Here is a 121,755-nt window from a genome sequence, read left to right as displayed (position 1 = left end):
GTATCAGCGCACGTTATGTGCGCTGATACCGCTTCTCCCCGATGTATGATCGGGTGTCTGGGCGGTAAATGACAGGGGCGCTATGCGACCCTGTCATTTACCGCTATCTACAAGATAGCAGCACCGAACGGCAGGGCCATGTACGAACGGTCATAATGCATGACCGTTTGGCCGGCTGTAGCTGTCGTTACCGACAGCTACAGCCTGGCGCTAGCTTATCCCCACAGCAGGGACAGCGCTGTCCCTGCTGAGGCTGCTGCCGGCTCCAGGCTGTGCGCGGGGATCTCGCGATACTTGCGAGATCCCGCGCATGCTCAGTGGAGCCGACAGGGACAGAGACACAGCGCATCAGCACTAGGCTGATGCGCTGCTGTCTCTAGCGGGTAGCGCCGGAGGGAGGCGTTAACGCTCCCCCTCTCCGGCCGATGAGATGTTCTTACATCTCACCGGTAGTGCTTCCTGCTTCGCCTTGGTAAAGAGGCGAAGCGGGAAGCGTTATAGCGGCACGTTAAGTGCCGCTATAATACATCTACCCCATTGTTTCCCGTAAGTAGGGTACGTCCATATGCACAGTATTGGCGAGGGGTTCACTGTCCCACGTGGTGAAGGAGTGCTGGGAAAAGATACCTTTATATACACAATATAACACCTATTTCTGTGATTTGGGTACTCTACCTTCTTAGACAACACAAGAATTACATTACATGCATGTTGATTGAAGAATTTTTTTATGCTTCAGACAATGATACTAGACCATGCATTTTTGGTTTGTCTTTTTTTCCGGTAATAAGGAGGGACTAAAGAGAGGAGAATTATATGACCATATTTGAAGGCTCTAATGAGAGAATTTCTGTTGGATCTGGATATAATAACAATAAGTATATGTAATATCTTCTAAGAGGACTCTGTGAATATCGGAGTTGAGTATTGTTCCTGTCTTGTATTTATGTCTAGCGCCTTTTTTCCACTATATCCAAGTATTATGTATTATAGCGACCATACATCAGACAAGAGCTTATTGGCGCTAGCGCCTAGTTTTGCGTTTGTTGTGCGCACTACTTATCGTCCCCAAAAAACCATTGCACTCCGGTCCCATAACATATGAGGGCACGGCGTCCGTGTGTAGTTAGGCTGCATCCACCTGATTAATGGCGCAGTCCACCAAATGGCGGCCTCCGCGTGGTGCATTGGCGGTACATTTCACGAAGTAACGAGAAAATGATCTTTAGATCATCTGAGAGATACATACTGCAATTTAGTTTTTTTCATGTGTACAGACCTGGATTGTAATGACGTAATGGAAACGTTTTCCCCTTTCTCCTCTATATAGAGATAAGTACATGTATAGGCTTACTGTACCTTAACTTGGGACAATTTCTACTCATTATGGGGCCTATTCATCATCGGAGGCCGGATGGGTACGCAGTGCGTAGGCGGCGGAGGGATCCCTGTTCGCAGCCCCGAACCTTCCTTCCATCTGAAGATGGCGTTTGTTCTCACAAGCAAACACCAAAAACTTTAAGTTTTTATGGAGCTTGCTGAATATTAGGCAGCCACTAATATTGTATGTCCCATTACATACAATATGTGGAAGCTAGCGTTTCTGCATGTGTAACGGCCATTTAAGTCATGACGAATAGGCCTATATATATATATATATATATATATATATATATATATATATACATATATATATATAATACGACTAGCATCAGGTTTGGACAGGACTGAAGATGAACAGATATGTAAACTCCCAATTCCCTTAACTGGCCCACAAATGCTGAGAAGGCTAAACCTGGTCATTCTAGACAATCACACATGCGGCCCTCCAGCTGCTGAGGAACTACACATTCCAGCATGCCCTGGCACTGTTAGAATGTCCTAATAGCAAAACTGGGGCAGGGCATGCTGGGATGTGTAGTTACACATCAGCTGGAGGGCCGCATGTTGAATACCCCAACCCCAAAGGTCTGCACACCTGGGCCCAAAAAGACCAGCAATTTCAATCCAAGTTAGGATCGATTAGAAGAAGAGTCTGTAAACCTAAGTGACAATGTACACGGTAAGCAGCCAATGACACACAGCGGCCACCGTGTGACTGTCTGAGCAATAAAACTATACAGAACAGGGAAAACGCCTTCTCTTATGAACCTATAAAAGAAAAACACAAAACAGTATATGCAAAGGCTAACGACATAAAGACGTCTGCGCTATCACGCACAGCTGCTATTTCCCCCACTAAGCCAATACCTAAGGACACTCATGGATATGGCAGCATGCAGTGAACACCACCAGAGAGTTATATTTTGTGCAACATAAATCTGTGCTGACGCGTAAGGAAAAAAAGACGCCAGATAGTTTTCTCTTTCCTCAATGGGGGGCACTGGAGGAGACATTGGGGGTACAGATGGTGCTGGAGGAGTCGGGGCACGAAAAGGTTAAATGCCTGACAGCACAGGCCCCTCCCCCTTTATACCTAACCCTTGCCCTGACTAACCAGTTTTTTTTTTTTTAAAGCCTTTAGGACCTGGTCACTATTTTTGAGGCTTAGACAGCTTTTTAGTTGTTTATTTTTATATGTATTAACCTTTCTTTTGGGGAGGGGGGTGACTAGCTACAGACTCAATGCCTCTGCAGGACTCTAGGCAGTTCAGCCAGTTCCCACTGCAGAAGCTGCTACAGCGGTCCACAGGCAGTGGCTGAGACTAAGCAGCCCCCACTACGGAACATTTTGGTGTTTGGGTCCCAGCCAGGGACCCCTCTGCTGCAGCCGCACACCGAAGCAGCAGGCCACAGGTAAGCCCCCCACAACTCCATAATGGCAACTCCCTCCTTGGTGGATGGAAGCTGTCGGGGGGAAGGGTCAGTCAGTATCGGCTCAGTCCGCGCCCCCACTAGACTACCGGGGAGCACAGGATACCAGATCCTCAGTGGTTGAACGAGGGGAGGGTTTTCCTGTAGCCCCTCCCCAGTTCCTGGCACACTCCCTCATGAGGAAGCCCACCAAAGCTATCCCACGAGACAGTGCTCGGCTGCCTTCTTCCTGCATACAGCGTAGTCTAGCAGCACTCCTCTACCATACCTCCCAAACATCCTGATTTCAGTGGGACAGTCCCGCTTTTCGGGCAGTGCCATCCGCAGGCCGCAGGTTGGGGGTGATGGAGGCACGCACATGCTCCCAGCATGATGAAAAACAGATCCATGATGCACTGTCACTCCCCCAAAATGTGCACAACAGGGAGCATGGCCTCATATACCATGAAGCCATGTCCATTTGTCGGGGGCGCGTCTTCAGCACACGCACGAAAGCCCCGGCCCCATCCTCCCCAATGTTGAGAGGTACTGTATGCTCTAGTCCTTCCTTCCTCTCTAACAAGTTGGAGGAGTTTTTGCTGCTATACCTCACTCTAGTGTAGCTATAGTGACAGCATATTGTACACTGTACTACCTACCTTGAAGAGATCGCAGTGGTCTCCAGCATTTTGTCAACAGGGGTGTCTGTTGTAGCCATCACGGCCAGGTGAACTGGCTGCATACCTGGCTGGTAGTACAAAGAATTGAAGTAGGCCTTGGAGTCTCTGCCTTTCAATAGGGGAAGTACTTTATGGCCCGAAACTGGAGAAGATTATAGCGTCTGTGGCAGCGTCTTAGTTGTTCTTTCTCCCTTCAGATGCGCCTAAAACAAGAGGTTCTTCCTTAGCGCCTTTTGGCCTCAAGGAAGCCCTAGATTTCAGCCCTCCTCTCATGGTCAGAAAACCTCCTCCAGAGAGGGCCAATCCAGAGGCGTCAGTCTTGGGCAGATTGATATCCAACCACCAAACCTACTGACAAATAGGCTGCGTGAGGGAACCAGCTCCCATCGGGGAGACCTCACTGTGGTGGTCTGTCTTCTCAGTCTCTGCGACAGGTGGCTACAGACAACATTGGATGTGTGGGTACGAGGGCGGGTCCCTCCCTGCCTATTTTTTTCACAACAGGCCTTCCTCTAGACTCCATAAAGGCCTGAGCCTTGCAGGACTACATTCGTTCTCTATTGGCCTCACACATCATTGCCCATGTGCCCCTCCAGCAGCAGGGAAAGGATTTCTATTCAAAATTCTTCTTGGTGCAGAAACCAGATGGTTCTTTTCACCCTATCTTAAACGTCAAGTCTAAGAACAATTACCTCAGGGTGCTCAGGTTCAAGATGGAATCCCTCCGGTCCATCATTTGCCCCTTGAACAAGAAGACAATAATAGACATGGCGTATCTGGACATCAGGTACGCGTGCCTTCATATTCCTATCTGGCAGGGACATCATAATCTACTAAGGTTCGCAGTCATGTTGGATATTTTTCAATTACAGGCATTGCCCTTCGGCCTATCCGCGGCTCATTGGGTGTTTATCAAAGTGACGTCTGTTTTGGCTGCACAGTACGAGATCAGGGCCATTTCATACCTGGAAGACCTCCTGATCATCACGATGTCGCGCGATACTGTGTCCTCCCAGCTTCATCTAGTAATCCACAGGCTTGTCTCTTCACAAAGTGCACCACTTGGGATCATTGATGGATACACAAACACAACAGGTATTTCTTCCTCTGGAGAAGATTTAATCCTTACAATCCCTAATCAGATCACTTCTCCAACAGCAGGTGGTCTCTGTTTATCTTTGATCCTATGCAAGATGGTGTTGACATTTGCTTGGTGGAAATTGCTCAATTTCACTCATGGATCTTCGAGAGAAAACTCCTGGCCAGCTAGAACAGGTCCCACCTCCACATTGGGTCCCTTCACCACAGAAGCCAGTCTGCAGGAATGAGGAGCTGTGACCCTACAAGCTAACTTTCATGGCCGTTGGTCTGCACAGTAAGCTTGGTTATCCATAAACATTCTGGAACTTTGGACAGTATACTTGGCTCTGAATCAGGCTCAACCTTTTTTTGCCGGGCCGTTGAGTCAAGGTGCTTTCAGACAATGTGATGGTCTTTGCTTACATAAACCACCAGGGTGGCACAGGAAGCCCACAAGCTATGTGAGAAAGGGACCAGATCATGAAGTGGGCTGAAAGGTCCCTTCCAGCGATCTTGGTTGTCTGCATCCAAGACAGACAACTGAGAGGCAGTCCAGGCACTTCGAACCTATGTTGATAGGACTAGGGATGTGCGCTGCATGGACGCCTTGTTTGTGCTCTATGATGCCACTAGATGAGGTTGGCCGGTGTCCAAGCAGACAATTGCCTATTGGATCACAGCAGTCATTTTGACTAGGTCAGCCTGTTCCAGACTCAGCAAGAGCTTACTCAACCAGGTCGATGGGAACCTCCTGGGCAGTTCAGTGGAGCAGATCTGCCGGGCGGCTACCTGGTCCTTAGCACATATCTTTGTGAAGTTCTATCACTTTGACACAGTCACCTCTGGGGATGCGAGTTTTGGGCGAACAGTGTTAAGTACAGCACCGGAACGTTCCCTCCCTTAGAGACCGCTTTGGAATGTCTTCAGTGTCCTTCATGGATGAAAGAGAAAATGAGATTGTTATACTTACTAGATAAATCCTATTCTCTGATTACATGGTGGACACTGGATGTCCTCCCTGAAGCTCTCATCTGTTCTGGAGGTTTTCTTCCCTGATCAGCTGTTCAGGTGATGTGTGCTTCTGTTTCTCTCTCTCTTCCCCCATCCTTCCTCCATCCTTGGTTAATCAAAACTGGCTAGTCAGGGGTGGGGGTATAGAGGGAGAGGAGCCTGTCCAGTCAGACTTTTAACCTTTTGGTGCCTAGACTCCTCCCATCCCCATTTATACCCCAATGTTTCCAGTGTCCCCCATGGAATCAGAGGAAAGGCTATATCTGGTAAGTACAAAAATCCAATTTTCCCAATTGCAAAGGCTTCATTTCACATATAGCAGGAGAGCTGCTGTTCTTACCGCTCATATGCAGATCGACCCAGAATTCAGTTCCAGAGCTCGGTATGACATTTCCCCGCTGCCTTTGTCAGACTGTCCTGGCTGTCAAGAGTCTGTGTCTGCTGGAGGAGTCTGATAATTTCCTCTCATTATACTAACTCATAAAGGTGAATCTTTGACAGAGAAGCTCGCCCTGTGTGCCAGTCACTGGGTGTCAATGTACAGGAAACTGCTGTATTTTAAAGGGGAAATACACTCTGCATGTCACTTATGTCATACTTCATAGAGACTCTTCCTGTACTATGTGTAGGGGCCTAGTCAGACCTTTGTGGGCCCCCATAGCAACATTTTGAAAGGGCCACTCCCCAATGCTTTTAGAGCAGTGGTTCTCAAACTCGGTCCTCAGGACCCCACACGGGTCACGTTTTCCATGTCACCCAGCAGGTGCACAGGTGTATTCATTACCCACCGACACATTTTAAAAGATCCACACAGGTGGAGCTAATTATTTCACTTGTGATTCTGTGAGAAGACCTGTAAAACATGCACCGTGTGGGGTCCTGAGGACCGTTTTTGAGAACCTGTGTTCTAGAGGGTTCAACTCTCTCCACAGTTTGTTATACCCCCATAATAATGCCCTAAATCATTTTATGCACCATACAGTAAGTGTCCTAGTTAATTTCCCCATAACAGTGCTATAGTTCACATTATACCACAAAGTGCCACCAGTTCATATTATGCTACATTGTGTTCCCACCCAGTTCACAGTATGCCACATTGTAGTGCTGCCAGTACACATTATGCCACACAGTGCCTTCAGTTCACATTTTGCCACACAGGGGGGTGGCAGGGAACAACCAGCAGACTACTGTCCCTTTCCGGGACAAGTCCTAATCTCGGCGCTCAATGCCCATCCCCAAGCTTCACAAAGGCTGTAAACAAGGAGAAGCCTACTCTCCAACAGTGCTGGGTTTAAGGATCAACTCAGCTGTGTCTGAGTGTGACACAGGAGTGCGGGAGATGGATCATATCGGTGTGGAGCTTTACCGAGAGGGAGAGATCGCCACTGGCGAATCCCCCTTCTTCTCAGGGCTGGACCCAGTTTCGTAGCAGGCAATTTCGGGAACTTGGTAAACAACTATATGAACTAGGTCCAGGCCCCCTAAGCCTCTTGACCCTATAGCAATGTCACCCCCTGCACCAACTATAGCTTCGCCCATGACCAAGTGACCCAACCTCGGAATCGGTTCGATTCCGCAGTGCCTGGCCGACAACAGCAGAGTTCCCAGCAGCGGAAGCCCGACAGCGCTGGAAATCCCGATCGTGGATAGGTAAGTACTATCTAACCTAAGATCCCTAATCCCCCCTGTAAGTGCCTAACCCTAACCCCCCCCCCTTCCCTGCTGCCTACACCTAAGTCCCCCAGGGGGGTTACTAACCCCAACCCTCCCTCCCCCTAGCCTAACCCTCCCAAGGGGGTGCCTAACCCTAAGTCCCCCCTGGGTGCCCTGAACCTAACCCTTCCCCCCTGCGCCTGTCCGCTCGTGGTGCCCGGCAACCCTACGATCGGGATGCCGGGCGCCTGTCTCCCGGCGTCGGGGAAATGTCAGGCATCTACATCTAGACGCCCGGCATTTCATCCCTCGCCGGGATATGACAGCCGGGAAGCCGGCTTCCCGATTGTATACCGCACAGAATGCGTGCTGAACCATCTGCTGTGCATTCCCTAAAACAAAGAGCAAAAGTGTAATTGTAAGGCCTGATCTTATCTTGAATAACTATTGTTAACCTGACAGCATGGATCATTGCCTAAGGTCTAGTGTGACAGCCAAGTATGGACTGTATGCTGAATTCATACAAGTGACAGTCATCTCTTTTCCCAAAGCACACTTAAAGCACACGTGCTTACTCTGCCAGAATGTCCAGGAGACTCATTTCCAGGGGCGATGATGCACTCCTGGGAAAGTAGACCAGTCTTTCAGGACCAACGCAGTGGGCAGCCCAAGGTTGCGGTGATGAGATTTGCCACACCACAGCGCTTTAGAATGACAGTCAGCCTGCAAGGGCTGTACACACAAAGTACCCAGTTTCCCAGATACTAGTACAAGATTATACTGGACTTGTAGCCACCAGTGAAGTCATTATTACAGCGTATCCGTCCCCTGCGCCCGGTGGGAGCAGCCATATTGCAGGCCAAGCCAATATTCATGAGAAATCAAACAAACTAGGAACTAGTGACATCACAGAGGCCTGAACAAACGGATGGGGGATGTGTTCTAGCCACAGACTGACAACTGTGTGTAGGTGACAAAATCAATTTAATCGTGATACCTGGTTACTGATGCTGGTGCCCAAGCCTAAACTGAACAGTGGGCCAACAAGAAAACACATTACTGCTATGATACTTAGGGGCAAATTTACAAAGTTGGGAGTTCTATTAAGAAGTGATGTTGCCCATAGCAACCAGATTCCAGGTATTATCTTATAGAAGGTGCTAGATAAATGAGAAGTAGAATCTGTTAGTTTGCTAGGGGCAACATCACTTCTTAAATAGAATTCCCATCTTAGTAAATTTACCCCCCTTGCAGTCTGGGTTAGCTTTTACATATTTTGACCAAAATACAGCAGTAATAATCCATCCGAGAGGAAAAGCTGAGCAATTTATTGCCCCGAGAAACATTCTCATTCCACGGCCTATTGAGGTCAGGCATTTCATGTACCTGCCTCACTGTCACTATGTATCACAGGTCTTCGCTCCCTGCGGATTTCTGCTGCCCTGCTATATACTAATCTAGTTGTTTTGAACAAGTTTAGACAGTTATAATTAAACATTAAAATGTTTGACGTCTAACGATGTAAATCACTGGTTAGCGCTAACCGAGGAAATGATTTCCCTGCAGTTTGGCATCGGTACAGGACACTTGAATTATTAAATGGCTTGACGTGATTCGAGAGGACATAAGCTGCTATTTTCACAACAATGCCTGGTATGTCTGCCAGTCTATGGCACTGCCCTCCTGGCCTTCCGCCCTGCCATGGCGTGCTGGTCAGGGAAGGGGCCTATTGTAATAAGGCCTCGACTTCCGTTTCATTTCCGCAGTGTGACAAACCTCTTGCAAAAATGGATAATTCTATAAAAGATCTCGGAAATATCCCAGCACGTGGCCAGATATGCATAAACCAGATTTACATCTGGATCTAGGTTCTATCTGGGGGTAGGTTCACCTCAAATAGGTTGCAATATTGGAAAACGGCCCTGACAGCACCAAGCGTGGGCCCTAAAAATGAGTGCCCACACCCCTGACCGAAATGTAGAATCCAGCCTTTCGTTGTTCAGGCAATGAGACAAGATCCGAAGGGGAGCAATTAGTGCCACTGACTTCATCTAAGGCCAAACTGGTCTGGAATAGAGCTAAAAAAAAAAAAAAAAAGGAGACCCCCAACAGCCCCTTATGCCTGTCCACTGGGCTTTAAAGTCACCCGTTAAGGGATGTAAACTTTATATTTTAATTGCCTTCGTTTTCATCTGATTTAAACATTAACGGAGGAAAAAAAATTAAAAAAATAAAATAAAAAAAAACTTTCCCACTACAGCATTTAGAACGCTACTGAAATTTTATACCTCTCAGAGCCCTCCCCGAGCAATCTGACCTGAGGTATGACAAACCTCTCACAATAACTTGGAGGTGTGGTTATAGATGTGTGACATCATCAAGGGAGTGGTCAGGAGAAAATACAACGCAACTGGCAGTCGCAATCTCCCGACTTTCCGCATGTGGCGTTTCCTTGCATGGTGACAATATTAGATATTTAATACAGTGTTATGGTCGGTGGAGATTTAATTAGAGGCTAAACACAGAGCTTTATGTAACTGCTTACAGGCAAGAAGCCTCTTGTACGCAATAAAAAAAAATTCCCATTGATCACTGCAACAGGTTTATCACCGTGAGAAGACTTATTGCTTTGTGCATGTCGTCCCGTAACATTCTTTACTAAACACATTTACCCCCCCCAGATTCTTTCAGTGCTTCTCAGCTTTGCCATATCATCATCAAGCAGAGCTGCTTACTTGTGTTGCCCTGGGACACAGAGCTCTCACTCGACATAACTGACCCAGAGAGATCGGTAGGGATGTGACGTATCCCAGAACAAGGCTCATATCTGCCTGATGATACATATGTAAGGCTGAAATGCACTTAGGCTAGAAAAGTAAAAACCAATGCATTCAGTAAACGTTGCAGGGAGGGATAATACAACTAACACCTTCAAATTTATCTAAAAAGGTGGAAAAAAACACCTTCTGTATTTCCTCAGTTTTGATAAAATGCCAAAACTAGTTTGCAAGTATACTTCTGAAATTTGCCTTCACCTCTTTAATATAATATAAACTTTACGGCAAGCGCGATGCCCAATAAAAATCCATGGGATCAGGATGGGGCCTATTGCTGTAGTCTGTCAGCAAGGACCAACAGCACTAATAAGAAAAAGCCAGTCATATCGAAAGTGATCATGGAACTCGGCCCTATGGACTGAGGACCTCATTCAGAGTCGGTCGCGAGCGCCGATGCGCTTGTAACCGACTCGATGGTTTGGCCTGCGCACACGCAGCGGCCGCACTGCGCGCGCGCAAGCCCCGGAGCGACAGATAAACTCTGTTGCTCCGGAGTTCGTTACCAAAGGGGCGGCTGTCGATGTTGATCGACAGCTGCCCCCGTTTGGTAGGCGGGGGAGGGGGTGGTTTACAAAACGGAGGCGTTCCTTTACGAACGCCTACCGTTTTGTGGGCGGCCGCACTGACATCATCAGTGATGTCAGTGGGGAGCTTCCTGCTGAAACACAGCAGGAAGCTCCCTGGGGCTTAAGGTTGACGAGACCCTACCCTAGGGTCTCGTCGTAAGCCCCAATGGTAGCGATGGTCTTGACTATCGCGACCATCTCCCTTAGCGGTCGTTAGAGCTGTGGGTTTTAACCCACAGCCTAACGACCGACATGGAGGCAACCGTTAAGGATGCAAGCGGCCGCCCTGTTTCTGAGCGACCGCTTGCATCCTACGACCGCCTTTGAATGAGGCCCTGAATATCATCCAGCTTGGCCACGCTGGACAGCGGCTTTGTCTCCACAGGCTCAGGCATCAAGACTTGTGTGTGTGTGGGTAACTTAATGCCTTCACTATGGAGGATGGACCCCACAGGTCTGCAGAGACATCACAGCAGCATCCGCCAACTATAACCAGGCCCGGATAGTGAAGCGGAACTTACAGCCTGGAGCCACTCCTCTCGCATCAGGACGACGGCCTGGTTGGAAAAGGGAATTCGCCGAGTATTGAACTGCAGGGGGGATTTCCAATGAGATCATTCCCAACAAGTGCTTTGCAAAAGAAGAAGACCTCTCTAATAACATAAATAGGTTCTAATAAATGTATTTTTATTTTCCAAATAGCTCTACTACCGTCTTCTCTCCCCAATAACAAAAATATTAAAAACATTTTCTTTATGAGGTCTATCGGAAGAGGACGTAATCCATATCGACCCTTGACCCTTCCCAAGACAAAGAAGACAGGTCTACCTTTCCGCAACGCCCCAGTCACCTTCCCTAACCACAACTTCTGGGGGGGATTTTTAGCCTAAAATAGATAAATAGGTACAAAATAAACAAAATTACAGTAACTTTTTTTTTTTTTTTGTTAAAAGCTTAATGATCCCTGGTCAACAAACAACCAGTCTGGAGAATGGGGGGGGGGGGTTGGAGAGAAAACTATTTATACAACAGTCAGTAGTCACAGGGAGAAGAAGAAGTGGTGGAAATTGAAGTCCTTCCCCCCAGGATTTCCTCAAACCAAAGACTAATTGTAACCCTCAAACACTGCATCACCCACCGCCGCTGGGCACACTGCACTCCTGGCACCAAGTGTCCGAACCGTATAAATGCCGAGCAGAGTCTTTATTCGCCATTTACGTGGGGCTCAATCCGCCTTTGTGATGTAGATCGATCATATTTCTGCCGCACAAACACACACACGTGACCATGGAGGTCATCGGGGCTCCTGATACTTGCCGTAGGAAACACGCAGAGAGGGGCATCCACACGATGGGTGTACTCTAAACATCAGCAACACACAATATTACAACTCCAACTAAAACCTGAGCGAGCGGATGAGCACTCCTCCTGGACGAGAGACCCGTGCGATGTGTCCTGCAGCATTCTGGGATAGGGGCTTCCATTGTAAAAACGACATCTCCCAGCTCTGGAAGTTTTGTGGGGGGGTGGGGGGATGGGAGACCACGAGTCTCGTAGAGCCGTCAATAGAACGGACGTTTTTATTCTCAGCCCATTTCGCTAACAGCGTTCGAATCCAATCCAGGCCTTCTGGGGGCGCTGCCTATTCTCGAGACCTCCCATGCTGGAAAGAAAAACTGCACAGTGTTGAGGGGCTACCGAACACAGGTGGCTCTGCTCCAGGGAACTGGGCCGAGGGTGGTAATTTAGAGGAAGAGAAGTAAAAGGAACAGCTAGTCCGTACAGTGAGAATCCATTATGCTAGCTGACCTCCTGCTTCACCTCAATGGTGGCCATGGGGAAGCCGGGCGTGAACGTCAAATTGGGTGGACAAGGTCCTTGGACTTTCTTTCGGGTACAGTTCGTGCAGATGTAATCCTCATTCTCCGCCATTTCCGAGGAGACGCCAACACAGACCTGGTGAAACCACTCGTCGCAGCCGCCGTCGCACTGCACCCAGTCAACCTGCGGGGTTACAAAAGGACGTGTTAGAAAGGGAGCACAGGAACGCTATAGAAAAGGACAGACTGGAAAAAAAGAGAACAGCAAACACGTCAGGCTGATGCCGTAACGCACAGAGAAGACAGACAGAGGGGAAAATACAGGAGCACTAGACGGGGATTAAGACCCGTATTGCAAATATTCGGTTTAAAATCATTGAATAAAAATGGCAAACAGTGGAAATGCACAGACACAATTATGTGAGATAAACCAGCATTCAACGGCAACGGGCTGCAAAGCAAACGATTAATTCGCGAGGAACCGGTGACACACAGAAGGGGCAGCTTTTTTGTGAAATGAGACAATATTCAAGACAGGGGCGTTTCTAGAGAGGAGGGGGCCCGTGTGCAGTCTCCGACACGGGCCTCCTCCTCTCCGCCCGGCAGCGCACTGAGCTGTGCGCGGCCAGCGCCGGAGTTATAGACTCTGGGCACTAGAGTGCGCCCAGAGTATATAGTGTATGCACAGGTCACCGGGAAAATGGCCGCGGCGGCAATTTTCCCTGTACTGCGCATGCGCAAACGACGGGAAAAACAAGAGATATGGTAAGAACTTACCTTTGTTATCTCTGTTTCTACGAAGTCCATAGGGTTGACCTTGGGGGTATAGCTGGATCTGGATCCACGGGCACCACGCAGTTAAAGCTTTGCTGCTCCCAGGATGCACTTGGGTCCGTCCTCCTCTATACCCCGCCCCCGGCCACAGGCACCTCAGTTGGTAAGCAGCTAAGGCCGGAGGAGGAGACTAAACAGAGAGAAGGAAGACTGGAACACACAAGAAACCATACTCACAGAAATGGGAGACGGAAAACCGGTGACCAGCCACACAGCCCATTTGAAGCCAGGTGCGTCAGGGCGGGCGCCCTGTGGACCCTATGGACTTCGTAGAAACAGAGATAACAAAGGTAAGTTCTTACCATATCTCTTGTTTTCTACTTCAGGGTGCATAGGGGGTCCACAGGGTTGACCTTGGGGATGTCCCAAAGCAGTTCAACTAAGGGCGGGGACGCTCCTGTGCTGAAAGGAGTACCCGGCGCCCAAAGGATGCATCCTGAGAGGCGAAGGTGTCAAACGCATAGAACCTCAAAAACGTTTGAATTGAAGACCAAGTGGCCGCCTTACACAGCTGAACAGCGGAGGCGCCACGTCTAGCAGCCCAAGAGGGACCCACAGAACGAGTGGAATGAGTCTTAACAGAGGCTGGCACAGGTAAACCCTCCTGTGCATAAGCCTCACAAATAACGGAACGAAGCCAACGGGCTAACGTTTGCTTGTTGGCAGGCCAACCCCTCTTGTGAAAACCGAAGAGGACAAACAAAGAATCCGACTTCCTAACCGAAGCAGTCCGATCCACATAGATTCTAAGTGCCCGGACTACATCTAAGGAAGCCTCACCAGCTGAAAGATCAGGTGACTGAAAAGCTGGCACAACAAGTTCCTGATTAATGTGGAACTTTGAGACCACTTTGGGCAAAAACTCAGGACGAGTGCGGAGCACCGCTCTGTCCTGATGAAAAATCAGAAAAGGGGGGCGACAGGAAAGCACCACCAACTCTGACACCCTCCTGGCAGAAGCAATTGCTAGGAGAAAAACGGTCTTGAACGTCAGCCACTTGAGGCCCACCACCTCAAGAGGCTCAAAAGGAGAACCCTGCAAGACCCGTAGCACCACCGCCAAGTCCCAAGGAGCCACAGGAGGCACGAAGGGAGGCTGGATCCTGAGAACACCCTGGAAAAGGTGTGAACATCCGGTAGTGTAGCAATCCGTCGCTGAAACCACACGGACAAAGCAGACACATGAACCTTCAGAGAGGCCAGTCGTAAGCCGAGGTCCAAACCTGATTGAAGGAACTCCAAGATTCTGGAAACCCGGAACACCTGAAGATCATAGTTTCTGGATTCACACCACTGAAAGTAAGTGCGCCACACCCTGTGGTAAATCCGTGCGGAGGTAGGCTTGCGTGCCCTAAGCATGGTACCACTGACCGAACTGGAGAAACCCCTAGACCTCAAGACGGCTGTCTCAAGAGCCACGCTGTCAAAGACAGCTGACCCAGATCCGGGTAAAGGCAGGGCCCTTGAGACAACAGGTCCCGACGCTGAGGAAGAAGGTACGGAGCGTCGATGGAGAGACACCTCAGATCGGAGTACCAAGGACGTCTGGGCCACGCCGGAGCAACCAGCACGAGCGTGCCGCCGTCCTGCTTGAATTTCCGCAGAACCCGAGGAAGTAAGGATATCGGAGGAAACAAATACGCCAGGTGAAACGTCCATTTCACCGACAGCACGTCTACCAGACTGGCGCCTGCGTCTCTTGTCCTTGACCCGTAAACGGGCAACTTGTGATTGTGACGGGAGGCCATCAAGTCCAGCTCCGGCAGCCCCCACCTGTCCACGAGTAGCTGAAACACCTCTGGGTGAAGCGACCATTCCCCGAGATGCACGTCGTGACGGCTGAGGAAGACCGCCTCCCAATTGAGGACTCCGGGAATGAAGACTGCCGAGATCGCTGGAATGTGACACTCCGCCCAAGCAAGGATGCGAGACACCTCCGACATCGCTGCCCGACTGCGAGTTCCTCCTTGGTGGTTGATATACGCCACCGTGGTGGCGTTGTCGGACTGCACCTGAACCGCCCTTCCATGAAGAGCGGGACCGGACGACTGCAGGGCCCGATAAACTGCCCGCAGTTCCAGAATGTTGATGGGAAGTAGAGCTTCTTCCGCAGACCAACGACCCTGAAGCGACAACGAGCCGGTCACTGCCCCCCAACCCCGAAGACTGGCATCCGTCGTGAGCAGGACCCAGTCCGGGATCCAAAAGGGGCGCCCCTCGACCAGATGAGCTGTCTGAAGCCACCAAGCCAAAGACTGCCGAACCTCCGGGGACAACACCAGCAACTGAGAGCGGATCCGGTGAGGTAACCCGTTCCATTCCGATAGAATCAGCCCCTGCAGGGGCCGTGAATGGAACTGGGCAAATTCCACCATGTCGAATGTTGACACCATGGAGCCCAAAACCCTCATAGCCGAATGGACCGACAAGCGGCAACTGCTCAGGCAACTGTGTATCCTCAGCTGCAGGGAGGAGACCTTCTCCGGGGTCAGGAAGATCCTTTGCTGACGAGAATCCAGCAGGGCTCCCAAATGAACCATCCGCTGAGATGGAATCAGGGAGGACTTTTTCCAATTCATCAGCCACCCGTGCGCTTGCAGGCAAGCGACCGTCAAGTGGAGATGTTGAAGCAGTACCTCTGGGGAACTCGCCAGCAACAGGAGGTCGTTCAGATACGGTAGTAGCCGTACATTCTGGTTCCGAAGATGTGCGGCCATGACAGCCTAAATCTTCGTGAACACCCTCAGTGCCGTGGAGAGACCAAAGGGTAGCGCCCTGAACTGGTAATGGTGTTGAAGGATAGCGAACCTCAGATACCGCTGGTGCGAAGGTGCTATCGGAACATGGAGGTAGGCGTCCTGGATATCCAGGGACACCATGTAATCCCCCGGTTCCATCGCCAGAATGATGGAACGTAACGTTTCCATCCTGAACTTGGGAACTCTGAGGAATTTGTTCAGAGACTTCAAGTTGAGGATAGGGCGATGAGAACCATTGGGTTTCCGCACCAGAAACAGAGAAGAATAGTACCCCGTCCCTCGTTGTAATTGAGGAACGGGAACAATGACCCCTGCTGTCAGCAAGGACTCTATAGCTTCCTGAATCTGTAAAGACTTGGTCGTATCCTGAGAAGGACTCGTGCAGAAAAACTGGTGGGGCGGTCTGTGCCGAAAAGACAGGGCGTACCCCTGGGAGACCACTTCTCGAACCCAGGCATCCGTGGTGGTTTTGTGCCAGCACTGGGCAAATAGAAGAAGTCGGCCTCCCACTCTGGGGTCCCCCAGAGGGAGGCCCGTCCCATCAGACAGAAGGTTTATCTTCCTGTTTGGAAGAAGGACGCCTGGCACTCCAGGCCTGCTTCTTGGGCTTAGAAGCGGCCTTGGACGTCGACTGCCTCGGGAAGGACTGACCTTTGGCCTTGCCCTGAACCCGAAAGGCAGAGCTTCGTACCTTGGTAGGTGCGGAAGCCGAAGGGAGAAAGGATGACTTAGACTTAGCCAGAGTGTCTACAATTTTGTCCAAGTCTGGACCAAAAAGCAACTCCCCATTAAAAGGTAAGGCCTCCAGTCCCTTCTTGGAATCAGCGTCAGCTCTCCAAGATCTCAGCCACAAGGACCGACGTGCCGACACCGCTGCAGCCGACACCCGAGAGGTCAGCAGGCTTGCATCTAACGATGCTTCTCCAATGTAGGAAGCCGCATCCCTCATTTGGCCTATCAACGCTCTCTGGATCTCCGGAGAATCCTCCGGAAAGGTATCCTCCAAAGCATTGGCCCAGCTCTCGATGGCCTTAGCCACCCAAGAGATGGCCATGGACGGACGGGCCACTGCCCCCGAGAGAGAGTAGATCGACTTTAAACAAGTCTCCACTTTCCTGTCCGTGGGATCTTTCAGGGAGGAGATCGACGGCAAAGGCAGAGTAGCGCTTTTTATATCAAGCGGGTAACGTGGGAATCCACCGCAGGCGGAGTTTCCCGCTTCCTGCAATGAGCATCCGGAAACGGATAGTTCGAAGCCAACCGCTTCTGCGGTTGGAACCTCTTGCTGGGCAACTGCCAGGCCCCTGCCATATGATCTGTTAACTGGTCAGACAGGGGAAAAACCGTCAAAGTCACCTTGGCCTTTTTAAAGTTAGGGTACTTCGACCTGGGAGCCGGCACATCCTCCTCAATATGAAGGATGGCCCGCACCGCCCTAACCAACGCCGGCACATTGATGGAGGACTTAGCCTCCACCTCCTGGGCCCCGGCATCCGAGTCAGAGTCTTCATGGATCTCCAAGTCATCCGAAGACACGTCCATGTCCGTGAACTGAGTCGCCAGTGAAGCCGGAACGGGTCGCTTGGACGCCCGTGGGGGCAAATCACTGTGCAACATAGATTGAAAGGCCGATGACGAAGCCGCCAGGCTCTGAACGGAGCTGGAGAGAACGTCCACCCAAGGAGAGGGTGCCGCCTGAGGATACCCCTGAAAAGGTACCATCGACTGCTGCGGCACCGTAGGGGATTGCACGTATACAGGCAAACCCGAATAAGGACCCACAGTCTGAGACCCGGGAGGAGACTGCACCAGACGCGTCACACCCGGGGAACGGGGGATGGTAGGCTGGGGCAACGCCCTAGAAGGGGCCGCAGTCGGGACCGCAAGCCGGTCCGCGATCGACGCCAGGACTTGCGTAAACATCGCCCACGGAGGATCCTGCGCCACCGGGGGTTTAGAGGGACCAGGTACAAGCTGGCACCGCCTGCACAGACCGTCTTGAGACAAATCTGCCCCGTCAACCCCTGCCGAACAGCGTCGGCAGGAAAACAGCACAGGAGCACATTCTCCTCATCAGACATGACACAAACTTTTCGCAATAAAAGCGTATCACCGAAACGAGGTAAGGCGTATAACACCCACGCACTCCCAAGTATGCAACCCAAACAGCCCACAATATGGTACTGAGGAGCACACCGCAGTATGTGACGGACCTCACAAATACGTAGATTTATATAAGTGAAGTTACACAGAAAGAACACCCCTCCCCCACGCACCTGCGGGCCGTAGGAGAAGGAAAGGGATAGGTAAAAAGCTGACAGTAAGTAGAAATAAGCACAGACAGCAGCACTAGAAATAGTCACATACCATGCAGAGAAGTATTACTCACTGCACCTTCCGCTACAATCAACCTCCCAGATTCAGTGTCTGGGAGGGCTATAGCGCTGCGAACGTCCTGATCAGGGGAGAGGTACGCAGGGGGACTGGTCCACTGTAAGCCTGCCTGGGAGCTCTGCGATGCTGCCTGAAGATGGCCGCCGGAGAGCACAGAGGAGGAGTGGCCAAGAGAGCACAGCCCAGCGACGCCAGCATGCTTGAGAGAAGGCGCGCTGGGCTGAGGGGAGGAGCGCTGAAGCAGGGAAGGCTGCCTCCCCTGCTAGTATGAAACCCCCAGGGAAGCCGGTTCCCCGCCGGTCTTACACCCTGGAGGTAAGCAGACACGCGGGGTATTCCACAGAGGGGGGAGCCTGCCGCCGCTACTAGCGCCGCCGGTCTGTCCCCAGAGACCGGTGGCTACAAGACTGCATAATCCCCGCGCACAGCGCGAAGCGCTGCACGCGGCTTACCTGGCCCCTTCAGTCCGGCAGCAGTCCTTGGGAGGTCCCGGAGCCACGCTAGTACTGACTCCGGGGTCTCGCTGCGATCCCCGGATCAGTACCGGCGTCGCAGCGCCAGCGGGGCTGGTGGAGCGGCAGCGTGGACGTCCAGATGGACAGTCCCTTGCTGCCGCTCTGAAGAGTAAAAAATAAAATAATAAATCTATCTTCTTTTTTTTTTTTTTTTTTAAATAAATAAATAAATAATTAAAGCTATGGGGCTGGTTATGCAGCCCCACTGCGCAGGGTGACCCGACTCCGGCCGGGCACCAACTAAAACTGAGGTGCCTGTGGCCGGGGTATAGAGGAGGACGGACCCAAGTGCATCCTGGGAGCAGCAAAGCTTTAACTGCGTGGTGCCCGTGAATCCAGATCCAGCTATACCCCCAAGGTCAACCCTGTGGACCCCCTATGGACCCTGAAGTAGAAATGGCTGCCGCGGCCATTTTCCAGTAGTTTTACAGCGCCGGAACTCCGCGCCGACGTGGGACTTCGTAGAGGTAAGTAATATTATGGGTGCAGGGCGTGCGGTGCGGGGCCCTCCTGGACCCAGGGGCCCGTGTTCCCCACACACCCTGCACCCATTATAGATACGCCCCTGATTCAAGAGCCGGTGCCTCATACCTTGGTGATGTTCCTAATGAAATTAATGTTGTGTAGGGTACAGGTACAGAAGACAATAGGGAAATAGACAGTGGGGGCGATTCAATGCAACTCGATACCGAATAGCTCCGGGAAGGAATTACCGGAGCTATCCATATGACCTCGCTGTTAAGTTTGACTACAGGATTTCTGCTCGCACCTTCCTGACGGACCAGCAGAAATCAGACTTAAGTGACGTCCGCGATGCTGTTTTCCAGTTCAGCTCTGCGCTAAAAGCACCGCGGTCAGCACTTTAGTCAGAGAATGCCGGTCAGCGCGACTAAACACCCAGCTTAAGGCGCAGTAACCGGCTTTTTTCCGACTTAAGTGGTTCTAGTCAGGCTTAACAGCGTGGACAATTGAATTGCTCCAGAAACTCCTTCCTGGGACTATTCAACATCGCGCTGAATGGAATCATCCCCAATATGTAATAGGAGAGATAACTATAAGCAGTGGGGGGGGATGCTAAAAAAGAGGGTTGTCCAGAATATAAACACCCCTTTAACAGACGTAAATCATGGCAATAAACTGAGGAATGTTCGTGAAATGCAAATTAACTGCAATCAGTTGATCAATTTTTTATAATGTTTTATTTCCTCCACTGAGATGTGAAATGCAGTCTCCCAGCATCGGAGGCCAGATCGGGCGTCTCTAGCAGAATGTTGGACCAGGGATGAGATTTAGGGCATGGAATAGTGACCAACATAAAACAAAACACACGTTTTGCACAATGTTTCCATACAGCTACTGCCACATAGAATCTCAGATATTAACCTCAATTAGGTGACGCTCATACAAGATGTACTAACGCTAAAAGTTGTAAACTTTTGCTCCTGATAAGTCTCTAGAGGACAGATGAGACCATGAGCATCCCATCCTCTGTTTGGGGGTTTGTAAACATAATGGTGTAAGCTAGAGAAGAAGTTGGCAGCCGCAGACAGCAGCTCTCAATGTACTGCGGGACTACAACTCTCAGCGTACTCCCCCTGCTGGTGACTGTCAGAGCTAGGACTACCATTAAACCGCTACGCTACAATCCTGTGCAGCAGGCAGCATGGTACGTAGCTGTGAACTGGAAGCCGGTCTATTCTTTCCACTGAAAAGAGGATTATCTGCAGGGTGGAAATCCTGTAAAGTCGGAATGAAATGCAGATTTTCTTCCCACGAGACCCAGGAACAGAAGCCGCTTGTTAGAGATCATCGGTGACTGACTGAAGAATGCGGCACATAAAGACTCACTAAAGCAAAGTTGAAAGTTACTTATAGATCCACTGGGCACTCGGAAAATGACTAGGTACTCGCAGAGCCACTAGGCACTTGCAGAACAACTAGGTACTGGGAGAGCCACTAAGATACCTGCGGAGCCACTAAGGTACTCGCAGAATGTCTATGTACTGGGAGAGCCACTGGGCACTCGTAGAATGACTAGGTACTCGCAGAGCTACTAGGCACTTGCAGAACAACTAGGTACTGGGAGAGCCACTAAGATACCTGCGGAGCCACTAAGGTACTCGCAGAATGTCCAGGTATTGGGAGAGCCACTGGGCACTCGTACTAGGAGAGCCACTAAGATACCTGCGGAGCCACTAAGGTACTCGCAGAATGTCTAGGTACTGGGAGAGCCACTGGGCACTCGTAGAATGACTAGGTACTCGCAGAGCCACTGGGAATTGCAGAACAACTAGGTACTGGGAGAGCCACTAAGATACCTGCGGAGCCACTAAGGTACTCGCAGAATGTCTAGGTACTGGGAGAGCCACTGGGAACTCGAAGAATGACTAGGTACTCGCAGTGCGACTGGGAATTGCAGAACGACTAGGTACTGGGAGAGCCACTAAGATACCTGCGGAGCCACTAAGGTACTCGCAGAATGTCCAGGTATTGGGAGAAACCACGGGCACTAGCAGTACTAGGAGAGCCACTAAGATACCCGCAGAGCCACTAGGGATTCGGAGAATAACTTGGCACTCGTAGAGCAACTAGGCCAGGGGTCTTCAACCTTTGGCCCTCCAGCTACTGTGGAACTACACGTCCCAGCATGCCCTGCCACCGTTTTGATATAACAGCATGCTAAAACTGTGGCAGGGAATCCTGGGATCTGTAGTTCCACAGCAGCTGGAGGGCCAAAGGTTGAAGACCCCTGCACTAGGCACTTGCAGAGCCACTAAGGTAGTTCCTTAAGGTGCGTACTCACGGGACAACTTTTGTCAACGATATGAACGATAACGATAACGTTTGATCGTTCACTTTTTTTTTTTTGCACCGAACGACCAACGATGCGCGTGACCGATAACGATATCGGAGGTCAATCCGTCCAGACTGGCCAACTTGCTCGATATCTATGAATTCTTCATCATTTATATTCTGTCAGAAATCGTTCATCGTTCAACTAAATCGTTCAATTTTAAAATACAGTACAAAATATTGTTCAACGATATCGATGGTGGAGCAAGCCGTCCCGGGTGTACGCAGCATTAGACACAGATTCATCAAGTTCAACCTTTCATAAATTCCAATTGTGTTGATCCAGATTAAATGTAATTGTTGTAATTTCAGTCTCACGTGGGGGTGGGGTGTGGGGGGTCCCTGACATTTAAAATAGAATCTAAAAAAATACCTTGAATGAATCCCCCTTATAACTATGAATAACAGCTACGGACACAAATTCTTGCGAGAGAGGCCACCAACCAATTTATACGTTGTGCTAGCCAATGTGCCTTCACCCCCTTGTCCAATAAGGAGTTCTGCAGCATCACTGCCCTTACAGTAAAGAACCCTGCGCCTATGCTGAGTGTGAAACCTTCCTTCCGCCATTTGCAAGTGATGATCCTCGGTTTGGTTCTTGGTACAACAATTTTAATAGACAAAAGGTTTCTACTGGCAGCGTCTCCTTCCCCAAAGTGTTCACCCAACTTCTCTTTTTAATTTGACCCTTTCCCTTTATGAATGAAGCTGCCCAGCTGCCACCTGCTCTAGTTCATCGCGTCTTCTTAGAGCACAATGGGGGGAGAGTATCATTATTCCCAGCTGGCTGCCTGTCTAAATGTAGTACGAGACGTCATTTCATCCCTAACTCCTGTGCAGGTAAAATAGAATTTTCCTACTGGATCATCTTATTAATAGATCAGCTTATTTCCCACCAGAAGGCAGCGGGATTTCTCAGTAGTTTTGTGGCGTAACCTTTTGGTTAGTAAATGGCAAAAAAAAAAAGTAAAATAAAAAATATCCAAAAACACAATAGGCAACATATATAAGAAAAGGGACAGCATGTGCGGAACCGGCACCTGCGCACCTCCCTCACCTTGTCCTTGCATGGGCGCTGGCAGTTCTGCGCAGCACAAATGGCGTTCTCATCGTCTGAGTCTTCCGCCCCAGACCAGTCATACTTTGAGGGAATGTCCAGTATCTTCTTCTCCCTTTTCTTCTCGGTCATCTCTTTGCTCATCTCTGCTTTGACGGCGGCGGCCTTCTCCTTCTTCCGCTTGCGCTCCTCCTCCTTGGCCAGCCGCTTGGCCAGCTTGCTCAGTTCCTTGGCCTTGTCGTGTCCCAGCTTCAGCTTCTTCTTTTTGTTCTTGTCCAGCTTCTTCAGCTCCTTGGACCTCTGCTTACCCTCGAAGAGATGCTCTGCCCGCTCCAATTTCCGCTTGCGCTTCTTCTCGGAGGAATCCCTGCTCTTCAGTTTCAGGGGCTTCTCATCCAGGCTATCGTCCTGTGACAGGAAGGAGATGAGTGACGTAGGTGAAGGCTTCAGTAAGAGACACAAGAACGTATATACTCCAAGCCTACCCCCCCCCCCCCCCCCCTAGTCATTTGCAGATGCAGAACATCATACCTCCATGACATGCAGGAACCTCTCCTCAGACGGCGGGTGCGTGGCCTGCAAAATGCGCCAAATATGTTGCGTCTCATCCAGCGACACCTCCAGCAGGTCCCCCAGCATCATAAGTTCTTCCAGGTGACACTTGGCTCCAGGAGACAACTCTAGGACGGGGGGCTCCAGGTTTCGAGGCACTAAGGGGGTTTTCCGTGGCTGCTTCCGTGGGGTTCCTGTAGCTTTGAGAAATGAAAGCTCAATGTTACTGCCCAATAGCGCCGAGGTTTATTCTGTTGATGGGAGAACTAGAGCCAGATATAAATCAGCCGGGTAAATGCAGAGTACTAGAGGGTTGGGATCTGCTCACCTTGCACACAGCTCTTAGAGGCGGAGGAATACGCATGTTCCGTGCAGAAGGAGGGCGCGGCCCACATGTGACTCACAACTTCCTCCGACTTAATGGGGATCTCCTCATCGCAGAACAGGTTGGGCTCCAGGCTGCTGCAGGACTTGATGCTGCCAGTGTCCTGGGAAACAGAATGAGAGAATTGCTGCACATCTTACTAATAGGCCGTGCCATTATCAGACCATACGCCGTGCACGCAGCACGGGGATAACTGGAACGTAGCCTCCTTAGTTCGGGAAAGGCGATATAGTGATGAGGTCAGTCTCAAACCTTTCGAACATGATCAGCTGTGTACAGCTTTCCAGCCAGCCAATAGCATCGGGCTATCATTCAGATACACCACAGGTTCTCAAACTTGGTCCTCAGGACACCAAACAGTGCATGTTTTCCAGGTCGCCTCGCTGAATTACAAGTGAAATAATTAGCTCTACCTGTGGATCTTTTAAAATGTATCAGTGAGTAATAACTACACCTGTGCCCCTGCTGGGTGACCTGGAAAACATGACCTGTGTGGGGTCCTGTGGACACAGTTTGAGAAACACTGAGATTCCTGCATTTGAGTAGGGGTTGGGGGGGAGGGCAGAGATTCCTGCATTTGAGTGGGGGTTGGGGGGGCAGAGATTGCTGTATTTGAGTGGGGGTTGGGGGGCAGAGATTGCTGCACTTGAGTGGGGGTTGGGGGGCAGAGATTTCTGCATTTGTGTGGGGGGGGCGGCAGAAATGCAGCAACCTCTGCCCCCCAGTCAAATGCAGTAATCTCTGCCCCCCCCCCCCCCAGTCAAATGCAGTAATCTCTGCCACCCCACCCCAGTCAAATGCAGTAATCTCTGCCCCCCCCCAGTCAAATGCAGTAATCTCTGCCACCCCCACCCCCACACAGCAATCTCTGCCCCCCCCCACCCCCACTCAAATGCAGCAATCTCTGCCCCCTCTCAAATGCAGTAATCTCCCCCCCCCCCCCCAGTCAAATGCAGTAATCTCTGCCACCCCACCCCCCACACAGCAATCTCTGCCCCCCCCCACCCCCACTCAAATGCAGCAATCTCTGCCCCCTCTCAAATGCAGTAATCTCCCCCCCCCCCCCAGTCAAATGCAGTAATCTCTGCCACCCCACCCCAGTCAAATGCAGTAATCTCTGCCCCCCCCAGTCAAATGCAGTAATCTCTGCCCCCCCCCCCAGTCAAATGCAGTAATCTCTGCCACCCCACCCCCACACAGCAATCTCTGCCCCCCCCCCACCCCCACTCAAATGCAGCAATCTCTGCCCCCTCTCAAATGCAGTAATCTCCCCCCCCCCCAGTCAAATGCAGTAATCTCTGCCACCCCACCCCAGTCAAATGCAGTAATCTCTGCCCCCCCCCAGTCAAATGCAGTAATCTCTGCCCCCCCCCCAGTCAAATGCAGTAATCTCTGCCACCCCACCCCCACACAGCAATCTCTGCCCCCCCCACCCCCACTCAAATGCAGCAATCTCTGCCCCCTCTCAGATGCAGTAATCTCCCCCCCCCCAGTCAAATGCAGTAATCTCTGCCACCCCACCCCAGTCAAATGCAGTAATCTCTGCCCCCCCCCCCGTCAAATGCAGTAATCTCTGCCACCCCACCCCCACACAGCAATCTCTGCCCCCCCCCACCCCCACTCAAATGCAGCAATCTCTGCCCCCTCTCAAATGCAGTAATCTCCCCCCCCCCCCAGTCAAATGCAGTAATCTCTGCCACCCCACCCCAGTCAAATGCAGTAATCTCTGCCCCCCCCAGTCAAATGCAGTAATCTCTGCCCCCCCCCCCAGTCAAATGCAGTAATCTCTGCCACCCCACCCCCACACAGCAATCTCTGCCCCCCCCCACCCCCACTCAAATGCAGCAATCTCTGCCCCCTCTCAAATGCAGTAATCTCCCCCCCCCCCCAGTCAAATGCAGTAATCTCTGCCACCCCACCCCAGTCAAATGCAGTAATCTCTGCCCCCCCCCAGTCAAATGCAGTAATCTCTGCCCCCCCCCCAGTCAAATGCAGTAATCTCTGCCACCCCACCCCCACTCAAATGCAGCAATCTCTGCCCCCTCTCAGATGCAGTAATCTCCCCCCCCCAGTCAAATGCAGTAATCTCTGCCACCCCACCCCAGTCAAATGCAGTAATCTCTGCCCCCCCCCCCGTCAAATGCAGTAATCTCCCCCCCCCGCCCATTCGTGCTGAATAGAGCAGACAATCTGATAAATACATTGGTAACACAAATCCATTGCAAACAGCACGCACTATAAAATAACCCCCAAAACGTCAGCAGTCACTAGACATATTCATCACAATAAACGGTTCACAGAAGTCGGCGCTATTCTGCGGCCACTCACAGCGAGATGTTACATGTCGGCTAAGTCGGCTACATTGCATTAGTACAGTTTTATCTTCCAGACCACTTAAAGCCTTGTGCTACCTTCACATCATAACCGTAGGTCTCCCGGATGTCCTCGTCGGAGTCCGTCTCCTCATCATCGTAGTCCAGAGGGGGCTGCGGAGAAGACGCTACACTGGACATACCGCGACTGAAGGAACCCTGCTGGAAGGTGGGCAGGTGACCCTGTAATGCCGAGACACGGGCAGGAATAAATACACCTGTACCGATACTAAGCGGGATAGAATGAGGATCAACTGTATTTTATACTTTTCCATAATAATAATTAATTAAATTGATTCATGGCTATATTTCTGGGAAAGTCCCCCCCCGTATATCCCCAATTATTGAGCTGCGCCAATAAAAGTCTCCTATTTGTTATCTCACCAAGTGTGGCCCCCAGGAACAAGCCCAAGTGCCGTAGACCGTTATAAAGTTGTACCTCCTCCCTCCGTCTTATACTTCCTGCTATTGTGTTGTTCTCTTTAATAAGTCTAATCGTTTTTTGGCCTTGTGATCTAGAACCCAGACACGATCCAGGTACACAACACTCGCAGTGCTCACCTGCAGGTCCGGGTTAGCTGCGGCTTTCTGCAGCTCCGCGCTGATGATTTTCTCTGTCTTCTCCCTCGCCGCCTGCTCCACCATACGCTGGCTCAGCACAGAAAGCTTGGCCAGCGCGCAAGACAGTTCCTCCGTGGCCAGTGCTTGCCGCGCTCGGTCCTGCCAGCTCATGGCGCGTTCCGTCAGACACTGCAGCGCTTCCCCCTCCGGCAGCCGCACCGGTAGCTTCTGCAGCGACACGAGCAGCGAGAGGATGGTCTCCAGTCTGGGCCTGCGGGAACGCATGCACTGCGTGCACAGGAACTTCACGTCCTTGGACTGCCAGCTGCTGCCTTTTTTCTGCGAGCTGGTTTTGGGAAGGGGGACGCAGGTGCTGTGGAACCAGTCCTTGCACAGTTCGCATTGTAACATGAAGCCGCTGGCGGCTTTGCGGCAGATGCAAAACCGCACCTCCTCGATACGGTCCACCATTGTCATCTTGGCCAGGTTAGCGGCTCGCAATGATCGCATGGAGTCCACCTCTTTGTGCTCCAGATCCTTAAATACGGCAACCTGACCAGAGGAGAGGAGAGAGGTTACCACAGAGCTACACTCACGTTGTCTATCAAACCAGACCGGTTATCTATACGGCCATAACTACACCCATTCTCCCTACAGGCACAGAGCAATGCTACAGCCATCCTCCCTACAGGCACAGAGCAATGCTACACCCATCCTCCCTACAGGCGCAGAGCAATGCTACACCCATCCCCCCCTACAGGCACAGAGCAATGCTACACCCACCCCCCCCTACAGGCACAGAGCAATGCTACACCCATCCCCCCTACAGGCACAGAGCAATGCTACACCCATCCTCCCTACAGGCACAGAGCAATGCTACACCCATCCTCCCTACAGACGCAGAGCAATGCTTCACCCATCCTCCCTACAGGCGCAGAGCAATGCTACACCCATCCTCCCTACAGGCGCAGAGCAATGCTACACCCATCCTCCCTACAGGCGCAGAGCAATGCTACACCCGTCCTCCCTACAGGCGCAGAGCAATGCTACAGCCTTCCTCCCTACAGGCGCAGAGCAATGCTACAGCCGTCCTCCCTACAGGCGCAGAGCAATGCTACAGCCTTCCTCCCTACAGGCGCAGAGCAATGCTACAGCCATCCTCCCTACAGGCGCAGAGCAATGCTACAGCCATCCTCCCTACAGGCGCAGAGCAATGCTACAGCCATCCTCCCTACAGGCGCAGAGCAATGCTACAGCCATCCTCCCTACAGGCGCAGAGCAATGCTACAGCCATCCTCCCTACAGGCGCAGAGCAATGCTACAGCCATCCTCCCTACAGGCACAGAGCAATGCTACAGCCATCCTCCCTACAGGCGCAGAGCAATGCTACAGCCATCCTCCCTACAGGCACAAAGCAATGTTACACCCATCCTCCCTACAGGCACAGAGCAATGCTACACCCATCCTCCTTACAGGCACAGAGCAATGCTACACCCGTCCTCTCTACAGGCACAGAGCAATGCTACAGCCATCCTCCCTACAGGCACAGAGCAATGCTACACCCATCCTCCCTACAGGCACAGAGCAATGCTACACCCATCCTCCCCTACAGGCACAGAGCAATGCTACACCCATCCTCCCTACAGGCACAGAGCAATGCTACACCCATCCTCCCTACAGGCACAGAGCAATGCTACACCCATCCTCCCTACAGGCACAGAGCACTGCTACACCCATCCTCCCTACAGGCACAGAGCACTGCTACACCCATCCTCCCTACAGGCACAGAGCAATGCTACACCCATCCTCCCTACAGGCACAGAGCAATGCTACACCCATCCTCCCTACAGGCGCAGAGCACTGCTACACCCATCCTCCCACCTGGCACAGAGCAATACTTCACTGCAGTAACACGTCATGACACGCCTGACCATATAAATAGATAGGAAAGAACAGCTTGTGTTTGTTTAACCAGATATCCAAAACAAAACTTCATATTTATTGTAAATAGAGTATAAAACTACAGAGAAAGCCGCTATATAAATCACACGGACAGCTTAGAACCTGGACCAGGAACCCACAGTGTTCTAAACAGAAGACACTGACGGAAGTGACTATATAAACTGCCACCAATCGTGACAGTAAATCTACTGATGTTCTGTGAAGACAACATAACAGGTGATACAATTACTCATTGGATGCTCTGAGACAAACGCTAAAGAAGTTAATGCAAAAGGAATTAAACACTTCGGATTACAGAGGGCGTTTCCTATAGTCACACGGTGTACATGTTAATAGCGCATTTCCTTCAAGCGATAATCTACTTTTGCAGGTTGTTTTCTTTTCATTAAATAAATCTACATCTAAAAGGGGCCACTATGCAACTAGAGCTCCAAGCCCATCAAAGTATTAGTTAGATACGATCTCTAGCAGAGGGCATCCAACGGGATTCCTGAGCTGACAAATCCCGGGGGGTCCTCTCTGGGCATGGGGTGGAGGTTTCTGGTGCAAAGATGTAACTACATCCCTGCCTCCACCTGCTGGTAATGTCAGGCCTAGAGAATGTATATAACGGGGCTCATATAACTGCGATGTATTGTCCTAATTCCCCGTTCTGCCAGGGTGGGGGAAATCCAAAATGTTGGAAATCCTTTAGTCGGGGATTTTTAACCTGTTGTGTTTCCCCCAATCCGCTGGCGGATCACTGATCATCGATGTCCGGGGATCTGCGTTTTTGATTGATAGATTGGATCAACATAATGGGGAATCGGGGCCGGAGATGCAAGGCACGCATTAGTACACAGAGGGGACTTTACATGCAAAACAGAACCTTAGGGTGGGTACACATCAGAACGGGCAATCGGGACGAATTCTCTTCGCCTTGGACCAGTCGCCATTGTCCTATACATTGTACATTTTAATGATAGACGGAACAATATCTCATTCTGTCCTCATCAACTGTACCACCTTGTACACGATATTGTCTGACCGGGCGCGCAGCACCGTCAACCAAAAGATATCGTGTATGACCCGCAGGGGCGCGCAATTGTGCATACACATCGCAAGACAGGTTCGTTCCCAATTTGCCTGGAAATGACAAATCTTGCAAATATCGCCCTAGTGTGTATCCACCCTTATGGTGTACTGCAGTGATGGGCAACACGTGGGCCCTGGGGCCATGTGTGGCCCTCCAAGCCTTCACTTACAGCCCCCAGCTCGTTCTTGCTTTGTTTGTTGAAGCTTCTAAAACTGGTTTAAAAGGCCTGCTGGTATGTTACTACAGATAGCTGCTTCTTTCATTCATCAAATGTATTCATTAAAGTTACTACAAAGATTGAGATTCATGTGTGGTCCTTTGGAAGGTTAGGGGGCCGCCCAATGGAGCCCTGAAGTGCATCAGGTGCCAATCACTGGTCTACTGCATTTAAGTTAATAAAAGTGGACGATCCCTTTAACACCCTAAAGTCTTTAACCAAGATACTAAGAGCCTGATTCAGGAAGGAACACAAGTGTGCACACGCACTCACGCACTCGGCCATTGCGTGTATATGCTAATCAATGCATACGCACAGCAACCGCAGCATAAGATGCAGACGCCCAGCACTACACAATGCCGCCCCCTTCCCTTTACTCAAAGCCTGAGTAGCCCGCAAGACAGCGGAAACATCGAGAACCATCGGAACCATCCGCACAATAGAGGTTGACCTGATGTCGTGCAGGATTTTGGCCACTTCCTGCGTGCATCAAGTCGTCTGGCTGCGTATGCCGCTGCACTGCCTTAATTATGCACGCCCCTATAACGTCGTCCCCATGCTCAGACACTCCTACATTTGCACGACCATTCCCCGTCACCACCCACAAACGGCACTTCCTGTCAATCAATATCGGAAGGGTCTGCGTACACACTGCGTGTAGTCTGTGTACCCTTACCCGATCGCACTGGCTAGATCGCGCACGCGCAGTGCAAAAACATCGGCCGAGTGCTGTATCAGGCCCCTAAGACGTTAAACCATCTGGAGCAGAGAAGACTTTTACAATAGTCTTTATCTCATAACTTATTGCTGAGTCTGCCCCTAAAGCACATTCATAGTGAATATTCTGCATCCAGGCGCCATTACCACAGAGGCCGTGTCCCGCGGCTCCTCCAGGGGCTCTTCTAGCTCACTCATAGAATCCAGATCCAAGTCCTTCTCTTCCATCAGCTCTTTCACTTTCCTCCGCTTACTCCGGCCACTTCCGTAAATACCGATATCACTACGTGGGCTTAGTACCTACGTAAGACACAAGAGAAAGTTACCAGGGAAGCTGGTCTAAAGCAAAGAGTGTGTGGAGGAGATTCCTCAGTCATTAGAGTTGAAGAATGTTTTGCAAGTTGTCTTCAAAAGCCTTTAATACGGGACGTCTGTTGTACATAGAACTTACCGCAGACACTCGGGAGAAAGGTCAGATGACCATCCCAGGGGCAAACACTTCTCTCACCTGTAGTAACGTGTAGCTGGGGCACCTCTCTCACCTGTAGTAACGTGTAGCTGGGGCACCGCTCTCACCTGTAGTAACGTGTAGCTGGGGCACCTCTCTCACCTGTAGTAACGTGTAGCTGGGGCACCTCTCTCACCTATAGTAACGTGTAGCTGGGGCACCTCTCTCACCTGTAGTAACATGTAGCTGGGGCACCTCTCTCACCTGTAGTAACGTGTAGCTGGGGCACTTCTCTCACCTATAGTAACATGTAGCTGGGGCACTTCTCTCTCACCTGTAGTAACGTGTAGCTGGGGCACCTCTCTCACCTGTAGTAACGTGTAGCTGGGGCACCTCTCTCACCTGTAGTAACGTGTGGCCTGGGGCACCTCTCTCACCTGTAGTAACGTATAGCTGGGGCACCTCTCTCACCTGTAGTAACGTATAGCTGGGGCACGTCTCTCACCTGTAGTAACGTGTAGTTGGGGCACCTCTCTCACCTGTAGTAACGTATAGCTGGGGCAGCTCTCTCACCTGTAGTAACATATAGCTGGGGCACCTCTCTCACCTGTAGTAACGTGTAGCTGGGGCACCTCTCTCACCTGTAGTAACGTGTAGCTGGGTAATCTCTCTCACCTGTAGTAACGTGTAGCTGGGACATCTCTCTCACCTGTAGTAACGTGTAGCTGGGGCATCTCTCTCACCTGTAGTAACGTATAGCTGGGGCACCGCTCTCACCTGTAGCACCTCTCTCACCTGTAGCAACGTGTAGCTGGGGCACCTCTCTCACCTGTAGCAACGTGTAGCTGGGGCACCTCTCTCACCTGTAGCAACGTGTAGCTGGGGCACCTCTCTCACCTGTAGTAACGTGTAGCTGGGGCACCTCTCTCACCTGTAGTAACGTGTAGCTGGGGCCCCTCTCTCACCTGTAGTAACGTGTAGCTGGGGCACCTCTCTCACCTGTAGCAACGTGTAGCTGGGGCACCTCTCTCACCTGTAGCAACGTGTAGCTGGGGCACCTCTCTCACCTGTAGCAACGTGTAGCTGGGGCACCTCTCTCACCTGTAGCAACGTATAGCTGGGGCACCTCTCTCACCTGTAGTAACGTATAGCTGGGGCACCTCTCTCACCTGTAGTAACGTGTAGCTGGGGCCCCTCTCTCACCTGTAGTAACGTGTAGCTGGGGCACCTCTCTCACCTGTAGTAACGTATAGCTGGGTAATCTCTCTCACCTGTAGTAACGTGTAGCTGGGACATCTCTCTCACCTGTAGTAACGTGTAGCTGGGGCCCCTCTCTCACCTGTAGTAACGTGTAGCTGGGGCACCTCTCTCACCTGTAGTAACGTATAGCTGGGGCACCTCTCTCACCTGTAGTAACGTGTAGCTGGGGCCCCTCTCTCACCTGTAGTAACGTGTAGCTGGGGCACCTCTCACCTGTAGTAACGTATAGCTTGAGTTCTTTTTCAGGAAAGTCCTAGCAGTGCGCTCTCGCCAGGATCGGGAGGCTGCCACTTGAGATTCCAGCTGCGGGAGGGCATCTAGACGTACAGGAATGGGTCGGCCCTTGCTTAGCAAGCTCTCCAGATATTCCAGGTATGCGTAATGACTGCCACTCTGCAGAGACAAAATTACTATCAACACATCGAATCGACAGGTTTTACATCTGCAATGTGTGTGTCCAGAAGCTCTTGCAATAGGGGCTGGTGTTTCTGTGTATTGATATCAGACTTGTCATTATGTAGAATGTTATTAGTAGATAAAATTTTTTCTACATTTCGCAGCTAGAGGGCAGCATTTACCTGAATTGCATCTACTTTTGAGGTCCAGTCCTTGGCTCTTTGCAAAGCCTCCTTCAGTGCCAGGACATTGGGCAGGTAAGCCTGGATGTTCTTCGCTTCAGCTAGGATGCTTTCCAAACTGGATACGCTGTGCTGCGGCCTGGTGACAGGGTCAGAGGAGTAATAATCACAAGACAAGCTGTACAAAGGCTTACAGTGGTACAGACGCTGTAAATATACATGCCCACAGAGTAAAGGTCATTTTGGATACTCATTATTGGTTGATAGATATATTAATAAGGCATGTCCGGGTAGTGGACACTGTAAAGGTTTGCTCCTATGAATAAGAGGAGGACAGAACTGTGGGTTATGAGTAGGAAAAAGCCTTAAACTGCAAGTAGTTAAAGGCTCAGGTGTCTGACTTATGAGCAGCATTTGAGCGAAACGCGTAGGGTGTCCTCCCACACTTTAGTTCTTCAACTGTCTTCTTGGTAAACTCGTCTCCATACAGCTCAGGAACACAGCGCCGTGTCACTTCCAGTGGGACTTACTACAATGGACACAACATAGCAGATTGACTTATGTACATTTCCATCTCATTGTACAATTCTGAAAACTGGGCCTGATTCAGACCCGGTCACAAGCGCTGAGTGCTCGCAACCTGGTCGATGGTGGCCCACACCGCATGCGCACAACGGAGCCGGCTCAGTCGTGCGCATGTGCGAGACCCGGCTGGCGACGGGCACTCCGTCGCTCCGGGTCTCGCTCCAAAGGTGGCGAGCTGTCGATGTTGAGTGACAGCTCCCCCCTTTTGGTGGGTGGGCCAGGGGGGTGGCTGTCCAAACGGAGGCGGCCTGATACAAAGGCGCTCACAAAGAGGCCGTATTGCGTTGGCAGCATACATACTCACCTGTAAATAGCCCGCAATTTCTGCTGCACGCCCACAGCTCATTCCTCCTTTTTGTGAATGCCACATTGCAGCCTAATTATACCCATTTAAAAAGGCACGTGGAGGTCAGAGTCGCACGATCGGAATAGTCTGCAGATCCGCATAGAATACGCATGTACAGAGAAAAAAAAAAAAAACGTAGGCGCAGCCGCAATTTTGGATCAGACCCAGAATGTGGAATTCTCTGCATATTTGCGGTTAGTACATTCTACCCACAATATTAGGCCTCTTTCACTCAACGATTTACGTATATACAGAAAGAAAACAAAAGTCAAATCTGTCACATTAGAGATATTGTGGGGAACCCCACCAAGTGGGTCAAGCTTCATTCTCTAGGTAGCAGGGCACAAATCTCTTCCAATGCCCCAGTTTACCTATCACAGATGAATCTTGTAGAGACTAATGTCCTGAATGAGGGAACTGTCCAGAATGTCCTTCAAGAACAATGGAAGAAAACAGGCAGACAAATGAAACCACCAGCTCATCAGGATGGGAAAAAGTACTGTCCTGGCTTATGGTCAAGATACAGAAAAACATGTGTGGAAACCATTAATACCACTTTCAGACATCTCGAGAATCCCGGGAATTTGGCCTGCCTCGGCCAAATTCCCGGGTACCCGAGTCTGTCTGAAAGGTGCCTACCCGGGAACATGTTCCCAGGTAGCCACCCCTGCAATCGACCAGGGTTTTTCCCGGGACTTAAGTCCCGGGAAATTACCCTGCTTCTGTCTGAATGGTGCTACCTGGGAATTTACTACTCCCGGGCAGCACCAAGCAGCTTTTACATTTACAGCGCAGAGCGTCCTAAAGGACGCTCTACGCTGCTGCTCATTACAATGAGTTGGCAGTGCAGAGCGTCCTGTAGGACGCTCTGCGCTGCTGCTCATCACCGACCACACCGGTGGCTGTGGCGCTGACAAACGAGTCAACGACCATGGCCGGGTCCTCACACCGGCGCTGGAGACCGCCGGTGGTTTGAAGCCACAGAGGGCCGCCCGCACTCCCGCTGGACCACCAAGGTAGATAGGAGTTATTATATTATAGATAGAGGCTGCACTTTGATTGGATGGCTGCCTGCTGCATGATGATGACATCATCAGCGGCAGCCGGAGAGGGGATAGGTTAGGAAGAGCAGAGGAGAGGCAGGTAATATTTAAAACTAAAAAACCTGGCTTATGTCTGAAAGGGGTCTACCTGGGAATTTCCCGGGTAGACACTGCAGTGTGAAAGGGGGGTCTCGACCAAATACCCGGGAATTAGCACAGGAGAAATTCCCGGGTTTGAGCAGGAAATTTCCCGGGTTGTATGTCTGAAAGGGGTATCAGAGGACTTGTGACCGGAAACATCACCCATTCCATTGTCCACCTGTAGATGTAAATGGAGTTAAATATCGTCATGGCCTAGCAGTATGGTATCTGCAAACACCACCCATCAATCAGGATCACTACCCATCTGCAGAGTGACTATATTCAGGCAGGGGGTAGAACATTTGGTGGAGGATGAGCGTCATGCAGCAATGCACTACAGCACACAGATTGTCAACAGAAGTCAGTCAGTAGAAAGTAGTATAAATAAGGTGGTCCTGGAACACAAACAGCAGATGCCGGATTCAGGAAAACCCGATAAGTCAGCCAGATTGTTCCAACAATTGCCAATAATTGATGCTGAACTGCCAAATATTTCACTGGTTTCACAAGAAGGTTATACAGAGGGCCGTATTCAATTAGCGGCGATTCATAGGCGAAAAACGGCAGTTTTTCGCCAAAAAAACAGGCGAAAACGCAATTGGCGAAAAAAAAACTGGAGATACGTTTTCTCCATTCCAGACCAGGCAAAAACAAAAATGCAAAATCCCTATTTGTGGCTAAAAACTTGGGGATTTCTTTCAGAATCCTTTGGACACCCCCCCCCTAATGATAAATGACCTCCCAAAAAATTCGTAAGTTGCGCACTGTAGCAAAAAAACGACCGCGCAAATTTTGGGCAAAAAAAACAAAGTTGAAAATGGTTTTAATGTACTGGGTCTGATTTTTCGGGGGACGGTATGGATGTGTGAAGTATTTTAAACATGGCACGCGGTCGCAGCAGGCGTTTTTTTTACGGTTTTTAAAATTGTGTTTTTACGACACGAAAACATACTTGCACCCATTTTAACGTGCCCCCAATTTACGTGGAACAGTCATTTCCTGGGAAAAAAATAGCTTCCGATCGTTATCAACTGTTTATTTTTTTCACCCAAAATTGTGTGGTCGTTTTTCGCCAAAAAGTGCGCAACTTACGAACATTTTTGGGGGTAATTTATCATTAGGGGGGTGTCCAAAGGGTTCTGAACGAAATCCCCAAATTTTTTGCAAAAAATAGGGATTTTGCATTTTTTTTTCGCCTGGTCTAGGATGGAGAAACCTTCTCGTATTTTTTCGACAATTGCGTTTTCGCCTGTTTCTTGGCGAAAATATCGCCTTTTTTGGCAAAAAACTGCCGTTTTCGCCTGTGGCGAAAAAAAAAATCAGTTTTCGCCGCTAATTGAATACGGCCCAGAGTCTGAGAGGTTACAGACATGAAATCTTTGTATACCAGAGACAAACTAGAACACTAGAATCTCTGAGTGCTCAGAAATTGTTATTGTCTCTACACGTGGGAACGACGTCGTAATTCATTCTGAGGCCATAGAATTCCTGGTGGATCCCTGCTCGCTACTGAGAGCAAAGTCTCAGATTGACCAATGAGTCCAGGACTGCACAGGAGCTGCAGTGCGTACGTCTCGCCATGGTGCTGTGGCTGAGGAAGCAGTTCCCCGTTAGCCGCAGCCTGGCTGACATGCTGCATGCCTGGGTTGGTGACGGGGAGTGTTCCAGAAAACGGCAGCATGTCGGCACCGTTTTCTGGCCGTGCCAAAGCGAGTACCTGCGTCCTTGGATGCAGTTTCACTGGTCTCGGTAGGGTAGTTTGGACGGGCATCCCGAGTAACCAAGAGGGCAAAGGGTTGGTGGAAGTTTTTCTTAAACTGCCCTCAATCATAAGGGGAAGTAAAACTCGTGGTGTGCCTAACCCCAACTGTATTATTCATCAATAGATGTTCTATTTTATTGTCTTTACAGATAGTCTTTTACTGGTTTAACTAACTAAAACGGAGTTATGGGAACACTGTAAAATCAGAAAAAGTTTATTTATATATGTCCTTTCTTCCTGATGCTTCAGACGCGCCAAATAGCCCCTCTCGTGTGGTAGGTCCCGTACGTCTTTTTGGTAAATGTGCTCCTTATTCACATAATGGAAACACACAGAAGCAAAGCAGCTGCATTGCTAGCACACACTGACCAATGGGGTGTGCGACGGACTCTGAATACGTGGCAAAAGGGCTCCGATATGAGCGGCAGCGGCGTTTCCTCGTGTCAAGTTCCGTTGTGGTTCATCTGCGACTTTGTACGCTATTTATTTATTAACAGTTTCTTACATAGCGCAGCACATTCCATTGCGCTTTACAATGTATACAGAACCAATTCCTGTGCGGATAGAGTTGCAGATCTGCGCCTCTAGTACATGGTGAGCGGCTTTTTCTTGCGTCTGCGATGCAAATATAAAGAAAGACACGGTACGCTACACCTCTCGAAGCATCTCTTGTCGCACCTCGTGTCTCCCGTCGTAAGGCGTGCGGACACCCAGTAAGTGAGGACACAGCTGTGGTTTACCACCGTGAAATATGATCCCCTGAAGTGTTGTCTAAATGGTGGACATCTACACTCGCCGTGATGCGACCAGGTGACGTTCCCCCTACAGAAGCAGCCCAGGCGTCACTTACCTGACCAGAAGGCAGGTTTTGGCTTTCTCCTCCCACCTCTCAGACACCGTAAGCAGCTCCTGGAGTTCGGCCATTGCTTTCTCCACAGCGTGGTGTGGCGCTAGACCCACCCCGGAATCAATCAGCTTCTTCATCACGTCCAAGGTGACCTTGTGGGGGTCAGACAGAGTCTGGCGCACTTCATCCAGCCACCGCGCCTGCAGCAACTCCTGCTTCAAGCGAGGCAGTTCCGGCAGCTCCACGTACAAGTTGGACCCCAGGTCGATGAGAGACTGCAGCTTGCTGGAGTCTGGAACCTCATCGGCCATCGCCTCCTGAGATCGCTCATGGAACTCCTCCACGTCATCCAGCAGATTCTACAACAATAAACAAACACACGGCTTCTGTTACAATAACACTTAAACCAAATAACTTTCCCAAAATAATTTCTATATCCATAAAGCATTGGGGAATTTGATCACATCCCAGTGATACATCATGGAAAAGAAACAGAACCATGGAGGTTATGCATCATGTACACACGTTACATATCGGATAGGTATACTCACCTTAACCTGCCGGGCCTGTGTGATGATGCACGGCAGGCTGAACAGCTGCTGCACAAATGCCTTCAGCTCCTCCATAGTGAGTTTAGTACGAGTCTTCCCTGGGTCTTGGATCAGCTTGCTGTAGAAACAGGTCAAAGCATTAGTCAGACACACACTGGGCTAAAACTTACTCAGGCAGTATGAATTTGGCGTGTGGCAAGAAGCCAACAGCACCCGGAGAAAATCCAGAAAACATGGGGAGCACATACAAACTCTACACAAATAGTGCCTTGGCTGGGAATTTGACTCCAGCCTGGTTAGTCAACAATGCCAACCACCATGCTGCACCATTCCGTCAGGACCTTCTAGGATAACTGCTTCACCAACATACATGTTATTGTACATGACACAGAATCTATTTAATAATGGTCTCAATTATGTCCCATCTCAAACATACATGTGCAGTAGGAGCCGGGCACGTGACGCCCCTTTAATGGCTCCCACTGCTAAGGAAACAGGACAGGCCTAGGAAAGGAAGAGAACCCGGCAGGTGCCAGGAATGGAAGTATAAGAGAAGGACCAAGGGGGTGAGGGGGTGGTATAAGAGATAGACAGTAATTAGTTAGACAATGTCTAGATAGACAAGGAAAGAAGTTAGACACAAACAAAAGCCAGACACACTAAAGGTCGACAGGTACAAAAGGTCGACAGGTACAAAAGGTCGACAGGTACAAAAGGTCGACAGGCACAAAAGGTCGACAGGCACAAAAGGTCGACAGGCACAAAAGGTCGACAGGCACAAAAGGTCGACAGGCACAAAAGGTCGACAGGCACAAAGGTCGACAGGCACAAAGGTCGACAGGCACAAAAGGTCGACAGGCACAAAAGGTCGACAGGCACAAAAGGTCGACAGGCACAAAAGGTCGACAGGCACAAAAGGTCGACAGGCACAAAAGGTCGACAGGCACAAAAGGTCGACAGGCACAAAAGGTCGACAGGCACAAAAGGTCGACAATTATTTTTTTTTGTTTTCTAGCCTTAATCTTCACCCTAACCCTCCCCTTGGTGCCTAACCCTCCTCCTCCCTCCTGGCACCTAACCCTAACCGTCTGGGTAAGTGCCTAACCCTAACCGTGGGGGCAAAGTGCCCAACCCTCCAGTAAGTGCCTAACCCTAAAAAAATAAAAATAATAATAATGAGTCGACCATTTTGTGTCGATCATTTTCATGTCGATCTTTTTACATGTCTAACTTTAGTGTGTCTGACTTTTGTTTGTGTCTAACTATTTTTCCCTGTCTAACTATTGACTGTCTAACATCCATCTAGACATTGTCTAAATAATTACTGTCTGTCTATAGTCCAGAACCCGGGGGTGATGGGGGTGTTGAGGCAAACAGAGCAGAAGAGAGGAGTGTAGCACAGTGGGGAAAGGGGGGGGACCAGCATATGCCAGGACCCTTCACTAGTCATTAAGTAATCTCACTTGTGCTTCTGCTTTTTGGTGAGCAGCAGCTGGGCGACAGACGCACACGTCTCTGCCTCTTTCACCGCGTCCCTGAGCCGCCGGTACAATTCGTTCTCCGGGAACTTCCTGTCTTCCGCATCTTCTAGCATCACCTTCAACTCAATGATATCTACAAGGGGAGAAGGAGCAACCGCTTAGTCCATAATACCGTGCAGTAAAAGTCATTTTAACTTTGTACTCACCGGCTTTAACCAAGCAGTAACTTTTTTATCATCTTTTTCAGCAGATTTAAAAAAAAATTTAAAAAAATCCCCAATCTTCTATAAAGACAATTCCATAACCTCTGACACTGTAACCCCAACTCTAACTCTACTTCTGGGTCTTAATTCTGAGTAAACCCAGACGCACCTTTTTTGTGATTGAGGCTGGCGGTCAGCGCTTCGTTAACCCGACTGACCCACGTATCATACGACTGCGCTCGCAACTTCACTCCATGCAGCAGGGTGGGGAAATCTTCCAGTGAATATCGGATCCTAGTGCCGGCAAACAAAAGGGTTAGGTAGGGGCGGGGTGGCTAGCGGCAGCATGATGAAATATATTGTGTGAGAATAGACGTTAGTTCAGAATCTCCCAAAGGACGAAGGTCTGAAATTAGGGGGTGACCTCTGCTAAAGTGTATGGTTCTGTTGTGTATATACTAATACCAAACATAGGCATATACATAATGATCTGCTTTGGTGCATAATTATTTGGTTCCTAGTGAATGAATAGGCTGCACTATCAGTGATGTCACTGGTTCTTAGTGAATGTATAGGCTGCACTCTCAGTGATGTCACTGGGTTCTAGTGAATGGATAGGCTGCATTGTCAGTGAGGTCACTGGGTCCTAGTGACTGGATAGGCTGCATTGTCAGTGATGTCACAGGTTCCTAATGAATGGGTAGGATGCATTGTCAGTGATGTCACTGGTTCCTAGTGAATGGCTAGGCTGCACTCTCCATGAGGTCACTGGTTCTTAATGAATGTATAGGCTGCACTCTCAGTGATGTCACTGGTTTCTAGTGAATGGATAGGATGCACTCCCAGTGAGGTTACTGGTTCTTAGTAAATGTATAGGCCATGTTCCCAATTACGTCACTGGTCCTTAGTGAATGAATAAGCTGCATTCTCAATGAGGTCACTGGTCCTTAGTGAATGGGTAAGCTACACTCATGAATACTGGCTTAGCCCAGAAAACGTCTGCCTGTAAGAGGAAGCTGCACAAAACTTATGAGCTGTCTTTACCTGAGACACTTGCTCTGCATGGGGCATGTACACAGCTCCGCCGGGTGATGCAGACACACCAGCCTGTCGGAGCTGCAGTTGCACGTCAGCGCAGAGAGGAAGCAGGTGGTTCTGCAAGAGGAGCACTGTCTCTCGTCATCCGGGACAAGCTCGAAGACCTCCTCTTCTGACTGCTGAACCCCCTGAGAGACACAGCAACAGCTCATACAGGTGTTTACTGTATAGAGACGTGGTCACGCTTACATGTACAATGTATGGGACATAAACACAGCAAAGTCCCTCCTCACCAGCTGGATGACGGACTCCCGCAGCCTGGTCTCCTCCTCAATCATTACCATCATCTCCTTGCACACAGCAGCCGCCAACCCGACATCCAGACACTCGGGGTCAGCCGCCATTTTGAAGATCAGCTCCTCGTGGGAGAATACACAGTGCCGCCGCAGCCGCCGGTAATGATTCACACACTGGCGTCCCATAGGAAGCTGAAGGAGAGACCGAAAACATGGATGGGCTTGGTGGGCAGCCCTGAACTATTGGTTGCTAAATGATTTAAGTGAGCTTACATGGGTGAGAGTGGCCCTCTCACCCCACACAGAGTGAGTGCAGTTATTGGGCTGAAAGGAGTGTTAGGTGAATGCATTACATCAATGTGCTACTGACGCATGCTCCAGAGATGTAACGTCTTCCGATAGGGGTTTCAGCCCACTAAAAGGGTTACCTGCACTCTGGACCTCATTCAGAGTCGGTCGTAGCGGCCGCACGGTTGTACGCCACCGATGTTCGCTAAACAGCGCATGCGTAAAGTTCGCAATGCGCGTGCGCAAACTAGCCGCTACGATCAGAAAATTTCTCTCTCCTTGAACGCGTTTGTGGGTGGTAACAGGGGAAGGTGCTTGAAAACGGGGGAGTGGAGATCCGAACGCAGGCGTGCCTAATTATGCGAACGGCGTTTTATGGGAGTGCATAATTAACAAAGTAGCGTCATGGCACATGTGACATGGGAGGTTTTTACACTGACATGATCGTAGTGCTTAAGAGAGGGTATGGTCAACCTTAAGCTCTACGACCAGCTCCGATGGTTCACGATGGTCTCGATTAATCCTTATATGCCCGGAGATGACGTGTAATGCGTACGAGAAGGGGGCGTATTTTTTTGTTTTCCGGCCGCGTCCTCCCATTGGTCGGCCAGCTACCGATCCGATCTTAGGGATGCAACTTGCGAGTGCAGCATTTGCATATCCGGCCCCTTTTCCCGTACGACCGTGCGGCCGCAACGACAGACTCTGAATGAGGTCCTCTGTGTGGGTGATGGCAGCACTTTCAATGGAGCAATTGCTATAAAGGTGCATTACTAGATCATATAGAAATACGAAGCTTTAGAATAAACTCTGCAACACTTTGAAGTTACAAAAAAAAATAAAAAATTAAGCATTAGACTCATTATCTTCCAAAGAATTACAAAAAAAATCTCGAACATTAAAAATGTATCCATACAGATGTGTCCTCATACACTTGAGGTGTGTATCCGCTAGCAGATAGTGGGACGACAGAACGATTACAACATTGTAATCGTACAGACGTTCCTCTTCCCCTGCAGTGCCTACACTGAGCGATTAGTCATTCAGTGCAGGCACCCTCCCTCATCCCTGAACATGGTCAATCTGTCGTTATCGGCAGATTGACCGGCATGTTCGGGCGATGATTGATGTCGGAAACGACCAGAGTGAGCGCGTATCGCTGGTCGTTTCCGACATTTTCATGCACGATTTGTGCACGATTAATGAGCGATTGAACGATAACCATATCATTCATTTTAATCGGCAAGTGGATACCCGCCTTTAGGGGTATATTTACTATTGTGTGGGTTTTTAGAAGTGGAGATGTTGCCCATAGCAACCAATCAGACTCTAGCTATAATCTTCAAGTAGGTGCTAGATCAGTGGTCGGGGAACAGGGCTAAATTACCCCACATGGGGTAAAAATGAAATTTCTGGGGGTAATGGATGAACAGCCGGGCATGCATATGTATCATTCTAATATACTATAATATAATATAGAATGATTCATATGCATGCCTGGCTGAGATGTTATTACCAGCGGGCGCCCGGCTCCTTCCCTGCAGCACCGCGTTAGCCGGAGGCTGGAGTTCTCTTCTGAACTCCAGCTTCCACCTCACTCCATGCGCACTATGACGTCTCTCCCATAGTGCCGGGGGGAGCAGCCAGGCGGACAGGACGGCGGCGGATGCAGGAGCGGGGATTAAGGTAAGTGGTTTTTTTTGTACAAGCGGCACTACAGAGGCATTATATGGGGGCACTACTACAGGGGCATTATATGAGGGCACTACTACAGGGGCATTATATGAGGGCACTACTACAGGGGCATTATATGAGGGCACTACTACAGGGGCATTATATGAGGGCACTACTACAAGGGCATTATATGGGGCACTACTACAGGGGCATTATATGGGGGCACTACTACAGGGGCATTATATGGGGGCACTACTACAGGGGCATTATATGAGGGCACTACAGGGTCATTATATGAGGGCACTACTACAAGGGCATTATATGAGGGCACAACTATATGATTTCGTTCCTTTCAAATCAAGGGGTAACGTCGGCGTATCTAAATATATTTTGGGTAAAAGGTGAAAAAGTTCCTTGACCCCTGTGCTAGATAAATGTTAAGTAGAAGCTGATTGGTTGCTAAGGGCAACAACTCCACTTGCCTGTTAGAAGCATCGCAGACGCAGTCACAGTGTACTAGAGGCACTAAGCTGCGATATTAACCACAATCACACGTGTACAAAGTCACAGCTGAAGCACAACTGGACTTGGCGAGAGAAAAAGCCAAGGCCCCTGGATAAGAGCCCTTTTTACACGGACCCAGACTCAGTTGCACACGGATGTACAAAGGTCACACATCACATTGATCACCATAAGCCAGCAATGTAGTTTTGTTGCTCCCAGTTGTTTTATTTAAGTGAACAAGACGAACATTTTGAGCGAGAAAGACGCTCGGCGTGGACAAATCGCCCAGGACCTGGCACACCGATAGGGGCCTTTGGGGCAACCGAAGCCACATTGTATTAGGGACACATCTGTATATACAAAAGAGAGACTAAACAACATAGAAATGTCCTTTTATAGAGAGCTACATGTTGAATATATAGGCTATAGGAGCTTACGTTACCAGAATGATTTAACCAGACGTACCCAATCAGCAGTGCAAAAGTTTACAGCCTCCGCAAAGTTGTATCCTTGGTTGAAGCCAGAGTGGTACGCCCGGGGGAAGGTGACTACAAACTCCCCGGCGCACTGGTTGGTCCTGTAAACCTGCAATAGCACAAGTCAGTGATTAATAGCCGTCCGAAGGTCAACCGAAGACAGTGAGCGAAACGCGTTACAACGAAGCTGTGATCAGTCTCTTGCAAGCTACACTGATGAATACCGGATTATGGGGAGGTTACTGCAGGCAATACACCTGCAGACAGAAATGGGACAGGTTTAATATAGAGGAGCTCGGCCCTTTCATATCAGATCAGGTCCTATCAAGACCCTCCCGTCTCCTCACAAGCAGGACAGCATTGTCTGATAACCGGAAATGTCCAGGCATGGAAAAACAAGAGATATGGTAAGAACTTACCTTTGTTATCTCTGTTTCTACGAAGTCCATAGGGTCCACAGGGTTGACCTTGGGGTATAGCTGGATCTGGATCCACGGGCACCACGCAGTTAAAGCTTTGCTGCTCCCAGGATGCACTTGGGTCCGTCCTCCTCTATACCCCGCCCCGGCCACAGGCACCTCAGTTGGTAAGCAGCTAAGGCCGGAGGAGGAGACTAAACAGAGAGAAGGAAGACTGGAACACACAAGAAACCATACTCACAGAAATGGGAGACGGAAAACCGGTGACCAGCCACACAGCCCATTTGAAGCCAGGTGCGTCAGGGCGGGCGCCCTGTGGACCCTATGGACTTCGTAGAAACAGAGATAACAAAGGTAAGTTCTTACCATATCTCTTGTTTTCTACTTCAGGGTCCATAGGGGGTCCACAGGGTTGACCTTGGGGATGTCCCAAAGCAGTTCAACTAAGGGCGGGGACGCTCCTGTGCTGAAAGGAGTACCCAGCGCCCAAAGGATGCATCCTGAGAGGCGAAGGTGTCAAACGCATAAAACCTCAAAAACGTCTGAATTGAAGACCAAGTAGCCGCCTTACACAGCTGAACAGCGGAGGCGCCACGTCTAGCAGCCCAAGAGGGACCCACAGAACAAGTGGAATGAGCCTTAACGGAGGCTGGCACAGGTAAACCCTCCTGCGCATAAGCCTCACAAATAACTGAACGAAGCCAACGGGCTAACGTTTGCTTGTTGGCAGGCCAACCCCTCTTGTGAAAACCGAAGAGGACAAACAAAGAATCCGACTTCCTAACCGAAGCAGTCCGGTCCACATAGATTCTAAGTGCCCGGACCACATCCAAGGAAGCCTCACCAGCAGAAAGATCAGGTGACTGAAAAGCTGGCACAACAAGTTCCTGATTAATGTGGAACTTTGAAACCACTTTGGGCAAAAACTCAGGACGCGTGCGGAGCACTGCCCTGTCCTGGTGAAAAATCAGAAAAGGAGGGCGACAGGAAAGCGCCCCCAATTCTGAAACCCTCCTGGCCGAAGCAATTGCCAGGAGAAAAATGGTCTTAAACGTCAGCCACTTGAGCTCCACCGACTCAAGCGGCTCAAAAGGAGGACCCTGCAAGACCCGCAGCACCACCGCCAAGTCCCACGGAGCCACCGGAGGCACGAAGGGAGGCTGGATCCTGAGAACACCTTGGAAAAAGGTGTGAACGTCTGGCAGTGTAGCAATCCGTCGCTGAAACCACACGGACAAAGCAGACACATGAACCTTCAGAGAGGCCAGGCGTAAGCCGAGGTCCAAACCCGATTGAAGAAATTCCAAGATTCTGGAAACCCGAAACACCTGCGGATCATAGTTTCTGGATTCACACCACTGAAAATAAGTGCGCCACACCCTGTGGTAAATCCGCGCGGAAGCAGGCTTGCGTGCCCTAAGCATGGTACCAATCACCGAACTGCAGAAACCCCTAGACCTCAAGACGGCTGTCTCAAGAGCCACGCCGTCAAAGACAGCCGACCCAGATCCGGGTAAAGGCAGGGCCCTTGAGACAACAGGTCCCGACGCTGAGGAAGAAGGTACGGAGCGTCGATGGAGAGGCACCTCAGATCGGAGTACCAAGGACGTCTGGGCCACCAGCACGAGTGTGCCGCCGTCCTGCTTGAATTTCCGCAGAACCCGAGGAAGTAAGGATATCGGAGGAAACAGATACGCCAGGTGAAACGTCCATTTCACCGACAGAGCGTCTACCAGACAGGCGCCTGCGTCTCTTGTCCTTGACCCGTAAACGGGCAACTTGTGATTGTGACGGGAGGCCATCAAGTCCAGCTCCGGCAGCCCCCACCTGTCCACGAGTAGCTGAAACACCTCTGGGTGAAGCGACCATTCCCTGGGATGCACGTCGTGACGGCTGAGGAAGACCGCCTCCCAATTGAGGACACGTGACACTCCGCCCAAGCAAGAATGCGAGACACCTCCGACATTGCTGCCCGACTGCGAGTTCCCCCTTGGTGGCTGATGTACGCCACCGTGGTGGCGTTGTCGGACTGCACCTGAACCGCCCTTCCGTGAAGAGCGGGGCCGGACGACTGCAGGGCCCTGTACACAGCCCGCAGTTCCAGGATGTTGATGGGGAGAAGTGCTTCTTCCGCGGACCAACGACCCTGAAGCGATAATGAGCCGGTCACTGCCCCCCAACCCCGAAGACTGGCATCCGTCGTGAGCAGGACCCAGTCCGGGATCCAAAAGGGGCGCCCCTCGACCAGATGCGCCGTCTGAAGCCACCAAGCCAAAGACTGCCGAACCTCCGGGGACAACACCAGCATCTGAGAGCGGATCCGGTGAGGTAACCCGTTCCATTCCGATAGAATCAGCCCCTGCAGGGGCCGGGAATGGAACTGGGCAAATTCCACCATGTCGAAAGTCGACACCATGGACCCCAGAACTCTCATAGCTGAATGGACCGACAGGCGGCAACTGCTCAGGCAACTGTGTATCCGCAGCTACAGGGAGGAGACCTTCTCTGGAGTCAGGAAAATCCGCTGCTGACGAGAATCCAGCAGGGCTCCCAAATGAACCATCCGCTGTGATGGAATCAGGGAGGACTTCTTCCAGTTTATCAACCACCCGTGTGCTTGAAGACAAGCAATGGTCAGGTGGAGATGTCGAAGAAGCACCTCCGGGGAGCTCGCCAGCAGCAGAAGATCGTCCAGGTACGGCAACAGACGTAGACCCTGACCCCGAAGGTGGGCAGCCATAACCGCCATCACCTTGGTGAACACCCTCGGAGCCGTGGAAAGGCCAAAAGGCAACGCCCGAAATTGGTAGTGATGGTTCAGGATAGCAAACCTCAGATACCGCTGATGTGCCGGTGCTATGGGCACATGGAGATAGGCGTCCTGGATATCGAGGGAGACCATATAATCCCCGGGTTCCATCGCCAGAATGATGGAACGTAACGTTTCCATCCTGAACCTGGGAACTCTGAGGTATCTGTTCAGAGACTTCAAATTCAGGATAGGGCGATGAGAACCATTGGGTTTCTGTACCAGAAACAGAGTAGAATAGTACCCCGTCCCGCGCTGAGACTGCGGAACGGGAACAATGACCCCTGCTTGTAGCAAGGATTCTATAGCTACCTGAATCTGACCAGCTTTGGTCTTGTCCAGAGAAGGACTCGTACAGAAAAACTGGTGGGGCGGCCTGAACCGAAAAGACAGGGCGTACCCCTGAGAGACTACTTCTCGAACCCAGGCATCCGTGGTGGTATTGTGCCAACCCTGGGCGAATTGGAGAAGTCGGCCTCCCGCTCTGGGGTCCCCCAGAGAGAGGCCCGTCCCATCAGGCAGCAGGCTTATCCTCCTGCTTGGAAGAAGGGCGCCGAGCACTCCATGCCTGCTTCTTGGGCTTGGGTGCGGCCTTGGTCGCCGAATGTCTCGGGAAGGACTGGCCCTTGGCCTTACCCTGAACCCGAAAGGACCGAAAGGCAGAGCTCCTCACTTTAGCCGGCGCAGAGGCCGAAGGGAGAAAAGCCGACTTGGACTTAGCCAAAGTATCCACTATTTTGTCCAAATCCGGACCAAATAGTAAATCACCATTAAAAGGCAAGGCCTCCAGACCCTTTTTTGAATCTGCATCAGCCCTCCAGGACCTCAGCCACAGGGAGCGCCGAGCAGACACCGCTGCAGCCGACACCCTAGAAGTGAGCAGGCTGGCATCCAAAGACGCTTCCCCAATATAGGAAGCTGCATCCCGCATCTGTCCCACTAACGCTCTCTGGATATCCGGAGCCTCATCAGGAAAGGTATCCTCCAAGGCATTGGCCCATGCCTCAATGGCTTTAGCCACCCAGGAGATAGCCATGGACGGGCGAGCCACCGCCCCGGAAAGAGAATAAATGGACTTTAAACAAGTCTCCACCTTCCTGTCCGTGGGATCCTTCAAAGAGGAGATAGACGGCAATGGCAGCGTCGCGCTTTTGATCAAGCGGGTAACGTGGGAATCCACCGCCGGCGGAGTTTCCCATTTCCTGCAATGAGCTTCAGGAAAAGGATAGTTCGCCGCCAACCTCTTCTGTGGATGGAACCTCTTACTAGGTAATTGCCAGGCCGCCGCCATATGATCCGATAATTGATCAGACAGGGGGAACACAGTTGAAGTCACATTGGCCTTTTCAAAATTAGGAAACTTCGACCTAGGAGCCGGCGCATCATCCTCAACATGTAGGATAGCCCGCACCGCCCTAACTAAGGCTGGAACATTAATGGAGGACTTAGCTTCCACCTCCTGCCCCATGACATCAGAGTCAGAGTCCTCACGGATTTCTCCATCATCTGAGGACACTTCCGAGTCCGACAACTGCGCAGCTAGTGAACTCACAACCGGACGTTTAGACACCCTTGGTGGCACATCACCTTGCAACATGGACTGAAACGCCGAGGATGAAGCCGCCACTCTGTACGGAGCTGGATAGAACATCCACCCAAGGCGGAGGAGCCGTCGGAGCAAAACTCTGCAAAGGCACTACAGACTGACGCGTCCCTGGGGAAGACTGCACATACACAGGCAGTCCCGAGTAAGGACCCACAGTCTGGGCCCCGGGGGGAGACCGCAATGGGGGATGGTGGGCTGCGGTAACGCCCTAGAAGGGACCGCTGATGGGACCGATAACCGGTCCGCAATAGACGCCAGCACCTGTGAAAACATCGCCCAAGGAGGGTCCTGTGATACAGGGGGGTTGGAGGGGCCCGGTACCAGCTGGCACCGCCCGCACAGACCATCCTGAGATAAGTCCTCCCCATCAACTCCAGCAGCACAACGTCTGCAGGAAAATAGCACAGGAGCCACAGAGCGCTCAGTCTCCTCATCAGACATGATACCGTAAATCACAAGAAATAGGTATCACCAGAGGAATTACGGTTTTAACACCCGCGCACTCACCAGTATGCGACACAACAGCCCAGATATGGTACTGTGTAGCACCCAACAGTATGTGACTGACCCCACAAATACGTGTTTTATATAAGTGAGGGTCTCAGAAAAACGCCCTTCCCCCACACACCTGCCGGGCCGTAGGAGAAGGAAAGGGATAGTTATAAGCTGACAGCAAGGAGAATAAGTCACAGACAGGCAGCACTAGCAATAGTCACATACAATGCAGAAAAGTTAGTACTCACTGCACCTTCCGCTACAATCAACCGCCCAGATTCAGTGTCTGGGAGGGCTATAGCGCTGTGTACACTGTCCTTTAGCAGGGGAGAGGTACACAGGGGGACCGGTCCACTTGATACCGCCTGGGAGTCTGCGATGTGCCAGTAAAGATGGCCGCCGGAGACCTCAGAGGAGGAGTGGCCGTAAGATAAGAGCAGCTCAGCGACGCCAGACTCCTAGTTGAAAGGCGCGCTGAGCTGAGGGGAGGAGCCGCTAGACAGGGAAGGCTGCCTCCCCTGGCTAGCAATTAACCCCCGGGTTGCCGGTCCCGCTACCAGCCTGATACCCTGGTGGTCTAGCGAACACGCGGGGTATTCCTCAAGTGAGGGGGAGCCCGCCGCCGCTAGCGCCTCCGGTCTGTCCCCAGAGACCGGAGGCTTCTGACTGCATAGAAAGTATCCGCGGGCCACCGCACGCGGCGACCCGCGGCTTACCTGATCCCCGTCGCATCCGGCAGCAGTCAAGGGAGTCCCCAGAGGCCGGCTAGTACAGGCTCTGGGGTCCCGCCGCGATCCCCAGAGCTGTACTGGCGTCGCGGCGCCAGCGGGGAGAAGGAGCGGCAGCGTGGACGTCCTAAAGGACAGTCTGATGCTGCCGCTCTAACAGTGTAAAAAAAGTAGAAAAAAATAAAAAATTTCTCTTTTAAAATAAAGCTTAGGGGCTGCTCCTGCAGCCCCACTGCGACAGGGTGACCCGACTCCGGCCGGGCACCAACTAAAACTGAGGTGCCTGTGGCCGGGGCGGGGTATAGAGGAGGACGGACCCAAGTGCATCCTGGGAGCAGCAAAGCTTTAACTGCGTGGTGCCCGTGGATCCAGATCCAGCTATACCCCAAGGTCAACCCTGTGGACCCCCTATGGACCCTGAAGTAGAAATGGATGGTAACCAGGAGATAGTTCCAAGATGGTTCGTTACTACAAATTATTTTCACCCATAGACTTTAGTGGGGTCTAATAGTGTTATACAGTATTTTCGCCAGTAGACTTTAGTGGGGTCTATTAGTGTTATACAGTTTGGTTTCTGCCTCCCCCAAGCAGCCCAAACTAATAGCAGTGGCCAGACTCACCGGAACGCTATGGTCCATTAGCACATTGGGGTTCATGATGGTTACCAACTGGTGTAAGAGGTCCGGCTGAGACTCAAACAGTTCCGGAGCTAGTTCTCTCATGACGTCCTCCAGCTGTTCGGCGGCATGAGACGGGACCCCATACCACGTCTTGGGTTCCCCCCTGAAAACGAGAGAGGAGAAACGTTAGACGAGTGGGAAGGTGAGGACTGATCTAGGCAGTGACTGCAGCGAGAACTGGAATAAAAAGGAAAATCAGGGCTCAGGGGTCTCAGAGCTGCAGCTGCTGTCCCCATATGTGGACAGAAAAAAAAAAAAGGTCCATAAACTTAAAATTGACCGTATACAGTGCACTACGAGGAAGGGGGATAGAGATTATGTTTTTAACTTTTTTGAAGGGACAAGGATTACAGCCTTTATTGCATAAAAGCATCCTCTGTCCTAGATCTAAACTCTGTGGCAATGTGGATTATCCTACACGTTTCCAGCTGATATATGCAGTCTATGTCCTGAAGAGCTGCGTGAAAGGCTATTCGCACTACTCCAGTCATGGCCGCCGATGAGGCGATTGCGGTGTAGCAGTGGGAGCCAGGAGCAGACAGAGGACGGCTTTAGTCCATACGATCTATATTCCCCAATGCTGTATGTGAGGAAAGGATGCATATACAAGGCAGGACATTACTGACGTACCAATGCAGGTAGTTGATGGAGTAGCTCCAGTGGTCCTCTATGTGCCAGCAGAAGGAGGAGAAGCACATGCCCACATACAGCCAGGGCACCTTCATGCCAGAGATGTCCACGTTGATGTGAGAGAGAACAGACTGCTCTAGAACAGGCATGTTATTGAGGTTCCAGCCACAATGTGCGTAATCCTGCAAGCAGAAGGCAATGTGTCATGCGAAACGCGTGGCACCAGATACCTCCCGGAGAAAACACTGCAAGTTCCTAGGACAAAGCATTCTGCATGGCTGTGCCCGCCTTATACCCGTGGGATACACCAGACTCTGCTCTCTGTCAGCGACTCTAACCCCTCTGTGTCTGGGGGAAATGGCACAAACCCTGCACATCCCCCCCCCCCCCTCACCTCTTCATCTGGCGTCAGCTTCCTCCGGCCATCGAGCACCGGGAAACCGCTACCGAAGTCTCTAGAAGAGATGTCCGCCCCATACTCCACAATCACGTCCTCCTCGATGGAGCTCACCAGCCGCCAGAACTCTTTTTCAACCAGCTCAGTGGGCACCATCTGAAGTACAGAGGGGTGACGGTCACCAGCGGCGTTAAAGACAAAGAAAAAGAGACAGACAGAGACATAGATACAGACAGAAAGACTTACAAACTTTACATGTGAGAGCGCAGTATGAACTCACGTGCACGGGCATATTGAAGTAGTCAGACTTAAAGTTGTCCGCCATCTCTCCGAAGCTTTGCAGGGTGTATTTCCTCACGGCCTGCTCAAATCCAAACGCTTCCCGCGGCTTGCTGCACTCCTATCAGGATCGGAGGGGAAAGAACGCTGGATTACCAAATACTCCTGGAATCCGCAGCAGTGCGTAACCAAAACCAGTTCCATGTATTAAGTGCGTCTCGTATCTCTGTGTATTCCCAGTGTGGAATAATGAGGCCTGCTGCAGCACCAATAACCCAGTCAGTCACAATAGGTGGTTCTTACCTTTCACACAACAATAATAATGATGATAATAATGATAATAACAGCTCAGTAGGTCATCAGAAACTCGCAGGACTAACCATGTGCACTTCCCATAATGTCAATTCTAATAACGGCTGTGAACAACGACTTCATGTATATATTTACTAAACCACTTGTCTGTAATGAGAGCAGAGGACTATGGGTAGAAGCCAAACTCCACCTGCAGACATGACAGAGGGGCCCTCAGACGTAGCACTTCTAGTTACCTCGGCGATACATTTCGGGCACCTCCAGTCTCCCTTAGGCACTTCTGGGAGAGGTGGGATCAGGCAGAAGGTGTGGTAGCTGTCATCGCAGCCGTCACACAGCAACAGCTTCTCCTCGCAGTCTCCGCGGCCACAGAACAGGCAGATGTACAGGTCAACCTGGAATGACAGGCGGCGCAGCCACGGACAGGCTTCAGCATACATAGGGATCATTGGCGTTACGCTTATCTAGCAAAACATAAACTGGACTGTTCTACCAGAGTTCTAGAATTATTACTATGAATTATATGGTACCACGGTACAGTGACGATATCAATTTTGTATTTTGTTTTATTTATTTAAAAACCTTTTTGTTCAGACACAATAGCTCAGAGCGCCTGCAACAGAACACATCACAAGGTTCATTAGTTGCATCACAGTTCCGTTGCATTGTTACAGGGCTCCTAGGCCAGTGTCGGCTAACCTTGACACTCCAGCTGTTATGGAACTACATAACCCAGCATGCACTGCTACAGTTTTGCTATTAGGGCATGCTAAAACTGTGGCAGGGCATGCTGGGATATATAGTTCCACAACAGCTGGAGTGTCAAGGTTAGCCAACACTGTCCTAGGCAATCCACAGCTTAGTACGTGATCGCGTCACGCAGCTAGCGGAAAGGAATAGAAGGTTTCCTGCTCGCTCCTTGTCCCAACACAACACACTTACAAAATTTACAGACAGGGCTCCTTTCCGCTGCCTCATCTGCATCCCAATGGCCTCCAGCTTAGAGCTCTTCCTCTTCTTGAACATTTCATCTGCAAAAGCAAGAGACAACGTGAGAAAACCCCGCACAGCCAGAGAGACCTCCATAGATGTATGTACACACAGCAACAGCCCACGCCTATCCATACACTCAGAGCTGTACTCTCACAGACACATACTGTAGCAGTAGAGGAGCTATACTTCACAGATTGATACTGTAGCAGTAGAGGAGCTAGACTCTCACAGACACATACTGTAGCAGTAGAGGAGCTATACTCTCACAGACACATACTGTAGTAGTAGAGGAGCTATACTCTCACAGACTGATACTGTAGCAGTAGAGGAGCTATACTCTCACAGACACATACTGTAGTAGTAGAGGAGCTATACTCTCACAGACTGATACTGTAGCAGTAGAGGAGCTATACACTCCCAGAGTGATACTGTAGCAGTAGAGGAGCTATACACTCCCAGAGTGATACTGTAGCAGTAGAGGAGCTATACTCTCATAGACTGATACTGTAGCAGTAGAGGAGCTGTACTCTCACAGACTGATACTGTAGCAGTAGAGGAGCTGTACTCTCACAGACTGATACTGTAGCAGTAGAGGAGCTGTACTCTCACAGACTGATACTGTAGCAGTAGAGGAGCTATACTCTCACAGACACATACTGTAGTAGTAGAGGAGCTATACTCTCACAGACGGATACTGTAGCAGTAGAGGAGCTATACTCCCACAGACGGATACTGTAGCAGTAGAGGAGCTATACTCTCACAGACGGATACTGTAGCAGTAGAGGAGCTATACTCTCACAGACTGATACTGTAGCAGTAAAGGAGCTATACTCTCACAGACAGATACTGTAGCAGTAAAGGAGCTATACTCTCACAGACACATACTGTAGCAGTAGAGGAGCTATACTCTCACAGACACATACTGTAGCAGTAGAGGAGCTATACTCTCACAGACTGATACTGTAGTAGTAGTAGCAGTAGTAGAGGAGCTATACTCCCACAGACGGATACTGTAGCAGTAGAGGAGCTGTACTCACAGACGGATACTGTAGCAGTAGAGGAGCTATACACTCCCAGAGTGATACTGTAGCAGTAGAGGAGCTATACTCTCATAGACTGATACTGTAGCAGTAGAGGAGCTGTACTCTCACAGACGGATACTGTAGCAGTAGAGGAGCTATACTCTCACAGACTGATACTGTAGGAGTAGAGGAGCTATACTCTCACAGACTGATACTGTAGCAGTAGAGGAGCTATACTCTCACAGACACATACTGTAGTAGTAGAGGAGCTGTACTCTCACAGACTGATACTGTAGCAGTAGAGGAGCTATACTCTCACAGACGGATACTGTAGCAATAAAGGAGCTATACTCTCACAGACATACTGTAGCAGTAGAGGAGCTATACTCTCACAGACTGATACTGTAGTAGTAGTAGCAGTAATAGAGGAGCTATACTCTCAGACACATACTGTAGCAGTAGAGGAGCTATACTCTCACAGACACATACTGTAGCAGTAGAGGAGCTATACTCTCACAGACACATACTGTAGCAGTAGAGGAGCTATACTCTCACAGACACATACTGTAGCAGTAGAGGAGCTATACTCTCACAGACTGATACTGTAGTAGTAGTAGTAGAGGAGCTATACTCTCACAGACACATACTGTAGTAGTAGAGGAGCTATGCTCTCACAGAGAGAAACTCCTCCACCAATGTCATGAGACTTCTATCGCTAAAATGTCCCACCCCCAAAGGCGGTTACAATTATATATGGGTCATTCCGTGTCAAATCAACACACTAATTTTACCTCACCAGCTCAGATATTGATAAAATTTGGTATATGGCGAGTATATATGTAGTAGAAAAAACAAGAGATATGGTAAGAACTTACCTTTGTTATCTCTGTTTCTACGAAGTCCATAGGGTCCACAGGGTTGACCTTGGGGTTTAGGCTGGAACAGGATCCATGGGCACCACACAGTTAAGCTTTTAGCTCCCAGGATGCACTTGGGTCCTCCTCTATACCCCGCCCCCGAGCCACAGGCACCTCAGTTGGTAAGCAGCCTAGGCCGGAGGAGAATATGAAACAGAGAGAAGGAAGACTGGAACATACAAGAAATCATACACACAGCAATGTGAGACGGAAAACCGGTGACCAGCCACACAGCCCATTTGAAGCCAGGTGCGTCAGGGCGGGCGCCCTGTGGACCCTATGGACTTCGTAGAAACAGAGATAACAAAGGTAAGTTCTTACCATATCTCTTGTTTTCTACTTCAGGGTCCATAGGGGGTCCACAGGGTTGACCTTGGGGATGTCCCAAAGCAGTTCAACTAAGGGCGGGGACGCTCCTGTGCTGAAAGGAGCACCCGGCGCCCAAAGGATGCATCCTGAGAGGCGAAGGTGTCAAACGCATAGAACCTCAAAAACGTTTGAATAGAAGACCAAGTGGCCGCCTTACACAGCTGAACAGCAGAAGCGCCACGTCTAGCAGCCCAAGAGGGACCCACAGAACGCGTGGAATGAGCCTTAACAGAGGCTGGCACAGGTAAACCCTCCTGTGCATAAGCCTCACAAATAACGGAACGAAGCCAACGGGCTAACGTTTGTTTGTTGGCAGGCCAACCCCTCTTGTGAAAACCAAAGAGGATAAACAAGGAATCAGACTTCCTAACCGAAGCCGTCCGGTCCACATAAATTCTAAGCGCCCGGACCACATCTAAGGAAGTCTCACCAGCTGAAACATCAGGGGACTGAAAAGCTGGCACAACAAGTTCCTGATTAATGTGGAACTTCGAGACCACTTTGGGCAAAAACTCAGGACGAGTGCGGAGCACCGCTCTGTCCTGGTGAAAAATCAGGAAAGGAGGGCGACAGGAAAGCGTCCCCAATTCAGACACCCTCCTGGCCGAAGCAATTGCCAGGAGAAAAACGGTCTTAAATGTCAGCCACTTGAGCTCCACCGACTCAAGAGGCTCAAACGGAGGACCCTGCAGGACCCGTAGAACCACCGCCAAGTCCCAAGGAGCCACAGGAGGCACAAAGGGAGGCTGGATCCTGAGAACACCTTGGAAAAAGGTGTGAACATCCGGCAGCATTGCAATCCGCCGTTGAAACCACACAGACAAGGCGGAAACCTGAACCTTCAGAGATGCAAGGCGTAAGCCGAGGTCCAATCCTGATTGAAGAAATTCCAAGACCCTAGAAACTCGGAACACCTGAGGATCATAATTTCTGGACTCACACCACTGAAAGTAAGTGTGCCACACCCTGTGATAAATCCGTGCGGAAGCAGGCTTGCGTGCCCTGAGCATGGTACCAATAACCGAACTGGAGAAGCCCCGAGACCTCAAGTCGGCTGTCTCAAGAGCCACGCCGTCAAAGACAGCCGACCCAGATCCGGGTAAAGACAGGGCCCTTGAGACAACAGGTCCCGACGCTGAGGAAGAAGGTACGGAGCGTCGATGGAGAGGCTCCTGAGATCGGAGTACCAAGGACGTCTGGGCCACGCCGGAGCTACCAGCACTAGCGTGCCGCCGTCCTGCTTGAATTTCCGCAGAACCCGAGGAAGTAGGGATATCGGAGGAAACAGATACGCCAGGTGAAACGTCCATTGCACCGACAGCGCGTCCACCAGACTTGCGCCTGCGTCTCTTGTCCTTGACCCGTAAACGGGCAACTTGTGATTGTGACGGGAGGCCATCAAGTCCAGCTCCGGCAGTCCCCACCTGTCCACGAGTAGCTGAAACACCTCTGGGTGAAGCGACCATTCCCCGGGATGCACGTCGTGACGGCTGAGGAAGTCCGCTTCTCAAATGAGGACTCCAGGGATGAAGACCGCCGAGATCGCTGGAATGTGACCCTCCGCCCAAGTCAGGATGCGAGACACCTCCGACATCGCTGCCCGACTGCGAGTTCCTCCTTGGTGGTTGATATACGCCACCGTGGTGGCGTTGTCGGACAGCACCTGTACCGCCCTTCCGTGAAGAGCAGGGCCGGACGACTGCAGGGCCCTGTATACAGCCCTCAGTTCCAGGATGTTGATGGGAAGAAGAGTTTCTTCCGCAGACCAACGACCCTGGAGAGACAATGAGCCGGTCACTGCCCCCCAACCCCGGAGACTGGCATCCGTCGTGAGCAGGACCCAGTCCGGGATCCAAAATGGGCGCCCCTCGACCAGATGAGCTGTCTGAAGCCACCAAGCCAAAGATTGCCGAACGTCCGGAGACAACACCAGCACCTGAGAGCGGATCCGGTGAGGTAACCCGTTCCATTCCGATAGAATCAGCCCCTGCAGGGGCCGGGAATGGAACTGGGCAAATTCCACCATGTCGAATGTCGACACCATGGACCCCAGAACTCTCATTGCCGAATGGACCGACAGGCGGCAACTGCTCAGGCAACTGCGTATCCGCAGCTGTAGGGAGGCGACCTTCTCCGGAGTCAGGAAGATCCTTTGCTGACGCGAATCCAGCAGGGCTCCCAAATGAACCATCCGCTGTGATGGAATCAGGGAGGACTTTTTCCAATTTATCAACCACCCGTGTGCTTGCAGGCAAGCGATCGTCAGGTGGAGATGTTGAAGCAGTACCTCTGGGGAGCTCGCCAGCAACAGGAGGTCGTCCAGATACGGCAGCAGCTGTACATTCTGGTTCCGAAGATGTGCGGCCATGACCGCCATAATCTTCGTGAACACCCTCGGCACCGTGGAGAGACCAAAGGGTAGCGCCCGGAACTGATAGTGGTGCTATCGGAACATGGAGGTAGGCGTCCTGGATATCCAGGGACACCATGTAATCCCCCGGTTCCATCGCCAGAATGATGGAACGTAACGTCTCCATCCTGAACTTGGGAACCCTGAGGAATTTGTTCAGAGACTTCAAGTTGAGGATAGGGCGATGAGAACCATTGGGTTTCTGCACCAGAAACAGAGACGAATAATACCCCGTCCCTCGTTGTGATTGAGGAACGGGAACAATGACCCCTGCTTTCAGCAAGGACTCTATAGCCTCCTGAATCCGTAACGCCTTGGTCTTGTCCTGAGAAGGACTCGTGCAGAAAAACTGGTGGGGTGGTCTGTACCGAAAAGACAGGGCGTACCCCTGGGAGACCACTTCTCGAACCCAGGCATCCGTGGTGGTATTGTGCCAGCACTGGGCAAATAGAAGAAGTCGGCATCCCACTCTGAGGTCCCCCAGAGGGAGGCCCGTCCCATCAGGCCCAGGTTTATCTTCCTGCTTGGAAGAAGGGCGCCGTGCACTCCAGGCTTGCTTCTTGGGCTTAGAGGCAGTCTTACTCGCAGATTGTCTCGGGAAGGACTGACCTTTCGCCTTCCCCTGAACCCGAAAGGAACGAAAAGCCGAACTCCGAACCTTAGCAGGCAGTGCCGCCGAAGGGAGGAAGGCTGACTTGGATTTAGCCAGGGTATCCACAATTTTGTCCAAGTCCGGACCAAATAGTAATTCCCCATTGAAAGGTAAGGCCTCCAGGCCCTTCTTTGAATCAGAGTCCGCTCTCCAGGACCGCAACCATAAGGATCGGCGGGCAGACACCGCTGCAGCCGATACCCGCGAAGTCAGCAGACTAGCATCTAAAGAAGCTTCTCCAATGTAAGAAGCAGCGTCCCTCATCTGTCCCAACAACACCCGCTGGACATCCGGAGCGTCTTCCGAGAAGGTATCTTCCAATGCATTGGCCCACCCCTCAATGGCCTTGGCCACCCAGGAGATGGCCATGGACGGTCGGGCCACCGCCCCGGAGAGGGAGTAAATAGACTTTAAGCAAGTCTCAACTTTCCTGTCCGTGGGATCCTTCAGCGAGGATATCGACGGTAATGGTAAAGTAGCGCCCCGAGTTAAACGGGTGACATGGGAATCCACCGCCGGTGGAGTTTCCCATTTTTTACAATGTGCCTCAGGGAAGGGATAATTAGAAGCCAACCGCTTCTGAGGAAGGAATCTCTTACTGGGCGCCTGCCAAGCTACCGCCATATGATCCGTCAACTGATCCGACAGGGGAAACACCGCAGAAGCCACCCTTGTTTTTTTGAAACTAGGAAACTTCGACTTAGGAACCGGTGCCTCATCCTCTATAAGAAGAATAGCTCACACCGCCCTAACCAGTGCTCGCACATTAATGGACGACTTGGTATCCATTTCCTGGACCGAGGCGTCCGAGTCAGTGTCATCAGGGACCTCCCCATCATCTGAGGAACCCTCTGAGTCCGATACCTGAGCAGCCCGTGCCATGAGTGAGCGTTTTGAAACCCTAGAAGGCATGTCAGTCTGCAACATTGACTGAAAAACCGAGGAAGCGGCCGCCAAATTTTGTACTGAGTTGGAGAGCACATCCACCCAGGGTGGAGGAGTCACCATAGGGGCCTGAAAAGGTACCACAGGCTGCTGCGGCACAGGGGAAGCCTGTATATACATAGGCAACCCCGCATAGGGACCCACCGACTGAGACCCAGGAGGACTCCGCAATAACTGCGGGACACCCGGGGAATGGGGGATGGTCGGCTGGGGTAACGCCCTAGTAGGGAGAGCAGTCGGGACCGATAGACGGTCCGCAATAGACACCAGCACTTGAGAAAACATCGCCCACGGTGGTTACTGCGTCAGAGAAGGTCTGGATGGGCCAGGAGCCACCTGGCACCGACTACACAGACCCTCCTGTGACAAATCCTCCCTATCCACTCCTGCAGAACAGCGTCCGCAGGAGGCCAACATCGGAGCCACTGAGCGCTCAACCTCCTCGTCTGACATGACAGAATATATTATATATCTGGCACCAGGGTAGAAGTAAAACGCACTCACCAGTGTGCTGAACAACAGCCCACAATATGGCACTGAGTAGCACACAACTGTATGTGACGGACCTCACAAATACGTGATCTATATAAGTGAGGTCAGTAGAAACGCCCCTCCCCCACACACCTGTAGGGCTTGTAGGAGAAGTAAAGGGATAGGTATAAGCTGACAGTAAGCGGAAAATAAGCACAGACAGGCAGCACTAGCAAAAGTCACATACCATGCAGAAGTAATACTCACTGCACCTTTACACTACAATCAACCTGCCAGATTCAGTGTCTGGGAGGGCTATAGTGCTGTGTACGCTGTCCTTAACCAGGGGAGAGGTACACAGGGGGACCGGTCCGCATGCTCCCTGAGAGATCTGCGCTGCCACTGTGGGAAAATGGCCGCTGGAGACCTCAGAGGAGGAGTGGCCGAGTAATCTGCAGCTCAGCGACACCAGACTGCGTGCTGAAAGGCGCGCTGAGCTGAGGGGAGGAGCCGCTGACAGGGAAGGCTTCCTCCCCTGGCTGGCCATAACCCCAGGGATGCTGGCTTCCCGCTTGCCCCTTTATCCCTGGTGGTCTAGTGGTCCCACGGGTTATGGGGGGGGCCCGCCGCCACTGCCAGCAGCCTCCGGTCTGTCCCCAGGACCGGAGGCTAAAGGACTGCATTTAAGGCATTCCGCGCGCCGCCGCTAGCCAGCGACGCGCGGCTTACCTGCATCCCCGGCGACTCCGGCAGCAGTCCTGGGAGGTAGACAGAGTCCGGCTAGTACGGACTCTGCCCTCCCGCCGCGATCCCCAGATCAGTACTGGCGTCGCGGCGCCAGTCGGGGATCAGAGCGGCAGCGTGGGCGTCTGTATAGACAGCCCTTCGCTGCCGTCTGTAGTAAAAAGAGATTAAAATAAATAAAATCTAACTTAAAATAAAAGCTTCTGGGGGCTGCTCCTGCAGCCCCCCTGCGCGGTGACCGACTCCGGCCGGGCACCAGCTTACACTGAGGTGCCTGTGGCTCGGGGTATAGAGGAGGACCCAAGTGCATCCTGGGAGCTAAAAGCTTAACTGTGTGGTGCCCATGGATCCTGTTCCAGCTATAACCCCAAGGTCAACCCTGTGGACCCTGAAGTAGAAATACAAAATATTATTTAAATATATAATGCCGTTACAAAAATATGGCCATGTACAGTTTTCAAAAATCTGTCAAAAACGCAACACCAGCATATTTTGAAATCGCCATAGCAGGGAATCAGCATGAATGACCGCTGGACGTTAGCCCGGCGATTTAAATCCGACGCTGGCAGCCCGATGGGTGAAAATACCGACAGTGCAGGTAAGTATACTATCTCTACCCCTCTCCCACCCCCTAACCTTCTCTTTGGGGTGCCTAACCTGCCCCCCTAGTGCCCAACCCTAACCTCCCCCCATTAGTGCCTAAACCTAACTTTCCCTTCCCGCACCCTAACCCTCCCGGGGAGAGGTGCCTAACCCTAACCTCCCCTCCTAGTTCCTAAACCTACCCCCCCCCCCCATTCCTTAGACTAACCCTAACCTTCCCCTGGGGGGGGTGCCTAACCCTAAGTCCCCCCTGGGGTCCCTAAAACTAACCCCTCCCCATCCCCGGCTAAGTGTATACTCACCCCCGGCAGAGGACGATCGGTCCGGCATCCTCTCGGCACTCCGGCGTCAGGATTAACATGGGCGTCTGTATTTTGACGCCTATGTTAAATCCCTTGCTGGGATTACAGTGACGGTATTGAGACCAGTGGCCATCGGTCTCATAATTACATCCCCCATAGCAGCTCTCCTAATTATGCTAGAGAGGTGGGAGTGGTGTCATGTTACTGTGTTTTTTATCCCCTTCCTATGATATACAATACAATAGGCTTTTGAAAATGGCATCATATTTTGGAAACGGTATGAGATATTTAAATAAAAATTTTGTATTTTTCTTAGACTACATATATACTCTCCATATACCAAATATGAACAATATCTGAGCTGGTGAGGTAAAATTGTAACAAAGAGTGTGTTGATCTGACACAGAGTAGCTCATAAAGACAAAAGTCCAGTCACCTTCAGATGACTGACTGTTGATACACTGCTTAACCTTTCTGACTTCTGTGCTTTTCAGTCATGCCTATATAGCATCAGATAGTGGGTTTTGTTAATTATTTTTTTTTTGGAAATGACACAAAGCAGAACTCTGGATACACATCATCCAATACCCAGAGGACAGCAGAACTGCGGCGTATACAAGGATTATTAAAAGCAACATAAATTTCTTATATTTACGCGTGATGACCTTTTAAGCTGGACACCATGCATAAAGCCAGCTTTCCAGCTTAAGTTTCAATGAACTACAAGTCCCAGCCTGGAGCCACAGATCACCCACGCCTTCCACATTTATAGTCTTTTCCTTCACCACATAAGATGCCAATATCTTATTTCATGTTCCCATTTACTTCTGACCATCCCAACATTTCCAATCCCCTTTAGCATCGCCTACGGACCAAACTACTACTGTACAATAATAATAATAGAATGGAGACATTGATAAACATTACACCAAACTAATCCTAAACTTTAAAAAAAAAAAAAAAACGTAAAATTCCACATCCAAGTTTAAATCTGTGAATGTTTTTGAATTTGCTTTAATTGTAGAAGACAAAGGACCCTTTCATGTGTATATGTACAGCCTGAATACTGGTTTTATAAAAGTTGTGTGAATGGGTTCAGAGCCCTACTTAGAGCCATCAGCACGCTCTCACCGGCTCGGTCTTTAACGCTGTCGCCAATGCCGATGATCTTTGGAGCTCCTCCGAAAACATGCTGCTTCTTCACCTCTGTGACCTTGCTGACCTCCACAGGCTCCGGCTAAACAACACGATCATGGGGGGTTAGTTACAATGTAACGCAATCACACTTCTGCAGAGTGGATCTGCAATTCGGAATCAATTGTAGGACAAATAAAATTCTAAATGAACCGTAATAAAAATAACGATAAATAAAACACAGGGATTTTCACACATCACTAGCGCTAAATTTAAGTGAGAAGAATGCGAGGGGCAGGGATTATAATTAGTCTTAGAAATAACCTTGAAATGTTTACATTGTACAAGGATAAACTGTTCCCACATCATATCACACTATCCCTCACAACCATCCCACTTCCAAACAGATGGGAGACTAATAACACAACAATCAGCCACCTCAGACTTGATCCTCCGGGACCTCTTTAGGGGAACGCTGATCTTCTCGCTCTTTGTAGAGTCTCTGGAGTCCTCGTAAGGTTCCGTCACTTCCACTTTCTCCTCAGCCCTCAAGTGAGGTTTCTGGATGCCCTGAGTGGCAAACGAGGAGAGAGAATAGCGTCAGACAGTTTTATTCAACCGCCACTATTTTCAGATCAGGCTAAATGAATCTGGCAGGGGAAAGAAACAAGGAGATTTGGGTAGGAAATGCCTGAAGATCTACTCAAAAAGATTTAAGCTGCTCAAAAAGAATAATTAAAAAAAAAAAAAAACCCTCATAATTCCAAAGTGGCCATAGATTGCGACGATCAGACAAAACAGACGAGGGGTGGAGTAATAGCCCGATAACTGCCGTGCCTCCATACGCTGCACGATGTATGGGGCACGATCTGCGCTTCTCAGCATGGAAGAGGCTGAGTGACGGTCAGACAAGTTTGATAACCAAATCAAATGATCCAAATGTTTTCATGCCGTGATCAATTATCGTTCATGACCCATTGTGGACTGAAAGACCTACAGTATTCAGATAGTCAACAGGTCATCACCAAATAGTCAATAGGTGGACAGGTTCAAATGGTCGACAGTTAAAAGGTTGATATTGACTAAGGTCGAGAGGGACTAATGGTCGACAGAGTCAAATGTCAACACACAAATGGTCGACACTTGGGGTTTTTTATTTTAACCCGAACCCTCCACCAAGTGCCTAACCCTAATCGTCCCCTTCTGCAGCCTGACCCTAACCCTCCGCCAAGTGCCTAACCCTTGCAATTCTGAAAAACGATGAAAAATAATGTGTCGACCATTTGTGCGTCAACCATTTGACACTGTCGACGATTTTGTGCCGACCTTTTGATTATCTAGACACTGTAGATTTTCCTTGCCTGTACCTCCATGTCCGTACACCAATTCATAGCGGTCGTTTCAGCGGCTGATCTGATTATGGCCAGCATCATACAATTACGCTTTGCAAACATACGCACAAATGTGACCATATCGATATAAGAAATCAGTATCCAAAAAAGTAATGTTTATAAACCAGCATAAAATATATTCCAAGTAATTTTTATTTATTTTTTTAAAAGAACGTTAATTCGGGAGTAAATTCCCACAATCAATCACTCTCCTGTACGGATAGGTCACGGACAGGACAATCAGACTCGGACAGTCATCTTACCATGAGGCTAATCCCAGACTGGAACAGCTCATAGGGGTACAGGATGCGCTCATAGTGCGTCTTCAAGAGGGACCCCGTGCCCTTCCCTGGCATGTACCCCAGCCGGCTGCCCACCTTCGACCATTTCTTCTCCTTGCGGACAACCTCAAAGCCTCCTTCACTGGAAACGACCTGGAATGGGGAAGAGATTCATAGAGATATTATGGAAGGGAGATGGGATTGAAATACCCCCCCCCCCCTTTACCCTCCCTTAGTGGTGGCTAACCCTAACCTCCCCCCAGGGGTGCCTAACCCTAACCCCCTCTTACCACTCCCTAAACCTAAACCTACCAGGGGGGTGCCTAATCCTAATCTCTTCCTGGGGGTGCCTAACGCTAATCTCCTCCCCCAAATCCCCGCTAGATTCTCTAATCCTAACCCTCCCTGCCCCGTGACTAATGCCAAGGGCGCCCCGGACTTACCTTCGTTCGGGCAGGCGTCCTGGGCGTTCTGGCGTCGGGATTAACATAGGCGTCGGTATTTCGACGCCTATCTTGAATCCCTTGCCGGGAGTCCGATGTCGAGATAGAGACATCCCTTATGGAAGAACTGAGAGAGAGAGAGAACTGACTGGGATTTACAGTTACAGGATAACGAGAGAGAATAAGAGAGTGTGGGTATATCGGACGATGGGCTGCACGCGGCACTCGTTCCACGGGTATCAGACCGCTTCCTCCCCTTGGTCGGCCAACTACCGATCCGAACTTAGGGACGCAACTTGCGAGGGAATCATTTGAATATCCGGCCCCTTTTTCCGTACGACCGTGCGGCCGCTTCGACCGACTCTGAATGAGGTCCACAATACCCATCTTCCATGCTGTATCCGGCCCATACCTTGCTCAGGGCGTACACATCCAGGAGTTTGCGATCCACCACTGGAATCCTGAGCGTAGATCCTTGTAACTCCCAGAACTTTGCCAGCTGATCCAAAAAGTCCAGCTTAACGCGGGTCATAGCCTACGGATGAGACAATTACACATTCATGTTGCCATGTTTAATAAACTCAGCGGGTTTTAAAAAAAAAACACAACAGCATCTGAGACAATCTTATGTCAGAGAGGTATTAGGTCATGACAGATATACATTCATTACACGTCACGTTAAAAGACGGAGGTCTTCCGACTAAGGGAATAACTCAGGAAGCGGTCGCAAGGAACCGCGTCCCGGTTCCACCTCTTACACTCAGTGGAGCCAGACTCATGACACAGAGGTAAAAAGGCGTGAACAGTGAATGGCAAATGCAATGGCTTGCGGGTTTTTTAAAATGGCCGATTGACGTTGATTTATTTTTTTTTTTCAAAGTTCATGTTAAATTAAAAAAAATCAAAATATGCTGGACCTTGCTTTTAATAGCATTGTGATTTTAAAAATGGCTGACAAAACTCGCAGCCCAATACATCTACCCCTCAGTATGCATTCTGCTCCAGCGCCAAAAGGCTTTCCTTATGACCGTGTCTCCAATATAGTGTAACAGTCACCTACGCACAGTGCAGGCAGCCATTTTGTCGACTACATTAAATGTTCAGGAGGACGCTGACCACCAACTCACTAAGAGTAAGAACTAAGGACCTCACTGAGGTGTGAGGCACTATGTTACAGATGAATATTCATCTAGTCCACAAGTTGCTGCTTCCACGAGGCTTAGGCAGCAAGTCGTCCAAAGGAACTGTAATATTTGTTCATGAGGCTCTTTCACAAGACACATTATCGCATACGGAGGCAAAATGTTTATAGTAATTTTAGTATACAATAGATAAAAAGCAACCTTACATGTCAGAGTGTAATGCAGTGAGAAGAATCAGAAGGGTACAGACTGTATTATGTGACATGTACAATAGGTAATTAAATGTCACCTTCCAGGACGGTGCAGATTGGGTACAGACAGAAAGATGAGCAGCGATAGACTTAGGGCTGTATAATCCCCATATAACAAATGCAGCTCTGATGTAATACAGACTCCACCACAATACAAACATATCTGCTAATCATTCCATCCCATTACATTACCTCCAGCTCATTGAGACGCTGCACCCGGGGGGTAAAGCTGAAGCTCTTCACGTCACAGGTGAAAGGCGGCTGCCAGTCCTGTAAGGGGGAGAAGAAGGTTCATCACCATCCTGGATTGCACAGAACATAGTTTGCGAGTGGGGAGAATCAATCAGTGTGACAACGGGGTGCATCGCAGACCGGCCAGCTTATTACCATAATGCAGGGGTTCCCAACCTTGATCCTCAAAGCACCCTAACAGTCCAGGTTTTTAGGATATCCATGCTTGACCACAGGTGAAATTATTAGTCCCTCAGTCAATTTGATTTAACCACCTGTGCTCGACCATGGATATCTCTAAAACCCGAACTGTCGAGGAGCCTTGGAGGAACGTATGGGAACATCTGCCATAATGAGAGACACGAAGAGCAAAAATGCCCCGACTAGTTACATGTAATGGGGGCAATAAAGAAAGTAGCAACACAATAGTTACTTCTGCAAGCGTCATTTATACAGCAGTACATAGATTTAAACAAAAAAGTTATTAAACTAGTCTATTGTGCCATTTTAAAGAAGAATTCCATTCCCTCCTGTGATACTGTGGGGTCAATAGTATCAGGTGCGAATTGGGAGGTGCGAGTTGCTATTTTCACTTTGAATCTGCATAGCGAATTCATTTGCAATCCACTTAGCAACTCGCACTGATCATCAGACTGAATTCGCAACTTTCTGCCCGCACCTCCCCGAGGGTGACAGATGAAAAGGAAAATCCTTATTTTTAGGTTAAAATGTGGGGACACTGTGCTGAACCCCTTGGACACCCCCCCCCCCCCCGAATGACCATTTAGGCATTTAGAAGTTTCCAATTAGATTAATTAGTCCAATTATTACATGTCCTTTTTGGGGGTTAAAACAAAACAAAAAAGTCCTCAAATCACCCCAAAATCAACTTGTCGTTAGTTTAGGCACCCCAAATTTAATTACAATATTTTAGCTGAAAAATAATTAGTTTTTAGAATTTTTCAAGGTGCCCTCAAAGTACCCCAAAAATTTCCCTTTTTCTAACATTTTTTTGCATTTTTCGTTTAATATTAAAAGAAAAAAGTTAGTTCTTTATAATTTTTTTACATTTAAGAAAAAAAAAGCACAAATCAGCCATCTGACAATATTTAAAAACCTGCAGCACCTTCCTAATGCCCACAAACAGCCGTCTATACGGTCCTGCTAACGAAAGTAACCATCTTGGGGGGTCCAGGATGGTCTCCCCACATTTTCATGCATTTCTCGCAAATCTCATTTGGCAGTCAATTCGCGCCCCTCCGCTGCGAGTAGTGCGAATAGACAATTTTAATTGGATTGCAGATTTATCGGGAGCGCGCTTCACGGCGAAGTGTGCGAGTTTCAAGAAAAAAAACTCGCTACTCGCACCTAATAGGATTGACCCCTGTGTGCGTCAGGTTGGCACTGAACAAAACAAAATAAAACATGGTAACAATATAACCAAGAGAAGCGGCTAGGCCCGGACCTCATCCTCCCTAATAAAGTCAGATTGCCATGTTGGGATTGGAGTAAACTTGAAGGGTAAAAAAGCCTGAACCTCCTATCCCATTGGATGCATGAGAAATTCACAGACCAGCCCCCCAACATGCAGAACATTGGGAGCCGCATGATCGCAACCTCTGCGTCTCATTGGTTACTCGCCGCCACCATGGCTGGGAATGGCCACCTACCCTGGTCTAATGGCATGGAGAGGTCCGACGGTACACAAGCCACACTGAGAATTTGTCCATGCATCTGATTGGACGTCTGCAGCTGCTCAGCCAATGAGATGCCTCAAGCACAACCCGTGGCTCATTAAGGCCACTCCTATTACACACAGGCATTTCCCAAATATATGGCCAATATGCCAAATGCCATACCAAAGTGTCTACGCTGTGCCATGACTTACACGCCAGGTTATATTACGAGGATAAACAAACCTGTCATTTATTGTGTCCAGTGCTGGTAGAACAGAAGCTCATTCTCAATGTATTCAAAACACTAAGTAAAAGGACAGCAGGAATGTTTGGGATAAATAGAAGATTGGGCCTGGATGTGTCCTAAAGACTTTGTATGTCGCTGGCTATACAGACAGAGCACAACACATAAGACGAGCCGTGAAGTCATGCGCCCTGCGGAACTAATTCCGCATTTATAATTACGGTTTGTTCCTTGCCTATATATCTACCAAGGTTCAGCGACACAGGAGCAAAACGTAATCTATATAGACCAATGTACTTCTCTGGGTGATAAAAGCACAGTCAGGCGTCACATTACTCGCCCGGCGGAAGTAACGCTCCAATCTCTACGGTGCCTCCACTGGAGGGTCGTCATGGGAAATGGCATATAGCTTATGTCTTAATATTCGTATAATACATATAATATAATAACCATTGTAAGTATTATACAGAGAGCTGAATCCTAAGATTCAACCAAACCCATCCCGATTTCCCTGTGATTTTAAACACAGCTATTGCATCTAGGAGCTATATAATTACATATATATTACATATACATAAGATACAGGGCCTGATTCAGACCCGCTCGCTAGCAAGCGATCGCTCGGAGCGAGCAGTGTTTTTCAATGTGCGCATGCGTATACATCGTACTGAGCGTGCGCAAACTAGTACGAGCCATCGGGAAGCACTCGCTCGCCAAGCATAGACAGCCCAGCTGAATGAGTGACAGGTCAAGCTGTTTGTGGGTAGTAACAGGGGCAGGCCACTGGAAATGGGGGAGTGGAGGTGCGAACGCAGGCGTGCCTGAGAATCTTAACGCCGTTTCAGAGGCGTGCATAATTAACAGCCAACGTCATAGGACACATCACTTGGTTGAAATCTACACTGAAGTGATCGCAGTGCTTGTGGCAGGGTATAGTCAACCTCAAGCGCTGCGATCGCATCCAATGGTGCTCGATGTACCAATGTTTTCATGCACTTCCGGGAGATGACGTGCGCAAGTGGGCGTCTTAAGACAGGCTGGTGGGCGTCTACATACACAAAGTGATCGCTGAATCAGGCCCTAGTTCGATATTTAGCAGAAACCTAAAACATCGATTTGGAGTATCTCCATGTTTTTAAGCGACTGATTTCCAAAGAAGCATTTATTTCAGTACAGCAGCCATTAAGTCTCCAATCACTTATTGCTTCCACCAGGATGAGGACTTTACCACCAGCCACTTATCAGAGATACTTTGCATATGAAATGCTTTGCAAAAGGTACAGACAACATATAAACCTGGGACAGGGATGAAAGGCAGCAAAATTATTCTCCTCCAACTTTTACAAATAAGTATTTCAGTACACAGCCGCCTTTCAGCAAACATTGCCACAGAGGCGACCCTACGTGTAAAGATGGGTAACACTAAAGATGTATCGTAAGACATATTGCGCGGACACGGATCGGAACAATATATCGTACACACTATACGCCTGATCCGTCACTGCTGGCCGTCGTACATTGCATTGTGCCATCTAGTATCCTGCATAGCAGATGGGACGATGCAAGGAAAAAAATAACTAATGTTTCCTTTTACCAAGCAAGCTAAAAGGCTTATTTACTATTGTGTGTAGGTAACCACCCTGTATGGAGCTGCCGGCACTTAGAGTTGCTTTATAAATAAGATGAATAACAACTTATGGGAGGTGGTTGTTATTTAAACATATAAAACAACCTTGTGTAGTGCTTTAATGATGGGTGATTAATGAACAACTGAGACTGTGACAGCTCTGAAGGTTATTAGTCATTTCTACATAGGGATGGAAAATGTTTTTGAATTGTTGAAGCCTTTGTCAGACCTAGAGGACTGAACTTAAGGACCGGTCACCTGTAACCGTGTATAAAGGAGTGTAATTTCGTACTAACGCTGCACAATGCTGACCGCCCGTCCATGATCCAATAGAGGAGGCGCCGTGCCCAATCCTGTACCCCCCGGTCTCCACGCCTCGACTGAGATGGTGGTAACCAAACCACATGGGGACAGAGAAATGAGACTGATTGTATTTAATGAGCCCCATACTCAGTAAGCAATGACAGCTAAAGGTAGCATATTAGTAATTTACAGACAATTAAGCCCCGTCGGATGACCACTGTCCAGTGCGATTGGACACAAGCTTGTGCACAGTACAGTATAGTATGTAGATCATTTTTGGCCGTATAATATATATCATATTGGCGCTGTGGCTATTATAAGATATATATTACCTGTAACCCTACAAATGGCAACATAGCTAGCAAATTGTCAGCTCCTAACGTCTGGATACATTTCTCCAGCCCAGAACTACTTACAGCATACATGATGATTATTTGTAAGAGCTTTGGAAAGGGTTGAATCAACAAAAACAAACAGAAAATAAGTGTAGCACTAATATATTTTAAACCAAGCCCATCCCTTCTGAATATAATTCTACAGTGCACTTCAGTGTTCCCCCCGGGCTGTTTTTTGCGGGTGCACCACCCGGCAAGAAACAGCCACCACCCGGCACTTTGTGAGCCTGCAAGTGGGGACAGTATCTGGGAGCTGTTTAAAAATTATTATATAAAATGTTATTTCAAGTTTAAATCCTTATAAGGTCAGGGTTTAAAACATTTTATTATTGCGAAGGCCCTACCCGGCTACTTCTTGATGCCACCCAGCTGGAAAAAAAATTCTTGGGAGAACATTGCACTTAAATTAAACATATGGGGAAAAACGCACATTACAAAATGTAACGTAGCCTAGTGATACAGTAGCTCCTAAAAACAACTGCGTTTATTAATCCTGGACTATTGAGGGATGGAGAATGATCCCCAGCAGGGGGTAGAGAGCACAATAGTGGCCTGAATCCAGCCTGTGACATGACACCGTCTCCGAGCTACATGCAAATCATCCCCCTGCTAAACAAATTATCTCACAGGCCAGGGGCTGGCTGGGACGGGCGAGCGGCCTAGTGTCAGGCTTACCTTGGGAGGCCTTATTTTGCATATCCCAGTCCTCTCTGCAATGGGTCGAATGCGCCCGATAAAGCTCAGCGGGTCCGAGAATTCCTCCCAGCTGGGCTCAAACACCGGGCACTCCGGAGGGGGCATGAACTCGTTGAAATGAGCCATTCCAGGAGTCAACATTAATGCATCAGCATTGGGTAACATATAAGATGTAAAGCTGGGAGAGGCGACTGGGGTGTGCGAGGTGCCAGCACACACGGAGGCCTGCGCCCGATCACACGGCGACCCCGCTCATTTCTTGCCACCAAAACAGCTCTTTGTTCTTCTGCCAGCTGGACTCGGGGATGCCGGTTCTCAGACCCACGGAAACAGCCCAAACCGGTGCCAGCCGGCCTATCGGCAGAACATCCCTGGTTCTCCCCCGAAAAAGAGACAATATTCAATAACTCTAACGAGGTACCCCCATACCGTATGACATGTAGCCCCCCCACCCCCAGGTCCCCCCTATAATTACGGCAACACCAAATGACTCCTGTCAGTCCAACACCCGTAGCCTGCAAAAACCTGATAGGGAAGTGGTATTAGATCGCTGCTCCTGTCAGGGATCCCCACTGACCATCAGGACTCCCTACCCCCCCAAAAAAAAACAACACTCCAAGATCACTCCTGGCAACAGGAAACCCCCCCACAAGAGACACCGCAAGATCCCTCCAACTGTCAGACAGCCCAAGATCACCCAGGCAGGTACGTGTGAAGTTCAGGTGAGTGAGGGCCCTGCCCAGACAGGTAGGTAGATCCGGAGCTCAGGCAGGTGAGGGCCCCGGTCAGGCAGGCAGGTGAGGGCCGCGGAGCTCAGGCAGGTGAGGGCCCCGGTCAGGTGGGTGGGGGCCGCGGAGCTCAGGCAGGTGAGGGCGGGGCTCTCCAGGGGCCGCAGTCCGAGACCTCCGATTCCCAGGTGTGATGTGGCTTCTGGCGGCCCGTCCCCCCGGCCTCTCTCCCCGGTCACACTGGGCCTGGGGCCGGTTTGTTTTCCTCTCAGTCTCTGTGAGTCCTCCTAAGCCGGAAGTAGGGGTCACCGGAAACCGGAACTGTCACCCTCCGCCACACACACACACAGTTACACGGGAGGAGGCGTGTAGTGCGCAGCTGGTGTGGAGGTCGGGTCCCGGGAGGACACAGTACGGGGGCCGGAGATCAGGGAAGCCCCCGGCGGCGGCAGCAGCACAGGGAGCGGTGCACCGAGCGGAGGGATGTGGATTACAGGACGGGCCCGTATCCCTCCGCGTTATCCACAGGTTTAGAGGAGCGGACGCTAGGGGGAGCCAGTGACACGGACATGCAGCTTCACACACAGCCAGCAATAGCAGTGCGAGGAGCGGCCGCCAGGGGGAGCCAGTGAAACGGACATCCAGCTTCACACACAGGCAGCAATAGCAGTGCGAGGAGCGGCCGCCAGGGGGAGCCAGTGACACGGACATCCAGCTTCACACACAGGCAGCAATAGCAGTGCGAGGAGCGGCCGCCAGGGGGAGCCAGTGACACGGACATCCAGCTTCACACACAGGCAGCAATAGCAGTGCGAGGAGCGGCCGCCAGGGGGAGCCAGTGACACGGACATCCAGCTTCACACACAGGCAGCAATAGCAGTGCGAGGAGCGGCCGCCAGGGGGAGCAGAACTTGCATCCAGTTATATTCGCTGCCTTTTCCTGCTACACTAATAGCCAGCAGTAATAGTAATAGCCAGCAGTAATAGTAATAGCCAGCACTAATAGTAATAGCCAGCAGCAGTATTAATAATACTATCGCATTATGAGGGGTATTCAATATGAAACGTTAACTTCGCTGTCGAAGTTTACGTTTCATATCGGAGCTTTTACCTGGGATAAAGTTTTGGGCGCGCGCCTGCTTATCCCCGTATTGAATATGAAACCTACGAAAACGGGAGCCTGCGAAGTGGGATTTGCGTTAAATTACGAAATTTTCCTTAAAAAAATTGTAGGATCCCCCTAAAGCTGTAAAACCATGGGGGATCACTATGGGTACCCCCGTTTTAGCCTGCAAATGAAAGTCGGGGATTTAAATAGCTGCGGCAGGTGCTTTTTTCCCGACATTGAAGAAGTGATGCAGAAGAGCACTTAGGTTATTTTTTTCGTTTTTTTAAGTGGTCCCATCAAATTTGGGGTACATGAAAATAGGTACTAGTTTATTTTTATGTCCCTAAAGTAATTTTTTTTAAATTCTGCAACTGTGCACCTGCCGCTAATAATCTATTCTAGAATACACCTGCCGCTAATAGCCTATTCTAGAATACACCTGCCGCTAATAATCTATTCTAGAATACACCTGCCGCTAATAATCTATTCTAGAATACACCTGCCGCTAATAATCTATTCTAGAATACACCTGCCGCTAATAATCTATTCTAGAATACACCTGCCGCTAATAATCTATTCTAGAATACACCTGCCGCTAATAATCTATTCTAGAATACACCTGCCGCTAATAATCTATTCTAGAATACACCTGCCGCTAATAATCTATCCTAGAATACACCTGCCGCTAATAATCTATCCTAGAATACACCTGCCGCTAATAATCTATCCTAGATTACACCTGCCGCTAATAATCTATCCTAGAATACACCTGCCACTAATAATCTATTCTAGAAAACACCTGCCGCTAATAATCTATTCTAGAATACACCTGCCGCTAATAATCTATTCTAGAATACACCTGCCGCTATAAATCTATTCTAGAATACACCTGCCGCTAATAATCTATTCTAGAAAACACCTGCCGCTAATAATCTATTCTAGAAAACACCTGCCGCTAATAATCTATTCTAGAATACACCTGCCGCTAATAATCTATCCTAGATTACACCTGCCGCTAATAATCTATCCTAGATTACACCTGCCGCTAATAATCTATCCTAGAATACACCTGCCGCTAATAATCTATTCTAGAAAACACCTGCCGCTAATAGCCTATTCTAGAATACACCTGCCGCTAATAATCTATTCTAGAATACACCTGCCGCTAATAATCTATTCTAGAATACACCTGCCGCTAATAATCTATTCTAGATTACACCTGCCGCTAATAATCTATCCTAGAATACACCTGCCGCTAATAATCTATTCTAGAAAACACCTGCCGCTAATAATCTATTCTAGAATACACCTGCCGCTAATAATCTATTCTAGAATACACCTGCCGCTAATAATCTATTCTAGAATACACCTGCCGCTATAAATCTATTCTAGAATACACCTGCCGCTAATAATCTATTCTAGAATACACCTGCCGCTAATAATCTATTCTAGAATACACCTGCCGCTAATAATCTATTCTAGAATACACCTGCCGCTAATAATCTATTCTAGAATACACCTGCCGCTATAAATCTATTCTAGAATACACCTGCCGCTAATAATCTATTCTAGAATACACCTGCCGCTAATAATCTATTCTAGAATACACCTGCCGCTAATAATCTATTCTAGAATACACCTGCCGCTAATAATCTATTCTAGAATACACCTGCCGCTAATAATCTATTCTAGAATACACCTGCCGCTAATAATCTATTCTAGAATACACCTGCCGCTAATAATCTATTCTAGAATACACCTGCCGCTAATAATCTATTCTAGAATACACCTGCCGCTAATAATCTATCCTAGAATACACCTGCCGCTAATAATCTATCCTAGAATACACCTGCCGCTAATAATCTATCCTAGAATACACCTGCCGCTAATAATCTATCCTAGATTACACCTGCCGCTAATAATCTATCCTAGAATACACCTGCCGCTAATAATCTATCCTAGAAAACACCTGCCGCTAATAATCTATTCTAGAATACACCTGCCGCTAATAATCTATTCTAGAATACACCTGCCGCTATAAATCTATTCTAGAATACACCTGCCGCTAATAATCTATTCTAGAAAACACCTGCCGCTAATAATCTATTCTAGAAAACACCTGCCGCTAATAATCTATTCTAGAATACACCTGCCGCTAATAATCTATTCTAGAATACACCTGCCGCTAATAATCTATTCTAGAATACACCTGCCGCTAATAATCTATTCTAGAATACACCTGCCGCTAATAATCTATTCTAGAATACACCTGCCGCTAATAATCTATTCTAGAATACACCTGCCGCTATAAATCTATTCTAGAATACACCTGCCGCTAATAATCTATTCTAGAATACACCTGCCGCTAATAATCTATTCTAGAATACACCTGCCGCTAATAATCTATTCTAGAATACACCTGCCGCTAATAATCTATTCTAGAATACACCTGCCGCTAATAATCTATTCTAGAATACACCTGCCGCTAATAATCTATTCTAGAATACACCTGCCGCTAATAATCTATCCTAGAATACACCTGCCGCTAATAATCTATTCTAGAAAACACCTGCCGCTAATAATCTATTCTAGAATACACCTGCCGCTAATAATCTATTCTAGAATACACCTGCCGCTATAAATCTATTCTAGAATACACCTGCCGCTAATAATCTATTCTAGAATACACCTGCCGCTAATAATCTATTCTAGAATACACCTGCCGCTAATAATCTATTCTAGAATACACCTGCCGCTATAAATCTATTCTAGAATACACCTGCCGCTAATAATCTATTCTAGAATACACCTGCCGCTAATAATCTATTCTAGAATACACCTGCCGCTAATAATCTATTCTAGAATACACCTGCCGCTAATAATCTATTCTAGAATACACCTGCCGCTAATAATCTATTCTAGAATACACCTGCCGCTAATAATCTATTCTAGAATACACCTGCCGCTAATAATCTATCCTAGAATACACCTGCCGCTAATAATCTATTCTAGAAAACACCTGCCGCTAATAATCTATTCTAGAATACACCTGCCGCTAATAATCTATTCTAGAATACACCTGCCGCTAATAATCTATTCTAGAATACACCTGCCGCTAACAATCTATTCTAGAATACACCTGCCGCTAACAATCTATTCTAGAATACACCTGCCGCTAATAATCTATTCTAGAAAACACCTGCCGCTAATCTATTCTAGAATACACCTGCCGCTAATAATCTATTCTAGAATACACCTGCCGCTAATAATCTATTCTAGAATACACCTGCCGCTAATAATCTATTCTAGAATACACCTGCCGCTAATAATCTATTCTAGAATACACCTGCCGCTAATAATCTATTCTAGAATACACCTGCCGCTAACAATCTATTCTAGAATACACCTGCCGCTAACAATCTATTCTAGAATACACCTGCCGCTAATAATCTATTCTAGAAAACACCTGCCGCTAATCTATTCTAGAATACACCTGCCGCTAATAATCTATTCTAGAATACACCTGCCGCTAATAATCTATTCTAGAATACACCTGCCGCTAATAGCCTATTCTAGAATACACCTGCCGCTAATAATCTATTCTAGAAAACACCTGCCGCATACATGCAGAATAGCCCTGAACCTATTTCCCTAGTTTTAAACAATTTTTTCCCTTTTTTTTTTTTTCACTCCAATTTTTAAATAAATTTTTTTGGGGTGTCCCTATTTTTTTATTTTTTTTACACAGTTATTTTTAATATGTCATTCCCAGGGGTGCAGGCTATTTTTTTTAAGCCTGCACCCCTAAACCCCAATTCTGCACTTTTTTTCGCCACCTATTCAGAGTGGTGAAAAGTTATCCCCGTTTTTTTTCAAAGACTTTTTGAGCCTGCGAAAAGTCTTTGAAATTGAATACGGTGTAAAACCAAAATCTGCGATAATGACGTCATAGGTGCGAAATTAACGCAAAAACAGAGTTTTCGCACCCATATTGAATACCCCTATAAATATTCATATGGTGCCACAATATGAGATAAGGTTACTACAACTAAGCAGCTGGGTAATATGACTTCTCTTCACAAGTAAGAGAGATCGGTACTTGTGTACTTTACAGACTCATTGCAGAGAGAACCCAATGAATGTTTTAATTGGTACTTTACGTACACAAGTACCGAAAGTTGTCCCCACCTAAAGAAGAAAGTTGGCCCCTTGCGGGCTCGCTGCGCTCGCCACGCTTCGGGCTCGGTGGCTCACTACACTCGCCACGAGGGTATATTCCCCCTCTATACCAACTTGGATGGTAGGGAATGACGCTGGACACTGGGAATGACGCTGGACACTGGCTGATGACGTCAGGGTCCTCTCCATGAAGGGGATTTAGACATTACCATGATGGATAATAATAATGTGTAGGACACTTGGGTTCTCTCTGCAATGAGTCCGTAAAGTACACAAGTACCGAGAGATTTATTGCAGCATCAAAAGGATCATATTTAGCATGAAAACTATTGTATATATCTATGTGCCAGAACAAACAGAGGATATATGTGCAGAAGAGGACGGCACCCTGGAGACAGTATGAATGCATAAACTACTTATTATTTATTAACAGTTTCTTATATAGCGCAGCAAATTCCGTTGTACTTTACAGTTTGAATTAACATTTTACTGGGTTGTACATACATACATAAAAGACATACGTAAGGGTAAGAGGGCCCTGCTCGCAAACTTACAATCTATAGGGAAATAGGTGTTGATACACAAGGAGAGGTGCTATTGCAAATTGGTCCAGCCCGATTGCAGATGTTCTTGGTGGGCTGTATAATCCAATCACACTGGAAAGTTGGCCTAGGGTTAGGAGGATGTTCACTTGAAGAAAGAGAAGATGTGATAGGTGTTTACTATAAGAAGAGAGTTAGATAAGGAGCTATAAAAGGTTAGGTGGGCGGTCCTGGAATCTGAGAAGCTTGTCTGAAGAGGTGAGTTTTCAGAGAATGTTTGAAAACTAGTGGAAAGTCTTATTGTGCATGGGAGGGCATTCCAGCCTGTTACGTTAATTACTTAAGTTAATTTGGTGCAAGAAACGGCAACATTTCGCCGTAAAGTGTCCACAGTGCTGTACAGGGTAAAAATAAATATAGATCAAAATAATAATGCACAACAGCTATCCATAGCGTAAGTACAGAGCAACAGTTAGCGAGCATTGCAGTAACGTCACACGGTAGGTGACAGACACGAGCGTACGAGACAACTACGAGTAGGAAGAATGAATTATCAAGATTTCAATTAAATCACATGGAAAACAGGCCGGGCAGATGAGGAGGTCGGTCTAAGACACAGAAGACAGGCATGGCAGACAGAGGAGGTCGGCCTAAGACAGGAGACAGGCATGGCACACAGAGGAGGTCGGCCTAAGAGACAGGCATGGCAGACAGAGGAGGTCGGCCTAAGACACAGGAGACAGGCATGGCAGACAGAGGAGGTCGGCCTAAGACACAGGAGACAGGCATGGCAGACAGAGGAGGTCGGCCTAAGACACAGGAGACAGGCATGGCAGACAGAGGAGGTCGGCCTAAGACACAGGAGACAGGCATGGCAGACAGGAGGTCTGCTTAAGACACAGGAGACAGGCATGGCAGACAGAGGAGGTTGGCCTAATAGACAGGCATGGCAGACAGGAGGTCGGGCTAAGACACAGGAGACAGGCTTGGCAGACAGAGGAGGTCGGCCTAAGACACAGGAGACAGGCTTGGCAGACAGAGGAGGTCGGCCTAAGACACAGGAGACAGGCATGGCAGACAGAGGAGGTCGGCCTAAGACACAGGAGACAGGCATGGCAGACAGAGGGGGTCGGCCTAAGACACAGGAGACAGGCATGGCAGACAGAGGAGGTCGGCCTAAGACACAGGAGACAGGCATGGCAGACAGATGGGGTCGGCCTAAGACACAGGAGACAGGCATGGCAGACAGAGGAGGTCGGCCTAAGACACAGGAGACAGGCATGGCAGACAGAGGAGGTCGGCCTAAGACACAGGAGACAGTCACGGCAGACAGAGGAGGTCAGCCTAAGACATGGAAGATACTCGTGGAAGACAGGCATGGCCGACAGAAAACCATTTCAGCATAAGACATGGCAGGAACATGTGGAAAGACAGAGAGTGGGCAGATAAAATAAATATTACACACTGCCTCTATTTATCACTAATCACTACACTCAGCGCCTTCTTGATGTATATTTATAATATATTTATTGTTCCTAGGCTCGGATTATCCAGATTTATCGGGGCTTTTTTTTTTTTTTGGGTTGCGGCCTCTTGGCCGCTCGCATAGCTGTGGATTACCACCCACAGCTTATGCGAGTGGCCATGATGATGGTCGCGATGGTCAAGACCATCGGGCTTGCGACGAGACCCTTGCGGTAGGGTCTCGTTGCCGCAAGCCCTAGAGTGCTTTCGGCTCTAACAGAGCCGGAAGCACTCCCACTCACATCACTTGTGATGTCAGTGGGGCCGGCTCCAGACGGTAGGCGTTCTCATTGTCTTGTGTGGTCCTATCGCACTTCTCTCCGGGTCTGCGGTCACATTATCCCCTTACCATGTAATCTTCAGCGCTGTCTGAAATTCAAATAGGGGAGCCACACCAACTGCCACCCCAATCGCTGCCACACATCCAGTCGGGACTCACTGGCAGTTGATGCGCCTCCCCTATTTAAATTTTGTACGACGCTGCAGCCTCACCTCTGGAGCTATCACTAGAGTTGCACAGTTTTGTAATATTAATGCAGCAGACGTTATGAGGCACGACAGCCTGGCGGATCCTTGCAGGCAAATACTAACCAAGATTGGGCAGCAGTGTTGCAGCTGATCGCTCCAGTCTCAGCCAATCAGTGGCAGCTTCATCCTGCTCAGCTGGGACACTACTTAGTCAAATATGCCTTATGCTCGATGCCCCTCCTACCATGCACAGTACTTCAGTACGAGGCTGTCCTGGCTTAGCACGAGGTAAAAGGGGCGAATCCTGGGCCCCAAACTGTCGCTGCGTCCGCCCTTATAGGTCACCACAGATATGGGAGAAGTCTTGAATGCAGTATTGGGAGGAGGTAATTGGCAGGTGGGCAAGGCCCACTCGGTAGAGGAGCGAAGACAGGGAACATGAACCTAGATGATGTAAGAGGGGGAGGCGTCATCTGATTCCCCGGACTGCATACTAAGTGGCCAGCAACGGGGGATGCGGGCTTGCTGCGGCTGGTTCCGGGAGACTTGCCTAGTCTTCCAGGTGGTCGGGAGTGCAACCCGATTTTCGGGAGGCTCCTGACCATTTCGGGAGAGTATGGTAAGTATGGTTGTAGGAGAGAAGAGGGGGAGGTAGAATGAGAGTAATGAGACGGGTTGGGTACGATATTCCGGCGATGACCATTCCGACATTCATAATATCAGCAGTGGAATCCTGACTGTCAAAATACTGAAGCATGTTGGTATTCTAACCCTTACCCTAAACCTCCCGCAGCCTAACTCTAACCGTCTCTTACCGCAGCCTAACCCTCCCCCTAGTGCCTAACCCTAATGCCATCAAGATTCTGACCGTCGGGATTCCGGAGCCGGTATTGTGATGAACGTCGGGATGGTCACCGCCGGTATTCCTGACTACATTTCGATGAAACAAGCAGCAGCATTGGGTATAGATCAGTGGTTCTCAAACTCGGTCCTCAGGACCCCACACAGGTCACGTTTTCCAGGTCACCCAGCAGGTGCACAGGTGTAGTCATTACTCACTGACACATTTTAAGAGATCCACAGGTGGAGCTAATGGAAAACATGCACTGATTGGGGTCCTGAGGACCGAGTTTGAAAACCTGTGGTATAGATTTAAGAGAGGTGGGAGAAAAAAAAGATCAGAGGAGAGTGGGAGGTTGCAGTACTCCAGGAGGGGGATAACGAGAGCATGAACAGAATAATTATAACTTTTAGTTGCACTCCTCCCCCCCCTCTCCCTGCTTAGCGCTGTGTCACAGGGAGAGGGGAAATCACATTGCTGATTGGTGGAAAACCATTGCATCTGCGGCATACTTGCCGACGTTACTCTTTTGACATCTTCGGGGGTGGTGAGCTCAGACTGTAGATGTTATCAGGCCCCGCCCCATTACAGAAAGGTCGCAATTTGCGGGTAAATGAGGTGAGGGTGAGACTAAATGACGCGATTTGTCATTTTAGCTCCGCTCACTTCCTGCGGACTTGTGAATTACCCATAAAATCTCCCCATTTTGCCCACTTCACTAGGACGTGACTGGGATGTAGGAGATCCTACTCTTCTGGGGGTGCTATCCAAAAAAATCTGAAGCCTCCCACAATTTGTGGGAGAGTAGGCAAGTGTGATCTGCGCCAACAGTGACAAAACCATTAAGCATCGGTGGCAAACCATTGTCGGTTGCTAGACATCGATGGCCATCCCGTAATAAAGGTGCCCATACATCAGCGACTATTTGTCGCGATCCGGCGATGCGATGGGAAATGCTGGTGTTTCTGGGTGGAAACGCCGACCTCCCACCATCGATGTACTGCCGGATCGCAGACATTTCACATGTTAAATGTCCACGATTTGCCAATTGCGATCGTTTTTTGATCGCGATCATCAAATCGCTGAAATCCAACATGTTGGATTTCTGTTATCCTGCGATGCCGGGTTGCAGCATCGCGGGATCGCGGCAATCCGTCGCTAATGTATGGGGCCCATAAGACAAGCTTTGAGGCGCTCTTAAAATATTTTAAGATCTCTCTCTTATTACCCTTACCGAGCAGAGGGCTTTCAGTCAAGTCCTTGATTAAAGTTCAGAGAGATTATGGAATATCCTACAAGTGGGGCTTCCCCTTCACATTAAATACATTATTTTATATCATTATTATATATTATTATTTATATTGCATTAAAAAAGAAAAGTGATACTCGCTTGTCTGTCTGGAAAGTAATATTACTAAATTCCTGAGACGGGTTGGGCTCTCGCCGATTAAGGTCACCTCTCGTTATCACTTCTGATGCAGATTTATGCGATTGGGCGAGACTCCAACCTGAACGATGCGAGCCCAGGCAAGTTACCCTCAACTGAAGTGGGATCTCCTAGTTTTATATTGTAACTATCTTATAGATCTCCATAACACGCGGAGAGGTCCCTAATTTACGCTGTATGGCCCTGAAGTCTGAGTCGCACACTATGCCCATATTCTCCCATATGGCTGATGGTTTGTCAACTGAGCACGTGTCTAAGTCTCTGCACATGTGTCTCGCGGTGTGTACACACTGAGGCACAGCGGCAATTGTGATTGGCAGGTGTGATTGTGACCTGCAGAGATGTGCGGTCTTATGGGCAGGGTATGGGGGTGTCGCAGGCGCATCACGTAACTGGTTGCAAGCTCAGATGATTAATCGCTCACATTTGAGTCCTCGGGCAGAGAATCTACAACTAGGGGTATATTTACTAAAGTGCAACGAGTCGTTGCCCGTAGCAACCAGTTACAGTAGATTCTACTAATTTAGTTAGCACCTTCTAGAAGATAATAGCTAGAATCTGGCTTCCGCCTTTTGAGAAAGCCGCCCTGAGTGTTAAGGTTAACAGAGTGTCCGGACCAGGGGCGTTTTAAGAGAGGAGGGGTCCCCGTGGGCATTCCCCGTGCAGGGCCCCCTCCTCTCTCCCCGTCAGCCGACTGATGCAGCTGGCCGCCACCGCAGAAGCAGTAAACTCTGGGCACCAGAGTGCGCCCAGAGTCTACTGCGCATATGCAGAATGCCGGAAAAATGGCCGACGCGGGACCATGGACAGGTGAGTTTTAAATAATATGGACCCGGGGGCAAGTGTGCCCCGCACACCCTGCACCCATTATATATACGCCCCTGGTCCGGACTAGGAGCATCTAAAAACTGTTGGCCTGATTCAGAGCCGGATGCTCTGAACGAGCGCCCGCTCTGAATCAGGGCGTTTTTTTTTTTTTTTTTATAGTGCAGCCTGTTGGCCGCTCGCACAGCTTATGCGAGCGTCCATGATGATGGTCGCGATGGTCAAGACCATCGCGACCATCGGGCTTGCGACGAGACCCTTGCGGTAGGGTCTCGTTGGCCGCAAGCCCTGGAGTGGTTTTGGCTCTATCAGAGCCAAAAGCACTCCCACTGACATCACTAGTGATGTCAGTGGGGCCGGACCCAAACGGTAGGCGTTCCCATGGGAACGCCTCCGTCTGGGCAGCCACGCCCCCGGCACGCCCACCAAAGGGGGCGTGCTGTCACTCAACATCGACAGCACGCCCCCTTTGGTGCGACACCCGGAGCGACGGCTTCCCCGTTGCTATCCGGGTCTCGCGCATGCGCACGACGGAGCCACCGCCGTCGTGCACATGCGCACTTGGGCAACATCGACCCGCTTGCGAGCGCTCGGCGCTCGCGAGCGGGTCTGAATTAGGCCCTGTGTGTGGTCCACATCATCTGTACTGCCTCCACCCTTTGGCAGTATTCTGCCACACTCAGCCTCCAACATCATTGCCGACCGAGCCGGCATATTATCAAGTATCAACGATCCCCAGCCTACACCTCAGGAGGAGCGTCACGTATCCTCTGAGGCTTTTGGACGCTGTGCGCACTGCCTGTGAGCAGGATCGGCAGCCGCGCTGCACTTCTCGCGTGCAATCTGTTTTGGCTCTGTAACGAGGAACTTAAGCTGGGTACACACTGACAGATCTATTGGCCGATCAATTGATCGGCCAATATATCTGGTGGTTGTCGATCAGTGTGTACCAGCGACATCGTTCACAGACATATCGCATCGGCTGTGCTGCACAGCCGCTGGACAGATATATCTGCAGACATATCTGTCCATCGGCAAGTGTGTACAGATATCGGCAGCCGCGGGGAGGAGGGCGGACCCGACCCGCCCGCCCAGCCAGCGGGACCCGCGGCTGCCTGGAGGATGATGGTTGTTCAGTGTATATGAAAGACCATCAACTACAGTACAGATATATCTGCTAGGTGTGTACCCACCTTAATGCTGGCCATACACTAGCGCGATTTTGTGCTGGTTGCACGATTTTAGACGCCTCTTACAATGCATTGGGCGCAAATCGTGCAGTAGTTAGGTAGGAATACGATCCGATGCGCTGTCCTGCCACTCTTATATCATATCTTATGATCAGACGTGCTGCCCATATTAACTGTTATAATCGAATGCAGATTGTGCCGTGTATTTGCGCATTCCATGCATCGTGCGTCTGACCGTCCGAGCGGCGTCATTTAAATCTATTATGATCGCATGTTTTTGATGAGACACATGATTGATCGTATCACGACCCGTCGTATAGGGGTGAATGATCGTACGTGAGATCATATGTACATCGTGTGTCAAAAAGAACTAAATCGTATGGCCGGGACTGCCAGGGAGCTGCCGGGGAGTTCGAGGGAAATCGTATGCTGAATCGTAACTTATGCTGGTCGTACTAGTGTATGGCCAGCGTTAGACTTCAGGCATTGTTTATTCAGATACTGGCTGAGGACATTTGTGTGCAGATGGGATCTAATTACAGACAGTGAAAGGATTTACCGTATTCCCGAGCAGAAGGACAGGTGAGCAAGTTCATATACTGTACGTATCTCTATTGTCCGCTAAATATGGATGTACACTGCTCCCGGATTTATCTGATACTCATCAATTTCCAATTTAAACCATTGTCATGCTGGGTACACACGGGACAATCTGTTCAGCGAACGATATATCTCTGAACAATCTCCCTTGAAATTCCTGGTGTGCTGGATGAACGATATTGTTCATCCACACACCAACGATGAACGACCAACGATTGTTCTCCCATATAACGATATCGTCTAGCTTGGCCTGCATGCATGCCCGCCCGATGGACAATATCGTTATCGTCCAGCGGGAGCACGCATCGTTGGTCGTTCATTGCATACAAATGGAACGATATGAATGATATATCGTTGAACGATATTGTTATCGTTCATATCTTAACGATATATCGTTCCGTGTGTATGCACCTTCAGATGTTATTTTCACTCATTGCGGCTACATTACTTTCTTCGGCTTCAACGATCTAAAGCAGGGATGGGGAACCTCCTGCCCGGGGGCCGTATCTGGCCCTCGGAATCATTTGGTATGGCCCTCTGAGCTTTTTTCTGCTTGCCTCATCTGGTTAGCAGGATGCCTAGAATGGCACCCTGCAGCCAGAATCTATGCAGCAGTGCCACCTGGAGCATCCTCAGGACACTTCCGACGGTCACACTGCTGCCCTTACAGCTCCTGAGGAAGCTCCGGGCATTGCTGTAATCTCCGGCGATTGTGGCCCCGTCCCTTATGTCACACGGAGGGGGTGTGGTCTGCACCGGGCCCGCAAATAATGTTAAATCACAAAGAAAAATTAAGCCCTCAGACACAAGCGCTGAAAAAATATCAATAAATCTTAATACAATTATATGGAATCTTCCAATATTCTCTTTACTTCTCTCCTCGCAAATCCAGATAATCGTGGATAGAGGGGAAAATAATGTTATATATATTAAAATGGCCCTCAGAAGAACAAAGGTTCCCCACCCCTGATCTAAAGGACCTGTACTGTTACATTGGCCCTCATTCAGAGCCGTACGCTCTGAGCAGAGCGCACGCTCTGAATGAGGGCCGGGCTCCATTTTCATGGAGCGTCCTCCTGGACGCTCGTATAGCTGTGGGTCACCACCCACAGGCTATACGAGCGTGCTTTTTGATGGCCGCGATGGTCGAGACCATCGCGACCATCGAAATTGCGAGCCGGAGCCTGCGGTTGAGGTTTTCAACCGCAAGCTCCGGAGTGATTTTGGCTCTATCAGAGCCAAAATCACTCCCACTGACATCACTAGTGATGTCAGTGGGCCAGCTTCTGACGGGAGGCGTTCCCGTGGGAACGCCCCCGTCAGGGAGGCACGCCCACCAAAGGGGGCGTGCTGTCAATCAACATTGACAGCACGCCCCCTTTGATCGGACACAACGAGCGAAGGACTTTCCTTCGCTCGTCGCGTCTGGCGCATGCGCACGACGGAGCTCTCTCCGTCGTGCGCATGCTCAGTGCATAACATCGACCCACTTGCGAGCGGACAGCCGCTCGCGAGTGGGTCTGAATCAGGCCCATTGTCTCCACCTGCAGGTTTTATATTTCTTCCAGCTGGGGAGCATAGATACATTTAAATTGCTGCCTGTAAGGTTTATTAACCTAATAGAATTGATGTATGTCTACCTTACCATGCATTTTTTATGAGTGCTACTGGTTTACTGATTTGTGCAGCTCCACCTTAGGGCCGTATTCGATTAATTTCACATTCGCGAGAAAGTTTGACTTGCCGGACATTTCGCCTACATTGCGTGTTTTGGACGCTGAAACTTATCGTACGCGTCCCCGCTATTCGACGTATTCAATTGCAAACCAGGTGAATGCAGAACAGGCGGAAAGTGCTGTCAGAATTGGGGAAATCAGTCTGAACCCCACAAAAAGATGCACTAACATTGGGGATCAATGTAGAAGTGTACTAATAGCCCTAATAAAACTATTTGGGGTACTAAAGTTGTTGTAAATTCTTGTTATTAACGTCCTTGTAAAAGTGGTGAAGAATGGTATTAAGCAATATTTTTTGGTACAAAAATAAGTAGTCCAGTCAAATTTGGGGTACATGAAAATGGGTACTAGCATGTTTTAAAGTCTGTAAAGTGAAGTTTAAAAAAACTTGAAAAACGCACCTGTTACATGCACCTGCAATCCCAAAAACCTGACCCCTCCTTGCAGCCCCCTAAGAAGGCTATTTCGCTAGTTTTTAGGCTTGTCCCCCCACTTTGTACTTTTTCACTCCCTCAAAAAGGAAGTACTTTTTTGGAGTGTTCATATGTTTTTTTTTCCTGTGGATTCTTTTACGCAGTTGTCCTTTGGGGGGCTGTCCCCAGGGTTCTGAGTGGTTTCCCCACGTTTTCACCCCAAAATAAAACTGTTGTACTTCTTTTCTCCTGCTATTCTTAGGCGAATCTTTTTCGCTATTACAGTGTATTGACTTTCCGCGTAGGCGAAAACCAGCTGGAATTGAATTTGGGATAAGTTCCGACCACGTGAAAAGCCCCGATCGGCGATACTTTTCCGCGGATAACGGCTTTCCTCTTCTAATTGAATACAACCCTATATTTGAAAAGGGCATGTTGGGACGCTTTGGGAGAGGTACACTGAACATGCAGATTCTTATTTTTATTTATATGTTGGCAGGCGCAGCCAGAACTTGCGCCGTGTGACCTCTTACTGGCGCCTTCTCTCCCCCACTTCCGATGGGTACCATTGGCAGGCGCGCGGCTCTGACAGGAATATAAAGGGACAGTGCATAATGTCACAAAGACAGTTATTTATATAGCATCCATATTCCGCAGCGCAGAGGCATTACTAGAGAGGAGGGGGCCCGTGTGTGCAGTCTCTGTCCGGGGCCCTCTCCTCTCTCTCCGGTGGCCGGCCGCACATGTAGACTCTGGGCACTAGAGTGTGCTTGGAGTCTACAGCGCATGCACAGGTCCCTGGGAAAATGCCGCCGCAGCCATTTTCCCTGTGTTTTCCCTAATGCGCATGCACAAAACACCGGGGGCGCCCATTTTCCAGGCGATTTTGACAGCGCTGATACCTGCATGGTGTGGGACTCCGGAGGCGTAGAGGTAAGTATTAAACATATGAGTGCAGGGTAAGTGGTCCCAGGGGCTCGTATGTCCCGCACACCTTATAGATACGCCCTTGCTGCAACGGTTTATAGAGGTTATTTGTCCATTCACATCAGTCCCTGCCCAGTGGAGCTTACAATCTATATTCCCTACCACATGTACCCACACATGCATACTAGGGATATTTTTTGTTGGGAACCAATTAAGCTACCAGTATATTTTGAATGTGCGGGAGGTTCCCTGAGTACGCGGAGGAAACCCACGCAAGCACACAGAGAATATACAAACTCCATACAGTTAGAGCCGTAGCGAGAGTCGAACTCACAACCTCAGTGCTGTGAGACAGTAATGCTAACCATTACACCGTCTGTGCTGCCCATATTTGTTTTTGGTTCTGCTCTGCCCGGTTTTGGCTCGGTTTGTTCCTGCTTTCCATCCTGTGATCTGTAATGGATCATCCGCAGTACCAGCTTTGTAGACCAACTCTTCTGTTTCCTGCCGCTGGCACGGCACACCTGGAAGCGCAGCAAACGACCAGGTCTTGTCAGCACACCAGCAACGGAGCCCAAATCTGCTTACTGGGGAGCTCTAGTGAAAATTGTGAGATATATGCTACGACCAATGTGACTTTCCCTTCATATTATTACAGTGTATCCTGCCAATCCTGGTTTTGTTTATTGCTATTATACAGTATTTTATTGTACAATTTGCTGAGCCTGAGCAGTGGGTTAAACCAGGGTGGTGGTTAACCTTCATGGTATGAAACCATCAACAGGCAGGATGGTTTTACCTACCATTGGTCATCCCTGCTCTATTGGGCAGTAAGGTAGACAGAGGTGGGCTGGGACTTCGCGGCTTACGTTGGGGGGGGGGGGGTGAAGCTAGGCTCTGTGTTACAGCACTAAGTAGAAGGGGCAAAAACCCATCAGAGGGCGCTATACCATCGTTGGTGAAGAACCATTAGATTGCTGCCATCGATGGTCATCCCTAAGTGGGAGCCATTGATCGGGGGCAGATCCCCCTGCTCGACCTTCACAGCATGTTGAATATAGAACAGACCATAGCAAATTATTTTATATATAACATTTTATATAGATGCCTCTGATGTGTAAAGTCACTTCTCTCTAAAGTCTGAGGTCACATAAATAAGTCACCCTTCCCCTCATTTACATTGCTGCCTCTATATATCTCTCCCTATGGCAACCACCAACCACTCAGCCTTCCACCACTACAGCAGTGAGCAGTCTAGAACTACAATTCCCGGCATGCAGCGGGCGCTTGTGCGCAGTGACGCCTCCTATGATTGGCTATGAAATGATGGGCCTCTGTGATTGGCTATGGCGCTCCAGGCGGCTGGTTTGGTTACAGTTGTACCCGGGGAGTGGACTCTGAGCTCTGAGGCGGCTGCAGACCCGCGGACACCGGCCAGGTACGGCTCCTGCTCCCCAGGTCTTATATCAGCGGTATACAGGCGCCCGGCACTCCCCTACAGCCCCTATATCCAGCACTAAGGCCCCATATGCATTATACTGGCTACATATCATAGCTGACAACTGTCCCAACTTTTTAGGATTGACCATAAATTAAGGCAAGCGGACGCATAACATGCACTAAGGTCCCATATGTATATTACTATGCGATATATATATATATATGCATTATACTATGTGTGTGTAAAGAATTATATATATTTATGTATCTATGTCATACACTCCTGACAACTCCTATACTCATCCTCAGGGCATTGTATGATTAGTCTCGGTGCATGCATGAGGTGCTGGGCGTTGTGGTGCATCAGTGTGCGTTGACGTCATAGGTAACGTGAGTGGGTCCGCTGGCCAGATAGCAAAGTGTCTTGTGAAAAGTGGACTTATATGTTGACCTAAGTGATTTATTTGCTCTGTGCAGCAGACTACAGGTTTATAAATAATTGCGTTTGCGCAATGTTTTATGTGGTTGTCAGATCAGTTGCTGAGCATGCAGAATATACGCATCTATTGGGGTTCTGGTGAATGCATTACAATAGCATTCGGTATTTAATGTCGCTGTGTTGGGGACGGCAGATGCTCTGCAACTGCTTACACGTTGTTTGCATTACATTTTAGATATATATAGGGGTCGATTCAATTGTGGGCGATGCCCCCGGTATGCCATTACAACGGTGGGGAAATGCCAGTAACGGCACACTAAATTGCCCCAATTTCACCATGAGAGAGCTGCGTACAAAACCCCACAATCTCAGGGATACCGTAAGTGAGCATGTGTAAACCCCACAATCTCAGGGATACCGTAAGTGAGCATGTGTAAACCCCACAATCTCAGGGATACCGTAAGTGAGCATGTGTGCACACTTACTTGCGGGCATATGCGGCATTGCCCACATTTGAATTGACCCCGTAGTGTTCTGTGGCAAATACCAGAGGCTAAAAGTGAATGTTGTTCCAATGAATTCTTCTACTTCAGGGTCCATAGGGGGTCCACAGGGTTGACCTTGGGGTATAGGTTGGGAACCAAATCCGGGCACCATGCAGTTAAAGCTTTTAGCTCCCAGGATGCACTTGGGTCCACTCTCCCTATAACCCCACCCCCAAGCCAGAGGCACCTCAGTTTAAGTTGGTGCCCGGCCGGAGTCGGGTCACCGTTAGCGCAGGGGGAGCTGATTAGCAGCCCCTAAGCTTATTTTTTTTTTTTTTTTTTAGGGACAAAGTTTTTTCCAAATTTGGAATCTTCAGAGCGGCAGCGTCGGACTGTCCATAGGACGTCTAAGCTGCCGCTCCGTCACCCCGCTGGCGCTGAGACACCAGTACAGATCTGGGGATCTCAGCGGGACCCAAGAGTCTGTACTGGCTAGCTAGCCGGACTCTGTGGGCGCCCAGGACTGCTGCCGGATTCACGGGGAGTAGGTAAGGTCGCGGATCAAATGCAGTCCTGTGCCTCCGGTCTCTGGGGACAGGCCGGCAGTGGCGGCGGGCCCCCCATACCCCGTGTGTCCACTAGACCACCAGGGATTTAAGGATCGGCGCAGGGAGCCGGCGTCCCGGGGGTTAATAGCCGGCCATGGGAGCAAGCCTTCCCTGTTACAGCGGCTCCTCCCCTCAGCTCAGCGCACCTTTCAGTATTATAGTCTGGCATCGCTGAGCTGCTTCTTCTGAGGTCTCCAGGCGGCCATTTTCTATGTGCAGCAGCAGAGCTTCGGAGATGGCAGTGAGTCCAGTCCCCCTGCGTACCTTACCATCAGGTCAGTGTACACAGCGCTGTAGCCTTCCCAGACACTGAATCTGGGTAAGTTGAATGCAGTGTAATAGTGCAGTATATTATATGACATGTTTATGTATATATGTATATATCTGCATGGTATGTGACTTATGCTAGTGCTGACTGTCTGTACTTTATTCTCTCACCTGTCAGTGTATATCTATCCCTTTTCTTTATCTGCCCTAATACAGCAGTACTTAGGGTGGTTCTGAGACCTCACATTTATATACTTGTTAATATTTGTGAGGTTTGTCACATACTGTTGCGTGCTGCACGTTGCCATATTTTAGATGGAACTGTGTGTTGCATACGCTGATAATGGGTCCCTGCAGCCAATTTTGGCATCAGTCAGGACCAGTATAGCGCTGCTTGATATTTCCGCCAAGATTGGTCAGATATGTCTGACCAGGAGATGGAGCGTTATACTGCACCCATTTTTACTATCCTGCAAGTCATGTGCTGCAGGTGTTAGTGCGGAGGATTTGACTCATAAAGGGTTCTGTATGTGGCGTCATCTGGTGCCGGCCCCTTTCACGACCCCCTTGGGCGGTTTGTTTTATCGGGATCCTCTCAATTGCGGATCGCCGGGCAGGCCCCATTCTTGTACCTCACTTGGGGTTACTTCACCATACTGCCCTTTTCATCTCAGGGTATCTCGCAGTTTCTTGCACTCTTCCCCTGTGACACAGGCTACCGCTCCCTGCAGTGGTTTTTCGCAGTATATAAATTCCTCCTGGTGCCACAATAGTCTGTCATTCCCCTGGCAGGGATTACCACAACAGCCACCCTGGGTGGATGTCGTTTTCTACGAAACGCAAATTGGCGTGGTTGACGCCCTGTGGTTACTTCCCAGTTGGCTCTGCCGTGAACTGGATACTGTTTTGGGCTTTTTCCCTCTTACACGGGGGGAAGCCTATTTCAGGTATTATTATCCCTGCTTTAGGGCTGGTAGCAGGTCCATTCTGGTTAGAGTGAATGTTGACCTGCACCTGTATCATACACCCTCAGTCTTACATGCCTTCGGGTTCCCTGTAGCTGACTAGCAGGTGGATCGCATGGCGGGACTCTGGGCCTGATTCAGAGCCGCTCGTAAGCGGCCGCTCGTTCGTTCCGAGCGATGTTAGCCCAACTGCGCATGCGTACGGATCGTTATACGCATGCGCTAACCAGTCAGTGCGGCCGAAATTCATGTGCTCGCAAAATAGCGAATGCCTGCTATTTTGAGTGACAGAAAGAGGCGTATGTGGGTGGTAACAGGGGAAGGTGCTTGAAAATGAGGAGTGGAAATCAGAACGCAGGCGTGCTTAAAGGTCAAAACGGGCGTTTTATGGGTGTGCATATTTAAAACAGCAGCGTCATTGACCACGTCACTGGGTTATTTTATAGTCAGAACTGCTCGCAAAATTGTGGTAGCAAACACCAACCCCAAGAATAGCGAGCAGTTCATACCCTTGTCGATGTTCTCGATTAATCTAATAAATAGCGGACATGACGTAGGATGCGAGCGGCCAGGGGGCGTATTTTTCCAAAAAACGAACGCAAGTTTTGTTCGCTCGTTCAGACATAGAGGCGTGAACAGACCACAAAGAGCGAACGGTTCATTTGAATAGCCACCCCTTGTTTTAGAACGAGCCCCTCCTGGGGTGGATGGGCGTGCTACTCGTCTGATTACAGACGTTACTACGCCTCCCATTCCTGCGTGGTCGGATTCTTCGGATCCGTAGGTGGTAACTCTGCCTGAAATCCGTATACTCGCTTTCAGGGGTTGTTACCCATCCTACCATGGCTATAGCATGGTTGGTTAATACTATTGCATACTGAGCTGATGCATTTGTAATGTTTTTTCCCCTCCAACACGTCCGGGGTTCAAATGTATTTGGTCACTCACATAATATATGCAGTTGTCATAGGTGGAAATGCCTATATTGGATACCAGTCCCCTAACTTTCAGAGTTCCGGCTGCGACTGTATCCTCCGTAATACCCTATGGCTGCGCTCTGGGAATGCAGAGGTGCAGATACCATCTATAGGGTAGATCTTGTTTGGTCCTGACCTTGACAAGATTGTAGTAACATTGGCAGTATTACTAACGACAAGTTTACCGCCTTCAGCTATGCCCACTACAAGGCCTCTGACTGAGTCTATTAAGTCTTTTTGTCCTCTGGGTCAGCCTAAAGGTCTGTTTCTTCATAGACTGTCGGCCTCTACAAGGGCCGACATATCCAGTACCGAGCAGGCCTGGACTGCCAGCCGATCCTGCTTCTGAACCTATGAATATATCTTCAGCCTGACGAGACAGGCCTACCACTGGGAGATAGCGATTTTCTCAGTTCGCCCGGTACTAGTGTCAAGTTGCCGCGGCTACGTGGGTAGGAGGGTACGCCCTCTCTTTGCTCAGGCGGCCTCTTTACATGTGATGGTACGCGCGCCCTTATTCGGACCCGAACAGGGCCATACAAATCCACAAAGCTATACAGTTGTTGCGGTAAGCGGAGCTAATTAGGCCATCCCCACTTTCTCAGCGAGGGGCTGGTTGTTCTGCTTTCTTTCTGGTGCGGTGGCTGAATGGTCCTCTTTGGCCTATTCTCTGTCTCAATTCCCTGAACCAGTTCCTAAAGCTACCTGGGCTCAGGAGGCAATCCTTATGCTCCATCATACTATGTTTGGAACCTGGGGACTTTATGGTATCACTGGATATACAGGACGCGTGCCTACGGGTACTTACAGAGACCTTTCCTCAGCATGGACTGAGGTTTGCTGTATCACAGCAACACTTACAATTTTTCGGGCTCTGTCTGTTGGGACTGTCCACAGGGGTTTACCAGCGTTTTGGATTTTCTGACAGTTCTCCTGTTCAGTATATCCCAATGCTCCTGTACCTGGACGGCCTCCTGCTCTTAGCAGGATCACCGGGGTACTTTACAGCCAGGTCAGGATGACCGTGGCTTCTTCAGGGTGCAGACGTTTAATCAACGGGGAAAAAGTCCTCCCTGCATCCCTCTCTGGGTATTGTTCATCTAGGAGCCCTGCTGGATTCTCAGAATCTGAGAATTCTTCTTACGTAAGACGGAATCTCCACTCTTCAATTTTGAGTACATGGATGTCTACGCAGCCGACATATGTCTTTACACTCTGGGATGCACGGTCCACTATTCAGTGTCTGCCTTTGGAAGGGTGGAATGGGCTCAGTTCCGTTCCAGGCCTTTCCATAATTGGCTTATCTCCAGATGGAACGAGTTTTTTCTGTCGGATCACTGTTCAAACGATGATGCTCTCTCCGGAGGCAAGTCTGTCCCTTTCCGGGTTGCTATGGCCATCTCGTCCAGGGTATTCTTTGCTATGGAAAGTGTCTGGTTCACATCCATTTCAGTGCAGTTGGACGTCTGTCGATTCCACCCTGTCAATTAACTTGTTGGAACTTTAGCCTGTCTTGGGCCTTCACTCTGGCATAACTCTTGTTTCCCGGTGAACCTGAAAAGGTTCAGTCCGACAGGGTCAGGACAGTGGCTTCCTTTTTAGCAACACTGTTCGTTGGGTGGCAATGACAGGTATGTCACACATTCGGACATAGTCCGAGGGTCTCCTCCCGACCATCTCTGCAGCGTTCATTTCAGGAGCTCTCCATTGGGAAGCGGGAGTCCTCAGCCGTCACGACGTGCATCCCGGGGACTAGTCTCTTCCCCAAGAGAGGTTTCATCTCCTGGTGAGCAGGGGGGGCCCCCCTGAGGTGACCCTCATGGCCTTCTGACTTTATCACACTATGGTGTTACAGTCCAGCTCTGGGGATTCTGAAGCAACCTTCAGTGACTCTTTGTCGGTGAAGTGGTCCTTCCACTTTGCGTACCTGTGTTCTCCGGTCTCCCTTCTTCCTCGAGGGAAGTGTTTCAATAGAGACGGAGATGCTTTCCTGCTGGTGGCTCCTGATTGCCCCAGATGTCAGGGGTACTTGGATTTTCGGAGTCTCTCCATCGATACTCCATTCCTGATGCTTCACTGCCCAGACCTGTTGTCTCAGGGTCCTTGGTTTTGCCTTGGACCTGGGTCGTTTGTCTTTGACTGCGTCCCAACAGTGGTCTTACGGCTTCCCTGGGTTTGTCATCGTTGGAATGATTAGAGCACATAGATCTGTGGCAGCCATAATTCTTATGGTATTGTACCTGTCGTTACGATCCTCCGGTGTCCAGGATTTCCAGATATTCTGGCATTCCTTCCGGCTGGCTTGGGTTTCACCCTCGGCCTGGCCTTCCTGACAGTGCGGATCTCTACACTGTCAGTATGGTTAAGATATGGAATTGCTCCACTCTGGTATCCAGTTCATCCTTTGGAGTGTTTTCTGGATTATGCCTCCATTTGTCCTCCCTAGGGACTCCTTGGGAGTTAGTAGTGGTTCTTCGTTCCCTCCGGGGACAGTCAATGGAACCGCTGGTTGTGATAGCCATTACATGGTCTATTGTTTAGGCTCTCTCTTTCTCTCAGGGTGTTTATATCAACCAGGAGAGGGTCTGAATTGGGAGCGTTCTCAGGTGGCTCCCTCTTCTGGAGGGCATCATGTCGGGGTGTGAGTTGCTCTCGCCCTGTGTTTCTTCTTAAAGTGGTTTTTAGGTTCCATATTATTCTGGAACTTATGGTACGGCCATTCAGTCCCCAGTCCTCTCGGCTGGTGTGGCCTCATTGACTGTGGTCCGGCCTCTTTGGATTTATGTGATCCGTTCAAGTTCCTTACGGAAATCGGACTCCTTATTGGTGGTCTGCGATTCCTGGTTTTCACAGGAAAGGATGGCCGGCCTATAATCAAATGTTGGCTGGATGGCCTCGTATGTCTTCCTCAGGGGCCTACCCATGGGTAGGCCTTTCTGTCGTTGAGGCTTGTTTTTTCTCGGGCCATGTAACCCTCGTGGGCGGCTCGCTGTGGCGCCTCGGCTGTTTTGCCTTACTAGGTGACCACGTGGTCTTCTGTCCACACCTTTTTAAGGTTCTAGGCATTGGTTTCCTTTGCCTCTCAGGATGCTTCCTTTTTGGCGGCGGATTCTCCTCTCGGCACAGGAGCGTCCCTTGGTTGAACTGCTTTGGGACATCCCCAAGGTCAACCCTGTGGACCCCCTATGGACCCTGAAGTAGAAAACAAGAGATATGGTAAGAACTTACCTTTGTTATCTGTTTCTACGAAGTCCATAGGGTCCGCAGGGCGCCCGCCCTGACGCACCTGGCTTCATATGGGTTGTGTGGCTGGTCACCGGTTTTCAGTCTCCCATTTCTGTGAGTATGGTTATTGAGTGCTACAGTTTTCTCCTCTCTTTTTCTCTCCTCCTCCGGCCTTTGGCTACTTACAAACTGAGGTGCCTCTGGCTTGGGGGTGGGGTTATAGGGAGAGTGGACCCAAGTGCATCCTGGGAGCTAAAAGCTTTAACTGCATGGTGCCCGGATTTGGTTCCCAACCTATACCCCAAGGTCAACCCTGTGGACCCTATGGACTTCGTAGAAACAGAGATAACAAAGGTAAGTTCTTACCAGATCTCTTGTTTTTTCTTGCAGACGTGCTTGGTGCATTTTGCAAACTGTAAGTTATGGATCTGTCGCCTCGCCGAGACACCAGAGGAAGGAGGTGAGCCCTTACGTAATAAGCCCTTTCACTTCTGTTGTTACGGCTTGTCCAGCCAATCGCCCTCTAAAGCTGGCCCACCCGGCCGTTCGGCTTGACCTTGGGGTGGCTGGATTTCTGCCATAATTGACTGTACAAATACACACGCTTTATTTGAGTCCACTATTTTTATTGTGCACCAAGTGCATGATGTATGCCTATACAATATACGTGAGTTTGAGTAATACTACATGTTGGTTAATTTTTTCAGCCAAAGCTCGAATTTTTGCTGGTCTTTCCCTCCCATTGCGGAGCCCTCAGTGTCTGTTGCTTTATGCTCTCTGTCCTCGCTCTCAGGTACCAAGCTCCCCACACCCCGGAGTCCTCCGTGTCCTCCAGCTATGTCCCCCAGCATGTGGACACCACCCCGCTGCCCCCCATTAATGAGCGGCTGGCATACCTCCGTCCATCCCGGGAACTGCTGGAGTATTACCGCAGGAAGATTGCAGAGTTCGACGAGGAGCATGAAGATCTAGTGAAGAGATTAGAGCAATATAAGGCCACGTACGAGGAGCAGGTGAGGGCATATTCTTGGTCCTGTAAGGCCTGGCGTTAGGATGCCATTGGGTGGCTCTGGTTAGGACGGTCAGCCAAGCCTGATAATCCTTTATGAAATTTGATGAAGGCTACACCTACCGTTAGGAACTATTTTATGTTTAAATGTGAAAGACACAAGGTTCTGTTTTCCAAGCAATATATCCTAGGTATCGGCGTTTCTTCTTCAGATGATGGCTGTTGGATACATCTGCTGTGGAGCATATGTAACCAATAGTGGTACATATCCCCTTCTCTGTGCACAGCAGACAACATGGATCTTTTACTTTGAAAAATGTTGTTTCCTTTAAAAGAGCTTAAATGTCGACCTAAGCGATGTACATCTCCAAAATGTCAGCACCTTCATTTAAATAAGTCTAATATCTCCGCGCACTTCAGCTTTGCTTTTCCTTCCATGTATAAGACTGAGGGGTCTAGTTACTAAGCAGTGTTAGGAGACAGAGTGAAAAGTGATAAGGTACCAGCCAATCAGCTCCTAACTGTCATTTTTTCAAACACAGCCTGTGACATGGCAGTTGGGAGCTGATTGGCTGGTACCTTATCACTTTTCACTCTGTCTCCTAACACTGCTTAGTAAATAGACCCCTGTATTTGCTGAGCCCCAGCCTTGCAGCTGGTATATGAGCCCCTCACGGTGTGATGTGTTGTTTGTCTCTCTCCCAGCACAAGCTGCAGTGGGAGATGCGTCAGCGAGAGGAGGAGATCGCGGAGCTGCAGAAGGCGCTGAGCGATATGCAAGTCTACCTGTTCCAGGAGCGGGAGCACGTTCTGCGGCTCTACTCGGAAAACGACAGGCTGAAGATCAGGTGAGGGCGCGATGAAGACGAGACGTTAACCTATAGCTTCTATCCTTTCTCAGCCGTTTGCTAGATATACTCTATTACAGTGTATCTAGCACCTGCCTGCAGTTCACTGACTATCATCTTCAGAGGGTCCTCTGTCTATGGCCGGCCCCACTGCGGTGCCGCCAGCCCAACCTCCATGTTTATATGGTGTATCATGTTTGGTTACAGATTTGAATAAAAAAAAAAAAAAAAATTGCACTTTTATAGCAGAGTTCGTCTAAGGGGCATATCCAATTACCCGGGGGACTTCACCCGCGAGTAATTGTGGCTCGAAAGTCCCGTGGCGCGGGGTTAAGCTATTCAATAAAATAGCTTATTCCCCGCGACGATAAATCGGCTCTCACGCGCAGGAACACTGTTTCCGCGAGAAATGCGGAAACAGTGTGTTATAGCCTCTCGCGTGAGGCGGGATAAGGCATATTGACGCGGATTTTACCTCGCACCAACACGAGGTGCGAGGTACTGTCTGACAGCGGGGATTCGCGTGGGGTTTCGGGAGGACACCCGCGCCTGGAATCCCTGCTAAATTAAATCCTGACCAACGCGAGAATTAGCCATGGGGTAAACCCCGCGGCTAATTGGATATGCCCCTAAGTTGACTATATCCCATACATTTAGCACTATACGGCATACCAATTTTTCCCTCTCGGTGTAGCTAATATACAAAGTACAGGTGTTTCTGTTGCTATAGGAAACCTCACTGTGTGTTATCAGCATATTGTGTGTATTTTGTTGCAATGTAGAGAACTGGAGGACAGGAAGAAGATCCAGCAGCTTCTTGCATTGGTTGGAACCAGCAGTGGAGAAATTACTTATTTCCATAAGGAACCACCGAACAAGGTGATAAATCGGCAGCTTCTATACTCTCTCCAGCCGCGGCTTAGCCTATAAGAGCTTGAAATACAAGGAATGGATTCTGGGCCTGATTCAGAGCCGGACGCTATTTGCGGTCGCTCGTCCAGAAAATAGGGGTGGCTATTCAAATGAACTGTTCGCTGTTTGCGGTCTGTTCACGCCTCTAGGTCTGAACGAGCGAACAAAACTTGCGGTCGTTTTTTGGGAAACTACGCCCCCTGGCCGCTCGCATCATACGTCATGTCCGCTATTAGATTAATCGAGTACATCGACCAGCGTATGAACTGCTCGCTATTCTTGTGGTTGGTGTTTCCTACCACAATTTTGCGAGCAGTTCTGACTATAAAATAACCCAGTGACGTGGTCAATGGCGCTGCTGTTTTAATTATGCACACCCATAAAACGCCCGTTTTGACCTTTAAGCACGCCTGCGTTCTGATCTCCACTCCCCGTTTTCAAGCACCTTCCCCTGTTACCACCCACATACGCCTCCTCCTGTCACTCAAATTATCAGGCATTCGCTATTTTGCGAGCACATGAATTTTGTCCGCACTGACTGGTTCGCGCATGCGTATTCTGATCCGTTCGCATGCGCAGTTGGGCAAACATCGCTCTGAGCGAACGAGCGGCCGCTTGCGAGCGGCTCTGAATCAGGCCCTCTGTCGCCAGCAGAATTTACAATCGTCTGATTAAGGGAAAAGGTCTTTATAGTGCTCTAATTATAACACTTACCCTCCAGTTAGTATCTAATCTAACAGAATGCCGTACCAAAATGTAATCGTATACATATTTCACTATCATCACTATGGAAAGTCATGGGGTATAGACCGTAATGTAAGTTACTTAAGAGTTTGAACTGTAGGTTTCTCTCTGTCTCTTGTAGGTCACTATACCCCAGCGGCCCATCCATTCTGGAGATCCACATGAAAGGAAACCGCAGCGGCCTGGAGCAGGTGAGGCGATGGCGGCATTAAAAGCTGTGTGAGAACTGCGTCTTGTAATACATTTAATACAAGATGTATTAAATGTGGCTGTTTGTCAGTACTTAGACACTGTACGTATAAGAATCGCGCATGTACTGTCTTATAGTCCCCTGTAACACCACCATGGCTATGCGTGCTTATATATAGGCAATGTATGTCCTAGATCAGGCCTGGCCAACTTGTGGCTCGCCAGCTGTTGTGAAACTACAAGTCCCAGCATGCCTTGCCACTCTTTTGCTATTAGGGAATGCTAAAACTCTGGCAAGTCATGCTGGGGCTTGTAGTTTCACAACAGCTGGAGAGCCACAGGTTGGCCAGGCCTGTACTAGATAGTCACAGAACTTCCTTCTTCCCTACAGTCGGGAAACGAGGGATAATCAAATCAACTGGGAAGAATGAACGGGCTCTGGAGAAACCTGACGACCAAACTCTTCTGCTCCAGGTGAGGCTGTTCCTAGAGTACAGTGTATGAGCTGGCCATGCGTCGCGTGTCAGCGCAATGCTCTGCAATGCCAGTCATCTCCATCTATAATATAGAATAAAACCATCGGCGCCATGTCACCCTGTAGGCTGTATTACCTGAGACAGAAGATGTTTCTCCTCATTGTCTTATTACCACTTTATCTGTTCTACCAAGAAAATGCCCATTACATTCTCCCTGCTTTGAATGTACCCACAGACTATACACAGAGGAGGCGGCCATTTTGTTTGTTCTATCAGCATTCACAAGAATGCGGCCTTACCTGTTCACATGACATCATTGATCACCAATAGGAGAAATAATAGGCTGGATTCACAAAATGGCTGCCTTGGTAGATCCTTCAACAAAATGGACACTTTTCGGTTAACCTTTTTAATTAGAAGTTTGACTGTTCTTGCACAGATTTTTATTTTTTTTACTTAATTGTGGAAACGTCGTAGTGTATGGGGTGTGTGTATGTTTATAGAGCAGTATATTACCCAATGTTTCACTAAGATGTATTTTTAGTATGTTTTTATCAGGCCCTTCTTTCGCCAGGTGGAGGCATTGCAAGCCCAGCTAGAGGAGCAGACCCGGCTCTCAAAGGAGCAGGTGGAGGCCCTCTTGGATGACAGGAGGATCCGAATGGAGGAGGCAGAGGTGCAGCACCAAAGGGACCAGGACAAAATCAAAGGGATGACCGATAAGTGAGCATACTAACGCGTTTCTCCTGCTGTGTATAAATTAGATCTGTGCCAGGACTGCGCTGTCAGCTTCCACCGATTAGACAGAAGGGGGCTAGGTTAAGATGAAATACCCCCCCCCCCCCCCCCCCATTCCTTGTTCTGTGGAGGGTAACTGCTTGTACTCTTGTTTCTCCCAGGTTGAACAAGACACAGAAACTCCTGTATGAGAGCACGAGGGACTTCTTGCAGCTGAAGTTTGAAGGCCGAGCCAATGAGAAGTCATGGATGGCAGAGAAAGACCGGCTGCTGCAGGAACTGGATCGGTGCCGGGAGCATCTGGTCGTGAGCCGTGACCCGGAGTGCGAGAGGGAGCAGGAGATGGAGATCCTTCGACTGTCACAGGCTGATAGAGTAGCTCGGGCGTCTCGCAGCGAGGAAGTGAAGGTGATTTAGGGTAGATTGGAGGACTCCTAATGCAGCTCACTCTTCCAGCCCCTGATATCTGAGGGCTCCGCCGCAAAACTGCACTCTGATTTCACTGCACAGAACATGGAAAGTGACCGGCTTTCCCTGCATTGCAGGACTCCTACTCGGCGGGACTGCTGCTGTTATTTCTGTAGCTTTCCTAAATCACCTCCCCCTCATGCCGCAAAACAGGCGGCTGCATTATTACCAGTTAGTTGATAGAGTTTATGCAGATTTGTCCTCATATAGCCCCTCTTGATACCCCAGGGCACTTGCCACTTAGCTGCGGCAAGCGTCCTTTTTTCCCCAAAAAATGTGCGTCTTATTTGCACGCTAAAACTACAAGTGATGAAACTACTTAGCTAGCATAACATAATCCCTATATAACAGCTCTCCTGTTAAACTAATTGAAGTATAATAATCCTATCGGAACAAGTGGTTTTGGGCGTGACCTTGTGTAGGATAATGGGTGACATCGTTGTGGGTGTGTCCTGTCCATCTCATGTCTTCCCCCTCACCTCTAATAATGTCCTGACTTCATCCTGTTCCCAATAGAACCTTACGGAGCAGCTCGCACAAGCTCACCGGTTGTCTGACATGTATCGGGAGCAATGTGTCGCCCTGGAGGATGAACTAGGGAAGATCCGGGAGGAGGGAGATGTCGGGCGAGAAATCTTCAAGGTGAGACCAACGCGCAGCCGTACTTTTAATCAGGGCAGGTATTCAGGGGAAAACTTGTAGAAAGCTGGAGAAGCCTCATCATTGCTGCGATATCTCCTCTCTCTGCTACATGGAGGCCACATGATCCGTTCCCCTATAGTGCTTGCTGTGGCATTGGCCGGTACATCGCACCTTGCAGACTGGTTTGAAGGTAGGTGTGAAATATCCTGGAAACGGTGTTATTCTTAGCGTCGGTGCTATTATTGTGGGCCCGATTCAGGGATGGACGCTAATGCTACCGGCACTGCGACTTTGCACGTGGCGGCTGAGCGAAAACGTGTCAGCCACTGAGACTTGTATTGAGACGCCCACTGGCAGCTTTGCAGTTCCAAGTGACTGCACTCAAAGACGCAGATTGCTCGCCGATCAGTTGATTATCGGAATAACCCTATGAACGCGCAGAACGGCTGCGGGAGCCGAGAGGCCGGAGCCATTATAACTGCGTATGGGATTGCAGCCGTAGACAGACAGGCCCCAAAAACTGTTGCGACACGCCTGCGTTTGAGTCAACGCCTCCCGTTGCCGCCCACAAGTTGTCCCTGCCTGTCAATTACTTTGTAATCGGCAACTAAAATGAAACTACGAATGCGCAGGTTACTGATAATCGCTCACACTGTGGAAACGTCATCGTTGCGGCAGAAATTATACCCTGTAGATTGCGCTCCTATAAAATCTAGATTTTAGTTACAGGTTCTCTGTTTTTGCTACATAATTATGTTGTTTGCATAAGTAAGTAAATAATACAGGCAGTAGTGTTAATTCTAGCACCTGTCACAACCTGTGCAGTACTTCTTTCCTGCCTGGGGTGGCGCTGTCTGCTCTGGTGCTAGCAGATGCAGGGTGCTAGAATGGAACAGTAGCAGTACAGTAATAGGGATAGCTGAAGCCTTGGCTGCACAGGTGATTAGCAGAAGAACAGGGATCTTATTGTCAGTGTACACATCAGCAACTCTACCTCCTTTAGCTTGTTGTGTTCAGTTTATGCACTTTGGCCCTGATTGAGAGCCGGACGCTCTGACAGAGCGCTCGCTCTGAATCAGGGCCGGGCTTTTGGCTTTTTTTAGAGCGCCCACAGCTATAGCGAGCAGCCAGGAAGATGGTCGCGATGGTCTAGACCATCGCGACCATCGGGCTTGCGACGAGAACCTTATGGTAGGGTCTCGTGGCCGCAAGCCCCAGAGAGATTTCAGCTCTAACAGAGCTGATATCTCTCCCACTGACATCACTCGTGATGTCAGTGGGGCCGCCCCCAAACGGAGGCGTTCACATGAGAACGCCTCCGTTTGGGCAGCCACTCCCACGGCCCACCCACCCATGGCCCGCCCACGGAGCGACGGTTTGCCCGTCGCTATCCGGGTTTCGCGCATGCGCTCGACGGAGCCGGCTCCGTCGTGTGCATGCGCACTGGGCCACCATCGACCCGCTTGCGAGCGGGTCTGAATCAGGCCCTTTGTGTTTGTATCCAACATAATCCAGTGATGCAGATGGAACAGCCCCACCTAGTGTTTAGAGTACTATGAAAACTGGAATATTGCTCTGCTGTAGTAAACAAATATTTTTCTATAGGGTATCCTATGTCATTACAGTACATTCTATATATATATATATATATATATATATAATATACATACACACACACACACACACACTTTGTAGTGCACCTATCGCCTGCATGCCTATTTTGAGGGCTGAGACCCCATTCACGAGACTTCGGCCTTAGTAACTGATGTGCTGGTGAATATGGACTATAAAAGGGCCTCTGTGAAGTCTCTGCTCCCAGTGATGAGAGGCTGCGTTCTCATTGATGATGAAGTGGCGCCCCCACATTATATAGGCGCAGAGTGCACATAACCCTTCTGCCTTGGATGGCAAACCTTGCCCGTTCCCACTGCTTCCCTACCAGATCAGAGATTATTCCTTCTGTATTCACCCACCTGTTCGCTTCCAGGAACGCTCTGATAAAGTGGCGAAACGCCTGCAGCTCATGACTCAGCGCTACGAGGCCCTGGAGAAACGGCGCAACATGGAGGTGGAGGGCTTCAAAACGGACATCAAGCTCCTCCGACAGCGGCTGCGGGACGTGGAGAAGCAGCTGTTCAAGGTGAGTAGTTTGCGGATTGCAGAGTGAGCGGATGAAGCGCGTTTGGCAGCTTCTCCATAAACTTCGGAGAGAAGATAAAATGAGCTGTTGGATAAACTGATTTATAATGGTATTTTTGATTCTTCCGTTCCCCGTTAAATACCCACTCTTGCAGGTGACATTGAACATCGGACCAGACCAGGATCTCGCCATCCTTAATGCTGTGCGCCAGGGGAACAAGCGAACGCACAAAGTCCAAGGAGAGTTGCGCAGTCTGAAAGCGAAGATCTATGGGCTGGAGAACGAGCTGAGGATCGGATGAGAGGCGGCGTTTCAGCGGGAAGTTGGTTACACCGGGAGTTTCGTTGGCGAAGTTTGACGTGAATGCGGCTATTCCCAGGGCACTTGTGGATGTTTTAATGAACAAATGTATCGCCGTGTTTTTATCAGAGGAAGATGGCATCACGTGTAGATAATGTGAATTACGGATGACCTGCTGTAGGAATATCTGCTACTGTCACATACCATATTTATATGTCGGATTCTTTTTCTCTTTGTGTTTTTTTTTGTTTTGTTTTAATTTAATTGTTTATCGTACAAGAAGTGATCAGTAAAACAAGAGCATAATTTATTCAGAACACGTTCTTGATTCTGTCTTTTTATGAAGGGGACTTTGATTAAACTTGCGCTTCAACAGTAGAGGGGAAAGGGTGTCGGAGGGGGGTAAGTTTTTAGCAAGAACTGACGTCTCCCTATAGCCCACCAACGCCTCCGTTCATGTTACTTTGGGTCCGAGCTCTTATCCTTTTTATTTATTTTTCATCTTTTCAGGGACAGTCTCTGCTAGTGCATGGCCGTGGGGCATGCTTCACCCCATCTGTTTGCCCCCTTTCACTTCAGGAGCTACTCGCTGGCACCTATGTCCGTGGGCCTCTAGTGTAAGGACTGTGTGTGCGCCCCGGGCAGGGGCAGCTGATTGGCACACCACAGTGTTACATACTAAGAGGTCTCGTCTGCTTTATTGTATGTTTGCAGCCGCGTAGTGCTACAGGGGGCAGCCTGTCTTTCACTGGAAGAGTTGGCCCTGCACACAACACTTGATGCTTCGACCCCTGTAGCTAGTCCTATGTGGTCAGTGTGGCTTCGGTTTAAATGATCCTGCGCAGGTGACTGCTTTTTTCCAAGTGATCTAGTTCCTCCGATTGCCTTTAGCCTGGAAGTCTGTCACTGGTCACAGTGGTACCTGGCCACCACGGGCCCGTATTAAATTTGCAGCGTAAAGTCAGTTGCCAGACTCTTCGCCGTCATCGCGGGTTTTGGGTGCGAAAAAGTATCGCGCTCGTCCCCGCTGAACCCCGTATTCAGTTTGGAATCGGCGAAAACGGGACCCGGCGAAACTGAAATCGAAAAGTTCTGTCAGTATTGGGGAAATCAGCCTGACACCCCCCAAAAGATGCACTGACATGGGGAATCACTACAGATACCTTCAGCAGGGCTATTCGGGGGTATTTGTCACTTTAAATGGTCTCAATAGGTGCTATTTTGCGTCTTTTAAAAAGTGAAGAATAGCATTTTGCATTATTTTTTGCAGAAATAACTAGTCCCATGAAATTTGGGGTACATAAAAATGGGTACTAGTATATTTTAAAGTTGCTAATGTGACGTTTTAAAAAAACGTGAAAATTCTACCTGCAATCATAAAAACACCTGACACAGATTACCTTTTAGGGACCTGTCCAAGGGCTGCAGGGTGGTTTTTGGAAATCTGCACGGCAAAACCCCAATTCTGCACTTTTTTTCGCCACCAATTCATAGGCGATACTTTTTTATCGGGTCTGATGCATTGACTATCTTCTGCCTTGGCGAAAAGACGGCCAAATTGAATACGGGGAAAAGTGGAATTGGCAAAAATGATGTCATCGCCGAAACTGACTTTTCGCTCCAATTGAATATGGCCCATGGACTGTCTCACGCTCTATCAGGAAAGTGATTTGTCCTACTCTGTGGGGCTTGTACTCACTTTAGAGGGCAGCAGCGTAGTCTTTAATTGCTGATATGTCTGGTTCCTGGAAAACCATGTCTATAAAGAGAAGCACTAAGACACCATAGTTTTTGGTTCACAGTTGGCTGCTTCAAATACCAGATGAAATTCAGGCTCCCTTTTATCTGCTGACATCCTTCGCAGACCCAGCTGGAACCTTCAGGAGGTGAAAGCCTCCAGGCAGGAGATTCTGAAGAAGGTCTTATTGTCTCAGGTGCTTCCATCCCAGGACCTTTAGTCCACTACTTTAAACTTTCAAGGAAAGGTTAAGGACTTGCAGGTGCCTCGTTCCTTGAATTCAACTGTCCCGTTTAAGGAACCCGGGGGCAACTTGGGGTTAGGCAACCCCCCCGGGAGGGCTAGGGGAAGGGAGGGTTAGGCTTAGGCACAAACGGGAGGTTAGGGTTAAGTACGGGGTGGGGGGGAGGGTTAGGGTACTTGCCTTCAGCTGATTTCGACCCGCCAGGCCACCGCTGTTGTTATTTGATCCGGCGGCATTACATACCAATTCCTAATAGACAGTAAGCTCTGACAGGCGGGCCAATCAAATACTGTATAGTAGAGTATTGCAGAGAAACTACTGTAGTAGTGGGGTCTGGGTAGCACATTCGGCGCTGTCCCAGTTGTGGCGCTCATACACTATACTGTACTGTTTTCATGACTTAATGTAGCGAACGCATGTCTTAGAAACTAGTAGTGGGGTCTGAGTCAAAGAGGGGTCCCTGGATTACAAACTGCGTTTTAAGCCGCCCACTTGCGGCGCTGTGGCGGCTGCCGGCTCGGGGGGACTGCACATGGGATCGTCGGAGCATGCCCAGTGGAGCTGGTTGGGAGTTAGACACCGTGCATCTGCCCTAGGCTGATGCGCTGTGTGCTCAAGAAAGTGGTGTGTGGCGCTCCATATGCCATGAAGTGCCCTGCTAGTCACGGTATGCTGTGGCATGTGGAGTCTCATAGTACTGCACATGCCCATTGAAGCCGGTCAGGAGTGACAAACAGCACTGGGCTGATGCGCTGTGTGCTCAAGAAAGTGGTGTGCGGCGCTCATACACTGTACTGAACTGTATATAATTCATGTCTTAGAAACTAGTAGGGTCTGAACGAAAGAGGAGTCTCTGGATTACAAACTGACTGTGCGTTTTAAGCAGCACACTTGCAGCACTGTCCCAGACTTAGATACTGTAGTGAATGGATGTCTTAGAAACTAGTAGAGTAAAATTATTCTCAAACCCAGATATGGCCAGTAGAGGGGGGTGCTGTGCCCTACAGGTCTCTTTTGTTTGAGACCTAGGTGTGGGCGTGCTCAGGTGTCCCTTTATCCTGCCATGCTCGGAGGCTGTATGGTAACTGGTACTCTACCTGGTCTTGTCCTCCGTCTCACAGCCTGAGAATGCTGCACAGAGATCGGCCCTTCTGTCACCTGTCCAGCACAGAGCAGGTGATGTCAGCCGGTGTCGCATGACAGATTAGCCGGTCTTGGTGCTTATTACATAGAATCCCTAATACCTGGATTCATAGAGGGACCTGTGGAAAGCGGTTAAGGGCTGCGACTCTATCTTGTGTTTTATTCTTGACACAATGGTAAAATAACACCACAGGTGGTAGAATTTCTACCAGAAACTCCTGGCGCTCATGTAGTTAAGAATAGCAGAAGAAAAACTAGCAGCTAGTGTAAAAAGTTTAGTGCAAAACTTCAACAACAATGAATTGTAAAACCAGAAAGGAGACACACTGCGCTTAGCCCCTTACTATAGATGGATATCTGCACATAAAATGAGTGAAAAACATGGACTATACATAAAAACCATGAACAGTGATTTTTGGAAAGGCAAATACTTTTACTGATAGAAATATATGTAAAAATGTACCAAAACTAGGTACTACCACTATAATGCTGTTCACAATACAATACACATTAAAAAAATGAAAATATAGAAACATAGAATTTGACGGCAGATAAGAACCACTTGGCCCATCTAGTCTGCCCCTTTTCATGTATCCTTTGGGCAACTTCAACCCTATTTGCTCCTTACGTCTCTCAAGGATATTCTTATGCCTATCCCAAGAGTGTTTAAATTGTTCCACTGTTTTAGCTCCAACCACATCTGATGGGAGGCTATTCCACTTATCCACTACTCTTTCTTTGATGTCATTTTTCCTCACATTTCCTCTGAGCCTCCCTCCCTCCAGTCTCAGTGCAGGTCCTCGTGTTCTTGTACATCTCTTCCTCTGAGCCTCCCTCCAGTGTCAGTGCATGTCCTCGTGTTATTGTACATCTCTTCCTCTGAGCCTCCAGTGTCAGTGCATGTCCTCGTGTTCTTGTACATCTCTTCCTCTGAGCCTCCCTCCCCCCAGTGTCAGTGCATGTCCTTGTGTTCTTGTACATCTCTTCCTCTGAGCCTCCCTCCCCCCAGTCTCAGTGCATGTCCTCGTGTTCTTGTACATCTCTTCCTCAGAGCCTCCCTCCCTCCACCCAGTGTCAGTGCATGTCCTCGTGTTCTTGTACATCTCTTCCTCTGAGCCTCCCTCCCTCCAGTCTCAGTGCATGTCCTCGTGTTCTTGTATATCTCTTCCTCTGAGCCTCCCTCCAGTCTCAGTGCATGTCCTCGTGTTCTTGTACATCTCTTCCTCTGAGCCTCCCTCCCTCCAGTCTCAGTGCAGGTCCTCGTGTTCTTGTACATCTCTTCCTCTGAGCCTCCCTCCCTCCAGTCTCAGTGCAGGTCCTCGTGTTCTTGTACATCTCTTCCTCTGATCCTCCCTCCCCCCAGTGTCAGTGCATGTCCTCGTGTCCTTGTACATCTCTTCCTCTGAGCCTCCCTCCCCCCAGTGTCAGTGCATGTCCTCGTGTTCTTGTACATCTCTTCCTCTGAGCCTCCCTCCCCCCAGTGTCAGTGCATGTCCTCGTGTTCTTGTACATCTCTTCCTCTGAGCCTCCCTCCCCCCAGTGTCAGTGCATGTCCTCGTGTTCTTGTACATCTCTTCCTCTGAGCCTCCCTCCAGTCTCAGTGCATGTCCTCGTGTTCTTGTACATCTCTTCCTCTGAGCCTCCCTCCCCCCAGTGTCAGTGCATGTCCTCGTGTTCTTGTACATCTCTTCCTCTGAGCCTCCCTCCCCCCAGTCTCAGTGCATGGCCTCGTGTTCTTGTACATCTCTTCCTCTGAGCCTCCCTCCCCCCAGTCTCAGTGCATGTCCTCGTGTTCTTGTACATCTCTTCCTCTGAGCCTCCCTCCCCCCAGTCTCAGTGCATGTCCTCGTGTTCTTGTACATCTCTTCCTCTGAGCCTCCCTCCCTCCAGTCTCAGTGCATGTCCTCGTGTTCTTGTACATCTCTTCCTCTGAGCCTCCCTCCCCCCAGTGTCAGTGCATGTCCTCGTGTTCTTGTACATCTCTTCCTCTGAGCCTCCCTCCCCCCAGTGTCAGTGCATGTCCTCGTGTTCTTGTACATCTCTTCCTCTGAGCCTCCCTCCAGTCTCAGTGCATGTCCTCGTGTTCTTGTACATCTCTTCCTCTGAGCCTCCCTCCCCCCAGTCTCAGTGCATGTCCTCGTGTTCTTGTACATCTCTTCCTCTGAGCCTCCCTCCCCCCAGTCTCAGTGCATGTCCTCGTGTTCTTGTACATCTCTTCCTCTGAGCCTCCCTCCCCCCAGTCTCAGTGCATGTCCTCGTGTTCTTGTACATCTCTTCCTCTGAGCCTCCCTCCCCCCAGTCTCAGTGCATGTCCTCGTGTTCTTGTACATCTCTTCCTCTGAGCCTCCCTCCCCCCAGTCTCAGTGCATGTCCTCGTGTTCTTGTACATCTCTTCCTCTGATCCTCCCTCCCCCCAGTGTCAGTGCATGTCCTCGTGTCCTTGTACATCTCTTCCTCTGAGCCTCCCTCCCCCCAGTGTCAGTGCATGTCCTCGTGTTCTTGTACATCTCTTCCTCTGAGCCTCCCTCCCTCCAGTCTCAGTGCATGTCCTCGTGTTCTTGTACATCTCTTCCTCTGAGCCTCCCTCCCCCCAGTGTCAGTGCATGTCCTCGTGTTCTTGTACATCTCTTCCTCTGAGCCTCCCTCCAGTCTCAGTGCATGTCCTCGTGTTCTTGTACATCTCTTCCTCTGAGCCTCCCTCCCCCCAGTGTCAGTGCATGTCCTCGTGTTCTTGTACATCTCTTCCTCTGAGCCTCCCTCCCCCCAGTCTCAGTGCATGTCCTCGTGTTCTTGTACATCTCTTCCTCTGATCCTCCCTCCCCCCAGTGTCAGTGCATGTCCTCGTGTCCTTGTACATCTCTTCCTCTGAGCCTCCCTCCCCCCAGTGTCAGTGCATGTCCTCGTGTTCTTGTACATCTCTTCCTCTGAGCCTCCCTCCCTCCAGTCTCAGTGCATGTCCTCGTGTTCTTGTACATCTCTTCCTCTGAGCCTCCCTCCCCCCAGTGTCAGTGCATGTCCTCGTGTTCTTGTACATCTCTTCCTCTGAGCCTCCCTCCAGTCTCAGTGCATGTCCTCGTGTTCTTGTACATCTCTTCCTCTGAGCCTCCCTCCCCCCAGTGTCAGTGCATGTCCTCGTGTTCTTGTACATCTCTTCCTCTGAGCCTCCCTCCCCCCAGTGTCAGTGCATGTCCTCGTGTTCTTGTACATCTCTTCCTCTGAGCCTCCCTCCCCCCAGTGTCAGTGCATGTCCTCGTGTTCTTGTACATCTCTTCCTCTGAGCCTCCCTCCAGTCTCAGTGCATGTCCTCGTGTTCTTGTACATCTCTTCCTCTGAGCCTCCCTCCCCCCAGTGTCAGTGCATGTCCTCGTGTTCTTGTACATCTCTTCCTCTGAGCCTCCCTCCCCCCAGTCTCAGTGCATGTCCTCGTGTTCTTGTACATCTCTTCCTCTGAGCCTCCCTCCCTCCAGTCTCAGTGCATGTCCTCGTGTTCTTGTACATCTCTTCCTCTGAGCCTCCCTCCCCCCAGTGTCAGTGCATGTCCTCGTGTTCTTGTACATCTCTTCCTCTGAGCCTCCCTCCAGTCTCAGTGCATGTCCTCGTGTTCTTGTACATCTCTTCCTCTGAGCCTCCCTCCCCCCAGTGTCAGTGCATGTCCTCGTGTTCTTGTACATCTCTTCCTCTGAGCCTCCCTCCCCCCAGTGTCAGTGCATGTCCTCGTGTTCTTGTACATCTCTTCCTCTGAGCCTCCCTCCCCCCAGTGTCAGTGCATGTCCTCGTGTTCTTGTACATCTCTTCCTCTGAGCCTCCCTCCCCCCAGTGTCAGTGCATGTCCTCGTGTTCTTGTACATCTCTTCCTCTGAGCCTCCCTCCCCCCAGTGTCAGTGCATGTCCTCGTGTTCTTGTACATCTCTTCCTCTGAGCCTCCCTCCCCCCAGTCTCAGTGCATGGCCTCGTGTTCTTGTACATCTCTTCCTCTGAGCCTCCCTCCCCCCAGTCTCAGTGCATGTCCTCGTGTTCTTGTACATCTCTTCCTCTGAGCCTCCCTCCCCCCAGTCTCAGTGCATGTCCTCGTGTTCTTGTACATCTCTTCCTCTGAGCCTCCCTCCCTCCAGTCTCAGTGCATGTCCTCGTGTTCTTGTACATCTCTTCCTCTGAGCCTCCCTCCCCCCAGTCTCAGTGCATGGCCTCGTGTTCTTGTACATCTCTTCCTCTGAGCCTCCCTCCCCCCAGTCTCAGTGCATGGCCTCGTGTTCTTGTACATCTCTTCCTCTGAGCCTCCCTCCCCCCAGTCTCAGTGCATGTCCTCGTGTTCTTGTACATCTCTTCCTCTGAGCCTCCCTCCCCCCAGTCTCAGTGCATGTCCTCGTGTTCTTGTACATCTCTTCCTCTGAGCCTCCCTCCCTCCAGTCTCAGTGCAGGTCCTCGTGTTCTTGTACATCTCTTCCTCTGAGCCTCCCTCCCTCCAGTCTCAGTGCAGGTCCTCGTGTTCTTGTACATCTCTTCCTCTGATCCTCCCTCCCCCCAGTGTCAGTGCATGTCCTCGTGTCCTTGTACATCTCTTCCTCTGAGCCTCCCTCCCCCCAGTGTCAGTGCATGTCCTCGTGTTCTTGTACATCTCTTCCTCTGAGCCTCCCTCCCCCCAGTGTCAGTGCATGTCCTCGTGTTCTTGTACATCTCTTCCTCTGAGCCTCCCTCCCCCCAGTGTCAGTGCATGTCCTCGTGTTCTTGTACATCTCTTCCTCTGAGCCTCCCTCCAGTCTCAGTGCATGTCCTCGTGTTCTTGTACATCTCTTCCTCTGAGCCTCCCTCCCCCCAGTCTCAGTGCATGTCCTCGTGTTCTTGTACATCTCTTCCTCTGAGCCTCCCTCCCCCCAGTCTCAGTGCATGTCCTCGTGTTCTTGTACATCTCTTCCTCTGAGCCTCCCTCCCCCCAGTCTCAGTGCATGTCCTCGTGTTCTTGTACATCTCTTCCTCTGAGCCTCCCTCCCCCCAGTCTCAGTGCATGTCCTCGTGTTCTTGTACATCTCTTCCTCTGAGCCTCCCTCCCCCCAGTCTCAGTGCATGTCCTCGTGTTCTTGTACATCTCTTCCTCTGATCCTCCCTCCCCCCAGTGTCAGTGCATGTCCTCGTGTCCTTGTACATCTCTTCCTCTGAGCCTCCCTCCCCCCAGTGTCAGTGCATGTCCTCGTGTTCTTGTACATCTCTTCCTCTGAGCCTCCCTCCCTCCAGTCTCAGTGCATGTCCTCGTGTTCTTGTACATCTCTTCCTCTGAGCCTCCCTCCCCCCAGTGTCAGTGCATGTCCTCGTGTTCTTGTACATCTCTTCCTCTGAGCCTCCCTCCAGTCTCAGTGCATGTCCTCGTGTTCTTGTACATCTCTTCCTCTGAGCCTCCCTCCCCCCAGTGTCAGTGCATGTCCTCGTGTTCTTGTACATCTCTTCCTCTGAGCCTCCCTCCCCCCAGTCTCAGTGCATGTCCTCGTGTTCTTGTACATCTCTTCCTCTGATCCTCCCTCCCCCCAGTGTCAGTGCATGTCCTCGTGTCCTTGTACATCTCTTCCTCTGATCCTCCCTCCCCCCAGTGTCAGTGCATGTCCTCGTGTTCTTGTACATCTCTTCCTCTGAGCCTCCCTCCCTCCAGTCTCAGTGCATGTCCTCGTGTTCTTGTACATCTCTTCCTCTGAGCCTCCCTCCCCCCAGTGTCAGTGCATGTCCTCGTGTTCTTGTACATCTCTTCCTCTGAGCCTCCCTCCAGTCTCAGTGCATGTCCTCGTGTTCTTGTACATCTCTTCCTCTGAGCCTCCCTCCCCCCAGTGTCAGTGCATGTCCTCGTGTTCTTGTACATCTCTTCCTCTGAGCCTCCCTCCCCCCAGTCTCAGTGCATGTCCTCGTGTTCTTGTACATCTCTTCCTCTGAGCCTCCCTCCCCCCAGTGTCAGTGCATGTCCTCGTGTTCTTGTACATCTCTTCCTCTGAGCCTCCCTCCAGTCTCAGTGCATGTCCTCGTGTTCTTGTACATCTCTTCCTCTGAGCCTCCCTCCCCCCAGTGTCAGTGCATGTCCTCGTGTTCTTGTACATCTCTTCCTCTGAGCCTCCCTCCCCCCAGTCTCAGTGCATGTCCTCGTGTTCTTGTACATCTCTTCCTCTGAGCCTCCCTCCCTCCAGTCTCAGTGCATGTCCTCGTGTTCTTGTACATCTCTTCCTCTGAGCCTCCCTCCCCCCAGTGTCAGTGCATGTCCTCGTGTTCTTGTACATCTCTTCCTCTGAGCCTCCCTCCAGTCTCAGTGCATGTCCTCGTGTTCTTGTACATCTCTTCCTCTGAGCCTCCCTCCCCCCAGTGTCAGTGCATGTCCTCGTGTTCTTGTACATCTCTTCCTCTGAGCCTCCCTCCCCCCAGTGTCAGTGCATGTCCTCGTGTTCTTGTACATCTCTTCCTCTGAGCCTCCCTCCCCCCAGTGTCAGTGCATGTCCTCGTGTTCTTGTACATCTCTTCCTCTGAGCCTCCCTCCAGTCTCAGTGCATGTCCTCGTGTTCTTGTACATCTCTTCCTCTGAGCCTCCCTCCCCCCAGTGTCAGTGCATGTCCTCGTGTTCTTGTACATCTCTTCCTCTGAGCCTCCCTCCCCCCAGTCTCAGTGCATGGCCTCGTGTTCTTGTACATCTCTTCCTCTGAGCCTCCCTCCCCCCAGTCTCAGTGCATGTCCTCGTGTTCTTGTACATCTCTTCCTCTGAGCCTCCCTCCCCCCAGTCTCAGTGCATGTCCTCGTGTTCTTGTACATCTCTTCCTCTGAGCCTCCCTCCCTCCAGTCTCAGTGCATGTCCTCGTGTTCTTGTACATCTCTTCCTATGAAGAGTGCTTCCCTCCTGTCCCTTGTTAAAACCCTTCATGTATTTGAAAGTTTCTGTCATGTCCCCCCTTTCCCTTCTCTGTTCCAAACTATATATTATGATCTTTTAGTCTTTCTGGGTAAGTTCTGTGCTGTAGGCCATGCACCATTTTGTACCGTCTCTAATGTCTATATCCTTCTGGAGGTATGGCCTCCAGAACTGAACACCGTATTCTAGATGAGGCCGTACCAAGAACCTATACAGTGGCATACAATACAGTATAGTTGGTAATAGAAAACGGTCAGTTATAAAAAGAAAAAAGTAATGAGTTCATATATGTGCTAATAAGCACCACGGCCCGTATTCAATTTGAGGCGAAAAAACGGAATCTGCAAAAAAGTTTCGCCGATGACGTAATTTCGCTAGACGGAAAAGTATCGCCGTATTCAGTTTGAAAGACTTTCCGCCTAGGCGGAAAGTCAATGTAATAGGCGGAAAAGTTTCGTCTGTGAATAGCAGGCGGAAAAAAGTGCAGAATTGGGGTTTTGGGGTGCAGTGTTGCGGGAACCCCCGTGCAGCCTTCAGACAGTCCCTCAAAGGTAAACTGCGTAAAAAGAAGGGGAAAAAAAACCACTTAACACCCCAAATAAATCACTTTCATTTTGGGGTGAAAAAAAATGTTCGGGGACAAAGTTAAAACCTAGCGAACTAGACTCCAGGGGGTCCCCAAATATGCCCCAGGTGTTTTTTTCATTGAGGGGCTTTCAGCAGGTGGATTTTTCACTATTTTTGAAACTTCACTTTAGCAACTTTTAAATATGCTGGGCCCCATTTTCCAGTACCCCAAATTTGCAGGGATAAGATCTTTTCTGCAAAAAAACTTCCTGAATACTATTCTGCACTATGTATAGAAAAACGCTATTTAGCAGCTATTGAGCCCGTTTAAAAACACCAAATACCTTCAGCAAGCCAAATCGGGGGGTACCATAGCTAACCCCCATGTCAGGCTGATTTCCCCAAATCTGACAGTACTTTCCACCTGTTCAAGTTTCGCCGGGTACCGTTTTCTGGTACTTTCAAATTGAATACGGGGATACGCGGACACGTGCGCGATACTCTTCCGCCTACAAAACGCGATGTAGGCGGAGAAGTATCGCGGGTCCGCTCAAATTGAATACGGCTCTACATGTGGATCTCCAGTTGCGGAATGGGCATTAAATAGCTTGTAGTGTGGATTTCCAAATGTGCTTTTAGATGTATTTGCAGTGAATATAAATATCTCCACATCAATGTCCGTTTTTAACAAGTAATAGCAGCAGCAATTTTGGGATAATAGTACCTGTATGTAAGGTGAAGCCTGGCACCTGTGCTGGCCTCCCAGTGGAATCAAGTTTCTCCCACAGGCGCACTTAGGAGGTCCCGGGACCACACTTGCTGTTTCATCTGTATGAAAGTAAGTTCGAGCGGCACAATACTTGGTCCAGCGGCTGATGGAAGAATAGCTTACCGGAGTAAATTCCTGGCTCGTGGTGCCGTTGCGGCTGTGTTTAGCTCTGTTCGTCTCGAGCTCAATATTTAGTAGTGCGGCGTAATTGGGAGCTGGCAGTGCCGCTGAGAATAAGTTCACCTATGTGCGTCTCATGCTCTGTTCTCTGGACGCAGCGGCATAAAATCTGATGGTCTCCAGGTAAAACAGGTATCAAACCAGCTAGGTTAGAACAGCGGGTAATAGCGTCAACGCGTTTCGTCTCTGAGCTGCAGAAACTTTTTCAAGACTGACCATAGTTTGCAAATGTTCTATTATCCTCCTCATGATTAGTGAAATGATTAGAAGCTGTGCCACAAGTTGTTCAGAGCCTGTTCTTATGTTCATTAAACACAGATTGAGATATATAAATGCAGGGCATAAATAAATGAAGAAAAAACTGCAAAATCTCGCAATTACAATAGACACTATTCTAGTCAGAGAAATAAATTAATAAATCAGTTAATAAATATATACAAACATGGATATATCAAAATTATGTAAAATCAATAAAGGTAAATATGTGTATGTATGTGTGTATGTATATATATATTATACACACATAAAAGACAGATGTACAGAAGATAATCCATAAATACAGGTATGCAAATACATATAGCAAGAGAATCATAAAAATGTTTGTATAAACATACATAGATGTTTGTAGTTCTTAACTACATGTGAATATGGGTATATCTCTAGACTGCTATCCCTAGTAGAATGTTAATATCTAACAGCAAATAGAGTTAACCTGGGATTTTAGGAAGTGACTACTATGTAGATCAGGGGTTCCCAACCACGGTCCTCAAGGCACGCTAACAGTCCAGGTTTTAGGGATAGCCATACTTGAGCACAAGTGACTTAATTAGTACCTCAGTTATTTTGATTTAACCATCTGTGCTCAATCATGGATATCACTAAAACCAGGACTGTTAGTGTGCCTTGAGGACCGAGGTTGGGAATCACTGATGTAGATGGTATAAAGTATTGGATCTAAAGGAGAAAAAAATGGAAATATAGTGGAAAGATAGGGTCAAGGAAATATATCAATTCTGAAAGTAGCTTACATAAGATATAATACAATATGAAATTATATAAATATATATATATACATAAACGAAGACTCCACATGTATGGCAAAGGAAAATATGGTGACGGACATCTACTCACATGTCCATCGCCAGGCATGCGGAGTCCGATGAGAGCGATCATTCATCCAGACAAGCATAATCTAGACCTTCTTTTAGTCCCTTAGGGTACATTGTGCCTAGTTTGAAAATCCAGGAACACTCCCCCTAGACATAGATTTTTGAACCTATTTCCTCCTCTTTTAGTTTCTTGGAACCTTTCTACTGCTATAACATCCACCGTGGGGGGGTCTCTCTCAAGATGAGATGCAAAGTGTCGGAATACGCTGTGTGTCTGAATTCATTATATTACGTCTGTGTTCTCTAAAGTGAGATTTTAGTGTTCAAGTTGTTCTTTCCACGTATTGCGTTGAACATGGGCATTCTAATACATAGATGCAATAAGTAGAATCACCGTTAATAAACTGATTTACCTGGAAGGTTTTACCATTAGCTGTAGATGTTTCATTTGTGTATTTTTCATATGTTTGCAAGGTAAGCAGACTGATTTATTGCAGCAATCGTTTCCTGATGCTTTGGGGGGTAGTCATGGTATTAATTTGGTGCTAAGCTTAGGTACAGACTTCAATTCGCTAGGAGACCATATATTTTTTTAATTCATGTTTTTCTTGAAGGTGATGACTGGCTTGTCATGTATTCATGTATTTAGTATGATATCTTGTTTAAGGATTTCATAGTTGTTCTGAATAATCTTTTTGATTCTATTAGATTTGGTATTAAATTTTGAGATAAAGGCAATTTTTTTCTTTTGTGGTGGAGGTCTTTGGATCTGGAGAGTATAATTTATAGTGGTTATCTATTTTTTCTTTATTATTGTATATTTTACTTTCATTTTTATTCTTATTTTTATCTCCACTTTTATCTCCCAATATTTTTAGTATGATCTTCATCACTTTGATTGTGATAAGGACCCACTAGAGTGTTTTAAGGCGCACACTTGCGGCACTGTCCCAGACTTGAGGGGAGCATCCACTACACGATTTTAGCAGGCGATTGAACGGTAACGACGTCGTTATCGTTCAATTGTTGAAAAATTGTTTATAAATCGTGCAGTGTTTGGTCGTTAACGATCAACGATGCGCGCTCCCGCTCGTCGTTTGATCATCTCGTCAGTCGACCGAACATGCAGGTCAATTTCACTTGATCTATTAAAGATCGTTTGCAAATCGTTCAGACTGAAAGATAAAATTTCACGGGAAAAAAATAAAGGGAAAATCGTTTAGAGATTGGACAGGGAGTAGATCGTCTAGTGGATGAGCCCCTTTAGATACTGTAGTGATTGCATGCCTTAGACACTAGTAGAGATCACCTGCGATCCCAGTTATGGCCAGTAGAGGGGGGTGCTGTGCTCTACAGGTCTATTTGTGCGAGTCCTAGGTGTGCTGTGTGCTCAGGTGTACCTTTAATCCTGCCCTGCTCGGAGGCTGTATGGTAACTGGTACTCTACCTGGCTCTGTCTCACAGCCTGGGAATGCTGCGCAGAGACCGGCCCTTCTGTCACCTGTCCAGCACAGAGCAGGTGATGTCAGCCGGTGTCGCATGACAGATTAGCGGGCTTTGGCACTTTATTACAAAGAATCCCTAATACCTGGATTCATAGAGGGACCTGTGGGCTGGGTTAACCCTACCTTGTGTGTTGTTATTGGCACAATGGTAAAAAATAAGTGACATATAAACAACTGCAGGTGTTTTATGGTTACAGGTTATTCTCTATTAAATTACACATAACAATGAAGATGTATGTTCTCATGGGTTAGTAAATACAAAAGCATTCCCTTGTCTTAGACCTGCATTTCTTACAGAGATTACTGTATGGCCCTAACCGCTCTGCATGCAGAGCCTTTACGTGCCAGAGACCTCAGTATGCAAATGGGACTCGGCAGATATTCCAAGTTGTGTGACAAGAAATGTAATGGTGATACCTGGGGCACCTGTCCTGTGAGAGAAGGGGCTACTGTCCATGCCCGTTGGGTGCGGCTCTATAGATGCAAGAAAACAAAACGTGTTTGGATGCTGATCTGTCTCATGTACGTCCATAGCAACAGATTAACAGGACTTGGCAGATAAAGCTGTTTTTTTGGGCGGAGGGGGGGCATCAATGCATCTGACAGACAAAGGACGCCTGTTCAACGCTCACAGGCGGAACATACTGTCTTAGGGTTTGTTTGTATTGATTCTAAAAATGTTTATACGCTAATATGATGTGTCCTTATACATCATTGCTGCAGTCAAGCTAAAAAGTCCCTCTCTGCATCGCCAGGCCCCGTGGGACTCTACTAGCGCCTGGCGACTTTTTTACCGAAGATGCATCTAAGTCGTGATGCGATTAGGAAGCACCAGCAGACTGCGCTGATTCATTTGATATGTGACACTTGTATATCTGAGTACGATTTTTTCATTCCAAGTTCCGTTGTTCATATACAGACTCAGGTGCACACAGATATACAGGTGTCACATATCACATTACTCTTCAGTCTCCCATATACAGACTCAGGAGCACACAGATATACAGGTGTCACATATCACATTACTCAGCGCAGTCTCCTATATACAGACTCAGGAGCACACACATATACAAGTGTCACATATCACATTACTCAGCACAGTCTCCTATATACAGACTCAGGAGCACACAGATATACAGGTGTCACATATCACATTACTCAGCACAGTCTCCTATATACAGACTCAGGAGCACACAGATATACAGGTGTCACATATCACATTACTCAGCACAGTCTCCTATATACAGACTCAGGAGCACACAGATATACAGGTGTCACATATCACATTACTCAGCACAGTGTCCTATATACAGACTCAGGAGCACACAGATATACAGGTATCACATATCACATTACTCAGCACAGTGTCCTATATACAGACTCAGGAGCACACAGATATACAGGTGTCACATATCACATTACTCAGCACAGTCTCCCATATACAGACTCAGGAGCACACAGATATACAGGTATCACATATCACATTACTCAGCACAGTCTCCATATACAGACTCAGGAGCACACAGATATACAGGTATCACATATCACATTACTCAGCGCAGTCTCCCAAATACAGACTCAGGAGCACACAGATATACAGGTATCACATATCACATTACTCAGCGCAGTCTCCCAAATACAGACTCAGGAGCACACAGATATACAGGCGTCACATATCACATTACTCAGCTCAGTCTCCCATATACAGACTCAGGAGCACACAGATATACAGGTGTCACATATCACATTACTCAGAACAGTCTCCCATATACAGACTCAGGAGCACACAGATATACAGGTGTCACATATCACATTACTCAGCTCAGTCTCCCATATACAGACTCTGGAGCACACAGATATACAGGTGTCACATATCACATTACTCAGCGCAGTCTCCCATATACAGACTCAGGAGCACACAGATATACAGGTGTCACATATCACATTACTCAGCGCAGTCTCCCATATACAGACTCAGGAGCACACAGATATACAGGTGTCACATATCACATTACTCAGCGCAGTCTCCCATATACAGACTCAGGAGCACACAGATATACAGGTGTCACATATCACATTACTCAGCTCAGTCTCCCATATACAGACTCAGGAGCTCACATACAGGTGTCACATATCACATTACTCAGCGCAGTCTCCCATATACAGACTCAGGTGCACACAGATATACAGGTGTCACATATCACATTACTCAGCGCAGTCTCCCATATACAGACTCAGGTGCACACAGATATACAGGTGTCACATATCACATTACTCAGCGCAGTCTCCCATATACAGACTCAGGAGCACACAGATATACAGGTGTCACATATCACATTACTCAGCGCAGTCTCCCATATACAGACTCAGGTGCACACAGATATACAGGTGTCACATATCACATTACTCAGCGCAGTC

General features: G+C 49.3%; 2 protein-coding genes across 4 annotated transcripts; one reads left to right on the top strand and one right to left on the bottom strand.

Annotated features, from left to right (window-relative positions):
* Nucleotides 1-11,286: 11,286 nt before the first annotated feature.
* Nucleotides 11,287-72,242, bottom strand: KDM5A (lysine demethylase 5A). 2 transcript variants are annotated; one of them, XM_088454881.1, is made up of 28 exons: nt 71,791-72,242; nt 66,832-66,909; nt 65,659-65,781; nt 64,786-64,956; nt 63,570-63,701; nt 63,129-63,234; nt 53,512-53,600; nt 52,806-52,964; nt 52,259-52,378; nt 51,976-52,134; nt 51,582-51,763; nt 50,892-51,054; nt 44,204-44,323; nt 41,270-41,464; nt 40,983-41,164; nt 40,108-40,232; nt 39,718-39,868; nt 38,255-38,372; nt 37,707-38,062; nt 32,980-33,118; nt 32,615-32,794; nt 30,841-30,993; nt 26,723-27,274; nt 26,201-26,344; nt 23,733-23,892; nt 23,384-23,604; nt 22,853-23,260; nt 11,287-12,624 (listed from the first exon to the last, which is right to left on the bottom strand). In XM_088454881.1, the coding sequence occupies exons 1-28, from the start codon at nt 71,974-71,976 to the stop codon at nt 12,421-12,423; spliced, it is 5,076 nt and encodes a 1,691-aa protein (XP_088311007.1). In that variant the 5' UTR covers nt 71,977-72,242; the 3' UTR covers nt 11,287-12,420. The 2 variants fall into 2 exon arrangements, with proteins under 2 accessions (XP_088311007.1, XP_088311008.1); XM_088454882.1 differs by having other exon boundaries at nt 23,384-23,598.
* Nucleotides 72,243-89,300: 17,058 nt separating this feature from the next.
* Nucleotides 89,301-105,528, top strand: CCDC77 (coiled-coil domain containing 77). 2 transcript variants are annotated; one of them, XM_088454823.1, is made up of 12 exons: nt 89,301-89,777; nt 97,136-97,205; nt 97,539-97,758; nt 98,460-98,602; nt 99,385-99,481; nt 100,380-100,449; nt 100,839-100,921; nt 101,498-101,646; nt 101,823-102,069; nt 102,646-102,771; nt 104,759-104,911; nt 105,066-105,528. In XM_088454823.1, the coding sequence occupies exons 2-12, from the start codon at nt 97,168-97,170 to the stop codon at nt 105,210-105,212; spliced, it is 1,473 nt and encodes a 490-aa protein (XP_088310949.1). In that variant the 5' UTR covers nt 89,301-89,777; nt 97,136-97,167; the 3' UTR covers nt 105,213-105,528. The 2 variants fall into 2 exon arrangements, with proteins under 2 accessions (XP_088310949.1, XP_088310950.1); XM_088454824.1 differs by lacking the exon at nt 89,301-89,777 and adding an exon at nt 89,866-89,936.
* Nucleotides 105,529-121,755: the final 16,227 nt, after the last annotated feature.

This window comes from Taudactylus pleione, unplaced genomic scaffold (genome assembly GCF_031769625.1).
Source record: "Taudactylus pleione unplaced genomic scaffold, aTauple2 ptg000634l, whole genome shotgun sequence".
NCBI classification, from domain to species: domain Eukaryota; kingdom Metazoa; phylum Chordata; class Amphibia; order Anura; family Myobatrachidae; genus Taudactylus; species Taudactylus pleione.
The sequence above is the reverse complement of the archived record's forward strand: the minus strand, read 5'-3'. Positions and strand labels throughout refer to the sequence as shown.

What these genes read in the sequence shown, in the direction of transcription:
- KDM5A (XM_088454881.1), bottom strand. Translation starts at nt 71,976, where the DNA reads ATGTTACCCAATGCTGATGCATTAATGTTGACTCCTGGAATGGCTCAT. An exon ending in TAATGGACCATAGCGTTCCG is followed by an intron (nt 44,324 to 50,891) that starts GTGAGTCTGGCC and finishes GTGCTATTGCAG; the next exon opens with GTTTACAGGACCAACCAGTG. An exon ending in CTCTAAGAGCTGTGTGCAAG is followed by an intron (nt 23,605 to 23,732) that starts GTGAGCAGATCC and finishes CATTTCTCAAAG; the next exon opens with CTACAGGAACCCCACGGAAG.
- CCDC77 (XM_088454823.1), top strand. Translation starts at nt 97,168, where the DNA reads ATGGATCTGTCGCCTCGCCGAGACACCAGAGGAAGGAG. An exon ending in ATAAGGAACCACCGAACAAG is followed by an intron (nt 99,482 to 100,379) that starts GTGATAAATCGG and finishes TGTCTCTTGTAG; the next exon opens with GTCACTATACCCCAGCGGCC. An exon ending in CTCGCAGCGAGGAAGTGAAG is followed by an intron (nt 102,070 to 102,645) that starts GTGATTTAGGGT and finishes TGTTCCCAATAG; the next exon opens with AACCTTACGGAGCAGCTCGC.